This window comes from Erigeron canadensis, chromosome 9, assembly GCF_010389155.1.
Source record: "Erigeron canadensis isolate Cc75 chromosome 9, C_canadensis_v1, whole genome shotgun sequence".
Lineage (NCBI taxonomy): Eukaryota > Viridiplantae > Streptophyta > Magnoliopsida > Asterales > Asteraceae > Erigeron > Erigeron canadensis.
This window is the reverse complement of record NC_057769.1, coordinates 1796226-1917089: the sequence shown is the minus strand read 5'-3', so window position 1 is coordinate 1917089 and position 120864 is coordinate 1796226. Positions and strand designations below refer to the sequence as shown.

General features: G+C 32.1%; 10 protein-coding genes, 2 long non-coding RNA genes and 5 other non-coding genes across 18 annotated transcripts; 9 read left to right on the top strand and 8 right to left on the bottom strand.

Annotated features, from left to right (window-relative positions):
- The first annotated feature begins 3138 nt into the window (after nucleotides 1–3138).
- Nucleotides 3139–9581, top strand: LOC122581699 (serine/threonine-protein kinase Nek6-like). 2 transcript variants are annotated; one of them, XM_043753953.1, is made up of 14 exons: nucleotides 3139–3354; nucleotides 3459–3600; nucleotides 4129–4195; nucleotides 5196–5261; nucleotides 5575–5618; nucleotides 6113–6158; nucleotides 6273–6353; nucleotides 6545–6587; nucleotides 6670–6719; nucleotides 7223–7304; nucleotides 7447–7496; nucleotides 8137–8210; nucleotides 8294–8345; nucleotides 8421–9581. In XM_043753953.1, exons 2-14 carry the CDS (start codon nucleotides 3473–3475, stop codon nucleotides 9369–9371), a joined length of 1734 nt encoding a protein of 577 aa, XP_043609888.1. In that variant the 5' UTR covers nucleotides 3139–3354; nucleotides 3459–3472; the 3' UTR covers nucleotides 9372–9581. The 2 variants fall into 2 exon arrangements, with proteins under 2 accessions (XP_043609888.1, XP_043609889.1); XM_043753954.1 differs by having other exon boundaries at nucleotides 3139–3382.
- Nucleotides 9582–10613: 1032 nt separating this feature from the next.
- Nucleotides 10614–12673, bottom strand: LOC122582954. The gene is made up of 2 exons (XM_043755388.1): nucleotides 11972–12673; nucleotides 10614–11858 (listed from the first exon to the last, which is right to left on the bottom strand). Exons 1-2 carry the CDS (start codon nucleotides 12624–12626, stop codon nucleotides 10732–10734), a joined length of 1782 nt encoding a protein of 593 aa, XP_043611323.1. The 5' UTR covers nucleotides 12627–12673; the 3' UTR covers nucleotides 10614–10731.
- Nucleotides 12674–13448: 775 nt separating this feature from the next.
- On the top strand, nucleotides 13449–14144 carry LOC122582977. Its single transcript, XR_006321293.1, has 2 exons — nucleotides 13449–13485; nucleotides 13627–14144. It is a non-coding gene; the product is annotated as an uncharacterized LOC122582977 (long non-coding RNA).
- A 491-nt stretch (nucleotides 14145–14635) lies between these two features.
- On the top strand, nucleotides 14636–14707 carry TRNAD-GUC. The gene has a single exon. It is a non-coding gene; the product is annotated as a tRNA-Asp (tRNA).
- Nucleotides 14708–16003: 1296 nt separating this feature from the next.
- Nucleotides 16004–16918, top strand: LOC122581472 (cyclin-dependent kinase F-4-like). Its single transcript, XM_043753703.1, has one exon. The coding sequence runs from the start codon at nucleotides 16004–16006 to the stop codon at nucleotides 16916–16918; it is 915 nt and encodes a 304-aa protein (XP_043609638.1).
- Nucleotides 16919–17447: 529 nt separating this feature from the next.
- On the bottom strand, nucleotides 17448–22038 carry LOC122582395 (1-acyl-sn-glycerol-3-phosphate acyltransferase 2). Its single transcript, XM_043754779.1, has 11 exons — nucleotides 21838–22038; nucleotides 21476–21598; nucleotides 20783–20822; nucleotides 20617–20690; nucleotides 20438–20497; nucleotides 19824–19901; nucleotides 19582–19740; nucleotides 18849–18974; nucleotides 18451–18543; nucleotides 18249–18335; nucleotides 17448–17833 (listed from the first exon to the last, which is right to left on the bottom strand). Exons 1-11 carry the CDS (start codon nucleotides 21916–21918, stop codon nucleotides 17606–17608), a joined length of 1149 nt encoding a protein of 382 aa, XP_043610714.1. The 5' UTR covers nucleotides 21919–22038; the 3' UTR covers nucleotides 17448–17605.
- A 6749-nt stretch (nucleotides 22039–28787) lies between these two features.
- Nucleotides 28788–31002, bottom strand: LOC122582885. Its single transcript, XR_006321273.1, has 2 exons — nucleotides 30271–31002; nucleotides 28788–29032 (listed from the first exon to the last, which is right to left on the bottom strand). It is a non-coding gene; the product is annotated as an uncharacterized LOC122582885 (long non-coding RNA).
- Nucleotides 31003–31751: 749 nt separating this feature from the next.
- LOC122584038 lies at nucleotides 31752–43408 on the bottom strand. The gene is made up of 24 exons (XM_043756395.1): nucleotides 43168–43408; nucleotides 41584–41684; nucleotides 40659–40869; nucleotides 40429–40510; nucleotides 39875–40175; nucleotides 39361–39463; nucleotides 39148–39284; nucleotides 38399–38569; nucleotides 37321–37526; nucleotides 36348–36491; nucleotides 36189–36277; nucleotides 35894–36041; nucleotides 35637–35692; nucleotides 35300–35355; nucleotides 34985–35148; nucleotides 34647–34822; nucleotides 34490–34544; nucleotides 34332–34404; nucleotides 34149–34250; nucleotides 33935–34031; nucleotides 33445–33561; nucleotides 33105–33337; nucleotides 32535–32675; nucleotides 31752–32123 (listed from the first exon to the last, which is right to left on the bottom strand). Exons 1-24 carry the CDS (start codon nucleotides 43349–43351, stop codon nucleotides 31941–31943), a joined length of 3330 nt encoding a protein of 1109 aa, XP_043612330.1. The 5' UTR covers nucleotides 43352–43408; the 3' UTR covers nucleotides 31752–31940.
- A 7064-nt stretch (nucleotides 43409–50472) lies between these two features.
- Nucleotides 50473–54615, bottom strand: LOC122582343 (zinc finger CCCH domain-containing protein 30-like). Its single transcript, XM_043754712.1, has 2 exons — nucleotides 54396–54615; nucleotides 50473–53053 (listed from the first exon to the last, which is right to left on the bottom strand). Exon 2 carries the CDS (start codon nucleotides 52963–52965, stop codon nucleotides 50956–50958), a length of 2010 nt encoding a protein of 669 aa, XP_043610647.1. The 5' UTR covers nucleotides 52966–53053; nucleotides 54396–54615; the 3' UTR covers nucleotides 50473–50955.
- Nucleotides 54616–62660: 8045 nt separating this feature from the next.
- On the top strand, nucleotides 62661–64634 carry LOC122581698 (40S ribosomal protein S20-2-like). The gene is made up of 4 exons (XM_043753952.1): nucleotides 62661–62768; nucleotides 63193–63314; nucleotides 63454–63567; nucleotides 64317–64634. The coding sequence occupies exons 2-4, from the start codon at nucleotides 63203–63205 to the stop codon at nucleotides 64457–64459; spliced, it is 369 nt and encodes a 122-aa protein (XP_043609887.1). The 5' UTR covers nucleotides 62661–62768; nucleotides 63193–63202; the 3' UTR covers nucleotides 64460–64634.
- An 885-nt stretch (nucleotides 64635–65519) lies between these two features.
- LOC122582756 (remorin 4.1-like) lies at nucleotides 65520–67902 on the bottom strand. The gene is made up of 2 exons (XM_043755186.1): nucleotides 67181–67902; nucleotides 65520–65920 (listed from the first exon to the last, which is right to left on the bottom strand). The coding sequence occupies exons 1-2, from the start codon at nucleotides 67829–67831 to the stop codon at nucleotides 65729–65731; spliced, it is 843 nt and encodes a 280-aa protein (XP_043611121.1). The 5' UTR covers nucleotides 67832–67902; the 3' UTR covers nucleotides 65520–65728.
- Nucleotides 67903–72338: 4436 nt separating this feature from the next.
- On the bottom strand, nucleotides 72339–72426 carry LOC122584080. Its single transcript, XR_006321431.1, has one exon. It is a non-coding gene; the product is annotated as a small nucleolar RNA snoR114 (small nucleolar RNA).
- Nucleotides 72427–72497, bottom strand: TRNAG-GCC. The gene has a single exon. It is a non-coding gene; the product is annotated as a tRNA-Gly (tRNA).
- Nucleotides 72498–75178: 2681 nt separating this feature from the next.
- TRNAG-GCC lies at nucleotides 75179–75250 on the top strand. The gene has a single exon. It is a non-coding gene; the product is annotated as a tRNA-Gly (tRNA).
- Nucleotides 75251–75335, top strand: LOC122584082. Its single transcript, XR_006321433.1, has one exon. It is a non-coding gene; the product is annotated as a small nucleolar RNA snoR114 (small nucleolar RNA).
- Nucleotides 75336–77713: 2378 nt separating this feature from the next.
- Nucleotides 77714–83204, top strand: LOC122581212 (putative elongation factor TypA-like SVR3, chloroplastic). The gene is made up of 14 exons (XM_043753386.1): nucleotides 77714–78041; nucleotides 78592–78701; nucleotides 78787–78990; nucleotides 79168–79344; nucleotides 79647–79799; nucleotides 79944–80033; nucleotides 80415–80549; nucleotides 80704–80820; nucleotides 80956–81107; nucleotides 81186–81270; nucleotides 81647–81741; nucleotides 81857–82022; nucleotides 82455–82650; nucleotides 82749–83204. The coding sequence occupies exons 1-14, from the start codon at nucleotides 77792–77794 to the stop codon at nucleotides 82880–82882; spliced, it is 2064 nt and encodes a 687-aa protein (XP_043609321.1). The 5' UTR covers nucleotides 77714–77791; the 3' UTR covers nucleotides 82883–83204.
- Nucleotides 83205–90842: 7638 nt separating this feature from the next.
- LOC122581039 (calcium-dependent protein kinase 32-like) lies at nucleotides 90843–96237 on the top strand. Its single transcript, XM_043753181.1, has 9 exons — nucleotides 90843–91052; nucleotides 91572–92084; nucleotides 92708–92831; nucleotides 92954–93097; nucleotides 93661–93813; nucleotides 94245–94360; nucleotides 94454–94621; nucleotides 94890–95120; nucleotides 95762–96237. The coding sequence occupies exons 2-9, from the start codon at nucleotides 91572–91574 to the stop codon at nucleotides 95909–95911; spliced, it is 1599 nt and encodes a 532-aa protein (XP_043609116.1). The 5' UTR covers nucleotides 90843–91052; the 3' UTR covers nucleotides 95912–96237.
- Nucleotides 96238–120864: the final 24627 nt, after the last annotated feature.

Genomic DNA, 120864 nt, shown 5'->3' with positions numbered 1-120864 from the left:
GTCATAGGTGGTTACATTCGTATGCCATTGACCCTCGTTAACTTGTACTTTGAATTAGAACTTGAAACCGGTACCAACCGACTCAAAAATGACTTCCGCACAAACCCTAGCCAATTATTTTTAGGAGAATTTTACTTTTGTGCTTGTGACCGAAAACAAAGGTGTCACCGAAAATTGTGTCACTGGGAAAATGGTATTATGGTGGTGTTGACTTCATTTCTAACTCATCGGTAACAAGATACAAGAATGGTGTTGCCGAAAAACTCACCGGAGAAGATGATTGGAGTGTAAATATGGCAGATACATTACATAACCATTTTTTCATAGGTGGTTACATTCGTATGCCAATATCCCTTAAACTATTACTAATTATCTGTTACAACTTGCAATACCCGGTAACATACATCACATAGCCCAAAAAACATAAGTGCATACATCACATAGACACCGAAATAAGTCATTACATTACATAATCATTTTGTCATAGGTAGTTATGTTTATATGCCATAATCCCTAAATATTTCTAAACCTAAGTAGGACATGTCATTTCTTGAATTTGCATCACTACATGTCTCACGTAACCTCCACTTTAATGCGAACTTGCATCGCTTGTTTTAAAATAAGTAACAACAAAAACTAGTGTTGTTAACTTGCAAGAGTGTATGCATATTTTTATCATTTAATTCCTTTTGCAAAAACTATTACTCTGTATATTATAAAAACTCTTTAATATAGTTCAATAAAATTGATAAGAAACAACTCAATTACATATACATATATTCTATTTATCTATCTGTATCTACTGTGATGATAAGTTTGTATAGAATATTAAGATGACTTTTAAGAGAAGGAATCATAGTACTCGGGTTCTTCAAAAGTGTAGTCATTTGGGAGTTTAGTGTTTGTTTTATTCATCTTTCTTTCTCTCGAGAAAAGGTATAGCTTCGTAGAGCAAAAGCTATAATTTCTCATGTTACTATATATGTTAGTTGATGCTATATGGTTTAAAGCATTTTATTTTATTTTAATCTCAAGATTCATGAGTATCCCAACATCACCCACGTGTGGAGAAACGGCTACAACATTATACCCTTTCTAGATAAAGAAAATGAAATTTATTTTTTATTTTTAATTTTTAATGATGTAAACTAATTAGTTTTAGATACATATTATCGGTATATGTTTAAGAAGACCAAATTAAGATAATTTATGGATCAAAACTAATTCTGTCAGTAAGATTTCATAAATTATGCTCTGAATACTACCAAAAGTTTGCATTCGTTTCAAGATAATATACTATTAAATTATTATAGTGGTAAAATCTTGGATTCATCAATATTATAATACTAAATCTTTGTTTTTTTATTTAATAAACTTAATAATTAAAAACTTAATATATTCAGTTAAATTTTATATTTTTTTAATTAATAAACAAAAATAATCATCAATTACTTTTTTTACTTAATACATACATAAATTATTTATACATTTAACCACTTAATTTTTTTAGTATTTAACAACCAAGAAAAAAGAACGAGCCTTAAATCAGTAAATTGTTAGAAGTTTATATTCTCTGGTTGAATGTAGAGCTTATAAACAAAAGATAATGATAATAATAAGAGTATAAAATGAGGTTACATTTCGGAACAAAAGAAGAATATATATATATATATATATTAAAGAGTGGAGCAACTAATTAAGCTTTGTAGTAATGACAGAAATCATAGAACCTAACTTCGAAATTTGTATAAAATGGAGTTGGTGACCCATTGGTAAGATCTTTTTGGGAAGGATTCATTTGGTTCAAGTTCCACTTCTCACATTTGCGATGGTGGATTAATAGGAGTTTTTCGAAAGTCATGATTTTCAGGCATACGTGTCATTTAAAAATAGGAGTAAAATAAAATGACGTTACAAAAAATAATAAAAAAAATTCTAAATCCATTTTAACAAGTAGTCTGTATTACACTAATATAAGATATTCATTTTATAGTCAAATCAAATGTCATTAATTTAGTAGTACTTTTGATTTTTTTATGAATAAATTGTAAATATTTATTAATATTTGCATTGAAAAGAAATATTTTTTATTTTAAAAATAAATAATAGTATACTAGTATTAATAAATTAATATATATCATATATACATGCGCTACAATCTCTATACTAAATAAAAGACAATTGCCTTTTAAAAGTATTTTTAGAAAAATTGTGATGTGACATGTCTATATTTTTTTAAAAAAAGTCTTTATTTTAATTATGATGTCATAAATAATTTATAATATTTTTAATTAAAAATAACTCACTAAATACTTATTTAAAGTTCCTAATCTTTTATACAAACAAAGAAATTTTTTTTTATAATTATTATGTTATTAAATTTTTTTATAATTATTATGTTTTTCAATTCATCATCTCCATATCGATTTATAATTAATAACAAAAATTATATGCATATTTTATAATTTTATAAATTTAATTCAAATGCCCGAATTAAATCTGGGTAAATTTGCTAGTTAGAATATAAAGAAACAAAGACTAGCTACATGTATGGAGGGTTTTTAATTTAATTTTAAATTTAAAAAGTGGACATTTTTCAGGTGAAGATGTTGACATCATAACTGTAGGCCAGTGCCCATTGAGAAAATTCCCTTTGGTATGAATGCTCTCCACTCTTTCCCTCTCTTCAATCTGTATATTCAAGCAAACTTTTTTTTTTCTTTATTGTTATTAGTCCCCATTTATTTATTTTTATTTTTGAAGTTCATGTTTTATTTTTTATCTTTCATCTTTAAACACCACTCTTTCTCTTACTAGTTTGGTGACCAACTACCCCTTCCTTTAAATCCTAAAAAAAATAAACATAAAAACATAAAAAATACTATATGAAATTAAACAAGAAAAAACACACCCCCATTTGTTTAATCATTATTTTATTAGTGTCAAGCCCCTTTACTTGAATTTCTCATATGATATATATATCCTCATGTCTAATTGTCTATATGTATGTATATGTTTGTGTATATAGATAACTAGATTATATATATATTCACATTTGGACTTAAAGTTGCTTTACTTGAGTCTTGTTTTTCCACCTATTTTTAAGATATAAACAACTCTAAATTTCAACTTTAATCAAGTGTTTGACCCACATCTTTCTTTCTATTTCTTAACCACATTCTTGAAGCTTGATATCATCATTGTTGGAAAATTTCAAAGTTTTATTTTTAATGTCAACTTTTTATTTCTAAGTTTCTTGAAAGTTTTGAAACATACCCTTTAAATTTCTCACAAAACCCATTATTTTTTAGCCACAAAGCTTTGAGCTTTTTGAGCAAATCAGCCAAATTTGAGGTAATTATAGCTTTTTAAGTGATTTGAGGTAAAACCCAGTTGCTTTTGTTCATGTTTTAGCTGATTTATTGACATTTTAGTAATAAAAATTGAGTCTTTTTTAGGGTTTTTGAAGAAAATGTCACAAATGGAAGCAGAAAATGGTGATGGCATGTCGAAGATAGAAGATTATGAAGTTATTGAGCAGATTGGTAGAGGATCTTTTGGAGCCGCGTTTCTTGTTCTTCATAAGACTGAAAAAAAGAAGTATGTTTTTTTCTATTTTTCATTTAAATAAAAATTATTATTTGTGTGTGTTTAGGCACCCTGATGTACTCATAAGAAGTCTTAGGTTTGAACCTCACTAGGGAAACACTTTAGGAGTGGCAAGGAAAAAGGTTAGGAAATGGGTCACAGAGTTACCTCTGTTAGGCCGCTTAAATCCGAGTATTTTCGTCTTCTCCGGGTAACTTGAATAGTAAAAATGTTATCCGTTTACCCTTATATGTGTGTGTTCTTTTGTTATATAATATTAATATTAATTGCAATTTCTAAGTTTTATAGTTCGAAATGTTAGTTCAGTTTGGGCACGAATTTGCATACATATGCAATTCTTGAAAATCAATGCTTTTTGGTTGCTTTGATTTTCTATTCATGTGTATGTATGTTTTAATTAAAAAGAAGAAAATGACTTAAGCTATTGAATCAATGATAATTATCATTTCAGATAGGCCAGACTTTGTAATTTAGAATATTTAAATTTAGCATAAATATAAATTTGTGTGATTTTAATAGGTATGTTATGAAGAAGATTAGATTGAGTAAGCAAACAGAGAAGTTTAAGAAGACAGCACATCAAGAGGTATTTCTTTTGTAATTCCTATTGATTAATTAAATGAGTTTGTTTCATACTTAGATTTGCATTTGTCTTTAACTCTTTATTGAAGTCAAAATTTTTTTAATGAAAGTTGATGTGATCCCGCTTTGTACATTGAAGATCATATTACAAATTTGCAAAGTAAACCTCATCGCAATGGAATAAAATGTTTATTTGTTAGTATTTAAAATTTAAAAATAACTTGTCAGACAACGGTACTTGAAAAATGGCGGTAATTCTGGGACGGTGGACATGTGAGCCTTGAATCAGGTAAAATAGTATCTGTGTTAGCTTGAGGTGATGAATCATTTCTGTTGTGCAATGTCAACGATGGCATCATCACCAGTTTAAAATCATTTTTTTTATGAGTTCTCTAGATACTGGACACTAAAATTCTGAATGAATTGATAGTTTACTTGATTTCTTGTTATTCTTGTACATAAAATTCAGAACCTATCATTTTCACCATTAAGTAAAATCCATCGAAGTATTTTGTTCTTTTGTTGCTAAACAGATAATAACAAAGTTGTCTTTGTCACGGAAGAGAAATCATGTTAAATGTTATTTTTGTATGATGGAATATGTTGTGAGTTAATATGTCCAATACAAATGAGATGACTGTGAGGAAAATGTTCAGCAATTTTTCCAAAGTTAGGGTTTAGATTTTAGAATAGAGTGTACTATTGGGTAAGATTTTTGACCTTAGGAGGATCCATCTTGGTTCGAGTCCCAATTCCCACATTTATGGGGTGGATTAATTGGGGATTTTTCGAGAGTCCTGGGTTTCATCCATGCATTCGTGTAATGTAGGAGCATATTAATATGCCGTCCAAAAAAAAAAGAACTAATGGTAAAAAGGAGAAAAATATGACTTGAAAATAGTAAGAAATTACACATTATTTGAAACCTCCCTGAAAGGAATTTGTTGAATTAAATATTCGTTCCTCACATTGAGCTAAGATAGTTTTATGTGTTCTGATTGTAGATGGATTTGATATCTCGACTTAATCATCCATACGTTGTGGAGTACAAAGATGCTTGGGTGGATAAGGTGACTTTGACCTCCTCTTTTAAATTTATTGTTATATTTGAGATTCTCGTGTATAAGAGATCAAAGAGTACAATATTTATGCAAAATGCATAGATAAAGATTTGTTTGAAGACATTTGTCCCCACCTTTTGTATGCAATAGTTCGAGAAAATAAAATTGGCATATTTTCCTGAAAGTGCACATTCATGAAGTAAATGGACTATGCTACCCTTTAGAAGATCGTTTTGTGATGAATATACTATTATTTTTCCTCCATTATTAGAACACCATATGGAATGAAAACAAGTATATTTACATCTCGTTTGTTTTGTAGGCTGGCATATGCATAGTGACGGCTTATTGTGAAGGAGGTGACATGTAAGTTTGTAGACTTGCGGTTGAAAATTACAACCTTATGACTTTAGCACATGAATACGAAAATTGTTTTGACTATTAGCCACTTTTTTTGAACTTATTCTTGTAAAAACAGTCTAGAGTGATTCAAGACCTAACCAAGCTGTAGTAGTTTATTTTGAATAAAAAAAAAGGACACATATAAAAGAACAATAAAGCTTCAGCCTTCAGGTAAGGAAGTTGTGTTTTCAAGACATCTGAAATGTGAAGCCTTGAAATGTTCTTCAGATGAATAGAGTAACATTTTTTTTTTTGCGAGTAAGGTAGTGTTGCATTGTTTAGGTATACACACGCACGGACATTCTTAGTATTAGTAATCTATAACATTCCACCATCCCAGTAAGTGAAAGCAATATAAACAAATCTTGTGCATCAAATAATTACCATTTACCAGTATTCGGAAATGAATTAATAAAGAAGTAATTTTAACATAGAGTATTGACTTTTTTGTTGATCAGAGCTGAGCTTATACGGAAGGCTAGAGGAACATACTTCCCAGAGGAGGTAATAGATAAACCTTATCATTTCCCGTTTCCTTAATTGTTTTTCTTGTGCTTTATATTTGTTTATACTCATCACTTATACAAATCTGATCTATCTATATATGTTTCATTGTAGAAACTCTGCAAATGGCTGACACAATTATTACTGGCATTGGATTATTTGCATACTAATCGTGTCCTTCATAGGGATTTGAAGGTAAGCTCTGTGTTTTAAGTTGAACCAATACTCTATTTGTTCCAAAACCAGTGAACACAATGTTTCCCTGGGACCTACCTCTTTGCCCATGACTAATTTTAGAGTTGAGCGGTTTAGCCTATGTTAACTATATTCCATTTAATATCAAAGCCTTTGTCCTCAAATTTACACATTTTGTTTTTTAATATCAGTGTTCCAACATATTTCTTACAAAGGAGAATGACATTCGTCTTGGTAAGAAAGAAGACTATACTCATTAAATTTGGACCAGTTGGTTTTGTTCTGTAGTTTCTAAAGTTTTTTGTGGGGTGAGCAGGTGACTTTGGACTAGCGAAACTCCTAAACTCAGAAGACCTTGCTTCCTCGGTAACATACTTGTTATAGTGGAAACTGTAGTTTGACCACATTCCCAGTAAAGTTTTACTTTATGGCCATTTAGAGATGGATACAACCTATTAACTATTTAACTTACCAGTGAATCAGTCAATTTTGTTTGTGTGTTATTTCAGACAAGTCAAATAGAAAAGTTTAGCTAAAAAGAGAATGGGTCAAATGGGCCGAAAGTCATAAAAGTATATTTATTTTACATGGAATCCCCTTAACTTTTTATATAAATATTTAGATAGATTATTTTCATAATAACATAAACACATTACTGAGTATTTTGTAACATAAACACGTTATTTTGTATCTATCTGTTCTAAATGACAATGAATATGTGGATTAGCCACGTTTTGACCCTCATTGAAGTATGATGTGTTTCAATCTTCCCCGTCCATTTTGACAATATTTTACGGTTTTTGTCTGGATCTAAATTCAACCTCAGTAACGTCAGATTCTAATATTCTTTAAGGCTATTGAATCAACAGGTTGTTGGGACCCCCAACTACATGTGTCCCGAACTCCTTGCAGACATCCCTTACGGTTACAAATCTGATATTTGGTCGCTTGGTAAGAACCCAACTATTGTAAAACATAAAAAAAGCACAACCTTAATTTGCAACTTACATACAACACATATCACCATTCCGATTCACTTTAATTTTTTTGAATGCTTAATTGCCGTAATTTATCTTTCTTTTGCTTATCTTAGGTTGCTGCATGTTCGAGATTTGTGCACATCAACAACCATTTCGAGCTCCTGTAAGTTTCATTTTAGCTAGTTATGCAATTTCATTTTGTATATGGCTAACATTTTATCGCCTTATTTAACAACTTGTTATAGAGGTGGCAAAGGAGTGGGTTAGTGCAGAGCACCATTTTATCAAAATATCTAGCTTCTTTTTACAGATAACTAATGTGTCAAATACAAGGAATGTGACTTAGGAGGTTCTATGCATTCATTTTAGGCGACTATCGAATTTCGACCTGTTCGACATATTTGAAGTGGTTTATTTTAGCCAATCTTAACTAACCCATTGACCCGTTACACATATAGAATAACCTGAAGCAGCCCGTTTGTTAGTAAATGGATACAAATGTTCACCTCTAATTTAGGTCATATTTTACGAAGCAGTTTATATACATGGGAAAAGTTAGTTTTTTGCTTTCCCATTGAAGTTATCGTTATTATAGTTTACTACAAATTTATAAGACGTCTCCCGTATTTTATGAAAGTTGCCAAATGCATTACCAGATATCTAGGTGAAAATTGGGACATATCTTTTATCAGCAGTTTCCAAAGCAAAGTTACATATTTTGCTCTCTATCATATAGTCCCAAATTCTTTATTTCGAGTTTGTGAAGAGTAAATTTTGAATATTTTACATCTTTGACCCTGCAGGATATGTCAGGACTTATTAACAAGATAAACAGATCCACCATTTCTCCTCTCCCCATTGTGTATTCATCGACATTGTAAGTTTTCCGATCCCAAACCAATTCTAGTTATCTGATTGGAGTGTTAGATATAACAAAATTTATTTTTGTCAATGTTTCAGGAAACAGATCATAAAAACAATGTTAAGGAAAAGTCCAGAACATAGACCAACTGTAAGTCAAATGTCAAGTTTTCATTCTACAGATTTGAGTTTCTTAATCTGATTTTAGTATGTGTGAAATTGATAGGCTGCAGAACTTCTAAGACATTCACACCTACAACCATACCTCCTCAAATGTCACAACCCATCTACCGTGTTTTTACCCGTGAAACCTCCAAACAGCCCAAATGATAAGACTCCGAAGAAACCTTCACCCATGAAATCAAATGACGGAAAAGATACACGTGAGAGAGATGTGCATGTTCAAAAACAAAAAGTACAAGTAACAAAGCATGAAGAAAAATGTAACAGTGATATGCCTGTTAGAAATTTACATAACAACCCTATATTTGCAGTAGTGGAAGAAGAAACAAATCTAGAGACCAAAAGGGTAGACCCCACAAGTTATTTTAATGATAGCGGGGATACAAGCTGTGAGACTACCATAGTTTGTAATGGGGATGGGCCAGAAAATTCAGATTCCGTAGTACAAAAAGTCAGCACAAAGTCGAGCTCGTTGGATCTTTCGAATGGCGAACAAGAGGAAACAAGTCTTCCGCTATTTCAGAAACTCGGTGATGATAATATTGGAAACGAGACAATAGACAATATTTTGGAGACATTTAGCGAAAAAGGCGAATTGGTTGATGAAGAAAACATATCGGCTCAAACAGTCATTTTTGAGGTGGATACAGAGCAAACTAAAGCAGTTGAACCCAAACCGGACGAACCTCTTGATCAAGAACCCGACTTGAAGCTAACAGAGAAAACTGCACCAGTTAACGAACCATTAGCAACCACACCCACCCCATCAAGTGACACCAATAGCAAGACTGAATGGCTAAACGCAACCCAACAAAGAGCAGATGCATTAGAGTCATTGCTTGAGTTATGTGCACGGTTACTAAAACAAGAAAAACTTGAAGAGCTTGCTGCAGTTTTGAAACCATTTGGTGAAGAGACGGTTTCTTCAAGAGAAACAGCAATATGGTTAACGAAAAGCCTCATAGGTGCACAGAAATTTGCCGGTGGATCTTGAAATCTTTAATATTATTATGTTCTATACAGGGACTGAACTTGTGACCTTTTTTTCTTTCTTTCTAACTAGTTGGATAGATTTACGTGTGTATGTATGTATGTATGAATGGTAATGGTTTTGGGTTGTGGAAACATAGGTAATTGGGGAAGGACATATGTCTAAAAGAGGATTCCAGTTTATAAGTACATGACTAAACGTCTTAACCCCCAAGTTTTTTGTGTTTGATTATAGGCGTGGATTTTCTTTTTCTTTTTCTTCTGTCGTTGTTGTGCATGGAACATTGGTGTGTGACTGTCTTCTTATTCGCAAGTAATTATATTAAGTAGGTAGGGGAAGGTACTTGTGAGAACATATCAGGGGTCAAAGAAAAATGTTGCTATGATAAGTTTCTACATAAAATTAAAGGATGGAAATGTTAGATCACCCAATATTAGAAAGCTCACAGCCCTAAACAAACAGTTCCCATCTCCCCAAATGTTCACCTTATATATAAGATCTCTTTTTCTTTATTCTAACATACTAAATGGACAACAAGCAAAAATTAATTTATGAAAAACAATCACCATCTAAAGAAAGTTAAACAATAGATCTATGAAAATCGAGTTACAATAGATCCATTGGCATGAGATAATAATCTTGGACTTGAATGAAAGACTGGCAAAACAAAATTGATATGGGAGAAAGTTGAGATATCCTTCAAATTAAAGACTAACCTGCAAAAACACAAACATAAATTAAAGAAACCTAAATCTATGACCGAGTTATAATTACATACTAATATTGCCCCTACTTCTTCAAAAGTTAGAGGATGAATATCACAACATGTTTTATTTCCTCGTATGATTAAAAAAGTTAATCAATATTAATACACTTTTAAATTGGAAGTACATGTTTTCTTTCCCGTTAAATTTTCAAAATGGGTTTTGAACTTTTGATAAGGTGCCAAAGGATGGTGACAAAAAATTGTCATTGAAGGACAAGGAGGAGCTGGCTGTTAGGTGATGGGAACCACCATTTCTTAGTAAGGAAGCTTGTTTTTCATAAGCTAAGGAAAAAGGTCTCATGGATATGAAAGTCTCCTCTTTCGGCTATTTAGGGAGGAGCTTTCAGATGTGTTTGAGCCATATATATCTGATGAGACATGAGTCCTCCCCTTAATTTTAGATAAAATTAATTTGCCCGAGTATCACATTCTGAGACATGGGTTTAGAAGAAGAAGAAGAAGATGTGCGAACATATAAATGAATTGAACTCGCATGTATCAAATTAAGTCCAATGTTTTATTACACATCTGTTTTGTACATAAAAGGATAGAAGTAGAAAAAACAAGTGATTTTTGTACATCAAATCAACAATTTCATCAATAGCTCAGTTTTTCGCCACATTCCCTATCGATTGCATACTCGCACTGCAAACACTTGAAGATCATACCATATTGTAACAATAAACCACAATTATTGCATGAACCATTATTTCTAGTCCCTTGAACACAAGAGAGAGGGTGCAGGTGAAATTTGGTATTGAGAATGCCACCAAACTTGACATTCGAAAACTCGTAAACATTTTTACCATAGTAGGAACCTGTAGCTGTTTCAGATTGAAGTATCGACGGCGCACAAGCAGAATGGATAGACCAGGCACATCGGTGACAGTGATAGAAACATCGTTCTGGGTCAAATTCCTCCTCGCAGACTTCACAAAAGTATTCACTCTTGTGGTTTTCAATCGGGAAGTAACTTAGACGCATTGGGTGTTTGTCAAGCTTGTGTTGAATATTGCGAGGCAATAACAAAGCACACTCAGCATGAACATAGACATCACAACTGAAACACATGAACATAAATTTGATATTCACAATGTTCCTTAGACATAGATGACAATATATTTTGTATTTACTTTGTTCTCGTCTATCAAACCTTGAAAGGATGTGACCAGCATGAATCTCATGTGTGATATTTTCAGGTATGAAACTACAAGTAACATCAATGTGGTATGGACATTCGGAACAACTATAGACGAATCCATTACAAAGCAAGTCACAAACAGAGCAACGGAACGTGGAGAAAAAGAAACCAACGTCTGGGTGGAGGGTTAATGTATGTTCTGGGTGACCCGGGTGGTTTTTTATTTCAGCTGGCAACTGAGTGCACCAAGTATGAATAACAAATTTGCAATGTTCATTCTCATTGTCACACTTATAAAAAGGCTCACTTGTAATTGGCTTCACGCAAGCGTTGCATAACAGTTCAATTCTTTCCATTGGATTATGACACAATAACAAATCAGTTTTTGAAGTAGTCGGGTGGCTAGTGTCATTGCATCCAGAAAGAACTAGAGTTAGAGGGTGTTCATGGTAATTGCGGCCTAATTTACTGTCTCCTTTGAAAAACAAGTGTTTTTGTAAGTTGTGAGTAATGTCGGGGAATGGTAGATGGAGGAGATCCGGATATTCAGAATCTTGAAAGTTTTTTTTAGGATTTTCGGCACCTGGTAAATAAAAACGTCTAATCAAGATTCATATAGTTATGAAATAACTAAATTTTGGGATTGGCCAATAACTAACAGAAAAAATATGATAAAATATAGTAAGATTAGTTTACCAGGAGTTGCGAAAATGGACATAAAATGCTCTCCTCGTGATGTTGCACAATCTAGATGAGCATAGTATCTGCATTTGTCGCATTTATAAATCCAAAGGTTCTCATCTATAAAAGGTTGTATACATACCCTACAAAGGGGATCAAATTTAGCTTCTTGATCTACTCTTGGGAAGGAATACGAAAGGATGAGTGGATGAGTATGAGAGAAAGCATCATTTGTACTATGTTGAATTAGTAACGATTTTGGTAAGAAAGCGCAATCACTATGGATGAAGAAGTTAAAACAAGTGCTACAAAGATAGAAGATCCCTTTATGTTCCTTGTCACAAGCCCTACATTTGCACAAAAGTGGTTCGAGGATTGCAACCAATGGATGTTTGTGACTAGGGTGATAGATGATTTGGTGTGATTTGTGTTGTACTAATGTTAAGGGAACCTCCCCACAAAACTTGTGGAGGGAGTACTCACACGAACGAGCACACTTGTAGTAATACCTATGGAACCATGTGATCTCTTGCTCACACCGCTCACATTGACTTCGAAAATCTTGTTTTGTGATTAATTCGTCATTGTCATCATATTCATCTTCATATAGTGGATATTCCGGTTGCAAATCTACTAGACAAAGTGGATGCTCGTGCTCAAAGACCGCCATGGTATATATGTATATTTGTCTGTCATTCGTTCATACAATAATGAATAAGGTTAGTTATAGGTAAGTGATCTCTATCCAATATCATTATCATGTAACTAAAGGAGATGAAATGATCAACTTTTCTCCCTTGCTAAGATTTGAATATTTTGCTTTCAACTTTTTCTTTCCTTGTATTAGGGGAGAAAGTATCTTCCAAGTGATATTTGTAAGCTGTAATCCAATCGTTCCAAATTATTAGTTGTCGACTTATAAAAAATGATTGAAACTCTCTGATTTTTGCAAAGGTCAATGATTTTGGGACGGAAAAAGTTCATGTATAAGAGTTTCTTTTATCAAATCTATCAAATAATTTCTAATTATTGGTTACAATTACAAAACAATTTGATTGGTCTTCTTTTGCTTCATGTTATTAAACGGCATTGAAATCAAACACTCAAAGAAATGGGGGATAAAAAAGTTATGGTGTAAATTATGTATAATTGCAAGAAATAAAATAAATGACTACTTACAAAGTTACAATTACAAACAAATGGTTTGGATCAAATGGACCACCTTTAAAAGAAAGAAGACCCAACGGACTTGGGTTTGAGGGGCGGTGTGAGCCCATATTCCATGTATTGAATTTTATGGGCTATTCCTTCTATCACCAATTGGTTTATTGTGTTGGACTAAATAGCAAATATTGATCCTAACAAATAGTATATAGATCACTCAAAAAGTTTCAAATCCATTCCCAGAAAAAAGTTTCAATATTCATGGAAATCATAGAATATCACCTATGGATCCCAACTCAAAAAGTTTTATGTTCATATCACATAGAAAGTTTAAAATATGCCATTCGGTATCATGGAAACTTTAGGTTTTTATAACAGAGTTTTACCACTTTAAAAGAAACAAAGTTACTCAATATTTTTAAGATAATATAAATATTGTGTAGATAATTGTCAAGCTTTACCCTAATCATTATTATTCTAACTAATTATTTCAAATGTGTTGGCAGGGTGGAATTGTATGATTAGAGGCTAGCATGTGGATGGTTGTTGAAACAACTAATTGCAAGCACAATACAAGCTGTAACCTTCTTTCATGGACCCCCTTACACCATTTTTGGTCCTTATAAATAAATCCTTTCTCAAATCACAAACATATCATTGTAAGCCAAGCTGAAGCAATTAAAATGGCCCAAGTAAGCATTGCGAAAAAGGCTTCCATGATCGCCGTTGTTGCCATGGCACTCACGTCGGTATCCATTGTGTCGGCTCAAGGCCCAGCGCCTTCTCCTGACGCTGGAGCGGCCTTTTCTCTCCCTGCTTCGGGTGCAATGGTTGCAACTTCTTTGCTTGTATCCCTTGTTGCACTATTGAAACATTGATTATGTTTTTTATTTCGTGCACATTCACTTATTTGTTGATTTTCTGTTTATGTTAATTCTTTTTTATATTATTTGTACATTGTAATGTAATTGATCCCATTCGTTTATGTATCCAAATAATTTAAGTCTGTGGTTAATTAATCCAACTAGATAATTCGTATATTTACTTTAATTTTTACTTGTTGATTAGTGGCTCTTACTATTATTTTCACCTAGTAAGATTTAACGTTGTGTCAAAGTTATCTTCCTTTCAATGTTAACTATATTGTTCAAAGCACAAACATTGAAACCCAAGATTAGTTAAGTTTTTTTTTTTAAAAAAGATTAATCAGTTTGTTTATAGTAAATGTTAATTCAACTTCATAATCCCTTCCCTTGCCAGTTTGTCATCTACTATTGAAATGTTACTCATTTATGGAGAGAACTTAACAAACAAATTTCATGGGTTTAAATGAGCCCTTTTTCTAGTACAGTTGGAATACACATATACTATCTTGTCCATTTTTAACGAAATATAATTGATTGATGTTTTGATTACGATTGAAAAATAGTTTCTTTGATGGTCACTGAAAAGTAGTTTTAAGATTATTATTATGTTGGATTCTTTATAATATCACGTTGATAATCAATCAATCAAGTCGTTGTAGTATAGTGGTAAGTATTCCCGCCTGTCACGCGGGTGACCCGGGTTCGATCCCCGGCAACGGCGATTTGTTTTTATTGGTATATTTTTTCTTCAATTTATTGGATTTTTAAATATATTTTTGTCATTTAATAATTCGACTACATCTAGGCAGCTTAATTAATACACTTGCATATCCTTTTGTGTTGAGTCATGTAAACTGTCATAGTCAAGATAAATGGGTAGATTGAAGGCTTAATTTTTATTGGTAGATTGTAGATAAATGGGTTAGAATCTTCCCAAAGATTTATTGTCCTCAGTTTTGTTCAATTTTAGTTTAAATCGTTTCCAGTTTTGTTTGACTTTTAAAAAATATATTTTTGGAATTTTTTTTTTTTGAATCATTTATAACGACTCATAAGTTATATATAAGTTAGATTTTAAACTCCTATACACATAACACATATACTCAAAGATATGAAGTATCACATTTTAAATTTATAAATTGGGTTGGTTACAATCAATTTATCACATTCATATGTTTTGTGACAAACCAACTCTTTTACTCCATATTTGCTTTGGCTATAATTACTCTACTGTTTAATTAGATGACAAGTTCATAACGTTAAAATATTGACACTAGTCCGATTTGAGACTTAGGCCTGTTAGTATTTTTGTTACAAAACTATTTGCATTATAACTTAAAAGAAGAATAATTTAAGTTAGATACTATATTAATGATGATTAGAAGGGTGCCCGTACGTTGTAGCGGCAACGGTTTATAATGCGTGAGATGCCATAACAGTGATACAAACCTTTTAGATTACTTTCATGTGATGTGGTGATGAAACATCTAACTGTGGTTATCATTCTATATATAAGTCGATAATTAGATGAAAAAATAATAAGGTGTAAAATATAATAATTTTAAAATATTTGTTAAGATTAATTAGGGGTAATTTTTGGATATTGGAAAAAATACTAAATTTTCTAAAAAATAAAAAGGCAAGTTTGTTTTTATTAAGGATTATAGATAATGTTATAATTTTCTCATACAAAAACAAATTTATAGATTAAATGTGCAAATCCATGACTTCCTTCACTACTATATCCGTATCGATATCTACAATGTACTTTTACTTTCGATAAGGAAAGTAATTTAAATCAATTAATTTATGGCAACTATTAATCTTATCTTCTATGTTGTAAATAAGGAAAGTAACCTTATTTATAGTATTTTTCTATTGTTAATCTCCTTGTACAATATGGAAACCAAATCTACTCTTATATAAGCACAAACTCTCCCTCATAATCTCTATCAAAGAAAAAAAAAACCCTCCAGTGTTTCGTTAAAAAGTAGCTAAGGTTCGATCGAAAACAACAATGGAAAAATATCAAATAATCGAAGAAGTTGGACGTGGATCATACGGTGTCGTTTGGAAATCGTTAAACAACGAGACGGATGAAACTGTTGCGATCAAGAAGATCAAGACAATGTATCTTTCAACGGAAGAAAGCATGAACTTAACCGATGTTAACTCACTTATAAAGATGATGAACCATCATCCGAATATCATCAAACTAAAAGAAATCATCCGAGAAAACCACCAGGCGTTCTTGGTATATGAATACATGGAATGCAGCCTCTACAAAGTTATGGTGGAACGAAAGAAGCCGTTTTCTGAAACCGAGGTTAAAGAGTTGTGTTACCCAGTGTTTAAAGGTCTTGCATATATGCATCACAATGGCAACTTTCATCATGACCTAAAACCGGATAGCATTCTTGTGGATAAGAAGAATGATGCGATAAAGATTGATCTTGGTCATGCACGAGAGATGAATGGGAATTCTCCGTGTACTGATTATGTGACCGGTTGTTGGTATCGTGCCCCCGAGGCTATTCTAGATTCATCGGTGTATAACTATGCAGTTGATATGTGGGCAATGGGTGCGATCATGGTGGAATTATTCACCCTCAAACCGCTGTTTCAAGGTTCTTGTGAAAAGAAGGTGTACCGTAAAATTTGTAGTCTGTTCGGTCCCCCGCCAAATGATCAAGATCTTGCAAGCGAGATCGATGTCATCATTCCAGATCAGCTTCCTGGGGTGTCGATTTCTGAGTTGTTGCCATGTGCAAGCCCGGATGCAGTTGATCTGATTGCTTCACTTCTTTCATGGCATCCAAAAAATAGGCCGACGGCTATGGAGGCGCTTCAGCATCCTTTCTTTAATAGGTGTTACTATGCTCCACCACTCCTCCCGCATCAACTCGCTAAGGAATGCGGCTGGATTTGCTGAAGCAGGCAACAAAATTGAGATCAAACAAGTAGTTTGTTGAAGTCAAAACAACCAAGATTGTAGTAATATCATGAAGCTATTGTAATTTGAATGTTGATTTGGAAGTTTTTAAATATCCTTTCTTATGTGTGTTTCCCTTTTTTTCTTTAGTGTGTTATATTGCTAATTATATTATGAGTTGTTATAATTCATGTTTGAATTGTCACTAACGGACATTAACCGGGTCCTAATAATGGATAACTGACTAATTAATGGTCCAATGAAGAGAGAAGCAAGTTAAAAGGACATATGGAGCCAAAACTTAAACTCCTGATCTTGACTTTCAAATTACATGTCACGCAATTGCTATACTATCATTATGAACAATAAAGTACTAATAATGTGTTTCATAACTTGAATTTGCCTCGAATTTCCCCGTAGTAAATGACCTTAGACACGTTATAGACCCAAAACATATTTAGACTATAATTTAGTTAACTACGAATATAGATTATCAAACTAATGCATAAGACTCATCCACAACTAGAAATAATTAAATCGATGCTAATAATTAACAAGATAGATTTGACAATACAGAGGCCATTCTGTTCTTTACTACACACATCTGTTCATGAATGAAGAGGAAGGGCTATATGAAATTAAAAAGGTTGTCAATCCATTTAAGTACTATTCAAGAACAAGTTGAACTCAATGTGTTTTCTCTTGCTCAACACCATTGGTAGATCGTGTGGGGGCCACCTTTGCAGGTGTAGAACGTTCTGCTTGAGAGAATTGAATCAAGATCTGCATTGAAATAGTAACAACAGCCAACCCAATTGCAGTGAATGTGAGTCCCTTCCATGAAGATAGAAGATTAGACCATTGCAAGAACTTGAAGGCACCAAATACAAGCAGGCAAGCCCAAGAAACGACCACCTGATGCATAACAAACATGTGTGTAAGGATAGCCAGTGTAGTCACTATGATACCCTCGACCTTTAGGAAACTGTTTTTGCTTTTACTTTATTATGTGTCGATTTCAGTCCATTTACTTATCAACGGGTCTCAATTATGTTTTATATCTGAAGGGTCAAACTAGTGAAACTAGTTTAAAGTTAACCAAAAAGATATATGCTGAAAGTCACATACATTATATATTTAACGCACTAAACCTCCTAAATCCCTTTACAATACCAAAATTATGTAAGTTTCTAGTTATGTTTGACAACTAATAATCTATTAAAAATGTCAATTTGGTGTACCGAAAAGGGCTACGGGTCAACCCAGCTTGACCGGCCCTTTTCAACCTGTTTCACGGCCCAGCCAAATCTAGTTATAACATGATTATTACCACAAGAGACTTCAATGGTCGGCCAATGTCACGGAGCTCTAAATCTGTAAAGCCGTCTGCTTCTTTATGCTTGTCTAATAGATCATCCTGATGATCACAGCATCAAGACAGAAGATTAGGCGAACCTCAACAAGAACATAAAGAAGAAATATAAATAATAACATATAGTAAAGGGATAAAAAGACACTCAAAAAACATGTACCTTGACAACAAAAATATCTTTACACCATTGTGCAACAGCTTCATCGGTTTCTGGCAGATCCTTCATCAAATGGCGCTTTACTCTGACATCAATCTGCACACAAAAAAAATCCCACGATTCATCAGACTGTTGAGCAAATACATAGAATATAACTACAAGAGATGAAGAAAGTTGTCCGAGATGTATATTTAATGCATACGACCTCCTAAATTGCTATATAGTAAAAACTTAGATTAGGATCACAATGATATAGTTTTTGCCATCATATCGATATAATTGAACTTTATAAATAACTTTCTTTATAACGACTACAAGTCTAAAATATGTTTCAGGTCAGACCGATTCAATGTAATATTTAACCATTTCATAGACAACATTTGAGGATGAAGAAGGCTTACCACAGAAGACTGCCCTTTAAAGAGCCTCAGCATTGTTGGTGGGGTTGAATCTTTAGGAATAGCAACTGTCATATCGATAATTGCAGGAGCAAAAGATCTCATCTCACTCACTGAAGTAACAAACCCCTGAAAGCATTTTAACAATAATAAGTAACTAAAACTATAAGAAACACCAACCATATGCAGGAACTACTTGGTTGCAACTAAATACCAGAGACTACTTGTAGTGGCGTTTGATAAGGTAAATAACCTATGCAGAATAATTAGTTCCTAAATATCTAGAGGCTCAAATGCTCAATACAAAATTGGTCAATGGGGTTCAATATGTTTGGTAACATACATCTACTAATTTAAACTTCTATAGAGTACTTTGAATAATATGTTATTAACTATATTAAAAGACAAATGTAAGATATCACATCAACACAGATGAGGCTTTCCTTCTTCAGGTTACCCGGGAAGTCAAGTCTTTGACCCAGATGTCTGTGTTTACGAATCTTTTCCTTGGCCAATGCCAAAACGTTTACCTAGTGAGGTTCGACCATGTTACAAAGTGAAGGCACAAACTTTGAAATTTGGATTGTGTTACAAATATAATAAATTCTTGTAATTGTTATGAATAGAATAATACTTATATACATACCCTGGCAAGTCTTAGTACAGAACATGAAAAGGAATCATTTGTTAATCATCTCGCACTTGATGGTAGCTGGTAGGTTCAATGATGTCTTACCTTTGTTCGTGGAATTAAAACATTTCTAGGAACAGGCAGCCCCATGGAGGATGCATATTCTTGAGCTGCTAAAAGTTTTGCTTTAGTAAACCGAGTCCCCTCCACAAAAAGGGCCAACCAAAAGGGCTGAGGGTAGTCTCTTAAGCGTTGAAGACCTGACTGCAATGAACATTGTCAACATGTTAAATCATGCTGACACTCGAATTAGATTATGTAAGTTAAGCAAATAAGCAAGGAGATACCTTTAAAGTACTTTCATCTTTAGCCCAACTTCTCTCAAGAAAAAGATACTCAGAAAACCACATTGACCAACCAATTACCTGCACATATTCAGCAGCTATATATTAAGTGTACGTTGTAACATCATTGTGAAAAGAATTACAGACCATATAAAGATATTCAGATCACTGACAATGATTCTCTTCTCACAAAACTAGTACCATATTCTTGTGATTATTGCACACACTTCTATTAACTAATAACTTCTTATGATCAAATCTTCCGCCTTCATGTTTTATCATAACCTTATGTTGATTGATTCTAGTAATTTTTGCAACCACTCACTTTATTGACCCTCTGGCAGATGAAGAATCGCTCCGATAAAATAAATTTTACTCGTAACATTTATCTAGTACTAGTACACATCAAAAGCATAAGTGTTACATAGTTTTCAATCTGAGTATCTTTAATTGAGTCTGACATGTATATCATAACAACCCGACTTCCAAATAAGTAATAAAAAAAAAAACTCGGTGCCAGACTCTGCATTGTTTACTAATTATTAAATAAGGTGAAATCTACATTTAAAATTTAACTCCCTCTGTCATTTTAGCTTTTCATTCTTTCAAATACTTACAGGAAGAAATTTTGACGATTTCTTCATGACAGCCAAGCAACTACCAAGACACCCTGATCTCTGTTTCAGGACAAATAAAGAATATTAGCAAAGAGCCTAACCTTGCTGAGGTGTAACACACATAAGATGGTTCACAAATACAAGACCAGATGCCAAGAAGGGGTGAGTTAAATAAAGACCTGAGCAAACACCCATCCAATGAGCCAATCAATATCACTTTTATGGTTCGCAATGACAAGAGCATGTTCCTTACCTGGAAAAGAAAATTGGTGTAAGCAGAATATATTGTACAACAATAATAATTCAAAGATTAGACTTAACAGAAAAAAATTAGTATCAAATTACCCATCATATTTAAAGTCTCGTCATCTGTGTATAGGCGGACCTGCAGCAAAAAGATATCAAAATTGCTTGATTTACATATGAAATATGTATATACAACTACGTCTACAAACTGATTTCGAAAATACATTTAATCAGCTAAAAGTGAAAATAAAACTGCATTAAAAAAGATTACAAACTGATTACAAAGAGCCCAATAGATTCCATGACACCCAATTATAAAATCCTTATAGCTACTTATTGATTCATATAAGAACAGTAAAACAACTCCTTATTTCCCAAGGATAACAAGTTAACAATTTACCTTCATATACAAATCTAATAAATATTAAAAAATTCTTTACTTCAGCAATAAAATAATTAACGAAAAGTCATATGTCTACCCCTAATGTTTGAGTATATAGTAAAAACTCAATTCACGAGACTTACACCCCTAACTAAACTATATCATCCATAACGTCACTTCATTTCTAAATAAACACATCCATAAACTCAACAAGTAATCTTAATTATTAGTAATTTTTTTACCTAAGCAACATAATCCATATCCGAATCTAGTAGCTGATTTATCACTCCCAAATTTTCGTATAACCGCAGTATAAACCCTAATTAAATTGTTAATCAGTCACTTCAATTTCAGAAAAAACACACACACATATATACATACATATATAAGATAGGGATCATGATCAGTACCTTAACACCAGCCCACCAATCAACGATCCAAACAAGTTCAAGCCACAACAGTTCAGCAACCAATCTGTTCATCCTTCTAAACAAACTTTTCGAAAACGGCCGTACTGTTACAAATATAATCGCCTATACATACATATATATATATATATACAACAATAGCAATAGTTAGATACATATTATTATTATTATTATATATATATGTATAAGCTCAAACAAGTGAATCTAACTAAATATTTCAACAATTAGTAACTAATCAATTAAATTGAGCAAAAACTTACTGAAGTTTTTTGAATTTAAATAATAAATTATATAGATATAGATATAGATATAGGGGGAAAGGAGTTAGGGCAGAAAAGAAAAACCTGAATGAGATTAACGATGAGACCAGAGAGGAAGAAGAGGACGCCAATAGGAACGATGACAAGTGCTGCTGCGATTGCCATGGCTGAAGAAAACACACACACACACTGGAATACAACACTCTGTCTATATGTGACACAGATGTATAGATATAGTGAGAGAGAAATATAGAGAGAGAGAGATAAAACCTTAATAATAATGAGTAAACGTTTGTGTGTGACACATAAAATAAAATAAAATATACTGAAATTTATTTATGTTTCTATAAAAACAATGAGACAATCATATAGTTTCCGGCGATATTATTTATATGAATATATAATTATCGACTTATAACTTTTAATTTGACTTAAAAATATAATTTTTTACTCAGAGACTAAAAATGTTATTCCACTCATAAAAATAAGAACTATTTTATATATTACATAATATTGTATATATATTATGCGATAAACGTATATGTTTCTAACGGCCCGTTCTTTTTTCTGATCATTAACTGTTGAATGTATTAAGTGGCTGAATGTATAAATAATGTCTGAATGTATTAAGTGGCTGAATATATAAATAATGTCTGAATATATTAAGTAAAAAAATAGGTAATTGACGGTTATTTTTGTTTATTAAGTCAAAAAAAATAAAATGAAATTTGACTGAATACATTAAATTCTTAATTATTAAGTTTATTAAGGAAAAAAAGAACGGGGCCTACATCCCTCTCACATGGTTAAATGTTTTAAATCTTTTTAAAGGTTGTAAAAGGGGAAACATGTAATAATATGCTGGTATTTATACAAAAATATATAAGTTAATTATCTTAATACATTACCAAAATATTAGAAATTCGATACTATTGAGTCATATTTTCAAATTCATACTTAAAAGATTAGAAATACATATAACATACAAAATAACATAATCTTAGTGGAATGTTAATTTGAAAACTAAAATCTATATGAAAACTATAAAACTCACCAATACAAACTATAATTTGGACCTTACACAATGTGTTTTTATTGTGTTTTCTAAAAACACATTTTTTTTTCTTTTTCTTTTTTTTTTAAACACAATCCAGCTGATCTTTTTTTCTGAACAGTTTTTTGATTTTCGCTCGCTATCAAAAACACACTGTGATATAAACTTAACACAATGTGTTTTCCAAAAACATATTAAAAACACAATGTATTAAATTCAGATCACAGTGTGTTTTGGTCAGTTTTCTAGTTTTCACGAAAATTTTAGTTTTCAAATGATCACAACCCATGACATATAATTTATACATATATATATATATATATATATATATATATATATAGATAGGGTAACACTCCAGTGAAAACAATCTTAAAATAAGAACGGTGAGAACACTTAAAAAACATCATTTTGATGCATTAAAAGTCCATATAACTAACATAGTGCATAACTAATTATCATTATTTAAGTGTTTAACAACACATTGATCCGTCAAAATCGAAAAAATCACGTTTTTTTGTAGATGCGTCATTTTGAAGAATATGCATCCAAGATGGATGCGCAAAACAAAAAACATGATTTTCTTGATTTTGACAGGCCAATGTGTTGTTATACACTTAAATAATGATAATTAGTTAAGCACTATGTTAGTTTTATGGACTTTTAATGTATCAAAATGATGTTTTTTAAGTGTTTTCACCGTTCTTATTTTAAGACTGTTCTTATTTGATTGTCCCCAATGTATATATATATATATATATATATAACCATATTATTAAACTACAACAATCATAATTTGCGACTTGCATTGATTCGTTCCAAATTCACACCGTGACTCGTAAGCGTCAAGAGAAATAAGAGTCATCAAACGAGTCGCTTCGTTTTTTGTGTAAATTGACTCAACTCGTGAATTGTAAGAGTTTAACAACCATGACGACTACTAATTTTTAATAAATCATTGTATAAAAGTACGACTAGGTTTCTATCATCATTATTCGCTAACAGGTTCTTTAGTTAACTCATCACTTTTTGTCAAAAACTAATATTTTAGACATTATGTTGTTACTTTACTTCATCAGTTCTCATCGTTTAACCTACGAGTCAAAAACAAGTTATTTGGGTCACCTCCCTTTATATATTTGTATCATTTGTGTGTGGTAGACGACAATACTTTAACTATGAGTTATTTATTTTAAAAATACGCTGATTATTGTTGTGGTGGTTAGATCTTATGAATAGTCTTGTGTGTTCGCCTTCTTTTAATCCAACCATCTTATATGTGTATGTGGTTGGATCTACGCTCAAGAGCATTGTTAGACTTTATTTTTCTTAAGTGCCGACGTGTTCTTGTGGGTGTGCTCTGATGTAACAGATGAACAATAATGCTGTGTTTTCAAGATTTTTTTTAAAGAAACGGGGAAGGGAAGAAGAGAGATGAATCGAAGAGAAATGGTAGATTTTTTTTCCTTTCAAATCATCTCAAAAATAGAAGGAAAAATTTTTAAACAATATGTATTAGATTCTTCTAATTCTTCCCATTTCTCTTCTCTTAAATAAAAATCAAGAACACAACGAATTTTAAAATCCTTCACAAACTTTTTCTTTTTTTTCCAGAAAAAAAAACTCAAAAACACAACGTAAAAGCGGTCCTGATCCTATCATTTATATTATTGTCTTTACAATCAAGTTGAAGTTAGTAGTTACATATACTTATACCTCTAAATTAAAATATAAGAGAAGAATATATGATAGAATTCAAATCTAATCTTAAATCATTAACAACTGCATCACTTTTGGCCATTTGGTTCTTTCCTCGTGTGCTGGTAGTTGGGGTTTTGTTGGATTCCGTTTTATTTATTTATTTATTGTATACTAACATCTTTTGTAATTGATATAATTGATAAACAAAGGAATAGGAACAAAAATTTTGCTTGACGAGTTGACAAATAACATGCTTATAAAAATAAAATCTTAGTGAGCATTTTAGTATTTCAACATACCGCATCGAAAAGTTTAAATGATTAATTGATTATTCAATTACACAAAAAATGTAACAATTTATCATTCTATCCTTGATATGACTTTTTATTAAGTTGACATCTAAAAATTTGTGTTAAAAGTAAGAAACAACATTGTAATTTTGTTATTACGATGATACGAATAATGCCTCTCTATCAAATAATTCGGCTGGTTTAATGTTCATCTACTTTGAACCAACAAACTTTATTTTGTCTTTATTACTTTTTTTTTGAACTATCAACTAAACTCTCGACAAAAACTATGATTAAATTTTATTTGTATATTGGCTAAAATAGGTAACTTTTCATTTAGTTTCAGGACATGAAAAAAAACACATTTCAAGAGACTGTCATCTGTCACGTAATCATAAACTACATGATTATCACCCAAAACAAATCACATATGCTTCAAGTTTTTTGCTAATCACTATTAATTTTCTGTATGATTGCCAATGAAATAAGTAATACCCGTAAGACACACTTTCGGTAATCAATATAGGTATTCTCAAGTCCAGTGAGTTCGATAGTGATACCAATGAGTTCTTGTAGCTGTGTACATTCACAAATACCTGGCTAGATATGGGCACCATACACGAAATGGGTCTCTTCTATACTTATCAAATTCATTCGGTCATGTGGCCATGATGCACCTGCATTATCAATATACAGAGAATACCGATGATTGTGCATCTAAATGAGAATTTACAGTACGAAGCATGTTCATAATCTGCACAAAAAAGTTTTGGACGCTCGTTGTCTGGGTAAATATACTTAAGATGTATGGCCTAAAACACGCTTTCTTTATTATTAAAGAACTAAGCATATAATAATAGCAAATTCACAAGGTAAAAGTCGAACATAAAAGAATCAGGTTTCCATACGAATCACATAGATCACAATTTCGGCAACTCTGTAGCTAATAACCTAGATAACACGATTCGATTCAGGTACAATTTTATTGTTGTCCTGCTTTAAGAATATACCTATATAGTTCTGATACTCGGCACAAGTTAGTTTACCAAAGATGATGTTGAATTTTTTATTATTGTTATTATTTTTGAACGGCATTCTATTTCACTTTTACTCCTAAATTACAATTATGTTTGAAAATCAGGACGCTAATAACCTAGATAACACGATTTGATTCAGGTACAATTTTATTGATGTCCTGCTTTAAGAATATACCTATATAGTTCTGATACTCGGCACAAGTTAGTTTACCAAAGATGATGTTGAATTTTTTATTATTGTTATTATTTTTGAACGGCATTCTATTTCACTTTTACTCCTAAATTACAATTATGTTTGAAAATCAGGACTCTCGAAAAACCCCTATTAATCCACCTTCACAAATGTGAGAAGTGAGACTTGAACCCAGATGGATCCGGTTAAAGACTTTATAAATGGGCCACCAACCTTATTGATTAAGTTTTTTTTTTACTCATATGTAAGTAACAATTTGGAATTCAAAAATAGTGGAACTGTTACAAGATATCACTTAAAAGCTTAAAATTTGTTATAAGAGTTTCATGATAGGAGCGGGTGAAACATTAATATATATACCGACCACGGACTAGCAAAGAAAGGGAATAGGCGGAGTCGACAGCAAGAAGGATCAATAGTGTTCATCGTCGTTTGTTTTTCCAAAAGGTTAGGGCCCTTTAACATGTTAAACTAATTCTAATGAAGTGATGCTCTATCATACATGATCCATTGTAATTTAAAAATTAGTACTTAAATTCCATAAGTGAAATCATTTATATGCCTAATCCAAAACATTATGACCTATAGTGAAGGAAGACATACGATGCTTCTGCAAACTCCCCTCAAGTTTTTTTTTGGATTAGACTGGCCTTTCCCCATTATTTGCACCTCGATGATAAACGAATATGAGTTGGCTATGAAATATAATGAAAAGAAAAGAAGTACTCGTATATGTTATGACTTTATGTTAGGGTAAGTATTTAATTGGGTTGACAAGTATTGCAATGGGCCGCTCTATTTTAATTGTTCAAATTTGACTTGTTAAGTCTTCTGACTTCAACTTTGACCGTAAATACTTTCGTTTGTACTTTAAAGAAAAAGACTTGAAAAGTCTGAATATCCTATTTAAATGGGACGGGGGAGTATATCATTAAAATCATATGTAATGAACTTGTTATTATAAGGCCTATCAATTAAACTAGATGCATGCCTCGATGATACGACGGTATGGTAACGATGACGAAGACGCTTTATGGGGTGACGGTAGCGGTGTGGTTAAGTCACTCGGTAGCTACAACTCTTGCATGATTACAATTACATGTAATGGGAGTTAAGTCACCCGGTACTTCCGTTGCTACAACTCTTGCAGGATTACAGTTACATGACCTCTATCATCTTATTAATTAAATTTACCATATATTAGTCCTCATACTTCATGTGTTTAAACTAACCACGACTACAATTACATATATAAAATGAAACAATAAATCTTTAAACTTTGTAAAAATTAATCTCAGTGTTAAATTATTCGTGATACTGATAACAATCTTTTGTCATTATGTACGCCAGCAAATTTTACAGTTAGATTGCAAGATTTCTTTGTATATTTTCATCTTATAACAACCTACTTAACACACATTATTACAGTTAAGTCGGTTTACTAGGCGAATTGAACTTAAATTGATTCATAAAGTTCACGTCAAGGAGAAACATGGCATCAAGGAGAAGGAGAGAAGTATGTCTTATATTTCGCCGCTTTCTTTCATTCTAAGTATCGCAAGAAGAATTGTGCAATATGTAATCAGCGGGACTATGAATTACTATACTATTTCATTTGGTTTTCTTTACGGGTCAAGTAGCAAAGAAATCGAACCAACTCGAATAGGCTTAAGAACTTGAAATCCATGTGATGAGACATCCTTGGTAAGGTTACGTTCAAGCTTTGTAAGTTAAGTTTTGTAAAATGACGATGCCATTTACATTTACATTAGTGAATAAAACATACTTTGATATGGACAAAGTAACCCATCATGTGATTACATGAATATACAGAGGAAGGTTGCATATCACAGGTTCAAAATTTGTCAAAAACAAATCGATAAACTATATTTTATGATCAATGTGAATATGATGAGTCACCGGACATGAGTTCTATACAATATATATCTGAATACCAGTACATGAACCAGATTATTCCTGCACAATTACTTTTTGTTGATGTCGAATAAAATGAGTGTCTTGATGCAAGGCATTATCCTCTTCAGTACTGGGAAATTTATTGTGTAGATAAAATGTGAAATCCTATATTTGAAAATTCCAATATCATTCATTTATTGATTTATTCATCTCGGTGGTGTTGTTGAAAGCATTCACTTTCTTTGAGGCGGCATAATCATACTCATAATAAGTGTATGAACAAACAAGACATTGCACGCTGGAGGCATTTGTAAGGGGGAAGGGTGCCATGTGTACAAACCAAAAACTAGCCAATTCTTGTCAATTTGTTGCCAAAAAGTGTGGTGTAATAGATATTTTTTTGCCAATTTGAGAAACAAAACACTTCACAGCCGCTCCCAACGTTCATAAATGGAACCCAGTTCTATCCATTGAATTCTCTATAAACGAGATGTACAAGATTCTAAATGGGTGTTTCGCGTGTCCCGTGTTTATATTCAAATGTCCAGTTTACATAGATATGAGTCCATATCCAGTTTATCCACTCTCAACATGTTTATCTTACTCGTCATCAACTACATCATCATCAAAACAAAAAATTTCAAAAAGTATTTATTCAACAATGACATTTGAACTAGATTATTTGTATGCTAATCTGAGTTGGTCATTGTGCCCTTGTCAACCATATACAAAATAGAACCACAGTAAAAATTGGGCATTATTGTTGTGATGTGATGCACAGTTTTGGTGCCATCACTAATTTTTGATACATCTAATGAAGGTCAAATGGAGTTGCAAACTTGCAATGGGAAAAGTCTAAGAGATCAGTAGATTACTTTAAAAATGTTATATACATCAAACATAATATCTGTAGCAACATTAGTAATATTTTCATCTGATTCCTAACTTGGTCTCATCAAAGATAACTGGACATTTCACGGTTTTAAGATCAAGAGTTTATTTATCCAAATTAAGATAATCAACCTTCAAATTTTAGGTTCACGGGATTGGCTTTCTGCTTCATCAAGTAAATATTTAATGTACTCCGTACCTAATTTTGTTGAAAATTTATAAAATATCAGTCGCTATGCTCATAAAAATGAAAAATTACATATTAAGTCAATCATAAGCTGTGTATGCATATACTACAATGACTTGAATTAAAATTCAATGTGGAACAGATCTTCTGAAAACTGTCAACTATTCAGATTCAATAAGCTCTCTCTGTAATATCTCATTTAGATTCAATCATAAGCTCTGTATGTACATACTAACATGCTTGAGCAGCTTGACTTTGGATTTAACCCCAAACGAAATCAACATCAATCATCCGAAACCACACAACAACAGATAATACCCCTTATCCATTCTTTGTTTGCAAGATCTCATCTAACAAAGATGATAATATGATCATAAAAAACTAATGGATGATTGATGTTGATTTCGTTTGGGGTTAAATCAGAAGTCAAGCTGCTCAAGCATTTAGTACGTACATACGGAAGAAAGTCCTACATGTTAAATCCCAGCTTAACCCGATGGGGCTAGGCTACGTATTCTCAACTCTCTAGCGGAAACAGAAGTTCAATCCCACACTTGAAACATTGGAACCAAACGTGTAACTCAGTGGTTCCAGACCGGGAGAGTGTGAGAATGCAATCACCATTCCTACAACTGTCTATTGTCGGAAAACGTCCTTAGCAGGCCGCTGAGTCAGTTTATAGTCTAGACGTTCCATTCTATGTACTTTCCGGTTGTGAAATCTCATCTAAATCTATATTCAATATTCTACTGAATCATCAAAAACCTAACAAACACTCACACACAGAGAATCCGCAAAATCTCATCCAAATTCGATCATATTCGATTAACTTAAATTAAACTAAATCAACAAAACCTAACTTAATCACTTGTTCCATTCCGTTCGTATACATGTTAGTGTATCGCCGAGTCGGTATAAACATTGCCTAACTCATATTATTCTCGAGACGGAACGTATGGACCTCTCAACTTTCTCCTTTCATCAATGTTTTCGCGAAGTCTCATTCAAATTCAATCCATATATTTACATACACACACAAAAAAAACCTAATTCCATCACTTCATTTAATTCAATCACATACATATTAGTTATTACATTCATTCAAACAAATTAACATCACAAAAAATTATACAAAAAAAAGTAAAAAACTATTATTATAATCAATCAATAAGTCAGTACAGTATATAACTTTAGAAATATAATAACTCGATATAGATAGATACAGAGTATATATAATATATTATGTATACCTGTTAGAAAGAGGAGAGAAGATTCTAGAAAAGGCGAGACGTAAGAGAGGACATAGACGGAGAGTGTAAACGGAGATATGACGGAGAAGCTCTTGAAATGATCCGACAAACAGACTTAAGCTTCTGATCGGCGGTACGTATAACGTTAACGGCACCGCCGAGAATGCCACGGCGAAGTATAATTGGAGCATTTAATTACTCGTATTTATTTATTTTTTTTGTTTTATTTATATTTATTATTGGAGTGTTTGGGTTTTTGGGGATTGTGAGATTTGATGAGAGAGAGAATAGTTTTATTATCCAGTTAGGTGACAAACAGGAAGTTTGTTAAGCTCTCTCCACGATAAAATCATCTCTAATTTTACTCGTCTAATGTTTATGTTGTTTTCCTTTTTAACGGATAACTAAACACTTTATAATTCGAACTCCATTAGTATAATTTGATGGCTAAAGTCTACTGCCAGCGGGCTCAACTTAGTCATACGGAGTCAAAGCCCATTAGTATGATAATTTGGGAAACAAAACTCATCAAACAATGAATTAATGATAAAACCTGATGTTTGTTAAGACTTGAACTTGAGTCTTTCCAAACCAAAACTCTCACGCAAGACCCCATGACATACATGTCAAGTTAATCCTTCTACGAACGAATCGGCTAATGTTAACGTTAACATCTCTTCAATTCTTTTATTGAATAGTTTTTCATAAATGTATACATACAAACAGGTGTTACCTCTTTTCTTTCCCTTATTCGCTCCACCGACGAGCTCGAAAACCAAGGTCGTGCAAATGTTGTCACCTAAGCGAAGAAGATGTGAGCTGTTAACTAGTTTAGTTTATTTGGAGATTAATTTTTATTTCAGATGTAATTTTTATTTCAGATGTAACTATCTAACCAATTTTTTCCCCCAATATTTAGTTACAACGATATGTCTAGGGACCTAAAATATCTTGTTAGAAAACAAGACCTATATTCGCAACCACTTAGAGGTTATTGTACGTGTCTGTTATACAATGATGTTATTACATGGGCTAGACCTAATCCACACACCTAATGATATTTCATGACTATTTTTTAACCTATCTTCAAAATATCTACATAATAAAGGGTTTAAACTTGGGGACATACATTCAAACGAAATAGTTGGAAATAACCAGCCTTCAAATTGTATATTTCATGCATAAAAAACTATTTTTGTCACCATATTTTGGCCACCTTCAAGACACTTAACTAGAGAGATTTGAACTTGAGACGGACATCAAGACATCTCATTCTTTACTGATGAGTTGGCCACCTTTGTGATTTTGACTAATATAGTTTGTTTTCATGTTTAAACCTATTCAAGGTTGCTAACTGATGAGACGGCCATGGATCAGGGCCTGCAGAAACATCTTCTATGTACTACTATATACAAATAAATGAACAAATAAACACTCCTACCACAATTGACCTGACCATTCAATTGCATCTTAGAGAGGTATTCCAGCTAAGAAGAATGTCATTACTGTCTACAAAATTTCAACAATTCACGAGATGTTTACATAATTTAACCTCATTAATTGTTATCAGCCAAGATATGCAATCAACATGCCTTAGGCAGAGGTCCTTATCTTTATATTTACAAACAAAAGTGGTAATCTTCAACAGATTGCTCACACTCAAAGAAGATCTAGGAAGCAGTCATACATGCAAGCAATTGTGTGCACAATTGTCTAACACTTGACGAAGGATCTGTTTGAGATATACTTAAAAGTAGGCTTCTTGCTTCTAACAATCCCTCTGAAATACTTTCAACGATACCTTCCTCGCTTGCCATCAGTGAAGCTAGTAACTTGGCACCGCTCATCCGTTCCTGGGCAGCATATACATAGTTATATTGCAAGTAACCGGGAAAAGATGATCGGGAATGACCCAGATAACAGTTCGATATTTAAAATACTTCAAGATGATCAGCACATTTCAGTGCATGAAACTGGAAAAGGATGATCTCCTTGTTCCAGATAAAAGATTGTTTAATACTTTAAACATTAAAAGATCCAACAATGCTTCTCAAATGAAATTCTATAGGATTACTCTAAGGGTTCTTGGACGTGTGTTAAATGGTTATTGTAATTTGAGAGTGCAATAATCAGTTACCTACTAAGTTACAATCTTTAAACAAATAATCTTTTTCTCCCTTTTGTTCTTGTCATTTTCTAAGCCAAAAAGTCAAAGCTGAACTCATTTTGAGATAGAGTAAGAAATATTTAATGATGAAGAATACCATTTCTGACCCACACTTTAGAGATTCCACAGAGGCCGTTAGTAGATCTGAAGAGTATGGAAGGACAACAGACTTCAGATGGTACACAATGGAGAAAAGAACTTGCATACATGCAGCTCTAATCTCGGGCTCCTTTACATTCTGTTGAAAAACTAGTCATTAGAACTAGAAAGCTGGATACTAGAGGTGGCAACTTTGACAGACCAAATTATGAATAGGGTGATTATGGGATAATGTTTCATATCTAATGGGTCAACCGGGTAAAACATAATTAATTCGAGTTACATACAAAGTTGGGTCAAAAGCTGCCCAAAAAGTGCATTTTATATGATCCATGAACCTCCTAAAACATTTCATTTAAAAAAATATATAACCTTACCAAATCATATTTTGACACCATTAGTTTGTCAAACAAATACAATCTTTAAGAGATGGAACAAGAAGTGTTTCCAGTCCAACCCAACCAAGCCCGTATATAAATCACATTTTCTGAACAATTACCCAACTCGCCTATATTGCCACCTCGGCAACTCCAAAGCTGTTGCTCGGAAAAGGGAAAAAATAACTTACACAAACAGAATGAGTAATTCTTGGGAGAATTTTCGAAGTAAATGGTCTTTTGCCAGAATCCGAAATCTTCTGACACGCACTGATGAGAACATTGGCCATGCATAGCCTAAATGAGAGAGACTGTTTCTCTGACGTACGATTAAGCGGATCCCAAGTGGAGGAAACTATTTTTTGCTCGCGCCCAGTCAATCGGTCAAGCACGTAAGCAAGAAATGTAGAAGTGTCGCTATTTCCTGATAAAATATATATATATATATAGAGAGAGAGAGAGAGAGAGATTAAAAAGCAGCATTGGAATATTTTAGTAAGCTGTAAGGAAGCATAAATTCAAGATACAAACCCTTTCCCATGATGCCTTTTCCCTTAGATGATGAATTTTTTGATCGTTCTGCATCTTGAAGCTCAGTACAGACCATTATTGCAAGACAATCAATACATCCATGTTGTGCTTTTGAAACTGAGACAGATAAAAGTTAATTGGGGCTAGGGATATTAATTGGGTAACAGATCAATACTGATAATTAATTGTTACGGATCAGGTGGGATTGACCCAAACCACTCGTCCAACAATTTTAAAATTTTCTGGAAAATAAGTAGTGTGCCAAATATGATTACAACAATAATATATTTCAATATATTTTATCTTTTGTATGAAGTGATTTATATCAGTTTGAGTTAAAACAGAAAAAAAAAAAAAACTCTTGGTGCATCTTTTGACACATTCCCTTTTAACCAAATTCGTATAGTTTGACTTAAAACGTACGACCCGAATCAACCATTCATGGGTAAAGAGGTCAAAATTGACACCTCTATAAAAGGGAAATACTTACTTTCATCGCCATCTCTGGATGGCCAGAAAAGCACAGTTTCTATTGCATCTCTGACTCGGGACATGTCTGGATGACCTGCAGACTCCATGCCTCTAACCTTTATCCATAAGAAACGAACTAGAAATTAGCGGTAAAACGTAAAACTAGATAGAATATATAAACTCAACACAGTCTATAAACACGGAAAAATTATGAAAATGGAAATGACTATTACCACTAGAGATGTGCAAATTGAGAAGAGACAGGCTTTTATCTTCAATATATCACGATCACGTATAGCGCATTCCAGTTCAAATGAAACAGCTGGAAAGAGAACCTACAGAACACATGGCAGGTCAGTAGGAGCTAAATTGGTATTTTATTTTATTGGTAACACTAGATTTTGATACAACTCTACATTGGGATGAAGTCGCCCACACAGCTCAGCCGAAAGTTTTCTAACGTCTTCGAATTCAAGCTTGTTAAATGCCCTGAAACATTTTTAATGCCAATGATCAGATCAAACTTCTCACATGACATTCAAAAGCAAGATCAAAGTTTTGTTTGATGAAAAACCTTTCTAGAAGAAGAGCCGCAATACACCGCGGATCACTAGTATCGTATTTGTTATCTGTAAGTAGCATTAAATAAATCATTAGGGTAGAGCAGTTTGAAGGGAAAATGAAAAATAATGAAGAAAATGTATGTGACAATATAAGGACAGCATACTTACTATTCAGACTAAGATGATCACCATAAACAAGAGAAGATTTCAGGTTATTGAAAACTTTCAACGGAAGAAGCCTTATAATAAGTAGTGGGCAAAGGCGATCAAAGAGAGAATTTTGCAGCTTTACATTGTTTTCAGTATGGGACATATCCAGTTCACTCAAGAAGCTTTCATCAATTCTGCAAGCAAAAACATAACTGGCCAATGAGATTTCACGGGCGTATTAAGGTCAAAAGCTACCAGTAAATTAACATATTGAGAATAATAAAGGTTGATGTACTTCAAAATGATAATACTTAAAATGAGAGATATTGGTGATAGTCTAGTCTATTTCTACATACTCTGTATGTGATTCTGTATGTAGCAGAATTTGTTGGAAGACTATATCTGCTACACCTCCTAAATGATCGCTAATATAACTTAAAAACTTGACAATAACTGGGTTTGATGGCTCAGCAAACATCTTGTCTACCAGTGGCCCAATCAACAATTTCCAGTTTTTGACCTGAAATAAATTTAAAAAACGAAGTTGATAAGGGAAAGCGAGATGTGCACACTATGCAGTATCTATACCGTCAGACTACAAAGCATTGAACTGTTAAAACGGAAAGAAAAAAAAAAAAAAAAGAAGAAGAAACAGTTGATTTCAAACTCACAGATCTAGCCCATTCAGGTATCAACTTCAGAATTCTATCAGCATCTCCCTTTGACCCTGATACATGAAATAAGCATTCCACAAATCAAGTAAAACGGGTTGGAGGTCTCGCGAAGGGTAATTTACTGCTCGAAAAGTCCAAAAACACTTTCTATAACATAATTATTGTTGATAATAAATATAACTTTTGTAATCATAATTGATGAATAAATTACTTATAAATTTTTTGACAAAAGGTGTTTCAGGTCACCCTAAACCGGTTCATACAATCATACATAACATAACTTGTAACCCAACCTGCTCATTATCCCTCCTCTAAAAAGACAGTAACTGGATACCTTCCGAAATGTGGTTTGATGCAGTCTTCTGATGATCCGAGCTTGTATTGAGATTACTATGATGGAAAAGGAAATAATGAACCAAATAAAGAAAGGTAAACTAGTAATAACATAGATGAAAAAATGAAGTACTTTTGGCTATATGATGACTAATTTTATTGTCACTGTTTTCTTATGGTATTTTGTAAGGATGTTTATCTTACAGTAACAACGTGTCATCTATAGATGGTCAAAAATCCAATTGCTCAAAATAATACCTTAGACAATCTAGCAACATGGAAACAACCTCAGGTTTCTCGTTGTGATATGTGAGCAAGTTGACTAATGTGGAAGTAGCAGAGGAATGTAATGTTGCATCCACTGAGTAAACTAAACCAACTAATGCAGGCAATACCAATGAAGGATCTACAAGAAAACAAAACAGAAGAACTGGCGATGAGGATTTGAAAAACCATATGCATGAGAAATATTAGAAATGGAGTTAGAAGTCGTGACAAAACTAGCTAAAAAGCTATAATGATGATAATAAATTATTATACAAAAGTAACTAACCAATAACTGTTAGTAGTTTGGTTGATTGTGCACAAATTATATCTTCTTCGTCTTTAATACAGTTTAGCAAATGGTTTGCTATATCCCGCCTGCCATGATCATTATCCTTGAGAACACAGATCATTGAAGAATAAAACCTAACAATGATGAGTTGCATACCACGTAGATTCGGAAAGGGTAGATGCTAAATCTGATGAAATGGTGATGACTTCTGAAATAACATCTAAAGCATTCCTTCTTTGAGCAGTACTTTCACTAGTAAGACGTTTTAGAATTTGTTCAAGGCAATAACTATCTGCACTCCTGAAAATGAATAATTTGTGGTCAGGACTGAGCCAAATCGGGATTAATGTGTATGGGAGGTGGAGGCGGCAGTTTCAACCCATTTACTTCTGAATGATTGAAGCTACAGGATTCAACTAAGGCACGATTTAAAAGGGTTGAACTTCATCCTAAGTGTATCCAAATGCATAAAGTTACTATATCATATTATCAACAAAAGCCAAATCATGTTTGTAATAATATAGGTTTTATAATCACAGTTCACAAACTTATACTTTGGAAAAGATGGGATAAATGGAAGTTTTATGGATCAGTGGCAGATCAGCCCTACCCAACCCAACCTACTCAGTTTCCCACCTCTAGTGAGTGGTGATTGGCTGCTTACTTTCTCATAATGTTAGTTGAGATATAAAAATATGTTCATTACCAGATGTGTTGCAACTGTCACCTATGCATTATAATAAAAACTTTCTTTTCATTTCACCTAAGTTCACTGGCTAATTTGACACCGCACCCTATAATAGGCCTTGAACTCAAACCAAGTAATAAAAGTAGACATGGCAAAAAGGGGCAGTTCAGACAGGTTAGGTAATGATTCAACTCAGATAGGTTAGGTCGGATTGGGCCGCCCGCTAACTCTTTTGTGTCCATCTTAACTTTATTAATAATTAATGTATTAAAAGAAAGGGCATTCAACGTATGTGACTTCTTCACGAGTAGGCATTTTTTGACCCGCTTAACCCATTCAGTCTGCTTCATAATTTACAATATCTAACCCGTTTCCATACGAATGGGTTGAAGTTGCCACCCCATGTTGAAAAGCTGGAAAACTAAATGCATAATTGCATACATGGAACAATACTCAGCAATTAATGTTACAACAGCCCTGGCTGTGCCATCACGTTCATCCAAAAGATTTAGAAGTAAAGGTAACACAGATTTCATCTGTTTACTGTCTGTGAGGCTGTGTCCAGATGCAAGATGGTTTGTGCCAAATATTGTTGCTTTTAAAATCGAAATAGCACCACCAATCACATCATCATCAGCTGAACAGAGCTACAGAAGAGTCAATATATTAGTATAACTCGTAGTGAACACAAGGCACCGATAATGGCAATTAAAAAAAAAGATGGTTAAACATCACTAAAAGCAAATTAGATCAAAATCAACTCGTTGGTCTTATTTTCAGTTAAATACCACAATATAAACAAAAAATAATACATTAACTAAAGCTACTGATGGTGATTTCAATCCAATTACTTAAGTTTGTTTATTTGGCTAGTGTATCTAAAACAGGTCAATGGGTCAGGTAAGAAATTTGCTAAAAGGGAAAGGGGTGAAATGGGACAAACGTGACAAAATGGTTTAAAAAGTCACCAAAAGTATATTTTAATGCATATAACCTTCGAATCACTTTGTCAAATATATATAACAATAACTATATTATTGTCCCGCGTGGTAAACATATGCAGGTAATGTAACTACTTGCATATTTATTTTTCAGAATGGCGTAAATTGAAATTATATACAGTATATGCCGATAAACGGTGATATTTCAGAATGGCTAAATAATGCTCTGATAATAAATATATTAGTTGATAATTGGCTTAATAATGCTCTTTTAAAATATTTAGAAGAGAAACCTAAAATCCCTCCGAACCAAGGGTTGTAGCTTATTTAGGAGGGAGCTTAGGTTTCTCTTTTATATATATTAAGAGATGATTTTACAATCATAATAATAACTAGTATGAGTTATTTTTACATCTAATTGTAAATAATGGATAACAAAGGACTTGGGGTCAACCTGGACTAACCCAGCCCATTGTTTACCCATATAGAAAATGACTTGTTTCAACCACAACCTGTTTTAACCCATGACCCAATCCATCAATCTTGGCATCTCTAAAGAACGTTATTACAATACCTACCTGTGATGCAACTGCACGAGTAATGTTTAACCGGTGTTCCACCATTGCAGTATCGAATTGCTTTGAACTAAAACGTCCTAACAGAAGTAATAAACAATTCATGAAAAAATTTATGGTTGCAATTCCACTGTCTTGATCATTAGTGTCAACTTTCATGTTTCCTGCATAATACTGCAAATCCCAGTTGTCAAAAAGTGAAAAAAAAAACAATTCCTTCTTACGGAATGCAGATTATGGTGCAGACTGATGTATAATGACAACCATACCACCAAGACACGCCACACCTCAGATTGGGATTTGATATAATTAGTTTTATGGTTCTATTTTAGAGAACTTACATATGCTTTGGGTAAAATGATGACACAAAAAGAATATTTTTAATGCAAAATAACTCCTGAATAATCATACTTTAAATAGCATATTATTATTATTGAAACTGTGACTTCTGTAATCATAATTGGCATGTTATATATAAAAAGATTAATATACTCCTTGAACAAAAACATTTATATAACCTTTAAACATAAAGTGTTTTTGGTGAAGCGAATTCAATCAAATTGGCCCATACCAAAATTTGCCCAGCTTGACAAAAACCCATATGGACACGTGACCCACACACGCACATAGGCCAACCCACTCATTTTGCTACCTTCACCCCTCATTTTAAAAAACTAGTTTGTGTCTAAGTTACCATATTCAAAAGCCAAACTACAACTCAAAGCTAGAAGCAGACTTCAGTAAAATCTAACCTCAATGCCAGACAAATACTGTTCAAGTAATTCTTTGTGACGATTAGAAAGATGATGATCTTCCAAATGGAGAAGGATGCCATAGTGTTTCCAACAAGATGAGAGAAGCAAAATTCCAGTTTTAACCCTCTGTGGACCTGTCTTCCAACCAAAGATAAAGATAGCAGGGGCAATAAATTTCATAGACTCGTTAAAGAACAACGAAGGCAGTACCTGCCTGATCTTGCATAAAATGATACTGATCTTTTGTCTCATTCAACCATTTTAAAACTCTTTCTAATCCTTTTGCATGCAAAGATCGACTTTTCCTGCTCCACTGAGACACGCAAAAAAAAGTAACGGTTATTCAAGTTGTTCAACTGTCTTGCAGTAAAAAGCCATAATGACTACTTTGTGTTATAATTAATTCATAAGTTATGACTATTAACGTGATCATGAGATTCTGAACATTCAGAATCAGATAGTCAGATTAATAATACGGCCTCTGTGACATGGTGTTTTGATGTAAATTTTGTAATTTAGTTGTAACAATCATAAATCAGTTGTTTGAGTGTTAGGTAAATTATATTTTATTTGTGAAATAATACATTAAACAACTAAACTGGCATTCTTATTTAAAAAAAAAAAAAAAGAAAACTAAATGCCCTTATATAAGCATCGAGTAAAAAACAGGAAAACAATATACATGTAATTGATAAAATTAAAAATTTAAAAGTCAAGAGCATACGGCAAGGAGTCTCCGAACAAGCACAATGAGAAGATCTAGAAGATTCCAAAGCAACAAGCTCGTTTCTGTACCCCTTGTGACTTCAGAAGCTGGACTGATTGCATTCACTTTTTTCTGGCCACCAATAGCGCCTATTGATATACCTTGCAGATCTTGTTGACCAGATTTAGGTGATTTGTTAACAGTTTTTGAAGCGTCAAAAGCCATCTCCTTCCTTGTCAACGCCACACTAAGGGATATAATACAGTCGGCTGCAGCCAGTGCAAGACGGGTTGGTAACTCAAACCCACCCTGCAAAATGCTACAAAGCATATATCAACTATATGAGTAACAAAATATATATACCGGGCATCACGAAAGCAAGCATATGACAAACAAAGATTACTTTGGCAATGATCCAACATGAGCAATGCCATTGATTATACTCATATTATGCATTCAGTTGTGGATTTTAACTTTCCAACTTACACATCTAATATATAATCCATACAACTTTACGGTTCAAACGGCATCGGACAGTCCAAATAAATTAAAAAGAGTAAATATGTTCATACCTCCCATCATTTATCAGAGACAATAAATGGTCGCTGCATATGCAGAGGCTTTCCAAAAATCCAGAGTACCTTTCCTTCAACCCTGCAGTGGGAAAAGCAAAAACTTGTAAATGCCACTGCTTAAACTATTAGTAACACACCTATCATCTTAACTGAACATTAATGATAAAAATTTACACTGTTAGACGTATTAGATTTAGACATTTAGAGGCAAGGTTTTGTATCATTACCAGCTAACGAAAACCGACTCACGGTAACTTCATACTCTATGAGACGGCGTGCAAGGACACACCAACATAAAGCAACATGATGATCTTCTTTCCTCAGTAAAATATCAGAAAACTTTCGTGATAAAGCTTCAAAAAGAACTTCATCTTGAAAGAGCCAATTGATTAGAATCATCTCCTGGTTCTTGTGTTTTGAATCTTTACTTCTCAATGACTGGACACAAAATAGCAAAAATTGGAGATACATTTTGACTTTAGGATATCAATTTGTTGACAGTTGAAACCTTAACACAAATTGGGTTTTCATAAATATATCTATGTACCTTTTCATTTTTCTCGTTTTAATCATTTTACATATCATTAAAAGATGACTTTGTGCTCCGTGTGGGTCGTTTTGTAACCCAAAAGCCAGCTTTCGAAATTAATAATAATATTAAATGGTTAAACATATGTGAAAAAATGCAAAATTTAAAATAAATATTGTAATTAAGGAATACCAAATGACCAAATGAGAGGCAAAGTCTTCTTCGAACCAAAGTCATCTTATGTGTAAATAAATAAAATGACTAAAACGGGACAAATGCCTATCCAAATTCAATGCAAAACTATATAATTTTATTAAGGATTTAACCTGGAAGGCCTGCATATTTTTTCATTTGTCTGACATTGAACTTTTTTTATGCAATTAGGTCACCAAAAGAGGGTCGTATTTCCCTTTTGAGGAAAAAAGAATACAAACCTCTTTAAATGACTGAAAAGGGAAACAAAACCATATTTTAGTGATCTAACTACGCAAAAAATGCTAGACAAATGAAAAAAATATGTAGGTATTCTAGCCAGTAAACCATTTTAATAAATATAGCTTCAACTGACAGATACCGACTAAAACATACAACCTAAGTCGATAATATAGTGTTTATACACATACATGCTCCATCATGGGAATCAGAATTTCATCCAATGGCTGTTCCTTTTCAGCCCCATCATGAACATATTTATGAAGAATATGTAACGAGTTCTCCAACGAAACTACACAAAAACAGTCATAAAATTCAGCAGTCACTTCAATATTAGCATAACACTGCAACAAAATTTCACCAAATTGTCATTTTCTGCAGTCAACTATTTTTTGTTACCTTTTCCTTTTGAAGTAACATACTTTTATTCTGTCAGAATTATATATAAGTGACTTACTATAGCTGGGAAACTAGTCATCACTGGTATTGAACTATTTTTTTTTTACCTTCTAAAGTAACATAGTTTTATTCCGTCGGAATTCTATATAAGTGACCTACTATAGCAGGAAAAATGGTGACGTTTCAAGTCACCAAAACAAATGGCCCTGCTATAAAAATTCACTTACATATATTGGTAATGTAACAAAGGTTTGTTATGCATAGAACGTGTTAAATTTTAGGGGTATAGTTAGCAAAAGTTAACCATGATCTTTTGGGCTATAGGTAGCAACTCCTGTCTAATAATAAAAAAAAAAGAAGAAAGAAAAATATTAATTTTATAAAAAAAAAAAAAAAACAATCAACGTATAAATGAAATGAATTGCAGAATTGAAACAAATATTGATTCCTTTTCCGTAGAGCAAAACATCACTCCAAGGAGAGAGAAAATAACATTCTCTCTAAATTACGAATGTTAGTTCCTCTTTCCATCGAGCAAAAGATCACTCCAAGGAAAGAGAAAATAACATTCTATTTCAACTCTGTATTTCGTCTCATTTATACATTGATTATTCATTTCTACTTCTTTTCCGTAAAAGTAGCATGGTTGGATCAAGTGGTTAACGCTCTTGACTCTGGAAGCACAGGTCAAGGGTTTAATCCTCATCCCATGCAAAGACGGAGGTCCTTTTCAATCATTTAGATAGAACCTGTGAGCAGCCTTTCTACCTAGATAGAGGTAAGGTTGTCTAAATCTCAACCTCCCTCATACACCGTCGAGATATTGGGACCCAAAACCGACGACATTGGGTGCTTACTTTTTTTATTAGGCAGGATTTGCTAACTATAGCCGTAAAGGTAATGGTTAGCTTAGTGGTGAAACTAGGGTTGTAAGTGACCCGTAGCACAAACATTTTAACATTAGCCTTGTATCTAGCAAAGTAATGTTAATGACTATATTGTTACGATTTTTTAGCATTTTTTAAGGATTTTTCGCTATTTTTAGCATTTTATAAGTGTTTTAGCACTTTTGTTAGTTTTTATTTCCCATTTAGTTATATAAAAATCTTTCAAAAGTTTAAAGTTATCCATATTGACCCATATGTAGTTTATAAAGTTATCTCAAATTTCGTTCACCCTTAGCACCAATTGAAAAACAAACGTATTTCTAAAAGATTTACACTACATAGATTAAACGGACCCATATCCCCGGCTACCTATAGGCTTAAGGTAGTTCCGCCAATAACTATCCTACTCCTAAACTACACGAATTCCTAGGAAACTTCCGCAAAATATTTATCCTAATTAAAATAGTAATAATAAGAAGAAAGACTTACGAGAAAGTGGATTATGAGGACTGGGGGATGATTGAAGGCGAGAGATAGAGTCAATAAGTTTGGTGGGCCGAGCGGTGAGTAAAATGGTCATGACTCGGCCCACAGTTGCTGAAACCATTGAATCATCTTCTTCTTCTTCTTTTTCTTCTGATTTCCATATGGTTTTCTTTTCTGTGATTTCCATATCAACTACTGTAACTCAGTCTCCGGAAAAAACATGAACAAAAGATGGGTTTTTAGAAGTGTTTTTTCTTGTTAATGAAGGTTTTGGAAAGTTGTTCATTTATGCCCTTTAGTTATTGCACTTTATGTTATTATAATACTCCAAGTAAACAATGTTGTCACTTTTGTACCTCCATTTATTGGAAAATGGAAAACGATTCATCCTCCTAAAGAATAGCCTAAAAATCTTCTTAAAGAATAGCTTAAAAATTCTCCTAAAAGTATTAGAAAGTGACATGTGTTATCCACTCTATCTCTTTCCTAATTTTGCCTCTTAATTTTTCATATGTCTTTATCTCATAATTAGAATGATTTTTAGGCTATTTAATTAGGAGGATTAATTATTTCCCCCATTTATTATGTATTAACTATTTTTAAGATTAGGATTATTTTTTTTACCATTTGAGTTTATTTTATTTTGTTTTTCACAACAAGTTATATAAAATTTTTATCTTCCTCTTACACAAAAATTAGTTACGACTTAACTAAAATGTCCTTAATGAACCTATCTCTTATATTAATAAAATAAAATTGTGATGATGTCATTTTACTTTAAAAAATGGATATTTTTAAAAGTTAGATGTGAAATAACCATTATATTCTTAATGAACTAATTTACGCTACCAACCTCTTATCTTCTAAGACTAGCTAATCAACCCGCATATTATGCGGACACCTAAATAGAATTTGATTTTTTAAAGATACAAAACAATGAACGTGTTTAACTTCTTATTATGTTAAACTTTTATTGTATATTTTTAATAAACAATGTTAAAACTACAATTTGTTTAAAAAACATAACATATACATCACATTAGCTATGTTAAAAATCTAATGATAATTCAAATCTCATACCTTTAACTCCAAAATGATATTATAATAATCAGTTTTTATTTACAATTTTGTTTCTAATTTCAATATAAATCTTCCATAATCATCTACTAAAAATATTATAAAGTCATAATATCTTCAAATAAGTTTTCATTTTGCTTATTTTGCCCACTTTTAAATATTTTTAGGTGCTGTCATAAAAATATCAAAATTATATATTAATAAGTCTTCTTTAAAGTAAAAATGACATCGTCACAATTTTGTTTTATCTATACTATATTAATAAACAAACTACCTCATCCTCTTTTCAACTCTCTACCTTTAAAATACCTAAAATACCCTTAATTTTTAACACATTCCTAACTCACACACTTAATCTACCCAATATATCCCTAAAATATTTTACACTCATATTTATCCAAACTATTTATCTTCTTTATTAATTAATTTAAACATTTATACCTAATATCTCTATAATGTCTTAATAAAGTTATTTACAAAAGATATATCCCTTAACTATAAAATAACTACACTAACATTTACATCAATTACTTTTAGATTGATAAACACATCGTTACCACCACCGTCACTAGCACCACCCATTGTCGCCACCGCCGATGCATTACGTGGGTACCTAACTCGTTAATATAAGAGAAGATATCTCCATTACTCCTATGGACCAATTACCTTGACTTCAATTACCTACATCATTCGTCGCCGCCACCACTACACCTACATCGTCACCGGATTATACGGGTAACGTGCTATTATATCTTTGTTAAAGTAAGATAAATTAACACTATGATTCTAGGAATCAGCTCAGTTGCTCAAATCGTACAACACAAATTTCATATTTGTCACAAATTGAACGTTTAGTTTTCTGAATTCCGATATTCTTCTGCAAATATTCCGTTATGCGTTAGTGCGTTACAAAGCTCAAGATGAATGTGCATGAACAAACTTCAAAATGAATGTCTTTATCTTAGATTTCTGACTTATATCAAAAAAATTAATGAATCCAAAAAAGATGATAACTAATTAAATAGCTCACAAGTCACAAATGCCCGACGCTTTTTTGCCATATATAAACAAAGCCAGAAAGCCATCATCATCGAAGAAGAAAGTGAATGTATTTATAACATTTTTTATAATAAAACACGAATAATTTAGGGACAGATCAAAGCAAGAAAAAAGCTTCCTTTGGACTAGACAAGTCACCGAAAGGCATTTAAAATATTAGTGATCATGATATGATAGGGAAAAAAGTAGATGCTACCTAAACTAATTTTTTTTCCCCTATTGTTAGGTTCGCATGTCAACTATCGATCGTATTATTATCCTTTTTGCCAAAAAGAATATTAAAATTAAATAAAAAGACAATAGTAAATGAAAGTGTTTGCCGTACCATACTTGTCACTTGTGTGTCTCTAAATAATTTGACAATGATATACTTAGCTTTTAAGCATGGCAAAAATTTATATACTAATGCTTATTGCGTTTATCATAATATCAATTACCTGTATTAATTTGGGTTCAAGCTTCATTATAATCATGTGAAGTATATGTAGTGTCATTTTAAGTGGTGTTTCAAGCTTCAATTTGGGTTTCATTTTGAGTGTGTCAAGATGCTAGCTTGGACCACCCTCATTGAGTGTACCTTCAAGATGGCAGTCCATTTTAGTTATATGGAGACTTAAACAAGGTGACAAATGAGTTCAATGTGTTTCACTGTTTCAGGTTGATTTAAGAATCTCATTAGTGTTAAGTTCATCATATCCATTCGGCTTCAGCTCAACTAATCTCGCCCTTGCAAATGCTCATTATCCATTAGAATGACTTTGGATGGATAGCAGATTAGCATGTCTCATATTCGAACCTGACCTCCAAACCCTACTAAGATATGGAGTTGTCAGAGCTATTCTTTGCAGCCAGACAATGGCTAGTGCCAAAAGCACCCGGAGGATGCCCCATACAATCTACATTATTTTAAATGGAAAGTATTAAGTCCATACTGATTAAAGCTACCATATCGTGTTCGATACAACACGTACAAGATAAGACACGAAGCTGTCAACGCCAAACATGAGCACGACACGATAACTAATGAGTCAATTTTTTCAAACATAAACACGACACGATATTTACAGGTTACATGATAAGAAACCTGGTAAGAGACCTTTTAACTAAAATCCTAAATTTATTGTTAAAAAAAATCCTAAATTTAAACCAAAAAATTTGTTAAGGAACATGCTAAGGAACCTATAAAAAACACGATACCCGTTAAAGACAAAATAAAAAATATGGTAGACACTTGTTAACAAGTCTTAACTAGTTTTATCGTGTCTTAACAGGTTCCTTAGCAGGTATCATTTAGTACATATATACATGTTAAGACACAATTTACATTCGTATCTTAACAGGTCCGGACGTTTTAAGACACGATTTATATTCGTATCTTAACAAACACAATTTGTTACAACCAAGTCGTGTCGTGTCATGTTAACAAACCTATGTCATAAATTGTTGTAAGCTCTAATATTGCTGATATATGTTCTTAGTAAAATATCATTAATGAGATCGCCTAATCTATGCATCATTTGCCTCTTTTAACCTTTTTTTATAACGGATATACTATTTTACTAATTAAATTAATAGTTAACTGCCAGATTACCAAAAGATTAAACAACGTTTCTACCTTAAAAGTCAAGAGCCTTCACTAAATAGACGAATCCCACAAACAATCAAGGTGACATCGGATCATCTGTCATTGATAGGAAACACAAAAAGAACACATCACATGTTACAGTGACGAATCTAATGCAAATGATCGGATGGTTGATAACACATACATTTCCAACTCGAGGATTCAAACTTTGCTTGTAGTTAACATATACATGAAAAATCATTAAGATCGATTTCATCTTATATATTCTTTTTGACTTGTCATTGTATCTACCCCTTGACTTTTATAAATAAATACAAATCATTATATATAATAAAGAAGGATTGTTTTTTATAACTATATTTTAGAAACATTATGAGGTGTCAAGATCATATATTTTTTTAAAATGTTTATCTTTCATTTATGATGTCATATTTAAAAAACTCACTTAATGCTTATTTAAAATTCCTAATCTTTTAATTTTTTCTATATAATATTTTGAAATACTTTTCTATACTTTGTTAATGTAATAGGTACTCTTCATATCAAGTTATAATATATCGATAACAAAAATTAGATACATTCTTTTTTGTTTTAAAATTTTAATTACATCAACCCGGGTCGATTAGCTAGTAAAAACTAAATAAGAATCGGGTACAAAGATACTCCTACAAAACTAAAATTTCTAAACTAAAGAAAGTATAGGATGATTAGGATCTCTCCTCGTGTGAAGGTCAATTTAACTTGCAACAACTATTACATAATTTACATTAAAAAAACATATCGCGACTTATCTAATAACTTACTTTTGCATGTGTTGTCCATCATGATAGAAAATATAACAAATATTAAGCAGGATGATCATGATAAGTTTACTTAAATATCAAAAGGAGATTTGTATATAGATTTTAGCATATATTCGCTATGGATCATAGTCATTAAATGATCTACATGAAAAGCTATTGTAAGTGCATGTAGTTTCCTGCATTTCTTGAATCCGTTTCTTGACGAAGAAGTTGAACATAGAAACCTCTGTGACACATTTTTTTAACGACATACTTTATGCTCAGCGTGGCTTTTTCATATATTCGGTCATTTTTTATTTCATGCGAAATCTAGTTATTTTTGGGAAAATCTGTCTTTAGCTCGAAAAATCGGGAGCATTTCTCAAGACCTGTTGTGACACATTATTAATTTGTTGTATTGTAAAACATTTGATTTAGCTTTTAGATTATAAACTAGTAAATTTACCCACGCGTTGCTGCGGGGCATGGTTTTCAAACAATAAATTGTTAGATATAAAATTGATAAAGTCATCAACAAACATAACTTGTAATCGTGCTATACACATAAATCAAGATAATAGAACATATAAAAACAGTATGAATAGTAAGATGTATTAAAGCAAAAAAACACACACACACACAAAATAACTATGTTAAATAATGACAATATGACGATGGTGAAGTAATAAAGTGTCTTACTTTAAATGTTAAGTTAACGTAAAGCGTAGCAATTATTTAAATTATTATATATTAAATACCATTATATATGGCGGAGCGGGAAAAAAATCATCAAAACCAAATGTTTAAAGGTAAAACTGCAAATGTGTAAAAGTTGTTTGATAGAAATATGAGAACCCAAAAGTTTTGTGTCAAAAGTTTGAAAACGAAAACTTTGATATGGAGCAAAAGTTTAAGATAAAAACTTTAGGGGGTGCAAATAAGAAGAGACCAAAGTGATATTAAAGCCTTAAAATTAAAAATGTTAAAAGTTTAGGGTGTAAAATGAAAGTTGTTAAAGGTTAAAAAGGTGTTGTCTTTTAAGCTTCAAGAGTTGTACATTGCATATTGGTTTTTAGAATATATATAATATTTAATTTAAATATACAAAAAATACAATATTATTCTCTTTACCATACCATTTTTAGATTTTTTTTATTTTTTCAACTTTCGAATGGTCACGGCTGTTTCATATATCGGCACCTATGTCGCTGCTATCATCACACTGCCATTGTTACCACCATCATCGTCACATCGTAAAGGTATAGGTCTAGTATCAATAATGTATCACCAGTCAAAAGTTTTTAATATGTAAAGTGATATTGTAAACATTTAATTCAATATTTAATAGGATACAAAAAAAAAAAATAATGTATCCATTGATGTGCAAAGTTGAAATATATGATTTAACTTCTACTAGCCTCTTCATTTCATATCAAAAGTCAAAGTATTAACATCTCATCTATTTTAGTCAGCTCTCTGGAATTAAAAGCATGTTTTGTAGGTCTATCCTTCTTGTGAATAATTAGATCCAATACTTTAATGTTATATTACTTTTAATGCGTTAGAATTTAGAAACAGTATTTGACCATTTGGGTACCTTAATAAGGTTTTATATGATGTCCAACCTAGTTAGCTTACCTAAGGATCGAACCATATGTGGATCTTATGATCTCAACCTCATTTTACGACTTTTACATCTAATCCTACTTGGAAAACAATCTGACCGTAAGAGCTTACCTAAAAGATCCAAATCTTAATAAACGTTCAAAATAATATCAGAGAACTTATTCAAAGTGATTTTATTCCAAAATTTAACCATAAGATAGTTGTAAAATGTATTTGATAACTCCTTTTTCCTTGTCAAAACTAATATAAAAGGAATCCAATTGTGCATAGTTTCATTCTAATAAAATTGGGTGAGGATTCCCAAATTCATTTCTCAACTTAAGTCAAGTTGAAAAAATTTTAACCAGACCCTTTTCTGCAAAATTTAAAAATACTAGTAATGTTAGAATCAACGGAATCCCCTCCTAATAAAATTAGACATATGGAAAAATGAAATGGGCCATTTTGAAAGAATAATTATTGGGGATTTTCCCAAAGCCTCATCTCATCTCTTGTAAAGTATCAAGATTCATTATTCCTAGGCAAATTTTAAAAATAAACAAAGGAGTTTGTTCAACTAAGCATCTCATCCATCTCCACATAAATTTACTAAAAAAATGAAGATAAAGAATATAAAGATAAAAGCTTTATGTGTCATAGAATAGAATCAGAACAAATGGCAGTTTCCCCATCCACATAATCCCACAACTCACCATCCCATATCTACTTTTATAGATTTGAAAAATCCCACTTCACATGTTTCTTTGTCTTGGCTTAATAACCCACTAATTGTACCATAATCCCATTTATAATCTAAACAAATCAAACTGATCATGGCCACAATCACACAAAAAAGAAAACATGAGAAATTTGCACTTGAATTGGAAAGAGATGACCTTAAATCAACTTGAAATCTTTAATCATTATACTTAACGTTAAGAGCATAAATTAAGAAGTTTGTATTAAACTAAATGTCCAAACATCAAGTTATAACGAAGGGCCTAAGGATCAATCACATGATCAAGGGTGATCATGTCGGGAGAGTTTCAAACCCAAGACCTCTCGCCTTTTGAAGCTAGGAAGGAAGCATTGGCCGCACTACGTTGTAAAGATTGTGCGCGTAATATATGATGTATAGCATTATGAGATCGGTCTGTAAGAAAGGCCTACTTATCCACGAGTTCATTGACACGAATAATATTGAAAAAGGAAAAATATATATTGATTCAAATTATCATATGCTACATCAGTTATCATGATCCTCACCTTCACCTTTTTAATCTCTAAAAAGATCAAAACACTTGAGATCCGCAATATTACATGATTACATAAACACCTTGCATTACATCTCTCAAGACAAAAGGAAAAAAAGGGGGAAATTTTTACTGTCAATAAATAACATTAAAAATTAATATTACTGCTTTTTTTTATATATAGAAAATTTCCTAAACTGGAATGATATGCAATTTTAAAGCATCATATTCCAGATGGTCTTTCAACTTTTTTTTTTTTTTGTTCTTCTACAGTTTCTAAATTTTCTGCTTGTATTATGATAATTAAATTAAAAATAATCTTGGAAGAAAAACTGTTGTTTGTTGTTTTTCTGCCCAACTTCAATGCCCAAAAATCAAATCCCAAAGCGAATAACCGGAACTTAGTTATTTACCTCCTTCCAAGATTTTTTTAGTTCTGTTGTGCAACAAGATGATCAAGCTGCATTTGCTCGATCCACGCACTCAATGTGGACTGATCGATTTGTTCAGTCTGCCAGATTGGATTCTCAACAGCAGTGCCTTCACTAGAAGATCCTGCGGCACCACCGTTTGAGCCACCAAAAACTGCTGCAAGCTTCTCTTTATTCTCATGGGGTGTTTCTTTCACAAGTGATTGAACCCATGACAGATCAGGCTCCTCCCCATTATTCCCACTGTTTTCAAACGACGAAGACCTACGAAGCTTGCCAAATTCATCAGCATCAACACCCCAATCAGCTTTCTCATTACCCGATCCCCATTTTGACCATGGGTCAACATCTGAGCCCATAATCCCACCAACTCTTGACCCAAGCTCACGTGAACTCAAACTCCTAAATTGTTGTTGGTTCTCACGGGCCAGCATTGAAACACGAGAGCTCATGGGTGAAATTGGGTCAACACGGTCCACGTTTCTGGGAGACATCCTGCCGGGAGACTGAACTGAAAAAGGTCCGCTTTTTGGTGAGAAATTTGTATTAATCGGTGATAACATACTCTGCTGTTGCTGAAACTGATTAAAAACTGACGAGTTATGTCTTGGTGAAAAAACAGATTGATCAGAGAACCTAGGAGATGAGCTTTCGGCTGCAAAAATGTCATCAAGTTTTGTTGGGGTTAGAATCGCCCTTTGTTGCCTGGATAACTCATTTAAAAGCTGAATATCTAGATCTTGGGCGGATGGCATGTCTCGAGCGTTAAGAGAGGATCTTAAACGGCTCGATTGAAGATTACTTCCTGATAAATGCAATGATGGGACATTCGGTTGAGCCCAGTTCATATTCGACATCCCATTGGCATTTGGAGACATTGGTGGAGTAAAAGACGAAAGGCCTCCCGGGCCTGGCATCAAGCTCATTGCTGCAGCAAAATCCATTGCAGTTGGACCAGATGAAGTTGACCTAGGTGATGGTACTGCCGAGCCCGTAGATACGAATAATGGCCGAAGCTCGTCATGTGTATGAGCAAAGAAACAGACCCGTCGGTTGCAGCCTGTTCCGTCTTTACATAGACGGGTCCGGTATTGAGCTGGATGTAGCCAACACTCGAAAACCCCATGAGCATATTCACACATGTCACCTCTTCGACAAGTCCCTTTTCTGAAATCAGGACAAGGGACACAGCTATAATGGTACTTTCTTGGGTCACGTCTACGTGCATTTTCACCTGGGTGAACAAACGGGCATTCAGTCCAATCATGAGAATAGGCCCGAGAACATGGACGGACCTTAAACGAGTACATTCTGAACTCATCAGTCGAGTAAATGCTATTCTTGATGTCTGGCAATGACGGGTCAATAGGATATTCCCTTTTGCTATCATTGAATGTCATAGTCCTCGGCGAACAAACAAAATCAGATTCTGCTTCCTGTTCCTGTTCCGGTTCCAGTTCCAGCTCAGGTTGCACTTCCAGCTCTGGCTGCACATCCAGTTCCAGTTCTGATTCTGCCAAGGGCAAAACAGGAACTTCACTATCGGCTCCAAGAAGCTCTTCAAGGTTCTTTTTCATATCCGGAAGCTTTGGAGAAACCACAATCACGTCCAGAGGTCGAAGCCCGTTCGCATCAATCAAATTTGGGTCAGCGCCCGCAACCAATAACATTTTAACAATTTCAACGGCATTTACAGATCCACCTGAGGCAGCACAGTGAAGTGCAGTGGTCTTATCAACACCACACAGTTGATTCACATCAGCTTTTGATTGCGAAAGAATCAGCTTCAAAACATCAATGCTTCCATACATAGCTGCCACCATTAAAGGAGTCCTATGTTCAAGAACCATCTGTTTAGACCCCTTTTGACGGCCATACCATAAGCCAACTTCATCAACACCAAATGGGTCAGACTCGACAGCTTGTGTGAACCCTTCAATGTCATTATTTGCAGCAAGTTCAAGCAGCGTAGCAAAAGAATCTCCGGTTTCAACAGTTAACTGGCTCATTTTGTGTTAAATATTCTACTTTTCGACCAAAAAAAACGCAACTCTCAACAATCAATGGTGTTTGTATTACCTAGCCCATGACTTTGATCTGCAGAAAAATGATAAACAAGATTAAAGATCAAACTTTATAATAACCCACAAAGAAACAACTACATCTCACTTAAAGGGGTGCTTGGATATGTATTTAAGTTAAATCAAGTGATTTGAATCTATATATTTAGGGTCAAACTAGTACAATGATACTCAATATTATCAAGTTCAAAACAATCCTAAGTCATCAAAATACTCAAATAGACTAAAAGTGAAAGAGAAGTGTTAATACCAAGATTATTGATTGACTTCAACAATCAATAGTACAGTCACACACATGTATACAAGACAGTGCTTGATAGATATAGCACATTAAATAACACTACCAAATATAATGGAAGAAAAGGTCAATTATAAAAGCAAAGTTGCTGAGTGATAATATATAATATATGTATAAAAATGAAATAATTGTACATGTAGACAAGATGAAAGACTAAAACCCTGCTACAAATATAGAAAAAAATAAGTTGGGGCCATGGGATAGATGATAATATGCACTTGAAAGATAATGAAGACAAATTTATTGGTATTTAGAATTGCATGATTGATCACCAAACAATCCATACAAATTTTTCCATAAATACAAAAAAATCTTTAGTTGTAAACTTCATATTGAGACTTCTATTCTTTTTCTTCAATTTGAATAGAATCAAAGCAAAAAACACTCTTTTGTATCTTTCAAGAAAAAATGACATATACAACTATAATACCCAATACAGTAGACTGCTTTCTATGGCATAAACAGTGGTGTCTATTCATATATATTAAGAAAGTTTGATTCTTTATAGAAACCAATGAAAAAAATATCAAATTTAATGCAAACATAGTAATTAAATCCATATATTTTCATTTATTTATAATGGGTGTTCAAGAAAGTTGATATAAAGTCAAAATCAAATTGAAACAATTCAATCTTTTTTCACAAGTTAAGATAGATAAAACCCCAAAAATCATGCATAAAAAATCAACATGTTGTACCACATGCTAATCAAGTTGTACTTTATTTTGGTCTGAAAACAGTAAACATGCTTCATCAATGCCATTTCTTTGACAAATAACAACACAAAAATCACATTCCTCACCCAATCAAAAAATAGAGAAAATATATTTATATTAAAAAATACACAAATAATAACGAAATAGTGTTTCAAGAAACTGAAAAGTAGGTTTTAATAAATTCAATCAAAAACACACAGTTAATGTGTATAAGTGTGTGTACGGACATATACATATAGATACAGAATCCAAAAGGGTGTCCAAAAAAACAAAGATCGGATTGTTTAGATAAGTTTTGAAAGAAAAAGCACAAATTTTTGACCGGAAAATAGTACAAAACTTACCGGAAATATTGCTTTATTTAATCATCTGGAAAAGGGTTTTTGTGGGTTTTATAGATCTAAGAATATAAAGAAGTGAAAGAGTGATTTTATGAAGTGATTGTGTTGATTAGTAGAAGAGAAAGAGAAGAGCTTGTTGGTGGTGTTGTTCTTCTTGTCTGTTCGCCATTTCCTATGTGTGTGTGCTCTTTTTTTTTCTTCTCTATTTTAAGTTTTTTCTCTTTCTCTCCCTCAAAGTGAAATAAATTATTACAATGGACTGAAGTTACATATAGGACTACATGTTTGACAATATGAATACTTTTTAGACTTTGGTTTGGGAATTGGTGTTTAAGTCCTTTCTTATTGAAGTATTGTAAGAAATTGCACATATTTTAAATGGATTCATTATTTAGCGTATTTGTTTGTTTCACGCTTGTAAATAGTGTGGAAAGACATCAAGGAACATTAGCAAGACAATCTACATAAGCCTAGCTTTAACAATCTACGTAGCTATTAAAACGTGATTTCTTATCTCTTGCACCATTAAAATATTTGTATCGGGTGTTTCTTTTAATCTATACCTTTACTAACATTACTCGTATTTGTTTTGTTAATCATTACTTGAGTTAGCTCAAATACTTGAGTTAGTTCAAGTGAAAAATTGTGCCTTACAAAGTCGGGTCCACCACACTAAAGTGGCTTTAGTAGCCCTCGAAGAGTCCAAGCTCCGTGGCTAGGGGCTGCGAAGGTGTATAAATTTGCTTAGCCCAAATCAGTTTAAAAGTTTGGGCTAGGCTGCCTTATCAATGATAGGGCGTAAGTTCGTATCCTTCTGCAACTCTGTAAGCATGCTTGAGGATATTTAACCATAAATATGACACATTTGTAGGGTATCTAGCATATGAATCTTACTGGGGCTTGAGTTTGTGTCGTATGCGTATACCAATTTGGAAATGGGGATTGGGTTGTTCCCTCAACCTACACCTTTTACTAATATTACTCGTATTCTTTTTGTTAACAAGCAAAATCGGGTAATATTTTTCTTATATTTTAATGTAGTATGTTTACTTTTACTTGTTACATATACTATATTGTATAGTCCTTTATATGCATATACACACATAACGAACACTTGCATGAATTTTTTGGTTATAACGCATTATTTCCAGGAGTCTTCGTACAAATAGTTGTATCATACCTTTCAACAGTATTGTATATTGTAGTTGTATTTATTTTATTATTACATGGTATGAGTATTAATGTATTACACGAATGATGTTACAAAGTTACATTGAGAGATATATAATAATTTTTTTCGATTAGTGAAATGAAATGAATAAAAGTAATCTACGTTAACTATATTATTGTTGGTAAGATAATATTTTTGATTATCGGAATTATTTTTGTTTTTGTTAATTTTTAAAATCAAAGTGCTTATATTCCTTCGAATGAGAAAAACTTATATTACATCAACCTTGCCACAAAAAAAACTTGAATGCTAAATAATTTATATTTTATAATCGATTGTGTCAAATAAGGTAATCATTCATCAAAAATAAAGACTCTCTGCAGCTGATTGATGGTCCACATTATGTTATGCCAACATGTAAGTTTGTTGACACATGAAATATTGTTGTGGTGTTTAATGATACATATGATGCGATCTGTGGCAATTTTCAACCCGGGATCAAAAACGTGGTGGAGCAAATTAAGGTATTGTGGTGTTTGTAGATATGGAGTCAATCGAAAGCAACTAACCAAAGTATGGACCAATGGTGATATTTTGATATGTCAAGCTTGGTGTAGTTTCGTTTTAATCGCATTTTTTAGTTAATTTATTCGTGTTGTTTGATGAACCTTTTTTTATGTCGCCTAAAAATATGTATTAATCCTTGTATATTTGGTAACAAGTATCATCTTGGTAGTAGTTTAAAATGCAATTAAAGTTTAGTTGGTTGTTTCAAAGAAAATGAAATAATGCAAATAAAGTTTAGTTATACTTTACACTACATTCTCAAGTTTATAATTGAAAGAAAATAATTGATAAGATTAGATAGGAGAGGAGAGAGAAAGAAAGAAAGTGTATAGATATAATGCATTCTTGAGTTTAATAAAAAATGAAAGAAATGGAAAGAAAAGAAAGAGTTAATTACATTCTTGAGTTTTATTGGAAAGAAAGGAAAAGAAAAAAAGATATAATTTTACAAATATAGCTTTTTTGAAAGGAATATTAGATGTGAAGTGAAGGGTGAAGTGGTAATTATATATATATCCTTTCTTTTCTAGCCAAATCATGTCAAATTGACAAGAAAACTTTTAGTCTTAAAATATCTATTTTTTTATCATCATCTCCTATCCTTTCTTTAATAATATAAACTCAAGAATGAAGATTTGAAGGAGTTTCTTATCATTTCTTTTCTTAACCCATGAAAAAAAAACTCAAAAATGGAGTGTTATAGTGTAAGGGTGATATAGTACTTTATCCGACTTTAAGGGTAGTTTGCTTAATATGCCAAAGATATAGGGTTAGCTTGCTTTTTAGTTGAAAAGTTAGGGGTAGTTTTCGTACTCTATGCATAAATAATGCGCTCTTTTTATTTTGTTGAAAGAAACGCCTACCCAATAAAAGCGGGATTGTGTATTTCTTGTCTTTTTCTTTCTTTATCACTAATAAAATAAAATAAATTTCAGGATTATTCGTGTACCTAATAAATAAAAAATAGAAATTATATTAAAATTACATAATAAACAAAACTAGTGTTAATACCCAATTTGATGTGAATATTAAATACATAATAATACGGTTATTTTGTTATGTAATTAGTAACATAAGTACATAACTCAATACATGCATTTAACTTTATGATATACCCTAGAAAGTTCATAATACTTAAACATATGTCATGTCACTATAAAATTTTTAATCTTGTTTTGCTTAGATTAAAATATGTAAATAATGTTAAACAATATGTAGCATGAATGAGTTATGTTATTTGTTCCCAAAATAAAATAATTCAAGATATAATATGAATTAGAATAAAGAACGCTTTTAAGATTACGTTGCTATTGATTTCTAAATTAAATGAGATAATTGATTATGTGAATTTTATTTATAATTACGCATGTTATTATAGGGTTAAGTGGAATATTATGTTTTTATATAAATTTTTTTTATATGCGGTAATTTTTTTGGTGATACATATATATTTTTTTAAAGATAACAAGATCATTAATACTTATCTTAAGTCGTGCATTTTTAGGATGTGTTTGTCAATTAATATTATAATTTTTGTTTGTCGGTAATTTTTTGGAAAACTATTTTTCACAAAGAAAAATATATATTTCTTTTCCGAAAATTCAGACAGGATACGATATCAGAAAAACTTCACCGTGTAATGGTGAAGTCTTGCACGTACGTTAGACAATAAAATATTGACTATATGTCGTTACAAATATTTGGAAGAAAAACTTCAAAAGTATGTTTTAGTTATGGATTATAGTGAACTCTTAATATATATATTTTTTAATTATAAATGATAAATATTGGATATCTTATAATTACTATTGTTTAACATTTTTTTAATATTATATAATAGGATACTTGGAAATAACATTACATTTTAAATAAAAGATAATATAAAAAAATTTCTTGTTTTATTAAAAGTGTTTTGTTTTAAATTTTTTCCATAGATTTTGTTTTTAGCTTTAACTTTATATATTTTAATTATATTATATAATATTTAATGAAAATATATGAATTGATTAACTTTAGATAGTTTTCATTAGCATAATGTTAATCCAGGTATTATATAAATCAAAAGATATATTAAAACCTAGAAAAAATTCAAAAAAATATTTAACTGAAATAATTCAAAATAAGACATTTCTAAATATAACAGAAGACTGATACTTTCAATTAAAATATTGAATATTAGGTATTCTTTGGCGGGATTAACTCAAATGGGAAATACCTATTTTAACCATTTGAGTTTCTATTAATTTTGATGGAATATTTTTTTTTCCGAATAAGTTAGTAGGTAACATTCGAGACATCACAGTGACATCTAATTGGCGAGTGTAAGGAGTTCGAATCACGCATGTCTGCAATGATACCCAGGACCCGACCCCCCCCTCCCCCCAAATAATCCACTGCTACGTATGTAAAAAGTGAGATTCAAACCCTGATTAAAATGTTTCTTTTTATATACTTTTTCCAGAACACCTATTAATCATATACATAAGTTATCTTTGAACCATGTCTCAATCCTTTTTACTTAATATTTCTTCAACCATTCACAAAAATTCACCACTATTGAAAACCCCCTTACTCAATACTCAAGTTCCTTTGTGTTAGTACAAAATAATTCATATCATAAATTACCGCTTATTGATAATATTGTCTCACATAAAATCGATTGCTATCGACCAGTATAATATTATGCATACTATGAGTTCTAATTGTAATAAATTTTGAATAACTTGAGTAGTATTAAGAGGAAATAAAGAGGAAAATGCATACTCTAGGTATTATTAAGAGGAATACTTTGAGTATTATTAAGAGTAGCTAAAGATTATGGCAAAAATCTAAAAACCAAAATTTATGTGGCTAAAATAAAAAAACTCAAAGTTTACTATGATTAACGTAAATCAATAGTCCAAATCGCATTCAAAGGTAGGTCATTTCTCATTTTTTTTTTATAGGAAATTGTGTATTAGAAACTATGGTATGCTCCATCAATTGTTATATATATAATTGGTAAAAAAAAAAATTAAGAAAAAACCTTATAATATAAAGTACATTTTTTTTTATCCATAGTTGGTAATCATTTTGTAAAATTTAACCTGAAACATCTCTATATTAAATAAAACAAGATTGTGACTACATCATCATTTTACCAAAATATCTTATATGGCAACATCAAAATCATTTTTAAAAATTATATCTTTCTCAACTAAATAAATTTATGACATCATCATAACAATAAATTACATTACTTAATTTACTATATTTTTTTAATCCTTATCATATTATTTAATAAGTATTTTTATACATATTTTTAAATTATATATATATATTTTTATCAACGTGACAAAATTGATTAAATTAATTCATATTTCATCGTTTCATGTATGTATTATGATTTTGCTATTTTTTTCCTTATCTTCATTGTTATGTCTATATACACGATTGAACTCTAAATATATCTCTTCGATCTACCCGGGTATTACCCGAGTTTGATCAGCTAGTGACTTAACAAAAAAGAATTAGGTGATGGTTTCTAATATAACCTACACGTACTTTTTAAATTATGAATAGGTTCAACATCAAGTACTGAATAAAGTATATCGCACTCTACATTTACTTTGGATAATATTATTTGTAAATTGCAATGATTTGTTTTTCAATAGTATGCTTTTCCAAAGCACCACGAATGAATATGAACTTCCCTTGGGTCAATTGTCTCAACTTTGAGAAAGTTAATTTTTCAACTAATGTAAAGATAGAAATTAATATTTGTCCCTCATTTTATTCTTCTTTACAATTCAATTCATTCAATATATAAATAATTGAAACTCGCTTTCATACGTAAAGATGTAATAAGCTTCAATATATTAAGGGTTGGTTATATAAGTCAGTTAAGTACCTAAGTTTAGATGTGGAACATTCATATACTTATTTTTTAACCTATAAAATTCATGGGAAATCAAACATTTATTCATCAAACAAGAAATTTTAAAAAAAATAATATGGGAGAGGTTCCACACATAAGTTTAAGTGTCAGAAAACCTTGTATTCACTTTTTCCATATAATCATATATTAGTGAACCATTAAAGTTTGACTCGCTGCCTAAATGTTCTCGATTCGTGTTCAGACATAGGTTAGAAATAGTATAATAATGAAACTCGAGCTTTGAATGCTAGACTCAATTTAAGATTACGAGCCTACACGAGTATAATTTGTATGGTTAGAAAAATTTAGATGTTTAATATTGAATATCAATGTATTAATTTTTAAGCATGTGATAATCTATATTTACGTACCCTATTCCTAAAATACATTTAATACGAATTATCAGTCGGGCAATGCCACCACCAGTACACCGACGTCTCCATCACTATCGATGCATTGCACAAACAATCTTTAATATTTTAAAAAGAGTCTTTATAACTGTCAATATATTATTTTATTTTTTTTCTATTTTTTTAAGTCTAAACTAACATATTCTTTTTAACCCACCAATAATGTGAACTTATGGATTACAATTTTGAGTTTGTTTTACCAATGGTCTAATTTGACGTCCAGCTACATTTAACTAACCTGCTTATTCTTTGCAATCCTATTAAATTTTATTGACTTTATTTGATATTAAACTAACTTGTGTGTACCTCTAAATTATACGCCGTAAATCAATGTGATGCTTTTACATTGTGTTCTTAAGATTTTTTTAGGTAACGAAAGAAAATAATCCATATGATTTATTCCATAGTTGGGTTATTGAGTCTTTTTTAATGATGGAAATAAAATGAAGTGATATGATTTGAAAGGATTTTTTAGTGGTTTTTGTTTTAAAAATCTTACTCCCATATTTGGGATAATTTGGAAGAATGATATATCTTCCCTTCTTATCACATCACTTCAATCTCGTATTTTAAGATAAAACTCAAGAACATAGTGTTAGAGTGAAAGGTATGATTGCATATTTGACAACTTATTTGTTAGGAAAAATGTTACATGCATTTAAAAGACATGACTTAGTACCTCTCTCAAACCCGAATAAAATCTCCGTTAATTGTTTCGAAACCTATTCCGTGTATCGAGATTATTTTTTTTTTTTGTTAATATTGGATTTTTTTTTGCCATTCCTAATGGGTGGACATTCAACTTTTATATTATTTTATGTCTGTGTCTAATACACGGAACTTACGACGTTATCAATGTTATTATCAATTAAATAAATATTAACTATTATTTTATTGGATATATGCTATCTATTATTATTTATTTAGTATATTAAAAATATTTGGTAAAAAGTATAAATTTGTGATGGAAAACAAAAAATTTTAAATTTAAGCCAAATTAAAATTGAAAACAAAAATCAACTTTAAAAAATCAAGAGATGTAATTGGTCGATAAATTATTAGAGAAACTATACTTTAGTATAATAAAACTAGATTTTAGATCCGTGTCCAACACTGGACACGAGACTTACGACATTATTAATATTAGATATTAATACATGTAACTCGTAAAAGCTTATAAAGTAAAAGTTAAAGATATAAGTAGATGCTGAGTGTTCAATTCAAATACAACCACTACTAAAATCTTAATATATTTACAATAAATTTAATTTATTTTTACATAATTAATTTTATATATGTGATAGAACAATATATATTAGTTATTATTTTATTGGATATATAAGCTATTATTATTTATTTATTATATTCAAATTGTTGGGTAAAAAATGTAAATTTGTGATAGAAAACAAAAAAGTGTAAATTAAAGTCAAATTTGAAAACAAAAGTCAACATTAAGAAATCGTAATTTTATATATATGATAGAACATATTATTGGATATATATTAGTTATTATTTTATTGGATAAATATTAGCTATTATTCTATTGTATTAAAATTATTGGGTAAAAAGTGTAAATTTGTGATGGAAAACAAAAAAGTGTAAATTAAAGTCAAAATTGAAAACAAAAGTCAACATTAAGAAATCGAGAGTTGTGATTGGTCGATAAGTTATTAAAGCAACTGTGCTTTAGTATAATAAAAGATATTTCCCCAACTATAAACGTTGAAAGTAAATTAAGTAATGGAAGGCCCAACTATAAAACTCCATTAGGTTGACAACTTCACATAAGAAAAAACTATGCATACAACCAATTGACTAAAATAAGAACCACATTCTAGTTGGGTGGCCTAAACCATATGGTTACTTACACAATTTTTGATAAAAAACTGTTAGTGGATTGAGTTAGGGTCAAAGTTTTTCAATTCATCAACCCGTCAACTCGAACCCGGACCCATTAACAACCCAACTCACCATCACACTATCGCCGCTATAACCATTGTCGTATTGTACGGGTTTGTTTTAACCTTTACAATTTATTTCCCAATCTAAAAAAGTTAGAAAGTAAATTAAGCACTAATAAAAGGCCCAACTATAAAACTCCATTGGGTTTACATAAGAAAACCTATGCATACAAACTACATAACAACCACTTTCTAGTTGGGCCTAAACCATATGCGTACTTACACACATATTCTTGTATGTACGTATATATATCATGGTTATAATTTAAACCTAGGGTTTCAATTCCTTCTGCCGTCTACTCATCTTCACTAACTGCTCAGCCGCCGTCATCACCGCTGTTATCTTCACAGGTTATTTTCCGGCCGTCATGTACAGTCCATTTTAGCTATATTTTTACGTATGTATTTATCTAGTAATTATATATCTTTATATCATTTTTGCTTATTCATCTTATAATTTCATTTTGACTGTGTTAATTATTTTAGAACTTAGAGTTTTCTCCCCATAAATTTGATAGTTGTTAGAAGTTATATATATATATACACGTATTTGGAATTCAAGCTTTTTTTTTTATGCTGAATTTGTTTAGTTAAAAAAAAGTGTAGTTTAGTGGAAATGAGTATAGAACTTTTGATACATATGAGACATGAAAATGAGTATAAATGATGTAAGTTCTGTATGTATAGTTTATTGTTTAGTAGAAACTATTTGATATTGAAAGATTTTTATAAAAGTTAAAAAAATTATGATTAAAGTAGTGACTTTTTTGAACAGAAGCAAGAAGATGGCTTACGCCGCCATGAAACCGCCAAAGCAGGGGATAGAAGAGCCTCAAGAACAGATTCACAAGATTAGGATTACTCTTTCGTCGAAGAATGTTAAGAATCTCGAGAAAGGTCTCTGCTTTTTTATTTGTCATATCAATTAGTTCATTTTGATTTTAGATTTAAAGTGTTGTTACATCGCTAAGAGTCGGATTCTTTGATTGTTTTTGGTGGAGTTTTAAGGTTTTTTCCTGATTGTTGTTTACGATAGTGTGTGCTGATTTGGTTCGTGGTGCCAAGGACAAGAAGTTGAGGGTCAAGGGACCTGTTAGAATGCCGACAAAGGTTCTACATATCACAACCAGGAAGTCACCTTGTGGTGAAGGTATTAATTTTTTTCAAACATACGATAAGTGCTAATTGTCCTTTATCGCTTAGGTGATTGTTTTGATACTGAAATACATTCGTGATCGTTATGTTAGAGGTAAATCTGGTTGTTTCTTTAATTATACCTACATGGAAGTTCCGAAGAAGTGAAATGGTCGACCAAAGCTTATGCCACTTGAAACTTTTACTTGAGTTGGTTTGTCGATTAAAATCTGAAACTGTTTTACATAAGTAATAACAAACAAGGAAAACCTGATCATTGATGATCACTAGTACAATCTATGTGTTGCATCCATGAGTCCAAACTCCAAGTCAAACTATGGTCCTACATGGTTACTACATAATTTCAGCTCTCCCACTGTTATTAATTTGTAAAACGATGAAATCCAACTTTGAAGAAAATCTCTTTGAATTGAGATTTATAATATAAAGTACCTCTTACAGAACATTTTTTAATAACTTTAATGCTTTTGTTCATGCCTATTCTCACTTTCTTTTTCTTTCTGCTAGTTTATTATCAGCTTGTTGCTCTAAAGTTGTAGGCTTTGGTTAGATTTATGTTAGTCATGAAAAAATTTTGTTGCAGATTTTGAATATCTGGTCTTAGTATTATTGGCTTACATCATCTCGGCAACCACGATGACACATATTGTGATTACATCATGTTTTAACTGTATTATTCCCTAGTTAAGTGGATGAACAATTGTTTGATCAATCTTATATAATACATTATATGTTGTTTCTCAGGAACAAACACATGGGACAGATTTGAGCTCCGTGTTCACAAGCGTGTTATCGATCTTTTTAGCTCCCCAGATGTTGTTAAGCAAATCACCTCTATTACCATTGAACCTGGTGTTGAGGTTGAGGTCACCATTGCCGACTCATAGATGCCTTAAATCTTGTTCCTTTTTAAGTTACTATGTTCTGTGTTGGGTGATCTTGTTTCTTGGTGTAATAGTTTCATTTCTGTAGTATTAATACCTTTACAGTTTTGGAAGTATTTTGACCTTAAGAATGTCAGTTGTGTTTCTGTTATCTATATATTTTCACGAACTTGACGCATTACTATTTTGTGCTTTCTTTCACATTTTGGTTGGCCACCATGTTTGTTTAGCCTGGTTGTATCAAATGGTTGTCTTGTTTCATACATAAATACATAAAAGAGTTGGAAGCACAATCGCAGCTTAGAGTCTTAGACTGGTTGCCTTGTGTTTTCAAGAGTTATGCTAGCAGTTGGGTCTAAGTGTGCAATTGTTCTATGAAAGTGGCGGAAAGATAGACTTAGTAGCCGAAAAATTAATAAATGAACAGATTAACAAATTCCACTTGTTAAGCCGGTAGCAAGTCTAATGAACAGGTTAACAAATTCCGCTTGTTAAGCTGGTAGCAAGTCTTCTCATTCTGAATATGCCAGATTGTTTTCTAATTTTTCCTGATAATGACCAATAGGCTAGCGCACAAAAGTAGAGTAGACAGGAGACTGTCAAAGGAAGCTTGAAGTTTGCAAAATTTTTTTTGCCGAAAGACTTCAATGGCCTTGTGCATTGTGTATCCGGAAGTCAAACACGTTTCTGCTGCGAAAGGGCCGTCTTAATGTGTCTTTTTACTCATTTTCATTCTAGATAAACATGGTTTCATTCTAGATAAACATGGTGTTTGTCTGCTGCAAATGGCCATCTTAATGTGTCTTTTTACTTCATTTTCATTCTAGATGTTGACGCAATAGGTTTTAGAAGACATGATGATCATACATATTGTTGATCATACTGTAATTTATAAATCATGATGGACTGCACTCTCTAAGTTGTCGCCAAGGGAAGTGACCAACCATTCAACTATTCAAGTGACCATGAAATAGTTCTTAAATATGTATCATATTATGGATATTCAGCTTCTTTCCCAACATAAAAACTGTACAAATGCCTCTCATAAACGCTCTAATGATCGTAAGTTCGTAACACGCTATGAACTTTTGATGCATCAAAACATACAATATTACACCTCCAAAGTCCGAGTATTTTTTAGGGTACATTTTAGAATTGTCACCAAATCTTTAGGGTGCTCTTTAATCCAAAAAAACTAATGGACCCCTTCATCAACGGGGCGCTTATTATTTACACACTAACGATCTTGTGATTATATTATAATGATATGGTTTAGAAGAATGAACGTTTTGCAGGAGCTCGACCAACAGCCCTCATCAAGTTAGCCACCTCCAAGACCCTGGCCACTTTGGTTCCTCTTTTCGCCTCTGCCGTGGCTTTCCTTTCTTCTGATTTTCTTCGGGCTTTTGCTATGTCATTTTGCATCTTCTCCATTGCCCGTGCTCGTTTTGCTTCCAGTTTCCTCTAAATCATGAAAAGTAATATGTTTCATTAGCACTCCAAAAAGCATTGTTTTACATATATTAACTATGTGAGATACTTATTGCAAAAGCAAAATAAATCAATCTTGTTAACCCAAGGTGGAAATAGACAAATAGTATGAATACCAATAATGGAAGTAGTAAAACTTAAGGACAGAAGCAAAGTTTCATTTTAAATCATTCTATACACTGACCCACAGCACCAATCATGAATTAAATTAAATGATGGTTCCACTTCCAACTTTCTCAATGATGAATGTATTGTCTTGTTTGTCTTTAATTTCACATAGTGCTACTAACCTATGATTGATCAATCCATGACCGACAACTAGTTAGTTATTGAATCTTTGTTACTTCATGTCATGCCTAGTGGTTCAAGACTTGTATTTTTATGCTCCAAAAGTAATACCCCGTGGAAATTAGTACTACCATATGGCATCTTGGATGAAGACTTGACCATATTCTTACTTTCTTAGTGTGAAAAAGTACGTAGAAAAAAATTCATAGAGTAGAACATACTAACAACATGACATGACTAGCTCATTTCCTTTTGAATGTTACTATTACTTTTCTAACATCAATTAATGTTAGTGTGATGTGAACTACCAAATGTTTAGAATTGAATCCATAACTTCTATATATACCATAGCTAATAAATATAAAATATCCCCCTTCCATCTTATTACCACAAATGTAAAGAGTGAGTCTTAAATCCAGATGACTGATCCCATGTATTAACTATTAAGACCTTACGAATAACATGGATGGTTTGGGTTAACTTTTATCGACCGTCTTTAACTTAAAGTTCTAATAGTAAATTTTAGTGTTGAAACATATGTCACTCATAATAATCTCTACTAAGATAAACAATAGATAGTTCCCATGGTTTGGGAATTCTATCCATCTTCCCCAACTTTTTTTGGTGTTTTTGTATGTTATATTTCTTAAATAGTAAGACAAACAAAAGAATTATGAGTAAAATTTTGAATAGTTAAGACTACTATTAGGTGAAATAACATGTGTAACATGGAGATGGCTATGTGATGCGCCGTAATAGCGCATTCTATACACGTACATCACTAACATCAAAACACGGTATAGTCGTAATTGTTCGACTAAACCGTGTATTCTGAGGCGTCAGATAACCATTAGAAAAAAATTAAAAATTAAAAATTATGATCGAGGTGATAAATATATACGATACGTACACACATATATTGTTTTGACAGATTCAAAGACGTACCTCGACTTTCTTCATCCAAGTATTAGACTTTTGAACTTGTTCATTCTCCCATCCATTAATGATTGCATCCTCTCGCTTAAACCGATTATTAATCTTGGCAATTTTCGCGTTTTGCCAAGCCAAAATCTTTGATTCGACTTCTTCTTTCTTCACCATATGTATAGACGACACTTCGTTATTATTATTGCCTCCACTCGTCGTGATAGAACTCCCACGTCGTATACTACTAGGCGAATTAACCATAGGATTATTATCCGGTACGATGGCTAAAGGATTATTTTCGATGACCATATCTTCCTCACCAATCCTTTCCAAGTTGTTACTACTTCCATTATTTGTATTCATACTATTTCCACCTTCACTAATTGTTTGATCACTTCCGTTATTATTTATGCCAGTTCCTGCAACGACCAAGGCACTAAATTCCCTACTCATGGTAGTAAAGTTTTCGCTTTCAATGCTAGCCACTGAAAGCGAAGAGGATCGATGGCTAGTTGTTTCCCACGCTTCGTGATGACGATGATATGCTGTTGGTGGTGGAAGTGGCGGCGAAGTTAGAGCATGGATTTCTCTTATGTTTTCATTTTCATCATCATCTTGATGATATTGTTCTTGATGTGTGGAAGAATAAGGTATTTGATTATGAAACATGTTTGTTTTGTGGGAAGATAACAAATAATTAATAAGAGGAATTTGGTAAGGATAGATAAGGGTGTATTTAATTAAAGTTTATAAAGTATGAATTTGATTATATGATTAGTGTTTGGGTTAATTAAGCAAAATATGAAACTACCCACAAAATGACTTGCATGGAGTGTAGTGTGACACAACATATTTGTTAACAAGGACAAAAGACAAATAATTGTAAAATTTATAGATACGTTAACGTTTTTGTACGTTATGGGTAATTTATTTTATGATTTTGGATAAACTTAAGTTGCATATATAATTATATATACTCCTCCGTCCCAATTTAAATGTTCAAAATTGATTAACTGAGTCTTTCTTCTCTAACTTTGAACGTAAGTATTTTAGTATGTACAACATAATACCCAATGAAAGTTATATCAATGAAAAATACATCTAAATCTCAATCTATCTATATATTTCAATCAAAATAGGATATTTAAATTGGGACGGAGGGAGTATATGTTTTTTTGCAAAGGGTGCAAGTTACTAGTACATATAAATACAATATGTAGTAGTTATGAACATATGCAATTACTTCTTGAATTATTAATTATTTAATTAATTGATAAATGTGGAAATAGGAGAAAGATGATATCTTTCGGTTAAACCGACCTTGAATAATTTCGACTGAAACGTAAGTACAAAACTACAAATCAAGTTGAATGTGACATATTGAAAGTAGAAAATGAGAGTTTGGGCTAAATTGGAATCTTTCTCTTCTTATTACGTAAAAACCATTTGTTAATTGATATAATACGATACGAGTAATAATACACTGACAAGGATATATCTCTACATTTTAGGGGAAAAAAAGGGAAAGGTAAAAAAGGTAATTTTGACGTGATAAAAAAATATTGTAGGCAAATAATATAAATTCAAAACTTTTGACAAAAGTTGAAAAATTCATCGATGAGGTCTTGTATTCTTTTTGATGAAGAGTTAATTTTAATTTGAGCCAAAAAAATACGAGTATAAAATATGTTAAAATTCTGTCTAACGCATTGGATCCGTCAATGTATGTATGAGATTTCATTTTTTAAAACTAGGTCTATGTATATGAGATTTCACTTTCATATTTTGTATTGAAGATCAAATAGATCATGATAAATATATCAGGCGTATCTTTTGACATATATACACAAGGGAAATAGAACCTAAAATCAGTTTTATTTATTTATTTTTTATATCTTAAATATAATCTAGAATTACTCTCTATAAACCGTCATAGTTCAAAAGCCCCAAACCTTATTTAAAGTTAATCCAACTCATTGCATGTACTCGAATACCGCCGGGTGATTCGAAAGATTCGAAACGACAGTATTTTTCTAGACAAACCCCTTTCACTATGCTTTGCCAGCAAAGAGATGAAAGGGTCAGTTTCCAATGGCTTGTTAATAGATCTAAATCCGCAATTGATATTGCATGGCCTCAATGGAATTACTTTCAATTTTAAGCCTTGTAATCCCATCTTTGTTTGTTTTGTGATTCTCCATGAAGATTGTATGTACCTTTTAGCATCTTGCTATATTACATATGTATCAATAAAAGTTTTAAATGTTAATGTTCAAAGTAAAAAAAAAACGTTATAGTAAGATAAGATTGTCTACATTTTAATCTTCTTTATATACCGTTAAGATATTAGAATAAATTGTTTGAAAAATTAAATGTTTACTTGGCTATGTTATAATAATATATAATATACTATAAAATATATAACAAACAGAGATCTAACACATAAATGTGGATCGATTTTGTGATAAGATTTATCAATTATCTTGTAGCATTCACCAAGATGGTTGTTTGATTACCGACATAAAAGAAGTGTCTAATTTTTCGTACCATGGTTTATTAAATATAATTTGTTGTTAAATGTAATTTATGCATGATATTCTAATGTGATTAAGACAATACAAGAAAAAGCCAAGGGAAGTGAATAGAACTGAAATGACATTAAATTTGTATGATGATGGAATAATGACATGTTCCCACTATGTTAATTAAATTAAACTAATAATTTAAGTGATAGAATATTTTGTCACTTTTATATATCTTTTTAAAAAAAATTGTCATTGTCATTGTTTTCGATAATTCGAGTAATAAGTGAATGAAATAAATCGATAGGAAAAAAGAATTTTCAACTTCAATTACGCTTGGAGATGTCAACAACTTGTTTTGAAACTCAAACATTTTCATACTGATTTTAAAATATTTATAATTGATCCATCATAGTAATAGAATACTCGGATCCGTATATATGAAGTACTTGTATTAAAGTTAATTCCGCTTGTTCGAATAAATACAGTTTCGAATAAATCATTATCATGCACAATATATCTATAATCTATATCTATACTATATTATAAAAAAAAGCCCTTTTTATTTTTTGTAATGTTGAAAAATATGTAATATTTTTACTTGGTCCTCCTTAAAATACTTTCACATACACTACCTCCTTAACATTAATAATTAAATTATACTATCAAACCTTTATGTTTTAAAATACGTCCATTAACCCTTTACATCAATTATATACACAACTCAACGTTGCTCAATCACCAACCGTCGCTCAACCATCACACCGTCGCGACCACGACTACCGTCGCATCGCGCGGGTACCGTGCTAGTATATTATAAAAAGAATAGCCCTTTTTATTTTTTGTAATGTTGAAAATATGTAATATTTTCGCTTAACACCCCTTAAAATACTTTCATATACACTATCCTCTTAACATTAATGATTAAATTACACTGACAGTCCTTTATCATATAAAATATGTCTATTAACCTTTTACATCAATTATATACACAACTCACCGTCGCTCCACCACCAACAGTCGTCCAACCATCACACCATCGCCGTTACAACCACCGCCGCATAACGCGGAACCGTGCTAGTATTTCTAAATTATTAGTTATCAAATGTCAGAACATGCATGTTTTATTGCACTATAAAAAGTAACATTAATAAAATCATTTCTTTAAGTAATTAACTTAATGGGAAATATCTCAATTTGAACACCTATGAGTTGATTCTACGTCCCCATGGACCCCATTAATATACTAATTAATACTAATAACCACTAAACATCATGCTTGTTTATATATTTGTCCATTTTTGCCTCTTTAACCTTCTTGCTTAAGCAAACACGACACATTTTAATATATATCATATAAGCTTTCTCCAAATTAATATTCAAGAGTGAAATTAAATTTGTCTTATATGCTAAGGTTTACCTAGTTGAAAACCATTTATGCTCAAACAATAATATTTAATATCCTACTTTCTAGGGACTTCTAGTTGAATTACATGTCTTTATCGTATGTTATATGTTAGAAAGTTTCAAAATGTGTTAACACCGCATTATGATGGAGTGTGTTAGAAAAAAAAAGTGTTGAATTCGTTAATTTTTAATAGTGCAACAAATTAATATTAGTGTAATTATAATTAGACTTCAATGTATAAATATTAAATAAATCTTACCGGCCACCTCACTTTTGTATAAAACTTTCTCATAATATTATATACAACTTATTAAAATATCTGGGATATTTCCATTTCACATACAACACCTAAAACACACAATTTTACTATCAAAGCTCAACTAATTAGCTCAACTTCATACTTTACATAATATATTGTATGAAGAGGTATATACTTTATTTTACAAGTTAAAATGTTTTAAGGAGCCACCCATATATGGGATATTTATATCTATGTAGTGTTATTATGTTTTGTTGAGGGACAATTATTTTCAGATTAAATTAATACATAAAAATAATATTAAAATTATAGAGTTATATATAGATTGTAAGGTTATCTAGATTATTCAGATAAAAATCGTCCGCTAAAACAAAAACAAAATATCAAGGATGGTTTTCGTATTGTATGGAAAGATCGAGATCGAGATCAAAAGGGCCTACTAAAATGTATCCATCACTTTCATAAAATTGTAGTAATTCATAAATCAGCGAAAATAGTAGTAATAGATTGCTTGATAAACTCAAAACTGGCTCAAAAGGCAAAACATCATAAAAAAATCATGCATCATATGCAAGACTGAGTCTCTAGTTTTTAGATTCTAGGCAATATTTCAATCCGATGATTAATCCCACATTCCCACTATCCAATCAATTTAAAAGATTTGATTTATAATAAGAAGTTTAATCTCATTTGCACGATTGGATCTCCAAGTAAGTTTACCATACTAGTATTTTTTTTAAAGGACAAACTAATTTACTCTTAAGTTACAATCATGATCACGATATTTAACAAACTTGATAAGTATACTATTTCCCATGACAATAATATTAATATTTTTTTCGTAATACTTTTCATTTACCCACAATTGCATTGTTTTCAATCTTCATCCTTTCGAAATGACCATTTATTTGGGCCTTGGACTTTACAACTGATTTCCGGCCCATTGTTAGTGGGCTAGACCAAAAAAAAAATAAACTGAAAAAGGGAAAGCTCAGAAGCACTACTAATTTCGTCTGGAGATCAGAGGATTGTGAGGGACCAGCCTCAACATTAAGCGCAATATTCATCATGGCTTTGCACCAGCCGGGAATCGAACCCGGGTCTGTACCGTGGCAGGGTACTATTCTACCACTAGACCACTGGTGCCTTTGTTATTTGTTCACAATAATACTGATACTAAATCTGATTTTATTTGGTCAGAATCGGTTTACCCAAAAATGGTAAGCAAGACATTTTAGCTTCTAGATACAAAAACTGTATATATCAATGTGAAATACTGAAATGCATAAAAATTGTCTCAAGACTTTTTTAATTAATTCAATACCATCTTGTTTCAAAACTTCCTAGTCATATTTCTTAAAACAACCTACAAACTAAACTGATTGTCACATATTGAGGAGTTACACACAAGTGATGCAATCGAACTCGCTAAACAAAACTTTTTTCAGTATTTCTAGTGTAAATTTAATGTACATTTCTTTGAATTCCCGATTTTATTCTAATTGTCTTGATAAATTATGTTTAACTTCCTAGATTATTGATTGATTGATTCTCGACAAAAAAAAAATGGTTTTTTTTTTCTAACTTTATGTATCATTAGTACAGTTTATGGAACAAAAACATCACAAAATGTACGTACGACCATACGAGAAATATATTTGAGATTTCACTTAAAGATGAGAAGTCATACATATGAAGAGCGATTAAATAAATATAAACAAAACCCAACAAAAATGCCTGAATGAAACTCTGTGTTAAGCATCATTTTAAAGTTCCCAAAACTTAGTATGTCATTAATAATTCTTTTAAAGTGAGTTCATTATCAAAATTTATCAAGAGTTTTGTATAAAATCGGGAGTTCGAATACAAATTTTTACATTAAATTTGCATCGCATTACACTAGAGTTATGGAGAAAATTTTTCTTCAGTCATTTTGAGTGTATCCTCTCAAATGTATGTAGCTCCGTCCATGTGTAGCAAACAGTTTTGCATATTGTAGTTAATGTGATTATAAAGTTTTGAAACAAGATTGGCATCCAGTTAAAAATGTTATAGGTCTAGATCTGTTCTTTAACATTCAAATGAGATAATTCTTATGCATATTACATTGATATAAACACTTTATAAGCTAAATGTCTTATACTTCTTATATGTGTTCGAGCTTTGTGTTTATGTTGCCTTGTTCAAAGCTTTTCGAATGGTTGCATATAATACGTTTAAGTTTCATTTTGCGAATTTAGGATTTCTTGTAATGGTTTTCCGGGAGAACATGGCTAATCGGTATCTATAACTCTTATAAAAAAGTAGTTAACCAAGCTTTTTAAAGCCCCCTTGCAATTTAAAACTATATTGAAAAAATGCCACATAGGATTTTATCCTATGTGTCAACTCCATATTTTTTTATAAAAAAACTATATATTTAGAAAAAAAAAAATGAACTTATATATATATATATTAATTAATTAATAAATAAATAAATATATTGTAGAATTCTAAGATCTTCTCATTAGATAAAATGATATCTTCCCTTCAACTAAAAAATCATGTCTATACCTAATGATAGTTCATTATCTTTTTTATTCAACATTAAATAAAGTTCTTTTTTTTTTTCTTATGATGATTATATAGAAGTTTTCAAAACTATATGAATATACAAAAATAAAACAAATAAATAAAACAAATTAAGTGTAAAAAATAGATCTAATTAGTTAAAAGATAACATTGAAACTCATAAAATCTTAACATTATATTAACTACACCTTGAATATATGTTCCAAATTTAAATTTTTTGTTTTAATAAACAATATCATCTTTTAAGTATAAAAACTACCTTGGTGTATACCTTCTTCTTTGCCAATAGCCGGTAAATACAAATAAGATGAGTTTTATGGTAAACGTACAACTAATTAATACACTTTAACAAAAACCCTTAGGGTTTCGTTTAGCAAAACCCTAAAAAAAAATTGAGTCATATAAATTCAAGTCATTGTAAATCACCCGGAGTCCGAGACCTACCCCACCCTTAAACCAAATTCTACATCCTAATTTCTTTTTCTTTCTCTTTTGGAACGACACATTCTACCTCTTCTGAATTAGTCAATTAGATTAAACAAAAATTAAAACCACCATGGTGTTGATAATCCATTTCTAAAAATCACAGCAACACCTTCAAATAAAAATAAATGTTTTACTTTTTGGATATTAAGAAGAACATTCAACACATAAGGCATAGTCAAATTATCCTCTTTGAATTATATATCCAGCCAATTGTAATTTTTCATGTGACTTTTAACTTTTTTGGAGAGAAATGTAGTGGAATTGTCACTCTACATTAAGGATCAAATTGTATGTCTTTGAGTTCTGTTGTAACAAGACGACTACATGATACATGTTCTAGATGTGGATCATTTAGTGGCAACAAAAGGCAAATTACTAGAATTACTAGAAGAAAAACATATTACTAAATTCTTAATGATAATTTAAAGTATAGCTTAATTGCTTAAGTCCTTCTATCTCTTTAAGTTCATATTTTGTCAAGCTTTTGGTTAATTTATTTCTGTTCAACCATATGTTTATATGTTACTAAACTATTTATATAGTTCACATCACGTAATTCTAATGAAATATGTTCACTATCGTTTCTTCATATATAAAGTGTATTATATAGTTTTTTATACAGCTCGCACACCGAGCGAGTCAAAAACCTATTATATATATGTATTTGTACCTCTATATGGATAGTTTTGATTTAATTGGTTAGATTGTTGAACCATTTCTGACCAAAATCAGTCTTTAACATCAAATTAACCGTGAAGATAGAACAAGAGGCACCAGTGGTCTAGTGGTAGAATAGTACCCTGCCACGGTACAGACCCGGGTTCGATTCCCGGCATGGTGCAAAGCCATGATGAATATTGCGCTCCTGTTGAGGCTGGTCCCTCACAATTCTCTGATTCGGGATGAAATTGTAGCGCTTCTGAGCTTTCTTTTTTCCAAAGTATACTTTTCTTATAATATTTTCCTACGTCTATTCTGTTTTTATGTAAGTTGTTTTTGGAGTATCGTTTCGCAAATATCATATTCTTAATCAAAAGCACGTCTCAACATCGAATATGCCTTAACTGATAATGCTTAAGTGTTATCATTTTCGTGGATTAATAGGCCGGTCTCAAGTGTAGTGATGATGTTTACCTTTCCTAATGTACGTCTTTGCGAGATTACTGGGTAAAATCTGCATCCAAAAATTTATAGGGTATATTGTAAGTCAAGTGGGATAGTTCTCGTATCATTTTAGCTCAAAAAGAGTTTAAAAAAATAATCTCTATCTTAATCGCATTAATGCTTTTCCCTGTAGTATGTTTTGTATACGCTTAAGTGTAAGGCGAAAATCATGGGACAACCGTCGCAAGATACAAGTGCTCAAGCACGAAAGATTTGTGGTTTTGCGGAAGGTACAAATGGTCAATGCAAGGCGTGACAAGATGTTTTTAGAGCAACATATTGAAAATCAACGTACTTAACTGGTTTTGTCTTGGAGTATATTGTGATAGGAGATAAAGCTTAACTATATAGTGAGAAGCCTTATGGTGTATATGTATCGAAAATACCAGGTTGGTTTTGCCCAACGAGACTTTTGGGTGGTGAATTTTGTATCTCAGGTTGCTGTTATTTTTCTTTGTTCGGCCATCATAACCCACTCATTTATTTTTTGAAAGAATTGTGGAAAGAAAAGCTCCACCACTCTAAAAAGGATGACCATTCATCTTTCTTGGTTGTATTTGATTCAATTGACATGTTTCTATATATATCTAACTTGGACACGTCGTATATCAACATAACTTTTGTATCTATGTTACCTTTTGTATCAAAGGGTTTGGTCCTAATCTTTGATAGAAGGTAACTAGTGTTATCCCCGACCTAGTGTTATTCTCGACCCAACAGAACATAAACTTGAATATGGGTAATTAATTCTAACATGTCAACCATTACCATTAGACAAAAAAAAACATCGTTAAACAATACACCGTTAATCTTAAGACATAAAACTTTGATGGCGAAATGTAAACTTGCAATGTTTTTGAAAGATAAAAATAAGAAGCTAAAAACTTTGATCGTGAAAATTAAAATAGACTGAAGTTGTATCATATGAATCGTTAAACATAAAACTCTAATGGTAAAAATAAAAAGTCTTAAAAGGATTTAGTGATAGACTAAAATATTACCACCCTAAATAAAATAAAAAATAAAAAACCCAAGAAGTTAAGCTAACATCTATACAACACGCTAACTTAAACACTAAAATTAGAAAAACAAAAAAAAAACCTAAGCATGCATGAGAAATGTAATATGTATACAATCTTATGTTAGATAGAAAGTTTTTCATAAAGATTTTCATTTATTTTCTGAAGAAGTAAGGATCGAATTTCTTAACATTCTATGAAAATCAAAGAGCGAATGACGTCTCAATCAAATTTGTAGCCTAAAATAAGTTCTTATTATCGGGGCCTTTTCGAGTAACAAAATTATTGATATATTAAATAAAGTTTATTGCTTCAATCTGACTAAATGCAAAAAAATTAACAAATTTCAAACGCTAATTTGAAATGATAAATCACTCTTAATCAATATAATTGTTATTCATTTAATCTTTTATTTTTTTTATGTGATGTTGAACCATATAAAATTTTTCGATCACTCTTAATCGATATAATTGTTATTCATTTAATCTTTTATTTTTTATGTGATGCTGAACCATATACAATTTTTCGTATAAGTAAACTTTGAAAAACTTATTTCTGCTGAAGCAACTATCACCTGGTTGATAAAACTTAAGTTGTTTCTACATATTATATGCATAAATAGAAGAATATGAGATATTCGGATACTTAAGAACTAAAGCCATTACTTCACTTACTTTACCTCTAAAGTAACATCAGGTTTGAATTTTGGGGGAAATAAGGGTTTATCCATATTAATCGCCGTGCCTTAGGACAAATTAGTAGGTGGCTTTCCCCATTGGGTATTTGAAACTGACAATTCTGCTTCGAGTGAACTCTCTAACACGGATCCGATTAAGAAAACATATCAAATTGTGCCATGAAGTTTTTAGATAAATTCACCTTTCAAAAGAAACTTCACTTAGTTACTTTTGAACCACTACTAAAATCAAACCCTTTAACCCTTTGTGTTTAAGTTTTTTATGACAAAGCATTTTTCCTTTGGTCTAGCCCAAGTTTATATAACGTCACATTAAATGAGTACTAAATATCCTAAAACCCCATATCTTGATATCTAAAACACAAGCCATACATTTCCATCCCATTCCTATATATTTTCTACTTCAAAAGAATATCCGCCATTCATCACAACCCCCCCCATTTCCCTCCCTCTCTGTTCTGTTCTGTTCTGTTCATACATTCAGAGTCAGTCAGTGAGGGAATATGGAAATGGCTGTTGGAATTCACAATAATACATCTTTAATCTTAAACCCTAATAAAATTAATAATCACCAAAAAAGTTTATGTCTTTCTTCATCTTTTTTGAAAACCCAATTCCCTGTTAATCATATCTTATCTTGTAATTCATTCCCAGTTATCAAGTTTCCATCTTTTTCACTTTCAAAGAAAAACACTGTTCCTAATTTGATCAAATGCTCTGTTTCTGAAGCTGAAGCCACTCAAACTGCTACTGGTATATATATATGTTTATTTACTTAATTGGGTTTAATCAATATGTTGTAATTTCACTCTTTACTGTGGTAGTATATTGGAATGTTTGATAATTTTTAGTGTTTTTTATGTTTTTTGGTTATATTGATGTGTTTCTTGAAAGTTTGTTATTGCACTCTAGCTGTTTGATCAAATGTCTAACAGAGTTTATTTTTACTATTGCAATATATGTAAGTTAATATTTTGCGGGTTTTGCTTCCGTGGTGTGTATATCAATATATGAAACTTTAGAATGTAGTGACGTAATAGTGGCGGATGACATATAGCATAAAATGGGAGTTTGCGGATTCAAATCCGGTCCCATGTTACTTAAATCATAGTGTAATGCTATTTACTTTCTCTCATGTTGGCTGTGCGAACGGACGGTGGGGGATTGATAACGGGTCGGTTATCCTTTGTCCAACGTTTTTGGGTGTTAAGTTGTTGAAATGTTGAAGTATAAAGATGTTATTGTGGATTATAGTTCATGAGTTACGTTGGGCCTCTTTTGAACTTTTTTTCTGTTGGTGCAGAAAAGAAGGAAACATTAGTGAGGAGAAATGATATAAGGAATATTGCTATTGTTGCTCATGTTGATCATGGAAAGACGACTCTAGTGGATGCCATGTTGAAGCAAGCAAAAGTAATCATATGCTTCTGTTATCGTTTTCGGTCTATGTATTAAGAAGTCTTTTTGAAATTCGTTGCTAACCAGTTTTTACTTCTAGGTATTTCGTGATAATCAAGTTGTTGAAGAAAGAATAATGGACTCAAATGACTTGGAACGTGAAAGGGGAATTACAATTCTTAGCAAAAATACATCTATTACTTACAAAGATACAAAAATGAACATCATAGACACTCCCGGCCATTCTGACTTTGGTGGTGAAGTAGAACGTGTACTTAATATGGTGGAGGGAGTTCTTCTAGTGGTAATCTTGCTTACCTTTTTTCTTTGTAAAGATGTCGATGCATCATATTCTCTCACTGATTTCATGACTAGCACACCCATAAGTTAGTTTCTTGCCCTACCAATAGTCAAAAAATGTAATTTTGCCCTTCTTTGAAAGCTTCATCTACTAACATCTAGATATGTGGTTTGCTTTCAGGTAGATTCCGTTGAGGGCCCAATGCCACAAACAAGATTTGTTTTGAAGAAAGCTCTTGAATTTGGGCATGCTGTAGTTGTTGTTGTTAACAAGATTGATAGGACTTCTGCTCGTCCTGAATTTGTCATCAACTCCACATTTGAACTCTTCATTGAACTAAATGCATCTGATGAACAGGTACCATTCTTAGAGGGTGTTTGAGAGTGCATATTTTAAAGTGCTTATCTGGCTTAAAATATGTGTGCAAAATAAGCACCACTCACCTGGCCCAAAATTAAGTTTGTTTTCCTCTTAAATAAGCTATATCACACCTGATAGCCAAGCACTTTAAAGTTTAAACTGCCCTTTGGAATTAAAAACTGCAATAAGCTTTACGCACTTGGGATACACACTCCCAAAAACCTTTATAATCCCTGTTTAAAGCAACAATTAAGAAAGTCGATATGTCTTCTCCTATAAAATTTGACTATGTTTTGCAGTGTGATTTCCAAGCAGTATATGCAATTGGTTTAAGTGGAAAAGCTGGACTTTCTCCTGATAATTTGGCTGATGATCTTGGACCACTTTTCGAGACAATTATTAGATGCATACCGGGACCAAAAATTAAGAAAGATGGTGCACTTCAAATGCTTGTTAGTTTTCACTTTCCTCTTGTCTTTACCTGCTTACTTGGGTCCATGCCAGATTATGCCATGATGATCTTAAACTGTACATGGGATCTTACTTTCTTCATTTCATTTGTTGTAAAACCTTCAATTAACATGAAGTCCATGTAGGTCACGAGCACCGAGTATGATGAGCACAAAGGGAAAATTGCTATTGGACGCTTACATGCCGGTGTTTTGAATAGGGGCATGGACGTTCGTGTAAGTCTTAATAGGATCATTTGAACTCTGAGTGGTTCGTTTATTTAAAATTTGAAATTGCTTTTGCACTTATTAACAGGGCATTTGGATTTGCATTTTGGAATATCTGATTTTTAGATTCTAATTGGACATGTAAATGTGCTTCTGCTGTTTGAAGTTTTAATTTATAACTTCAAACAGCAGAACCTCATTCAAATGTTAGTTACTACTGCTGGTTAAAATATGCTATTCATATCACATAATCATTTTCAAAACACATATCCAAACACCCCCGTATTCGATTTTATCAGATTTACGGCTTGATCATTTCCAATTCTTCTAGCAAGTACTCTTTTAAAGCAAAGCAATTATCTTATTTCTTATGTTGCCTCTGCATTTCAGATATGCACATCAGACGATGCCTGCAGATTTGGAAAAGTCAGCGAACTTTTTGTGTTCGAGAAGTTTTTTAGGGCTCCTGCAGAAAGTGTTGAGGCTGGTGATATTTGTGCAGTCTGTGGTATTAATGATATTCAGGTAACAACATTGCCAATACCTGCTACTGTTCATTTACAATCTAACTATTTGCAGATCAATCCTTCTACATTCTTACATTTCAATGTCGGTATAATATTCAAGTATTTAGATTTTTTTTTTTTGTTTTTTGAAATGATTTTTTTCCTTTGCTCAGATTGGGGAGACAATTGCTGATAAAGCTGACGGGAAGGCGTTACCTGCCATTAGGGTGGAGGAACCTACGGTGAAAATGGCTTTCTCGATCAATACTTCACCCTTTGTTGGCCGTGAGGTATGTTATAAAAAAATAGTAATGCCATGTAATATCTACCCAAGTTTCCCCTGTCAGTGAAAGTCCAAAAAGCTTTTCGATGGTATCATCCTAAAGTAGAATCAATGAATCATCTGCCTTTTTTATAAATTACAGGGAAAGTATGTTACTAGCAGAAATTTAAGAGATAGACTCTACCGTGAGATTGAAAGAAATTTGGCCATGAAAGTTGAAGATGGTGAAACTGCAGATACCTTCCTTGTTAGCGGACGTGGTACTTTACATATTACAATACTTATCGAGAACATGTAAGAATGCTACAATTTACACAACCACCCTCTTTCATGCTGCATGTCATGTATATTTACGTATGATACTTATATTAGGCGAAGAGAAAATTACGAGTTCATGGTGGGACCTCCTAAAGTGATCAACAAGAAAGTGGATGACAAGTTGCTTGAACCTTACGAGGTACATTTATTTGTTTTTTATGTTTGATATAATACATGTGTCTATGCTACAGGTGATCATCTACTTATGAGTAGGTTGACTCAGGTTATGTTTTACTCGATATTTCTAAACTTGTCAAAAAGATAAAGTAAATAAACTAGGTTAAAAGTAAATGGGTCGAAAGTCACACTAAGTGTATTTTCAAATGTATACTACATCTTTGATCATTTTAATCAATAAATGATATTTGGGGTTTTATTAAAATACTTGGTTTAAAAAATCACATTAGACAGATTAATGATCATATAATTTGTGGGCTCAAAATTGTTATGGTCAACTTGACTGACTCAGCCCATACATAAATTAAATGTTTCAACTCATTAGATGATACACACAGATTGCCACTGTTGAGGTGCCTGAAGAACATGTGGGTTCGGTTGTTGAACTTCTCGGTAAAAGGCGTGGTCAAATGTTTGATATGCAAGGGCTTGGGTATGCACTCTTTATTCGTCATTCAGTACTCGCAGTATTGTTTTGCCTTACATTATATAAACGAGATTTTTAAATCTGGTATTGATTACAAGCATCTGTTTTATAAATCTGATAGCAACGAAGGAACAACACTTTTGAAATATAAGATACCAACTCGTGGGCTTCTTGGACTTAGAAATGCAATTCTGACAGCATCTCGAGGAACAGCGATCCTCAACACAATTTTTGATAGTTACGGACCATGGTCTGGTGATATGTCAACCCGTGATCTCGGATCTCTGGTAACTGCAATTCTAAGGGGTTGTTTTGATTTATGTTTAAACTGATTATCTTATTATTGGGACCTGAAGTCATAGTAGTCAGCTTTTAATATTTGGATAAATAGATTTTGTCTCTAGTTATTTTACCAACCACAATAAAACTGATATCAAGGTAAATTGAAGTTACCTGGTTACCCTTCCTTTTAAACTAATAAAAGAGACTGTTACCCTCATCTCATAAGACTAATCCCCTCTTTTCAAACAGATAACGCACTTCCAAACACTATCTTCTGCAAAACTCATTTTTATTATTCAAAATCACATGATGTCTTCCAAATCACACGTCGGAAACAATAATACTTCATTCATTGCATGGGCATTGGCAATGTTTCATTTTTAACACCTTTTTTTTGCTAAGTTTACTTATTTACCCACTGTCATCACTGCATGTAGGTTGCTTTTGAAGACGGAACTGCGACTTCGTATGCTCTATGCAGTTCTCAAGACAGAGGGCAGTTATTTATCAAACCTGGAGCAGAAGTTTACAAAGGTCAGATCGTTGGCATTCATCAGCGACCTGGTGACTTGGCCCTCAATGTATGCAAAAAGAAAGCTGCTACTAATGTGCGTTCAAACAAAGAAGTGTCTGGTAAGAGTTGTTTTTCTGTTTCAAAAAATGAAACGTTCCCTTCAATCAAAAGCTTATTCTTTTTTCCCACTCTGATATGTTTTACTTGATCTATACAGTTGTTCTTGACACACCATTGGAGTATAGTCTTGATGATTGCATTGAGTATATCCAAGAAGATGAACTAGTGGAAGTAACTCCTAAAAGTATACGAATGTGCAAGAATCAAAAGATGAACAAGAAGAATCGTTAAAACACAGTAAAGATGACCAAAAGTGTATCAACTTATTCCCAAGGTTAATATGGGGTTTGTGCACTTCATGCTCGCTGTGCTAGCTCCATGATTCCCCTCACTCGTAAAGTAAGTCCCTTACGATATAGGAAATTTTGAGTTAATTTTGGCTCACTATGTAGTCGCTGATATATGTACGTAATAGTCATGAAAAACCTCACAGGTTCATAATTGGCATTGTTTATTGCGATTAGTGGCGGTGAATTGTTTATGGAATAGAAACTGTATGTGAGATTTTAGTTTCAATGGTTACACGAAGTGCTCGTTAAGATTTTTCTATTAATCTGAGTTTTCGAATTTTGTCTGGTTTATAAGAAGAAGAGGTCGTTTCTCATGGATCTTTTGGACGAATTCGAATAAACAATATCCTTTGAACTTTGTCGAATAAATGCAGTGGAAACAAAATCGTTCATTGTTTGTGTCCTTAAAAGTTGGCATTTAACAACTTTAGACTAAACATGACGATAATAATTGTACTATTACATAACACAACTAGCATATGCCAACATTCCTTCCCATCGTAGTTGTATAATTTATCAGTTTAATTATATATAATCGTTTATAAAAGAAAATAAAAAATCTATATAATATTTGACCGCAAAATGTACATTTTCAAATATTGCACGAGAATGGTGATTAACCCTTTGGTTTTCAATACAAATTGCCAACTTGTAAGATTAGTTCCAAAAAGGGGTGGTTGGTTGTGCATATAGACTTTTGGTCAAACTTGATGTTCCAGAAGAAATAGATTCTATTAAGATTTTTTTTAACGTCAACTGTTGAAATGAATTACGAGTACAAAAAAAGACCAATTCTGTAAGTGAACCAATTTTGTTTGAAAAAGCGGAAGAAAATGTAGTAGGCTAGTGGCATGTATTTGTATAATTTTGATGGAGCATTTTATATCATGGATTACCGACTTAATATTGAGCAACTTAATACAAAATCTTGTACAAATTAAAGTTTTTTTAGGCTAGTCGATAATATTCATGGTGATGTGCACACTAATTGACTTTTGGTCAAACCTTTTGTTTTCAGAAATGTTTCCAGAAAGACTCTTTTCAGTTCCACATACTAATGAAAAAATGGCTACTTTTCTAGAAGAAATTCTTCTAATTATTATATTATATCATAGAAAAAATGGCTACTTATCTAGAAATAAAGTTTCCAAGACATTTTAGGAACACAAGTATTGGATTCAAAAAATCAAAAGTAAAAGAATTTCCAAGACATTTTAGGAACACAGATCTCATGAGAAATTTGGGGTTGGAATATTTTGCCGGTTTGTCTCTATGAAGGTTTTGGGTTTAAATCCGGACATTAAGTGGTAAACAGAACGTTAGACACATTGTTTAAAAGAAGTCGTATCTATATAAATACTTGAACGATTTATCAACGTAACAAAGATATATGCTATGTTTGATAAAAATAATTGGAGTTACAACTGGGGCTGGAAGTGTTTTTGTATTGAAATTTGGAGTTTCACGATAAAAATAATTGGAAGTGTTGTGTTAAACAACTTTGAAAAAAAAAAACTCAATATACGTTGACTTTATGTATATTTATGAATTATTAAACTCTTAGATTCATCAATCAAAATAGAGTTGAGCACATTAATTTTATCTGTATGTATCTCAATTTTTAATTACGGAGTAATATACAAACACATATAATAAGCATTGCTTCTAAAATTTGGCGTCCGATATAGATGTGAATAAATTATAATCATGATTTATGATTACCTAATTTTTAATAGTGACGTTTTAAGAAAACGGTCATAGAATAAAGTTAAAATTAATGTCACTTGGAAGAAGTAGTTGAAGTGTTGAACAATTCAATAATGGTTACTTGACTTTTAAAGAAGTTAAATAAAGAGTGATGATATATACATTATTTTTCAACTGTATATTATATCAAATTTATTTCATATTATTATATTATATAACAACTTAAAACATATTTGATGATATAAAGTTAAAAGAGTATTTATGTAATCATTTATAAATAATAAATTAATGGCTACTAAGTCCTCCTATTAAGGATTGAGTTGATATGCAAATGTTGGTTGAAATTTTCTTAGGTTGAGGATGTACATGGTTGGAAACGATTATGTGATTATTTTAACTACATTTCATGCATTTAAATACTCATCATTTTCTAAAAACCCTTAATAAAGAAAACCTCATTTGCTTACACGTTTATTATCATAGTATATTATAAAATAAAAGGTATATTACAAAAATCATACCTGAGGTTTGTTCGAAACTATACTCGTCATACCTATAATTTAAAAATTACGCGAGTCATACCCACTGTTGTTAAAAACTTACACTAATCATACCTATCGCTGACGGTCGTCTATTTGACCGTTAAGTCAAGTCACGTGTCATGCATGTGAGGTATCAAAACTGTAATTTCATGCATACTTCAGGTACTATTCTTGTAATTCACTAAAATAATAATTATTAAGAACTTTAGAGTTTTATTTATACTTCATTATTAAGTTGGGTAGATATGACATTTATTATGAAACAATAATTTTTATAATGAAAAAACAATAATTTTTATAATGAAAAGTATATCGAGAAAAATAGTTGATACAATAATGCATTTATTATTAAACATGTCATTATTATTTTGTTATATGTGTATAGTGAATATAACAAGGATGAGAACCATCAAAACCACTAAAATTTTAAATTTTATATTATTATTATTATTATATTATTATTATTACTATTATTAATTTATGATTTAATCTTTTTAATAAAAACCTAGTTAAAAAAAGATAATTTTAAAAAGCAATATAATTTTTTTCGTATGGTTTGTTGACATCCCCTACAGATTAAAGGGGTAAAGCAATATCGAATACTCGTTACGGTTTTAGAATATATCTCAAAGTTAGCAATTTGTAGAATTTTGTGTTAAAAATTCCAGGGTTAATCGTTAGTTTAATCTTAGAATTTCTAAGCCTAAACTTGTATCGTATGATGACATCCTTTTATAATTTTTTTAATTTTTATTTTGATATAGATTATATATATGTGTGTGTGTGAATTTAATATAGAATATCTACCCACTTTAATAAATGAAATATAAATATAAATATCTTAATAATTTTTATTAGGGTGAATTACACAAATGATACCTGAAATATACACGAAATTACGGTTTTGATACCTCATATGCACAACACGTGACTTGATTTAACGGCCAAATTGACGGCTGTCAGTGATAGGTATGGTCAGTGTAAGTTTTTGACAACGATGGGTATGGCTCGCGTAATTTTTAAATTGTAGGTATGACCAATGTAGTTTTGAACAAACCTCAGGTATGATTTTTGTAATTTACCCTAAAATAAAATGATCGCGGCTCAAAAGCTAACAGAATAGTCATGTGCTTTACACTAATTATGAATCAAGAATGTCTCACATTGATTGATCTTTTATAGATAAAGATGGGCTAATTGGTGAATAAAAATTGCATTAGGTGCATCACATTTGACTGGCCAACAAGTTAACAAATAATATACTAGTATCGTTCTAAATTTCGATATTATTATCAATCACATTTATTTGTACTTATTATTTTGTTCGTGTCTAAAACTGCTAGTGAAAATCAAGATGGAGCTAGTTCAATGACTCAGACTTAGTTTTGTAAAATGACATATGGTTCATGGTTGCGAACATAAAGGTTTATAAAATACCAAAATAACAGAAAGAAAGTAAAGGCATTGTTTTAATAGGTTGACAAAAGGGTGTATCTATTTACTATAAAAAGGCCAGTTCTATAAAATTGAATCATTTATAATTTTATTATTATCTGTAATTATAATTGTGATAATTGCATAGTTAAGGACTTAAGGTCTCATAAAAATAATAGAAACATCAAAATAATTTTTTTTCCTGCAAAAGTGGCACGAGGGTATCTGGCGCCAGCCCGAGTTGACCAGGGCTAAACAATTCTGCTCCTAGCCAGTAGCCCAGCACTATAAAATGTTCACGTGGCCCATAATCACTCTAGTTTACATTCTACCCCCTCCAACATTATTTTGGGTTGTTTTCTATTCCGTTCTAACAAAATACAACAAGAGCAAAGATTAGCAACTAAGGGTGCGTTTGGTCCACATAATGTTTTTGGAAGGAATGAAATCTATTAAAAGAATTGGAATTTAAAGGAAAGGAATTTGACGGAATGTTTTTGATTTTTTGCAAATTTAAGTGTGTGAAGGAATGAGATTCCTTCCTCCATCCCTAAGGAATGGAGATTCCATCAAATGATTAAATGTTTACATTCCTATGGAATGTGATTCCTCCTTCTTTGAACAACCAAACATACTGAGAAATGGAATTCAATTACAATTCCATTAAATTTTATCAAATTCTACGAACCAAACGCGCCCTAAGAATAGCTAGAATCATCTCTTGGCAAATGTGTGTAATATCTTTAGATAGTGTAAATATATTACAATTTTTGATTCATTCTTTAACAATTTCAATGTTTGACGTTTGATTATGTGTTTTGACATATAGAATTAATAAAGCCAAGTGACATGTAGTAAAACATGACAAGACAAAGTTAGAAGTAAAGAAAAATATAGTTTATCATTATAAAAGGGATTCAAAAGCAAATTAAGTGAAACTAACATGTTAAATACATTATTCGAGTCTTGGTCATCTTATAATATCTTTCTTGTAGTTCAAACTTTTTTTGTAAAGTTACTGCTAAGGACCTTGCTAAAGAGGGAATAATGTTCGAATTTGTTTCAGAATCCAGAGTGCGATATTTTTTTATTTTTATTTTTTGAAAGGCAAATTTCGTTTGATAGCTCCCTCGAAGTATAAATGCCTATTTCAAATATTCGATGTGAGGAAAACTCCTACTAATTCGCCCAAAGGTACGACGATTAATAGGGGTAAACTCTGCCCCTCAGACTTGAACCTAAGTATACTCAAGTCAATCCCTTATAGAGGGTTTCTTATGTCCATCCCAAGACTTAAACTCAAAACCATTTAAATGAGGGATGTTTTTTTAACTAATGAGTTAATGCTCAAGGACAGAGTGTGATATCTAAAGACAATTAAACATTGTTGGAGAATTAAGATTAGTTCTAATTATGACAACGTTTGATGGGTCTCTAAAGAGTTTGAATTATTACTTGTTTCTCATTCTAAAGTTTTGCTAAAAAAGATAAAAACTTTAGATTCATACATCCTCTTAAACAAATTAGGTTTATACACACAAATACTAAAAGGCTTTTTTTAATTTCTTCTTCTTCGAGATATTCTTAAACTAACTCCTATAGGTACCATAAGTATTAAAAAAAACTCCAAAGCCTTTGTTTTTCTTTCTTATCACAAGATACCCATGTGTATATAGAAAATTACCCATGTTTTGTATTATATATTGTATTAAAATATACATTAGTTATTGGTTGTTTGTGTAGTTTGGAATCTTATAATGATTAACATAAATAATGCTTATTTTTGGACTTTGGTGGGTGCCAAAAACTTAGAATATTGATAGGCTCACGCTACAAAAGATGGCACATTTACATAACAGTATATTATACGTCAATAATCCAATATAAATTACAACTTGGGGCCAAAAAATGAACCTTAAGTCTATACATGACTCTGTGTTTCATTAATGACATCTAAAACCACTTTTCTTTTCATTGCCAAATACCACATCCTCTTTGGGAGAAGAAAATGCGTGACACACGTGCATTATTCTTGAATTTTCAATTTAATTTTAGAGAGACTTTGGTGTTAATCAAATTTGCATTTATAAGTTGTTATTTCAAATTTTTGATAATTATTGTATGGTGCTAAAGTTGTAAATAGTTATTTTCAAACACTAGGTTTTAAGATCAACCATCAAACTTTACAAAGTCATTTTTACAAATTTGAGCTACTTGAGCTTAAACTTGAGTTTTTATCAAACTAACTGAGTTTAAACTTCAGTTCAAACTTAAACTTTTGTCCTAAAATCAAGCTCAAAATATTTCTCAAGCTAAGTTCCATCTCATAGAGGTTTATTTGAGTTTGTATTGAGCTTGTCGAGTTAAAATAAGATATATTACGAGTTCAACTAATAACTTAGACACCAAATATTCAATATCTTTCATTTTATATCACATATAATATAAGATATAGAAAATATATTGATACTATTACTATCTTATCAACTATGCCAAATAATATTTTGTATTGGCCATTAGGACCTCTTTAAGCAACTTAGTGTATAAAAAAGATATTGAAAATCATTATAATTGTTACTACTGGTTAAAGTATGGATATGTAACTTTTTTAGGGGAAATGTTAGATAAAGCATGCAGTACTTATCTTAGGTAAAACAGAGAAGATTATGTAAAATTTAGGGGAGGTTATGTAAAATTCAAAGGGGAGAGGCTATTTATGTTTATCAAATTCAAATGTTTAATTTTTTTTAAAGTGGCAGTACCTAAATTAAGATAAAGTCTGCAGTACAACTCATTTTCCCATCTTTTTATCAAAGCAATGTGAAAACATGCATAACATACACATTTTCCTTGTGGATATAACAATGTGAAAACATGCATAACATACACATTTTCCTTGTGGATATACAATAAGAACAAAAATAAACAAGTCTAATACAAATGTCAGTAAAATTTTTGAAGTATTACTTAAAGTATTCAAACTTAGTTGGGTTATTATGATTTTCATTTCGGATTAAAAATGGTTACGATTATTGTGCTTAATTGATATGTCTAAAGATATATATAAAAAGAACATCAAGCCATGTGGCAAGATCAAAAGTAAAAATAATGAAAGAGAATAAATAGAAAATAGAAGTCATGTAATATATAGAGTAGTCATATTTTTAGGTCTATGAATTAGACATATATATCATTATTCAAAATGCTTTAAGGAAGAGTTTGCATCCTACACCTTATAGTTGTTCTGAATACCCATTGGTATCTTTCAATCATTCAGACTAGGTACTTTAATTGTTGGAGACAAGATTATGCATGAAAGGATATATTCATTACAATCTTTGCCTTACAAAGATATTTTAGGTCACAACAACAGTTTTCGATAAATCCTTAGAGGGATGAAAAGAGAGCGTCTAAAGAGGTTCCATGGCTTCTAGGATGGAAACCATGATAAGGTGGGTGATCTAACTTTTTTTCGGGATTTTACAAAAAAGTTCCGTTAAAACAAAGATGAATCAGAATGATATTCCATCTTGTTTCTAGATTGATTTGAAAAAGGAATATATGAAGTTTGTTCCGTTTGTAATGTGATGTGTAAATCTCGTTAAAATAGGATAAATGATTTATGTACTTTTATGTAATGTAAATGTAAATAGACATCATTTCATCATGGATTGACTTTGAGCATTTCTCCAATTTCTTTTATACAAGCATTAACTTAATCGTCAAAGTTTTTTTTTTTTTTTTTTACATAAATCCATCTAAACCTAATATATCTCCGAAGATAAATAACTTATATTGTCGATTCACTAGACGTGACAGACAGCCTTATATTATTATGTTCTATTTTCTTTACGGATACATTGTAATATTTATAAACGAACTGATTCGTAAACAACATACACCATTTCGTTCAAGATGTATTCAACATCGTATTAGCCATACATCTATGATCACATAAGTTGTTGAGATCGAGCCAAGACTCGATCACATATTTGGGCTATGGCTAAAAGGAAACCACAAAAGTATAAGGACCTAACTAGAAAAACTTTATTCTCCAAAGACTAATCATGGTGTCGACTAAATCTTGAATACATTAGTGTAATTTACTCAAAGTAGCGAAGAACATTTTTTTTGGGCATGGGAACAATCCACGAAAAAGCATTGACAGTTTGACTTCCCCCAAACACATCTCAATATCAATGAATGATGTATGAGTTGTTCATACTTCATAGTTCATACACCTTGATATAAAAGTTCCTACTTTCATCGTCTTCTTCAACTCCCTCTCTTTTATTCTTCCATTTCTGTAACCAAGATACAATCTTTCTTCATTTTTCTTGAACTTTTCATCAAATCTTGGTTTCCTGAAAAACAGCCATTTCAAGTTACTCACCAAATCATCATTTACAAGATCTCCTTTGCTTAAAGGTACAAACTTTTCACCATTTTTAATCATTTTAAGTACTAATATGTTATAATCTTTTATACACAAGTTGATATTTTTATTTATATTTTAGTAAAATTACAAACTTTTTATACATTTCATTCTTTTAAGTACTAATATGTTATAATCTTTAATACCCATTTTGATATTCTATTTATATTTTAGAAAAGGTAAGAACTTTTCACACATTTCATTCTTTTTAGTTACTAATATGTTATAATCTTTGATACCCATTTTGATAAACTGATATATGCAGCCTAACTTTTTCCTAGTCTTTTTTACCTTACAAAGTAAAGTTCAAGATCAGGACATTTGACCACTAGCCCACTTTGGTGGCGGTTAAGACCCATTTTTGATATTTTGCTTATATGTGTATATTTTTATATATTTTAGGAAAGCTGTAAACTTTATAGACATATTTCAATCTTCTTAAGTACTACTCGTAATATGTTATAATCTTCGATACCCTTATTGATAATTAGTTTATGTTTTTGTAAATTCAGATGGGCAATTGTTGTGCTGTACCATCAACTACTGATGAGTCTGAGTACAAAAAAGGGAAAAATAAACCAAATCCATTTGCTTTAGATAATGGTGGATCAGCTCCATCAAATGGATATAGACCATTAACATATGTGTTAGAAGATCCAACTGGGACTCAAATAGAAGAAACTTATGTTCTTGGTAAAGAATTAGGTAGAGGTGAATTTGGTGTTACTTATTTATGTACCGATAAAACAAGCGGTGAAGTTTTCGCTTGTAAATCCATATCAAAAAAGAAGTTAAGAACTAGAGTTGATATTGAAGATGTTAGGAGAGAAGTTGAGATCATGAAACATATGCCAACTCATCCTAATATTGTAACTTTGAAAGATACTTATGAAGATGATAATGCTGTTCATTTGGTTATGGAGTTGTGTGAGGGCGGTGAATTGTTTGACCGAATCGTTGCTCGAGGTCATTATACCGAGAGGGCGGCTGCCGGTGTTACTCGTACCATTGTCGAGGTTATTCAGGTGAAAATTTTGTTACCTTTTGATTTGATGTGTTTATTGCCTTTTTGGTAAATTGTGATGGATATGTGTTTGACTGAGTCATGTACTCATGTAGATCATATTAGATTATTAGTCAACTTATGTTACTTTGAAAACCATATTGATCAAGGCTGCAAGTATAATATGATTAAACAAATAAATCCTTTTTAAATTATGTTACTTGCATGGTTGACCATTCTGGTGGCATTTGCTTAGGTTATTTAAATTTATTTCATAATTTCATGAATAAGATCAGGTAATTGTTTTTCGATTTTGCTACTACATTTGAGGTTTTGCATATGATATGTCCATATGAAATTAATTCCGAAATCTGACAATTGATCAAATTTCTACTTTCTTAATAAGTTTGCATTTTAAAAGAGCATATTTTTACTCTGTTGTTTTAGAAACCAACAGTTATTGGTACGCCTTTTGGGCATTGTGTTCTTGATCATGTAGGAACCATATGTTTGTTTCGCAATGGAGAAGGGGAGATTTTGTTGTATCCTTAACTATTTTTGGTATTTTTGGTTGAAGTTCTGATAGTGTTTGGCCTTATTCTAGTTTTAATGTCTTGTAATTGTGTTTTCTTCATCTTATTACAGATTTGTCACAAACATGGTGTTATGCACCGTGATCTTAAACCCGAAAACTTTTTGTACGCAAACAAGAAAGAAACAGCGGCCTTGAAGGCTATTGATTTTGGGTTGTCTGTTTTCTTCAAACCAGGTAAAGATGATCATGAGTAATTACATATACATATGAGCATTTTTTTTTATTTATAAGGCATCATTGTTGCTCATGTCTTCTTTCGTTTTGCATTAAATGGTGATTCTTTTACATTTCTGCAGGTGAGAGATTCAACGAGATTGTAGGCAGTCCATACTACATGGCTCCTGAGGTCCTAAAACGAAACTATGGCCCAGAAGTTGATGTCTGGAGTGCTGGTGTTATCCTCTACATATTGCTTTGTGGAGTCCCTCCATTTTGGGCAGGTCCGTCTGATTTTTTATATCTAATATTAGGTTGAAAAAAGGTACAAGTTTCATCTCAGGATTCTTTCCTTGCCAAGGTTTTAATGCCTAGAGGGTGCAAAGTAGGAAAGTCTCGAGTCAAAAAGTGGTCGGGTTACCAGTCATAAAGATTGGGTTAAAGATTGGGTTGGGTGCTTGGGGCGATCCAAAATCACTTTTCTAATTCTCTTATAAAAGTTACGTGTTAATTATGATGGCTTAAATAGTAGTATCACAATCAGAATCTGTTTTTTTATAAACCAATTTAGGAGGTTTAACAATTTTGAATACGTTTTCGAAGACCTTCAAGGCTTCAACCCGGTTTTTTAGTTTGTTCCTTTAGCTTAAAACGTTTGACTTGTTAGACATTAAACATAATCGACCCATTATAGGCGGGTGGAATATTTAAAATTTAGTACAATGGTTTTTGTTCACGTGATTCTTGTTTTATTCATTAGTGAAAAGTATATCAACTGTTAAACTTATGTTCAGACAGTGTCATAGTTCCATTATGTTTTTTAACGCACGATTTATTTTGACTACAGAAACTGAGCAAGGTGTTGCACAGGCAATTATTCGATCTGTTGTAGATTTTAAAAGGGATCCTTGGCCAAAGGTATCTGATACTGCAAAGGATCTTGTCAAGAAGATGCTTAATCCTGACCCAAAGTTGCGTCTTACTGCCCAAGAAGTTCTTGGTATAACTTCCTTTTTTCTGCATAATGGTGGCAAAATGGGCCCAAGCTGGGTAGCTGGTCAAACTGAATAAATTCTTATGTACAGTTTCTAACGGGTCACATTGCATTCACTCGAAGGATAATATTCTTCCAAAGTTTTTACAAATAATTAGTGTGAATTTTGATTTTGAAATCAATTTAATTTCAATAGTAATCACATTATTAAGTAAATGATATAGGAGGTGTTATTCTATGCATTAAAAAAACACACTTATGACAATATTTGACCGCTCAACCCTGTTCGGTTGTTTTCCTGTTTGACCCTTTTTTATCGAAACTATTTTTCAAATGGGAACTGGTCGAAATTGCCACCTCTACCTTTGGTGATTTTGTAGCCATTTTTCTTTAATTTTTAAGTGCTCTACAATTAATTAACGAATTAATGATTACAGATCATCCATGGATACAAAATGCCAAAAAGGCCCCAAATGTTTCATTAGGTGAAACCGTTAAAGCGAGACTCAAGCAGTTTTCTGTAATGAACAAGCTTAAGAAGAGGGCTTTAAGGGTACATTGAATGTTATAATCTTGCGGATTTCTCGCTTTGTTTTCTTTCTATGGATGCTGTTATACTAAAGTGTTTATGATAACATAATTACAGGTGATTGCTGAACATTTATCAGCAGAGGAAGTGGCACGAATAAAGCAAGGATTTGATATGATGGATACTAGCAAACAAGGGAAAATTAACATTGTTGAGTTGAAAGCAGGGATGCAGAAGCTTGGACAACAAATGCCGGATGCAGACCTTCAGATACTTATGGATGCTGTAAGTATCATTTTCTCTTTGTATTGTTTGATTATCAACAGATCATTTGGAGTAATTAATTGTGATTTTTTACTACCAAGATCATATAACCACTTCAAAGTGTGCATATAAAAACCCTTTAAGCTAGAGTAGGTAATTCTATAACAACGCTTGATGTTAATAAAACTAAACAAGAAATGTTACGAGAAATTTTTATGAAAAGAAGTTTCATTCAACACTAGACTCCTTTTTGGACTTCAGTTTTAATGGAAGATATTCATGCATACAGGGAGACGTTGATAAAGATGGGTATTTAAACTATGGAGAATTCGTTGCAATTTCCGTTCACCTTAGAAAGTTGGGTAATGATGATCATCTTAAAGATGCTTTTGCATTTTTTGATCAAAATAAAAGTGGATACATAGAGATTGATGAGCTAAGGGAAGCTTTAGCAGATGAAGTTGAAACCAACAATGAAGAAGTCATTGCAGCCATTATTCATGATGTCGACACAGACAAGGTTTGTTGAATTTATCCATCGTTCACATAATCCGAATTCCAAAAACCACTTAACAGGAAACCGAAATGTAGCATCCCATCCCGCATGGTTTTAGATATAAATAATTATGCACCTCGTAGGCTTTGAAAGTGTGGAGGTCGCCAAATGGGCCGGACAGGCATGTCGGTCAAGTTGTCAACCAGACTAAATTCTGGTACTGTTGGGTATTTTGACCCAAAGCACTTTATCAAATATAATTCTGAAAGTTTCATCATTTCAGTAATAAGCTAATATAATAGATTAAATGAGTTGTGAGGTTTTATGCTTTTAAAATACACTTTGGACGATTTTTCACCAATTTGACCCGTTCTTTTCATTTGACCCATTTTCCTTTGAGCTAAATCTTTTCATTTTACCCATTAGAGATAAACAAACCTAACTTGAACCACTCATTAGTTAATGGATTAGTTCAACAAAAGGAACAAGTCGATGGATCAAAATTGTTACCCTTAGTTATGGGCTACTAGCCTACTAATAATTTTCCGCCGTGGTTCGAAGTTTGCTCAGTTCTATGGGCTAGCCAATAGTTTTGGGCCTGGGGTGGCTTTTAAACTAAAAAAGAAAAAATGAAACACACTCAATGGCTCTTCTGTCATTTGCAGGATGGAAAAATAAGTTTTGAGGAGTTCACAGCAATGATGAAAGCAGGAACGGATTGGAGGAAAGCATCTAGACAATACTCACGAGAGCGTTACAATAATCTTAGCTTGAAGTTGTTCAGAGACGGATCAATTCGCGTAGCTGACAAGTAGGGGAAGATAAACACAGATTTCCGGTAATTAACCACAGTTATATGTCCTTATACATGAGCATTTTCGATTCTTGTAATATTTTGTTGGGGGTTTATTCATTTTATTTTTACATATGCGATGGTATCTCTGTAAGTCTGAAGTTTCGCATGTGTTTATTATGTTTATTTTCATGGGTTAAATCTAAGAGGGAGTAAAGAAAGGTTTTACGGGCTTGTGTTTTTATGGCTGTAAATATGTATCATGTTGGGCAAATGTTGCTTATGTAATGTAATTGTTCAAATTACAAAATATTTAAGTTACGATAATGTGTTTGTTTTCTGAGATTAGTGTAGTATTAAATTTTGAGCGAGGTATTTTGTACAATTTACACTTCACCGTATATCTTCATTAATCTTTCATTCGTAAATCAAAACTTTAATAAATGAAGCCCCTGTGAGGAGCAAGGCTTTCTCTTAAGACCCTTATGGGGGCATCTCATGCCATGTGACATCTTAGTCATCATTAGGTTTTCTCACTCATTTACTTAGAGCAAGGCTTCAAATAGGAAGCTCCAAATACGGACCCACAATTAAAAACAAATACGAGTAACATTATTATTCAATCTCTTTTTTCCATTTGATGTGGGTAGACTCCTTTCTTCCCTTCCATTGCAGCGTCCATTTTCTCACGCCCCATCCTTTTTTTGAAATGGAACTCCCCTCAGGGGCAGTGTTTTGGGCGTTCCGGGGCGGAAAAATTGAAATATCACACCTTGCTCCTGATAGTCTTAATGTTTCACTTAACATGCATAAAAAAGTTATACTTTCTCATATTTTTACCTTTTTCATATCAAAAACTCACACCTAAATTTTATGGCAGGTGTACAACTATTTAATGCACCTTAACGAAAACCTTTGTTTCTTTTACCAAATCCCTTTATTTATTATAATAATATAATCTCTAATTATAGCTTCGTTTTTGAAGTGCCACCTAAAAATGGGATATTACACATAGCCAAGTCGTTGTTCGTTGACAATCGAAATGTATTGTGTTCCTTCTAAAACACGTCATGTAACATTCTTAGCTGCATAAGTTATTGACCAATCTAATTTTTTAGAGGACTCTTAATAAATCTTTGCAAAAATCAATCTGTCTTCTTTTAAAAAAAATTTTTTTTTTTTGACTTTCAATTCTATCAATGAGAATTCAAGAAAAATTACAAGTAAAAGACTCGCGAGTAGCTAGAGGCGTGTTTAGTTGGAGAAAATGTTTTTAAGTTTTCCATTTCTAGTTTTCTAGAAAATGAAAAGGTTTTTCATTTCTAAAAAACCCTTGAAAATTTTGAAAACGCGTTTAAAATAAAAGATGGAGTTTTCATTTTTCCATTTTAGAAAACTAGAAAACATGTTCAAATTCACTTATTTCTAATTTTAGGTTTATATAAAAGGTTTAGAAAATAGAAAAGTGAAAACAAAAACTGAAAAAAACAGTTTTCTAATTTTAGTGCAAAAGTTGGAAAAAGGAATTTTCATTTTCTAGGAAAACTTTTCTAAAAAATTACAATTTGAACGCGTTTCCTGTTTTCCATGTTTTCTTGGAAAATGAAAATGAAAAACAATGGAGTTTTCTTGAACTAAACGCACCCTAGATAGTTACAAGAAGTAGAGAAGTGCAAAAATATAGAATAAAAACTAAAACCACACCATTTCCCCAATCAATGTGTCTTGAATTCGATATGTTGCTAGTACATAAGAAAGTGGTTGCTTTATTTGAGTTAAGTGCAAAAATCGTCTTTGTGATTTATCGTTTTTGCAGTTTTCATCCTTATCATTAACTTTTAGCCAAAATCATCCATGTGGTTTGTATTTCGTCCCTATATCCGTTAACCCCTTCACGTGGCACGTGAGGGACATTTATGTCTTTTCATCCATCTTCATTTTTCACAAAGAACATATCCAGGAGACTTTTGGAGTTAAGAGCAAAAAACGTCCCCGTGGTTTGTCATTTTTGCAGTTTTCATCATTGTCGTTAACAAACCCAGGAGAGCGTTTTCATTTTCTATCTTCAAATAAGAGTTTAATCAAAGCAAAACAAACTCAAATCAAAACATATATATACCTACGTATGAAAATCTGGTCATCTTCCAAATTTATGTCCAAAAATCAATTTCATACTCAAATGCGTTAAATTGGGGAAGATGACTAGATCCTCATGTATGGGTGTTTGCGTTAAAAATTCTCTTGGTTTTGTAAACGACGAAAATGAAAAGTGTCAAAACTGACAAAATATAAGGACGATGTTTGCACTTAACTCTAGAATAGTTTAGAGAAGATGAAGATGGGTGAAAAGACAAAAATGCCCCTCACATGACTTGCATGTGAGGGGTTAACGGCAAGGACGAAATTTAAACCACAAGGATGATTTTGGCCAAAAATTAACGACGGAAATGAATATTGCAAAATCGAGATACCGATTTTTGCACTAACTCTTTTTATTTCTTTTATTACATACTTGCATAGCGGAGTGACAGATTTTTTTCGGAAGAATATGCGTTGCGCGTTTTCCAAGTTATCCAAACGAACACAAGAGTAGTCAGATTGAGTTTATTACCAAACTATGATATTTTGAAAAGATATTTACCAAACTAAGTGTAGTTGTAACTCTTCAATTCTCTAACATTACAAAACCAATACAATAGAGTATACGCATATATCTTAAATAAAAAATATACAACATACATATAAAATCTTTAGTTTTATTCAAATCGTAATATAAAATTATCACCATAACTAAGCAATACCATATATATAAACCATGAACAAAAATCAACCAAATGTAACATATACAAATATCAAAGCTAATTAAACATTTTCACTATGCCACAGTGAACATTAATCGTATACTTGGAAAGTTATCATAAGTAACACTTTATGGGCCATCACAAATTTTGCCACATGAGTTGTATTCATGTGAAACCACCAAAATTGGTGAAACCCAAGGGTTCAATCTCAGCCCTTGGATCAAAAGCAATCCACGGCTGAGATTAAAAAAAAAACAACACGGAGGGGTACTTTGGTAATTTTGTACATTATTTCACACCTTAATTATTTCTTTCCAGTTTCAAACACACAGACACACACACAAACACACACATATCAGATTTCTCTCTCTCTCCCCCCCCTCTCTCTCTCTCTCCCCACTAGTAGCACCACCACCACCACCACCGTGCTCAGGTCACCATCGCGTTTCAATCGATATGGTATAGCCAAAGTTGCCTCTGTCATCATCATCTCCAACATCCATCATCAATTAATCTTGAAGATGACTTTTTATTGTGTAAATTCTAAATATTCAAATGTAATTAGAGAACATGTGATTAGATCTTTCTAACATTTGAATTTGTTAAATTTTATTAGTTATTTAGTTGACTTTGTTGTTTGGTATAATATTGCCTACAAGGTGTTTGATGAAATGTCTAAACCAAAGTTTCTTATATATGATTTAGTATCAAATCACATCTAATTGAGTATTGCATATAAGGTGTTTGATGAAATGTCTAAACCAAAGTTTGATAACCTTTATGATTCTATAACGACACCACTCGATAACGCAAAAGTTTTTTTTTTTTTTTTTTTATGTCCCCACTGCGCCGCAGTGAGGTCGAGTACTTCCACTGCGCCGCAGTGGAAATTCTCGGACCAAAACTGGAAGAACCTCCACTGCGCCGCAGTGGGCTAGGCACGCTCCCACTGCGCCGCAGTGGGAAGAAGAGAGAGGTTTGGGCAGTGGGATTCCACTGCGCCGTAGTGGGCTCGGCACGCTCCCACTGCGCCGCAGTGGCCCATTTACCCAGCAACATCAAATTTTTGCCCACAACAAGACTTAACCAAAACCTTTGAACCACAACCAACATTATAAGGAAGTTACGTTCCAGAATTGAAAGTAAGAGAGTTAACCCGAAAACATTCATATTTGCCGAATTAGTTTGATCCATGATCGACCACGCAACTATATGGGTCGATTACCCATTTGACATGCTACAACCAAACCAACTATCCTTATCAACTCCAAAAGACAAGAACATGACCAATTACAAAACATATCAAAATATGGCCAATAACAACCAAAATGTACCATGAGCCAATGTCAAGAGGGACAACTAGGTTTCTAACCAAATCATGCTATTCTTCCGAGAATGGCCAAGATACCTTCCAACTATCTACAATCCCTAGCAACTTCGTTCTCTATTCTTCGAGTCAAGCAAACCTAGTTCCTTCTTCTGGAACCACCTAAAATCAAAAGGGTAAACATCTGAAAGGTAAGCGAATGCTTAGTGAATATGCTTGCATAATATCATATAAACGAAGGAGGGCAATGCTCAAGGGACTGTTGCATATGGACTATGACACCGTCGTGTCATGTCCATAATACTCACCCTTGGGCTAGGCATTACATGGATCCATATAAGCAAATGATTACCATCACAATTAAAACAACAACAGATGCTCCGCATGAGCCTATGGCCACCAATTAGGCCTGTAATCAAGCTCAACCATAAACATGGGACTTAACGCCAAATCAATTACCACCACAGACTCACTCAACATGAATGGTAATTGACCCGACGAATATACAATTTATGCAAGTATACTCACCTCCTTCGCGACACAACAAATAATCAAGATAACCGCAAATGCACAAAACCAAGCTTTCAACCTATCAACATATCATAATGCACATATAAGACACCATTCACATTTCCTAGCTATTTCACTATAGCTAAACCAACCTTTCACTAGCATTCCTAACCCTAACCCTTCCCATTAAGTCATTGAGTTGCTTACTTAACAAAATCTCATATTACCCAAGGATTCATCATCATCATCATGTAGCTAGCAAAGTCACCATTTCCTTATTTGGAGTTTCACTACTAACATTCTCATTATTAAAGATTTCAACATGCAACTCAACGACACAATCATAATATACAAGAATTTTGGGGAAAAACTCATATAGGCACTCATTACTAGCAAAATCCCCAATTTCACCTTACAAGAACCCTAATTCAAAGAAAGGAAAAGAAATTAGGTTAAGAATTCTATACCTCAATGATGGAAGATAAAAGATTAGGGTTTTCAAATCACAAACTCTTCCCTTTTTCTTTCAATAATTCGGCCACCACCACTACTCCAACTCAAACCCTAACTTTTCAATTTCTTGATCATATGAAGTTATTGTTATGATGATTCTTGGATAATTTAGTAGTATTGCATGAAGGATTTAGTTGAGGTTTTCTTTGAATTAAGAAGAATTATGGAGAAGAAGAAGAAAGGATGAGTTAGTGGAAATGTGAATAACCCATAACAATGTGGCTGGCACTCCATATGGATGCCACGACCCATTTAGAATTCTGATGATAAAATACCCGCTATCCGTTAACGTTCCAACTAAATTAACCCCATAATCAAAAATAAAATATTAGGAACTTATTTTAATGTCAAAACTACAAAAAGGGGTTATTTTATTACCTTAAAATTATTGGGGTGTTACAACTCTCCCCCACTTGGAACGGATCATGACCTCATGATCCAAGCCATATGCAAGGACGGATAGTATACTAAAACATCATGTTCGGATTCCCACGTACAATCGGACATCCTTCCATGCTTCCATAAAATCTTGTATGTTCTCACCGTCTTGTTTTGAACTCTCCTAAGTTCTTCTTCCACGATGGCGACTGGTTCTTCCATATAGTTCAATTTGTTGTCCACTTCAATTTCCTCCAAAGGTACATAGGATGCATCGTCGGCGAGACACTTTCTAAGGTGCGAGACATGAAAAGTGGGATGAATTCCCGAAAGCTCATCGGGCAATTCTAAACGATATGCAACTTTGCCAACTCTAGTAAGAATCTTGAAAGGACCGATGAAACGGGGGCTCAACTTTCCACGTTTTCGAAACCGTAAGACGCCTTTCCATGGAGACACTTTTAACAAAACACGATCTCCCACATCGAACTCAATCGGTCTTCTTCGTTTGTCCGCATAGGATTTTTGTCGATCTTGGGCCGCCTTAAGTCTTTCCTTGATCACATCAATCTTCTCGGTTGTCTTCAAAACCACTTCCGTACCACCAATTTCTCTTTGTCCCACTTCTCCCCAACAAATGGGAGATCTACACTTCCTACCATACAACATCTCATATGGTGGCATTTGTATGCTTGAGTGGTAACTATTGTTGTACGAGAACTCCACCAATGGTAGGTAAAGATCCCAAGTCCCACCAAAATCGATGATGCATGCCCGTAGCATGTCTTCGAGAGTTTGGATAGTTCTCTCACTTTGGCCATCGGTTTGTGGATGATAAGCGGTACTAAACTTTAAAGTCGTACCCATTTCTTCTTGAAATTTCCGCCAAAAGTGAGAAGTGAAACGAGTATCCCTATCCGACACAATGGAGATTGGAACTCCATGCCTTGCTACTACTTCTTTAACATATATCTTCGCCAAAACTTCGGATGATGATGCTTCGCGAATGGGGAGGAACAAGGCACTTTTCGTTAACCTATCAACAATCACCCAAATCGTGTCGAATTGGTTTCTAGGTGTTTTGGGCAATTTGGTGACAAAATCCATAGTGATATCCTCCCATTTCCACTTAGGGATCTCTAGTGGTTGCATCATACCGTACGGCTTTTGATGCTCCGCCTTGACTTGAGCACAAGTTAGACACCCTTCCACACATTTCACCACATCTCTCTTCATTCCGGGCCACCAATAATCAACCTTTAGGTCATGATACATCTTGGTAGCACCGGGGTGAATAGAATATTTGGATTTGTGAGCTTCATTGAGTAAAACTTGTTTTAACTCACAAGAGAAAGGAATCCAAATTCTTCCAAAGCGCAGGGTAAGACCACGCGAATCCTTGGCGAAATATTGCGTTTGACCTTGAATTCTCTCCTTCTTAGGGTCCCGTTGTAAAGCCTTTTCTTGAGCCGTTTTTATTTGCTCCATAAAATCATTAGTGATTAAGACCGATAATGGGGAGATGATGATAGAATGATGTGAACTCTTCCGGCTTAGCGCATCCGCCACAACATTTGCCTTCCCGGGATGATACCAAATTTCGCAATCGTAGTCTTTCAAAAGATCAAGCCATCTTCGTTGCCGATTATTGAGGTCTCTTTGTTCGAAGAAGTACTTAAGGCTCTTGTGATCGGAATAGATGGTGAATTTGACTCCATAGAGATAGTGGCGCCAAATCTTCAATGCGAAAACAACCGCCGCCAACTCTAAATCATGAGTGGGATAACGCTTCTCATGCTCCTTCAATTGTCTTGAGGCATAGGCAATGACCTTTCCTCTTTGCATCAACACGCACCCAAGCCCATTTGATGATGCATCACAATACACTGTCATATCCTCCATGCCTTCAGGTAGAACAAGTACCGGGGCTTGACTCAATTTCTCCCGTAATTGCCGAAAAGCAACTTCTTGATCATTTCCCCATTCAAATTTGATGTTCTTCCGAGTTAACTTGGTCAAAGGTGAGGCTATTTTGGAGAAATCTTGTATAAAACGACGATAGTACCCCGCTAGACCAAGGAAACTTCTAATCTCCGATGGGTTCTTTGGTTGATCCCATTTCATCACCGCATTTATCTTTGCCGGATCCACCTTGATTCCTTCATTACTAACAATGTGACCAAGGAATTGTACCTCCCTTAGCCAGAATTCACATTTGGAGAACTTGGCATAGAGTCTTTCTTTTCGCAAGGTTCCCAACACCTCTCCCAAGTGGATTTCATGTTCGGATGAACTCTTAGAATAGATAAGGATATCATCAATGAAAACGATAACGGATTTATCAAGCATGGGACGGCATGCACGGTTCATGAGATCCATGAAGGTCGCGGGAGCATTTGTAAGACCAAAAGGCATGACCACGAATTCAAAATGGCCATAACGAGTACGAAAAGCGGTCTTAGGGATATCTTCATCACGTACTTTGAGTTGGTGATAACCCGAACGAAGATCTATTTTGGAAAAATACGAAGCTCCTTGAAGTTGATCAAATAAGTCATCGATTCTCGGCAATGGATATTTATTCTTAATGGTCACCTTGTTTAACTCCCGGTAATCGATACACATGCGCATGCTCCCGTCTTTCTTTTTAACAAATAGTACCGGTGCACCCCAAGGAGAATTACTAGGGCGAATGAACCCCTTTTCTAGTAACTCCTGGAGTTGCTTCATCATTTCTTGCATCTCCGTTGGTGCCAATCGATAGGGAGCCTTAGCAATGGGGGTAGCCCCCGGAACAAGATCAATAGAAAACTCAACTTGCCGCTCGGGAGGAACACCCGGCAAGTCGTCGGGAAAAACATCGGAAAAATCACGAACTATGGGGATATCTTCAATAGATAGAGATTTCTTCTTGACATCAACGATGTGAGCAAGGTATGCATGACATCCATGAGACAAATAACGCCGAGCACGAGCAAAAGTACAAACGGATATAGGGCGCCCAGTTCTATCACCATATACTATCAAGTCTTCACCTTTAGAGGTCTTCAAATAAACTGCCTTTTCGTCACACGCTATCTTGGAATTACAAGAACTCAACCAATCCATACCCAAAATCACATCAAACTCTCCCATTGGGAAGGGAATTAGGTTAACTTGGAAGAATTCCGTAACAATTTTGATTTCACAATTTTTATACACATCTCTTACTATCTCCGTCCTCCCGTTCCCGACCTCAACTTGTAAGGTATGATCTAAACTCGATTTAGACATAGGAATAGCATGAATCATCCTAGTTGCAACAAATGATCTATTCACCCGGAGTCAAAAAGAATTCGCATAGGCACATTATACATAAGAAAGGTACCTGTAACTACGTCATCAGCGTTCTTAGCTTGCTCCACGGTAAGTTGGAAGGACCTCCCCCGCTGATTGCCGTGTGCCAATGCATTCTTCCTTTCTGCCTCTCTCCTTCGTTCCTCTTGTCTCTCTTCTTCGGTTAGCTTAGGACATGAGCTCTTCATATGTCCCTCTTCAAAACACTTAAAGCAAATGAGGGGCTTATGGGGCTTCGACCTACAATCTCGACTCACATGGCCCGTCTTCCCACAGTTGTAGCAAGCTTTCTCCCTACACGAGCCATGATGATTTCTCTTGCAAGTTTTGCAAAAGGGAGCATTTCTTCTAAAGGCATTACTACCGGAAGCACCTTCTTGTTTAAACCTTTTATTTGGTGAATTATCCCCATTATGCTTTCTCTTCACCTCATTCTCATCAACTCTAGTTTGCTCGATCTCGTAATCTCGAGCCACATCACACAACATGGAGAAAGACTCCATTTGACGTAAACTAATCCTCTCCCTCAAACTCTTCTTCAACTTCATATAAAACTGCTCCTTCATCAAGTGCTCATTCTCTAAGAACTCGGGACAGAATTGTGCCTTATCAAGAAATTGGGCACGAAACTCCGTCAAACTAAGGGTTCCTTGAGATTCATTGAGGAATTCACTCCTCAACCTAGTCACCTCCGCCTCTGATCTAAATTCCTTATAGAACATGGCCTTGAACTCAGGCCAATCCACGTTATCAAGTGCTTCCTTCTTCACCAACAATAAATTGTCCCACCATCTCTTCGCTTTATCCCTCAACATGCTCACAGCATACACCACTTTAAGATCCTCAGGGCATTGACTGGTGCGAAAAGACCCTTCAATCTCTGACACCCATCTGGTACAGACAATGGGGTTGCGGTCACCATAATATTCAGGAGGGTGACACACATCAAAATCCTTAAAAGAGAACTTCTTCTTGTGGAACTTCTCCCCCATTACTTCCACCTCCTCATCTTCATTGTCCTTCTTACCCTTCCCTTTTCCATCTCTCTTTTCAAATTCTCGCTGAACATTTAGAGCCACCTCCTCTCTAATCATCTGGGCTATATGATCATTCATAGCCCCTTCCATTGTTTGGTTTAGCCTTTTAAGTAAAAGTGGAGTGTATTTCTCCAACGCCCTTCCAATTTGGTCGGAAATGTCCATGCTATTTTCCGGGAAGGTAACTTCCTCTTCGTCATGTCGATCATGTTCTTCCTCCTCACATTGTTGTTCCGCCATTCTATAATAAGAGTAAGTAAATCGATTTAAATACACAGCCTATCTCTCTCTACGAGTCATAAGCCAAAACCTATAACTTTATACTAGACCGTTCCAAAGTTTGATGCGGTTGGTTTATCAATTTGTTAGTACTTCAATCACAATAAGGCCGGCTTCTTATTGTGCTTTAATACTAGCAAGTTCATAAGCTAACATCATCGAACACATATTCAGGTCCCATATAAAATTTCTAATACCTAAGGTCGAGTCTCAACTAAGGTTTAAGTCTAGGCACTCGCTATACGAGGGAATACCTAAATCCCTTAAACCTTGGCTCTGATACCACTTATAACGACACCACTCGATAACGCAAAAGTTTTTTTTTTATTTTTTTATGTCCCCACTGCGCCGCAGTGAGGTCGAGTACTTCCACTGCGCCGCAGTGGAAATTCTCGGACCAAAACTGGAAGAACCTCCACTGCGCCGTAGTGGGCTAGGCACGCTCCCACTGCGCCGCAGTGGGAAGAAGAGAGAGGTTTGGGCAGTGGGATTCCACTGCGCCGTAGTGGGCTCGGCACGCTCCCACTGCGCCGCAGTGGCCCATTTACCCAGCAACATCAAATTTTTGCCCACAACAAGACTTAACCAAAACCTTTGAACCACAACCAACATTATAAGGAAGTTACGTTCCAGAATTGAAAGTAAGAAAGTTAACCCGAAAACATTCATATTTGCCGAATTAGTTTGATCCATGATCGACCACGCAACTATATGGGTCGATTACCCATTTGACATGCTACAACCAAACCAACTATCCTTATCAACTCCAAAAGACAAGAACATGACCAATTACAAAACATATCAAAATATGGCCAATAACAACCAAAATGTACCATGAGCCAATGTCAAGAGGGACAACTAGGTTTCTAACCAAATCATGCTATTCTTCCGAGAATGGCCAAGATACCTTCCAACTATCTACAATCCCTAGCAACTTCGTTCTCTATTCTTCGAGTCAAGCAAACCTAGTTCCTTCTTCTGGAACCACCTAAAATCAAAAGGGTAAACATCTGAAAGGTAAGCGAATGCTTAGTGAATATGCTTGCATAATATCATATAAACGAAGGAGGGCAATGCTCAAGGGACTGTTGCATATGGACTATGACACCGTCGTGTCATGTCCATAATACTCACCCTTGGGCTAGGCATTACATGGATCCATATAAGCAAATGATTACCATCACAATTAAAACAACAACAGATGCTCCGCATGAGCCTATGGCCACCAATTAGGCCTGTAATCAAGCTCAACCATAAACATGGGACTTAACGCCAAATCAATTACCACCACAGACTCACTCAACATGAATGGTAATTGACCCGACGAATATACAATTTATGCAAGTATACTCACCTCCTTCGCGACACAACAAATAATCAAGATAACCGCAAATGCACAAAACCAAGCTTTCAACCTATCAACATATCATAATGCACATATAAGACACCATTCACATTTCCTAGCTATTTCACTATAGCTAAACCAACCTTTCACTAGCATTCCTAACCCTAACCCTTCCCATTAAGTCATTGAGTTGCTTACTTAACAAAATCTCATATTACCCAAGGATTCATCATCATCATCATGTAGCTAGCAAAGTCACCATTTCCTTATTTGGAGTTTCACTACTAACATTCTCATTATTAAAGATTTCAACATGCAACTCAACGACACAATCATAATATACAAGAATTTTGGGGAAAAACTCATATAGGCACTCATTACTAGCAAAATCCCCAATTTCACCTTACAAGAACCCTAATTCAAAGAAGGAAAAGAAATTAGGTTAAGAATTCTATACCTCAATGATGGAAGATAAAAGATTAGGGTTTTCAAATCACAAACTCTTCCCTTTTTCTTTCAATAATTCGGCCACCACCACTACTCCAACTCAAACCCTAACTTTTCAATTTCTTGATCATATGAGGTTATTGTTATGATGATTCTTGGATAATTTAGTAGTATTGCATGAAGGATTTAGTTGAGGTTTTCTTTGAATTAAGAAGAATTATGGAGAAGAAGAAGAAAGGATGAATTAGTGGAAATGTGAATAACCCATAACAATGTGGCTGGCACTCCATATGGATGCCACGACCCATTTAGAATTCTGATGATAAAATACCCGCTATCCGTTAACGTTCCAACTAAATTAACCCCATAATCAAAAATAAAATATTAGGAACTTATTTTAATGTCAAAACTACAAAAAGGGGTTATTTTATTACCTTAAAATTATTGGGGTGTTACAGATTCTGAATCAAATTTGATTTTGTATAGGTTTGTTGATATAAAACCCATTTATTTGTAACTGTATGTGTAAAAGCACAGCTATTTGAGGTTATAGAGATTTCTGTTTTTGTAACTGTATGTGTAAAATCATATTTGATTTTGTATATAGATTCTATAGATTTGTGTATTGTAACTTTGTTTTGTACAATCAAATTTGATTTTGTATTGAGGTTTTAGTTACTTGTGTTCTTATGCCTATAATCATATTTGATTTTACTCTTGCAGTGTGAAAATCCTATATATAATGAACTATTCAAAATCAAAAATGATTTTACGCATACATTGTGAAAAACCTATTCAAAATCAATTATTCAAAATCAAAATTGATTTTACGCATATATTGGGGAAAACCTATACAAAGTTATATATGATTTTTTATAACACATTGAGACAAAACCAAATGAGTTTCATACAAAAAAAACCATTTAAAATCAAAAATGATTTTATCCATGGAGTATCAAAACCCTATACAAAATCATATATGATTTTATTCATATATCTAGACAAAAAAAAGTGAGTTCAGTATCATTAAACATATTCAAAGTCATATATGATTTTGTATATGCTTCCGTACAAATAAACTTATTCAAAATCAAAATCGATTTTAAGCATACACCATGAAAAAATTATTCAAAATCATATAAGATTCTACGTATAAATTTGAGACAAGGCAAATGAGTTCTATACAAATAAACCTATTTAAAATCAATTTTGATTTTACGCATACAGTGTGAAAAATTATACAAAATTATATATGATTTTACGCATACATTGTTAAGAAAATATACAAAATCATATATATGATTTTGTGTAGCACATTGAGTCAAACCAAATGGCTTCCTTAAAAAAAAATTATTCAAAATCATTTTTGATTTTACTCATAAAGTATAAAGTCTGAAACCTATTCAAAATCAAAAATGATTTTACGCACATTGGGGAAAGCTATACAAAATCATAGCACATTGAGACAAACAAAATGAGTTACATACCAAGAAACTCATTTAAAATCAAAAATGATTTTAAGCATACAGTGTGAAACATCCATACGAAATCATATTTGATTTTATTCATATATCAAGACAAAAGAAATGAGTTCGGTATCTCTAAACCTATTCAAAATCAAATTTGATGGAATTTCATTTGTTTGTGTAGATATATGGAATTTCACTAAACTTATTCAAAATCAAATCCGAGGGGAAAGTGTGATCATGAGGGCCTTCGGCCCTGCGCTTTAGTTTAGGGTTTGAAGTCAACGGCTAACCCTACCATTTCAAACCCTAAACTAAAGCTTAATTTCTAATCAAAAATGATTTTACATGTATAATGTTAAAAATTTATGCAAAATCATTTTTGATTTTATGCATACAATTTAGAAAAGTTGCATTCTAAAACCCTAAATGCTAAACCCTAAAATGCTAAAGTCTACAGTAGGGGGACAGATGTATACGGTACGTTTAGGGTTTAGGGTTTGAAGTCGTAGGGTTAGTCATTAGGCTAGCCCTACGACTTCAAACCCTAAACCCTAAGCTACCATGTAAAAACCCGGGAAAATCTATGCAAAATCATTTTTGATTTTATGCTTACATTTTAGAAAAGTTGCATTCTAAAACCCTAAATGCTAAACCCTAAAATACTAAAGCCTACAGTGTGGGGATGGATGTATATGGTACGCTTAGGGTTTGGGGTTTAAAGTTGTAGGGTTAGCCGTTAACCCTACAACTACAAACCCTAAACCCTAAGCTACCATGTAAAAACCCGGGAAAATCTATGCAAAATCATTTTTGATTTTATGTATACATTTTAGAAAATTTGCATTCTAAAACCCTAAATGCTAAAGCCTACAGTGAGGGGACGGATGTATACGGTACGCTTAAGCGTTTAGGGTTTGAAGTTGTAGGGTTAGCCGTTAACCATGTAAAAATCCGGAAAAATCTAAACCATAAAATGCTAAAGCCTACAGTGGGGGAACAGATGTATACGGTACGCTTAAGGGTTTAGGGTTTGAAGTCCCGGGAAAATCTATGCAAAATCATTTTTGATTTTATGTATACATTTTAGAAAAGTTGCATTCTAAAAACCTAAATGCTAAAGCCTACAGTGGGGGATGGATGTATACGGTACGCTTAATGGTTTATTTTTTTACGGCTAACCCTACGACTTCAAACCCTAACCCCTAAGGTACCATGTAAAAACCCGGGAAAATCTAAAGCATCAAATGTAAAGCCTACAGTGGGGGAACGGATGTATACGGTACGCTTAAGGGTTTTGTGTAGGTTTCTTGATATGGACTAACTTTGTTTTGTCTAATTGGATGCATAAAATCAAATTTGATTTTGTATAGCTTTTTCACACTGTATGCATAAAATCAGTTTTGATTATGAATAGGTTCTTTGTATGCAACTCATTTGTTTTGTGTCAATGTGAGCACAAAATCAAATATGATTTTGTATAGGTTTTTGAAACCACATGCGTAAAATCAAATTTGATTTTGTGTAGGTTTCTTTGTTTGGAACTCATTTGTTTTGTCTAAATGTATGCATAAAATCAAAGTTGATTTTGAATAGCTTTTTACATTGTATACCAAAAATCATTTTTGAATTTGAATAGATTTCTTTGTATGGAACTCATTTGTTTTGTCTTAATGTGTGCACAAAGTTAAATTTGATTTTGTATAAGTTTGACATCATATGCATAAAATCAAATTTGATTTTGAATAGGTTTCTTGATATGGAACTCATTTGTTTTGTCTAAATTCTCTATAAATAATCAACTTTGATTCTATACATAAAGTTGTAAAACAGAAATCATTAAAAATATCAACACATAATCAAATTTGATTGTATACATATAGTCACAAACACACTGGTAACTATAAACTCAATACATAATCAAATTTGATTGTACAAAGAAAGTTACAAAATCAAAATCTCTAAAATCTCTATACATAATCAAATTTGATTCTAGACATAAAGTTGCAAAAATAGAAAAATCACTAAAATATCAACACATAATCAAATTTGATTATAGATATATAGTCACAAACACGCATGTAACTAAAAACTCAATACATCAGCAAATTTGATTGTACAAACAAAGTTACAAAACACAAATTTAACAAATTCAAATTTTAGAATAGATCTATGTACAAGAGTATGATTGGTTGTACAATTAGTAAATACGTATATAATCAAATTTGATTTCGTACATACACTTTGGTTTAGACATTTCATCAAACATTTTGTGGGCAAAACTCATTATAAAAATTTTAAACAACAACAACCAAAGATACAACTTCTTATCATATGAAAAAACAAAAATAAGATAAAAAACTACAAATCATAGATAAAAATGGTTTGTTTATCCATTTTTTATATAAAAAACATAAACTACATAAAATATCACTCTAATAATATCTAAAACATCATCTTCCATTTGTTGTTATTGCTAGTGATTTAAGATGAAGATCCAGATTGTAGTGGTGGTGGTGGCGGCGGTCGGATATGGTGGTGGTGGTGGTCACCGTCCAAGGAGAAAAAGAGAGGGAGAGAGAGAGAGAGACTGTGTGTGTGTTTTGATCAGGAGAAAAAAGAAAAAGAGAATTGGAAGATAAGGTTTTTTTCTTTTGTGTAAATTACAAAAATACCTCTCTGTGTTTTATTTTTGATTAGGGGTAAATGTTAATCTTAACCATTGATGGGAATGTTCCAAAGGCTAAGATTAAGCCATTGAAATTCATGAAAAATTAAAGATGTAAATGAACAAACCTCTAATAATATAATAGTGTAACAAATTAACTTGTGCTCCATGCCTTTTTCTCTGTTATTGTTTGGAAACAATGAACAATAAGAATGATAATTCATATCATCTATATAAATAAATAAAATATACCAATAACAAAGAAGAAAAATAGAGTGCGGAAATGATCGGTCTTGGAGTAGCATTAAACAAAAAGAAAAGAAACATTAAATAAAATTAATATAAAAAGTTATTAAACTTTACCAATTTTTTACTTGTGATGATTTAAAGGTGAAGAAGTGTGGATACCACCGATTAGTTCCGGAGAAATAGAGTTTGATTAGGCGCAAATTCGATGTCCTTTCCAAACCTCCTATTGTTTTTTTTTTTCTTAAGAAACCATTTTTAAAATACTTAATGAAGTAAATATTTTCTAAAATTCATCATTTTAATAGATATGTTTTCTAACTACACCATTTTAATCAAAAACTCTAGTTAGATTGATATCTCATTTAAAATACTCCATATATTAACTCAAGGGTCCTACCCGGACCAATTAATGAGAAGTAAAGAAAATAAATAAATAAATTGATACCTTTTCTATTCAATTTTTTATTCGCAAGTGAAACATGATTACACCAATACAAAATTAAGCATCTTTTATGAAGTGAGCCACTAGTTATATATCATATGTCATTCTCATGCGATTTTTTTTATTTTTTATTTTTTTTTTAAAATTAGTTTCGATTCAGACGTGCTAGAGACAATTTTAATCAGCTATTTGATGGACCTTCAACCCATTCCTCATGGAAAATACGTTAGAGATGAAAAACCCAAGACTTGAACTTAAGACCTTGTAAAAAACTCACATCCAAGACTCACATAATGAAATTTTTAAGCCTAACGTGCATTGAAAAATTGTATAATATCACTCAACCTCTGAATTTTATACTAAATGTACAATTATTTAATGCATCTTAATAAAAAATTTTAGGCTTTTATTTAAAAAAACTCTTTTTACTTTGGGATGTATATATGAACTAGCTAGTATGAGTGTATGACAAGTCTGTCACATTACTTGTCTAAAACAATTAATCATTGTTGTTATAATCTATACTATCTAATAAAAGAAATCGTCCTTTTTTCCTTTAAACTTTTTGTTTTTGAAAAACTAAAAAAACCCTTCTCCTTTAATTATTAATTTAATAATCTCCATCTAATATACCTATAATACCCTTAATGAAATAATTTACAGTAAAAATCTCTCAATACTTAAAATAACTACAATACCATCTTTAATATCAATTACTTTTACATTCACCACCATCGTCGGCTCGTCGCCCCCATCACCGTCCCCACCACCGTCAACACTATCACATCCGCCTTCACAACTCCCACCGTCGCCGCATTGCGCGAACATAAGTCTAGTAGCTTATAAAGGTAATTCATTACCCAAAAAAAAAAAAGTTTTTCTATTAAACGAATGCCTAGTCGGTATAGACGAAATTTAATCGATACACATATAAATATATAATCATTGTAATTCCTGAAACTATACGTAAATTTAAACTATACATTTATTTTGAAAATTTAGAATGGGATTTTAACGATAGTCGTTTTCACATCAATAGATATTGAAGCAAGAAACATCTACCAGTATATATATAAGAAGGTCCTAAATTCTTTTATGGAGAAACAATGACCATTAGATGAGTTCAAACTTTTAATTACAACCGTTAGATCTAAATAATAGTACCATTACCAAATCTAGTATTAAGTAAATACAACATTAGTCCATCTACTTTGGATAATTTACACTTTTTTGTTTTCCATCACTAATTTACAGTTTCCACCATTAATATTTAATCACTAATATTAAGAAAACACAATATTAGTCCGTGTATTTGAAATAATTAAATTTTGTATACTTAATAAAGTATGTATATACCTAGGAAGCCATAGATCGATCGATCAGTGTAATGTGTAAACATAATGAACTAATATATATACTCATGCATGTATGAGTTTATATTGTAACCGTATTATTAAGTTATCAAATCGTTTACAATTATATTATATACATTAAAGGTCTTTTAGATTATCCGACTATTATTTAACTAATATAGATAACTATTAATTTATTAATAAAAGAAAAAGCATGTCATTCACTATATATACTAGATACTAGATTAAACTCGTATGTTGTGCGGGATAATTGAGAACAAAAATATAAAAACAATAATTGATAGTTACATTATTATTCATAGTTATGGTAATATAAAGAACTATCAGATTACGACTGATAAAAAAAATAAAATTATAATTTATGAATATATTATATACGCTAAGTATAAAAGCAAGACTAATGAAACATAAATATTTAAACCATAAAAGTCTTTCTCATGACATATAATTATTAAATATAATATAATAAATACTTTCAAAAAATAAACATAATATAATAAACAATCTTATTTGATAAAAGATAATTATCATTGAATTAATTTAAAAAAAGTAGTATAATGTATATAATCTTTGTACTTATATATAAAATGGAAAATTAAATATTAATGATTAGGATTATGATTAATGATTATGATCAAAATTGATGATGAAGATTGTACATGGCAACATAGATATAACAATTTAAATAGAAAATATGGCACCTCTTTAAAAATCTAATGTGACAAAAAACTAAAAATGTCACCTATGAAACTATCATCTCTTAGTTACATAGAGAGATTGAATACATGGTATATAATTATAAACACATAATGAGTTTGAATTTTTCATTACATGCCTTAAATTTTTTATTAACTTAGTTTAATTTCGTACGCATATTTAAATTTCAATGCAAGAACAATTACCTTTTATATATTGACAAAATATTACAAGAAAAAAAAAATAATAAAAAAGCCATTTTTGATGCAAATAAAACTTTACATAATAATACAATTGTATTTTAACATGTTTTATCTATAATTAATAATTATGTTATTCTTAAAACTTATTGTGTTTATTTCGCATATTTATATTGTCTCGCGTAATATACAGAAAATATAATTTTACTTTTATAGATACAAAAATACGATTTTCTTAAATAATTATTAACCAACTGAAATATTTTATTTCATTTAATTAACATTTGCTTATGTTGTTGATCCTATCAAATTGAAAAACTTAATACTTGACACTTTTTAATAAGTTATTCATTCTATGTTTTTCCTAATAAATCTAGAAGTTGAAATTTAGGGTTTCTTATAAGATTATATTATGAACTTTCAAATCTTAATTATTGTATTATAATTTGCTTTTACATAAGTTATGTTAATTAAAGTAAATATTAAAAGTTTAAGATTTTAATTTCCTAAATATTTTAGTTTTTAAATTTGTTACATAAATCCAATATTTGTTTCAAATATTATTAAGATTAATAATAAAATTCAACCATGATTTTAAAAAAATATTTTGAAAATTTCTAAAAATTTAACTATAAGTACATATTTCGAAACCTCAATATATTGATGTGAAATTAATTTTAAAAATTTCAAAAAGTTAACTATAAATACAAAAAGTAAACTTTCAAAATGTGAGCTACTGGCAAGGTCTTAAACCTTAAGGAAATCCATCAGGGTATAAATCACACTTTTGAAGTTTGTATGAGTGGATAATTAAAAGGGTTTTCAATAATACTGGGTTTCATCTCAGACATGCGTGGTTCAAATACTAAATACTTTTGTTTTGTTAAATTTTCTTTATATGTATATTTATATAGACATTAAACTACGTGAAAATTGTAAAAAATGACTAATATAGTTACACTAATTAAAGAGAAGTCAAATCCATATAGAGCTCTTATTTATATTCCGCTAAACAAATCTGTTTATATTGAATTTCAAACTATCACTTGATACAATAATTTGAAGTGTTACTAATTGTTTATAGAAACATAAAATCATGAAATTTTATGTTTTTTTTAACAACAAGATACTACTTAATTTACAATTTTGACACCATGATACTAATTAATCTATTTTCAACATCTTTTATATATGGTTGTCAATGTATGATATTGTGAAACAATAACTTGTCACTAATTAAATATGTTATCTCGCGTATTACGCGGGACAATAATCTAATTTATCATATATATTACATAGACTAGATTGGATATGTTCTTATCGATCGAATATCGAGAGATATGTATCCTAACTTGATCATTAAAGTTTTTCTAGGACATTAGGTTGAGAGTATTACGGCAATACGTCTCTCAATGATTGAAGATTCATCAAAACATTTCAATTTCTTTATTTAATGCTTCCTATCAAATCGACCCTATATAATCATACCATACATCCTTTTTGTCTCAAATACGTGTAATATATCTAAATAATTAGTAATAACTAGTCAGATTATATGACATAATCGATATCTCTTCTCTTATATATATAAAATAAAATTATTTCTAGAAGTTTTTTTCCAATATGTCATTCCAACATTTTTTCCTAAGCTATTTTTAAAAATATGTGATGTCATAATTGTTTTTCTTTATTTTCAAAAACTCTTTAAGCTCTTTATTTTCTACAAATTATTTTTCTTCAGTTCTTTAATTTTAATTTTATATCTACCATTGATTTATGTTATTTACTTTTTACTTTTTAATTACCCTAATCAGTTTATATATTAATTTTCATCTTTATAAGTATATTGCTATCTTCATATCAAAAAATATACTCGTAATATATTGACAACAACAACGATACCCAATCCGGCAAAAGCCGAGTTTGGGGGAGGTAGAATGTAGACAACCTTACTCCTACATGAAGGTACAGAGGTTGCTTCCAAAATGATTTCTCGTCAAAAAGAGGCAAAAGATAGAGAGTATAAAATTTTTAGTAAACATACATGTCGGTCGAATATCGTCTAACTACATTACAATTAAAGAAGAATAACAGACACCACATTACACACTTTAGCGCAAAATGGACAATACATAGTAAAAAGACATTTAAACCTATTAAACATGTCCATGTGCATACAATAAGCAGGAATCCAACAATTACAAGCGGTATGTGTAAGAACTTCCCTAAACCCCCTCCCAGCAAACCAAAGAAGCAAATAGGGTTGAACCAGACATACATAAAACTCTCCTAAATTACATACATAAGTCTATATATTTGTTCGTTTTAACTTTTTAATTAAGCCGCTCGGGTTAAACCCGGATTTATTAGCTAGTAATCATACAATTCAGCCTTTTTGTCTTAATTACGTGTAATATCGTAACAATCAATGACTAGTCAGATTAGATGACATTATAATTATCACATCATACAGACTTTTTTTTCTTTTTTCTTTCTGAAATACGTGTAAAATGTAATTGTTAATAGTAACTAGTCAGATTGGAGGACAAGTAAGCTGGCAATTCATGACATTACATATCAATTTCTAATATTACTCATATTTATAATATAATACTCCTTTTTTCTTTAAATAATCCTCCATTAAATAACACCCTACTATATATAATAAAAATAAAAATATTAACCACTTAACCGCTCGTTTATTTTTCCTGAAAAACTCTAAATAATCTATGAGGTTGGATTCGGCCAGAGGTTTGTATATTTGAAGTCGTTTGTTTATTATTCCGTTCCAAAGGCACTAACATTTGAAGATTATAAAACTCGCTAAGATGAAAACTTGCCTCTTTTTGATATCTAACTGTTAATAATCAACACCAACTGGGAGAATATTGAAATTACATAAGCAAAAAGAAATAACAAAAAGTTATAACTATATTTGTGACAGAGAGAAAGAGAATAAATGTATGTAAATATTCAGATGTTTATAGTTATTTTTTTAAAAATTAAATTATACTGATTCAAACATTTGAATCATATATCATAACATTCAAAAGTAGTACTCCGAAACTTCTCACGAAAAAACAAACATGCCTTGAGATTTTTTTTTTTTTGAAAGGTGTAGATCATTTGTTGGCAACTGGAAATCTAAATTACGTTGTCTTAACCGGATCTACGTTAGAGAGCCCCCTCACCATTAATACCAAAGAGGAGGATAAACCCCCAACTAAACTGTCCGAACGCACAACATTTAATTGGGATAAAACTATGCTCCCTTACTACTTTTTTTTTAATGCTATATATCGTTTTCATTCTTAGCCAATTATTTAAACTTTTTTAAAGTCATATAAAGTTAATCTCAAATTATATAGGAAAGTTAATCAGTTAACAAGTCTATCTTTAGTATTGAACAATAACTTCAAGACAAACTAAAATAAAAGCGAACACTAATTTTGGAATAAAGGTAATGCAGTATAGCCCCATAATATTCTAGATGATTCATGTATGATATATTTCTAGTTATTTGTTCGTTTTTTTTATTTAGCCTTTGTTATTATTTTTTTTTCAGAATTTTATCATCCATGAAATTATCATTATTCTAGATATATATCATGCATAATTTCTAGTTTTTTGTTAGATATTTTAATTTAGTTTTTTTCTTCCCCAGATTTGATCATACGCGACGTGTATTTCTAAGATAAAAAGACAAAGGGTATCAATCTATTTGATAGAACAATCAATCTAGATTAAAAAATTAAAACAGAACAATCATTAGTTGATAGATCAGATTATTTCATGTATTCTCTTGATTACGTGTCTTTCAATTACGAGTAAAATATTAGATTAAAAACATTATTAAAGGGGTTAAAAAACTATAGATGTAAATCAGATGATATGCAACCCATGTGACTAGCTATCGGACCAAATAGATGTATATTTGTGTTCGATAAAGTAGTTAGTGTTGAAATTGTAGTTATAAATGTAAATTAAAACAAAACTAGACCAAATATGTTGTTTAATCTCGAATATTCGATATCCACACAAGAGAATATGAATGAAGTATGCATTGCATAGCGACAAGTCCAACATGCCATACAACAATATTTTAACAATTATATCTCACTTACTGTATATCATTATATTTATATATTTTTTAAATGAACATATCTGTATATCATTATATTTATATATTTTTTAAATGAACATAATCTATTTAATTTTTATAACATACAAATATTTGAGATGGAATTCAAAACTTCTAAATTACTTTCGTAGCAATTAACTCTAACGTTGTATGTACCCACTTAATCATTACTGACAACCTTAATGATTGATATATGTTACTAACAGATTGTTACATGTTCCAAACGTGATATTTTATCAATAAAACTTTACCTTCTAAATTTTTTAACAATAACGTAGAAGTTTCTTTTAGTTAACCAATTAATTATTAATGAAAGCCCTGATAACTATTACTAGTAAAATCTTGTTTGAAAGAATCAAGTATCACTAATAAAAACAAAAAGAGGATAAATTAATTAAGTGGCGTCATTGAATCTCGGCATTATTAAAAAAAAATGTTAAACAAAACTCTTAAGGCTTTATTTAGCGTGTATAAGAAAATTGTACATTTTTATATCAAAAGTCCACCTTCTGAATTTTATGGTAAGTATACAACTATTTAATGCACCATAATGAAAGTCTTTAAGGTTTTGTTTAACAAAATATTTTTTTTTAATTTACATAATATATTTTATACATCATTATTGACAACCTGTAGATTTACAAGATATTACGGCACATTATTCGTCACCTACGCAATGCGTGAATACCATACTAATCTTTCAAAACCATATCATGTTCCATCGAGTTTAAACCCATACTAACTACAACCACCTTTTAATTAAGATACTTGCTATATATATCTTGATATGTTTCAGATATATCACGTCTCCTTACTTTTTGGCTCATATGAAATCTTGTGGTCGGTTGTTGTATGAAAAAGACCATTGACATATATGAAATGATTACGTGGAATTACTTTGATTGGTACTATAATTTGGTAATTGAGGTCCATTATTGATGCCTGTGAAATATATCATCAATTAATTAATCAATGATATATGGACTAGAAAATGCAGTGAACCTGCTATTTCTGGATTCTACACGTGAACGAACCTTCGGGACTTGTGATGTTTCAACGGGCCAATAATACTCGTGCAGTCAGAATTGCACCCATCTTCATTTGTTTGTTGTATGTAGAGTATATTTGCCGGTTTCTCTTTTTAATTAAACCATAAATAACGAATAAGAAAACATATTATCATTTTACTCCATTTTCGGATGTGTAAATACATAAAGAATTGTTTAACTAAGTAAAATGGTTTACATGTTTAACTAGCAAGTGTTACAACTTGTGACCTTCCTAAGAATTTTAACTTGGCTTTTGTGTTTATTATATATCTAGATTATATCTCTAATAATCATAGGAAATGACATATAATTCTTTTTCCTCGTAAACAATGTAACAAACAATATAATGTACTCGTAACATTTTTTATAAAAAAAATATAACTCTTTATTTAGTGTGATTTTTTTTATATAGTACCATTTATCATCTTAAGGGGGTATTTGGTATAATGAAATGGAATGAGAAATACTTCCCATGTTTGGTTGTAATGGAGAATGAGAAAGAGAATCGAGAATAGGGAATCGATTCCATTACCTCAATTCTCTATGAAATGTAGAGAATTGATGGGAATGTAAATTTTTAAATTTTTTTTTTGTTTTAGTAATGTTATATGTATTAAATTTGATTATCATTTAAAATTTAGTATTTTTTTTTTATATTCATTCGCTGCTTGTACCAAACGATGAAATCGATTCTCTTTCTCATTATATTCATTCTCTA

Excerpts from the sequence above, each read along its gene's own strand:
- LOC122581699 (XM_043753953.1), top strand. The coding sequence starts at position 3,473 with ATGTCACAAATGGAAGCAGAAAATGGTGATGGCATGTCGAAGATAGAA. Across the intron at positions 3,601-4,128 it reads CATAAGACTGAAAAAAAGAA|GTATGTTATGAAGAAGATTA; the intron begins GTATGTTTTTTT and ends TGATTTTAATAG. Across the intron at positions 8,346-8,420 it reads GTCCAGAACATAGACCAACT|GCTGCAGAACTTCTAAGACA; the intron begins GTAAGTCAAATG and ends TGAAATTGATAG.
- LOC122582954 (XM_043755388.1), bottom strand. The coding sequence starts at position 12,626 with ATGGCGGTCTTTGAGCACGAGCATCCACTTTGTCTAGTAGATTTGCAA. Across the intron at positions 11,859-11,971 it reads GTCCATTTTCGCAACTCCTG|GTGCCGAAAATCCTAAAAAA; the intron begins GTAAACTAATCT and ends TTTATTTACCAG.
- LOC122581472 (XM_043753703.1), top strand. The coding sequence starts at position 16,004 with ATGGAAAAATATCAAATAATCGAAGAAGTTGGACGTGGATCATACGGT.
- LOC122582395 (XM_043754779.1), bottom strand. The coding sequence starts at position 21,918 with ATGGCAATCGCAGCAGCACTTGTCATCGTTCCTATTGGCGTCCTCTTC. Across the intron at positions 19,902-20,437 it reads AATCGTCAAAATTTCTTCCT|GTAATTGGTTGGTCAATGTG; the intron begins GTAAGTATTTGA and ends GAATATGTGCAG. Across the intron at positions 17,834-18,248 it reads GACCATTGAAGTCTCTTGTG|GTGGTCGTTTCTTGGGCTTG; the intron begins GTAATAATCATG and ends GTTATGCATCAG.
- LOC122584038 (XM_043756395.1), bottom strand. The coding sequence starts at position 43,351 with ATGGAAATCACAGAAAAGAAAACCATATGGAAATCAGAAGAAAAAGAA. Across the intron at positions 32,676-33,104 it reads GAATTACTCATTCTGTTTGT|AATGTAAAGGAGCCCGAGAT; the intron begins GTAAGTTATTTT and ends GTTTTTCAACAG. Across the intron at positions 32,124-32,534 it reads TAAAGTGTGGGTCAGAAATG|GAACGGATGAGCGGTGCCAA; the intron begins GTATTCTTCATC and ends TATGCTGCCCAG.
- LOC122582343 (XM_043754712.1), bottom strand. The coding sequence starts at position 52,965 with ATGAGCCAGTTAACTGTTGAAACCGGAGATTCTTTTGCTACGCTGCTT.
- LOC122581698 (XM_043753952.1), top strand. The coding sequence starts at position 63,203 with ATGGCTTACGCCGCCATGAAACCGCCAAAGCAGGGGATAGAAGAGCCT. Across the intron at positions 63,315-63,453 it reads TGTTAAGAATCTCGAGAAAG|TGTGTGCTGATTTGGTTCGT; the intron begins GTCTCTGCTTTT and ends TGTTTACGATAG. Across the intron at positions 63,568-64,316 it reads GAAGTCACCTTGTGGTGAAG|GAACAAACACATGGGACAGA; the intron begins GTATTAATTTTT and ends GTTGTTTCTCAG.
- LOC122582756 (XM_043755186.1), bottom strand. The coding sequence starts at position 67,831 with ATGTTTCATAATCAAATACCTTATTCTTCCACACATCAAGAACAATAT. Across the intron at positions 65,921-67,180 it reads CTTGGATGAAGAAAGTCGAG|AGGAAACTGGAAGCAAAACG; the intron begins GTACGTCTTTGA and ends TTCATGATTTAG.
- LOC122581212 (XM_043753386.1), top strand. The coding sequence starts at position 77,792 with ATGGAAATGGCTGTTGGAATTCACAATAATACATCTTTAATCTTAAAC. Across the intron at positions 78,702-78,786 it reads CCATGTTGAAGCAAGCAAAA|GTATTTCGTGATAATCAAGT; the intron begins GTAATCATATGC and ends TTTTACTTCTAG. Across the intron at positions 80,821-80,955 it reads CACCCTTTGTTGGCCGTGAG|GGAAAGTATGTTACTAGCAG; the intron begins GTATGTTATAAA and ends TATAAATTACAG.
- LOC122581039 (XM_043753181.1), top strand. The coding sequence starts at position 91,572 with ATGGGCAATTGTTGTGCTGTACCATCAACTACTGATGAGTCTGAGTAC. Across the intron at positions 93,814-94,244 it reads TACTGCCCAAGAAGTTCTTG|ATCATCCATGGATACAAAAT; the intron begins GTATAACTTCCT and ends TAATGATTACAG. Across the intron at positions 95,121-95,761 it reads ATGATGTCGACACAGACAAG|GATGGAAAAATAAGTTTTGA; the intron begins GTTTGTTGAATT and ends TGTCATTTGCAG.